This window comes from Aphelocoma coerulescens, chromosome 14 (assembly GCF_041296385.1).
Source record: "Aphelocoma coerulescens isolate FSJ_1873_10779 chromosome 14, UR_Acoe_1.0, whole genome shotgun sequence".
In the NCBI taxonomy this organism is placed as follows: domain Eukaryota; kingdom Metazoa; phylum Chordata; class Aves; order Passeriformes; family Corvidae; genus Aphelocoma; species Aphelocoma coerulescens.
Genome location: NC_091028.1, coordinates 2,014,688 through 2,142,177, shown reverse-complemented (window position 1 = coordinate 2,142,177; position 127,490 = coordinate 2,014,688). Strand labels below are relative to the sequence as shown.

At 54.0% G+C, this 127,490-nt stretch overlaps 4 protein-coding genes and 1 long non-coding RNA gene across 16 annotated transcripts; 4 read left to right on the top strand and 1 right to left on the bottom strand.

Moving 5' to 3' along the window:
• The first annotated feature begins 6,891 nt into the window (after positions 1–6,891).
• NME3 (NME/NM23 nucleoside diphosphate kinase 3) lies at positions 6,892–11,338 on the top strand. The gene is made up of 5 exons (XM_069029879.1): positions 6,892–7,002; positions 7,292–7,422; positions 7,840–7,941; positions 8,400–8,512; positions 9,237–11,338. The coding sequence occupies exons 1-5, from the start codon at positions 6,894–6,896 to the stop codon at positions 9,352–9,354; spliced, it is 573 nt and encodes a 190-aa protein (XP_068885980.1). The 5' UTR covers positions 6,892–6,893; the 3' UTR covers positions 9,355–11,338.
• Positions 11,339–14,475: 3,137 nt separating this feature from the next.
• On the top strand, positions 14,476–40,988 carry UBN1 (ubinuclein 1). 12 transcript variants are annotated; one of them, XM_069030127.1, is made up of 19 exons: positions 14,476–14,548; positions 15,062–15,477; positions 17,085–17,171; positions 18,037–18,132; positions 18,667–18,801; positions 19,241–19,344; positions 20,489–20,927; positions 24,018–24,088; positions 26,032–26,161; positions 26,338–26,456; positions 26,907–27,029; positions 27,888–28,031; positions 30,800–30,850; positions 31,952–31,994; positions 32,282–33,508; positions 34,905–34,952; positions 35,069–35,157; positions 35,461–35,550; positions 38,572–40,988. In XM_069030127.1, exons 2-19 carry the CDS (start codon positions 15,238–15,240, stop codon positions 38,660–38,662), a joined length of 3,327 nt encoding a protein of 1,108 aa, XP_068886228.1. In that variant the 5' UTR covers positions 14,476–14,548; positions 15,062–15,237; the 3' UTR covers positions 38,663–40,988. The 12 variants fall into 12 exon arrangements, with proteins under 12 accessions (XP_068886228.1, XP_068886227.1, XP_068886232.1 ...); XM_069030126.1 differs by having other exon boundaries at positions 36,476–38,663; XM_069030131.1 differs by lacking the exon at positions 35,461–35,550.
• Positions 40,989–41,662: 674 nt separating this feature from the next.
• Positions 41,663–69,425, bottom strand: PPL (periplakin). The gene is made up of 22 exons (XM_069030118.1): positions 69,289–69,425; positions 59,577–59,676; positions 58,790–58,944; positions 58,225–58,345; positions 57,581–57,706; positions 57,236–57,277; positions 56,955–57,116; positions 56,431–56,538; positions 55,812–55,907; positions 54,695–54,817; positions 53,673–53,819; positions 52,803–52,954; positions 52,190–52,287; positions 51,784–51,941; positions 50,703–50,881; positions 50,462–50,600; positions 48,916–49,109; positions 48,021–48,171; positions 47,646–47,729; positions 46,981–47,097; positions 46,260–46,352; positions 41,663–45,214 (listed from the first exon to the last, which is right to left on the bottom strand). Exons 1-22 carry the CDS (start codon positions 69,348–69,350, stop codon positions 42,530–42,532), a joined length of 5,292 nt encoding a protein of 1,763 aa, XP_068886219.1. The 5' UTR covers positions 69,351–69,425; the 3' UTR covers positions 41,663–42,529.
• Positions 46,331–47,715, top strand: LOC138118857 (uncharacterized). Its single transcript, XR_011155304.1, has 3 exons — positions 46,331–46,414; positions 46,544–46,693; positions 47,627–47,715. It is a non-coding gene; the product is annotated as an uncharacterized lncRNA (long non-coding RNA).
• Positions 69,426–77,263: 7,838 nt separating the features above from the next.
• On the top strand, positions 77,264–125,215 carry LOC138118737 (syntaxin-binding protein 4-like). Its single transcript, XM_069029917.1, has 22 exons — positions 77,264–77,331; positions 88,117–88,190; positions 94,017–94,112; positions 94,907–94,976; positions 95,992–96,066; positions 104,510–104,595; positions 105,317–105,437; positions 107,903–108,044; positions 108,234–108,340; positions 109,109–109,262; positions 110,813–110,885; positions 113,824–113,921; positions 115,581–115,677; positions 117,671–117,798; positions 118,282–118,374; positions 118,870–118,935; positions 119,032–119,220; positions 119,753–119,869; positions 121,007–121,056; positions 121,911–122,041; positions 123,316–123,373; positions 124,139–125,215. Exons 1-22 carry the CDS (start codon positions 77,264–77,266, stop codon positions 124,239–124,241), a joined length of 2,196 nt encoding a protein of 731 aa, XP_068886018.1. The 3' UTR covers positions 124,242–125,215.
• The last annotated feature ends 2,275 nt before the right edge of the window (positions 125,216–127,490 follow it).

Below are 127,490 nucleotides of genomic sequence, written 5' to 3'. Positions count from 1 at the left end.
TGGAACAAGGCTCTGGTTTAATCACACATTCACCCAGAGACAAGCCTCGTTTCCCTGGGGAGCTGGTGGCACATTCAGGGCTTGTTTGCTCCATCAACACAGAACTTTTAGTGAGGATGCCCATAACAGCCCTCGCTGCCCTTGTCCTCCAAGCCTTAACAGGCCACAGAGGGCTTTGAGGGCTTTCCTGTAACAGGGGAGGGGTTGCTTCTATTGTAGCTGCTGCTGCTGCAGGGCTGACTTGGTTTTACTGCTGGAATTGTCACTTCCACACCTGCCACAGTCCTGAGCTGTCCTTCTCCATTTGCAACCCCTGACCCAGGCCCGGGAAGGGCAGGAAGGAAACTCCTACAGCTCCAGCTGTCTCCTGCAGAAAGCTGGGAGCAAGGTCTGAGGCTGGTGTGTGCCCAGACCCTGCAGCCCTTCACTTGCATTAAGCTCTGGGCTTCTTCTAAAGCCTCTTTCTGCCAAGGGCTAATATTTTTTCCAGCTCAATCTTCTTTCCTTTCCTGGACATCTCCAGAGCACAGGGGTGAAAAGATTTTCCTAAGGTCATCTTGCCTCCTTCCCTAGTGCTGAGTCACCACTGCATTCACCACGAGAACAGATTTTCATCTGCAGAGACTCAAAAGGATCTTGAGACACACAAATAATCAGGGCCCTTCCACTGGCAGCATCAAGGATAGGCTGGCAGCCACTAACAAATGTTCCTGTAACTTTCACTGAGGTTTCCCAAAGCTCTGGGCTTGGGATGTGAGGGAATGACTCACTTGTCCAGGTGTTTGGTTCTTGCCCTTGTCTGAGAGGTGCTGGCCAAATTCCTGCCACATGCCCAGGGAGAGCAGTGTGGTGGTCACCCCATGGCTGCAGCACTCACTCAGAGGAGAAGTGACAGAGTTCACCTCACGTGTAACACACCGACCAAAGCCCAGGTGAGCCAGGAGAGCCCGAGCTCCTCACCCTCTTCACCCCTTCTAGCGCCGGTGTCACCAAAGACACCTGGTGAGAGCAGCAGGGCAGAGCTGGAGTCACCATCCCTGGGAGTGGTCAAAAAACCACACACAGTGGATATGGCACTTCCCTATATGGCTTAGTGGGCACGGGGGTGTTTGGGCAAAGGTTGGACTTGATCTTGGAGGTCTGTTCCAACCTTAAAGATTCTCTGAAAGCACACGGGTTGGACACATCCCTGGGCGGGATGACGCCGGGCTGAGCCGGCAGGGGAGGGAGGCGGGATGGCAGCGGAGGGAGAGGGGCCGGCAGCGGAGGGAGAGGGGCCGGCAGCGGAGGGAGAGGGGCCGGCAGCGGAGGGACGTGGGCCAGCAGCGGAGGGACGTGGGCCAGCAGCGGAGGGACGTGGGCCAGCAGCGGAGGGAGCCGGGCTGCCCAGAGCTGCGGCTCTGTTTACTCAGCTCCAGCAAAGCTGCTCATCCTTCTTAGCTCCCCGTAAGCCACAAGTCCTAACCCCCTTTGGGGGCACATTCTGGCAGGGCAGGAATTTAGTTCAAGGGATATCAAGGCAGGGTTTAGATGGTGTTTGACCTACTTTGTGACTGCCGTGGCATCACAAGGAGCGCTGCTGGGGGGACACAGGCCCTGCAAGGCAGGCAACTGAGGGAGAACCAGCAGCCCCTTTCACAGCTGGGCAGCTGGTGGTGGAGTTGGGGAGGGGAGGTTGCATTCAGGCTCCTCTGAACCAGGGTCTTAAGAACAAGGGGCTCCAAATAGTGCCTCAAAGTTTGCAGTCACTCCTCCATCCCACTGCCAGCCAGGGTGAAGGTGTAAACCTGATCCAAGCCAGCCACCACCTCCCTGGCAAAGCATTCCTTCACAGAGCTCACACACGTGGGACTTTGCCATCAGTTCAACCCAAGTGACAGAAAACTTCAAGGACTGTAAGTTTTACCTCCAGTGTCTCCTCGTGAGGCACAGGAAGCTTCCTGGGAGCTGGGGCTCTGCATTCCCAGGTTCAGGGGCTGCTCCCTGCCCTGCTCTGGGCACAGGGCTCCTGCAGGAGCCCCACACACTCACACCCCAGGGCTCCTGTCTGTAAAGAGGGAAAGGTCAGGCTTAGTCCCACATCTTCCACCCCTGATCTGACTCAGAGCTGGAGATAAAGGTGTGGCAGCAGGTCCCCTGTGAGTGAGAGGAGACCCCAAACCAGGGTGAGAGTCAATGGCTGCCTCAGCTGGCAGAACTCCACAGGCCACAGATGAGTTTTCATACAAAAAAATTTATCCTCACAGACTTAAGTGAGAAGGAGCTGAGGAGGTGGTAAGACAGGGGCTGTCCCTGAGAAATCATCCCTTATGCTCCAAGGGCTGGAGCCCCTCTGCTCTGGAGCCAGGCTGGGAGAGCTGGGGATGTTCACCTGGACAAGAGAAGGCTCCAGGGACACCTCAGAGCCCCTTGCAGGGCCTAAAGGGGCTCCAGGAGAGCTGGAAAGGGACTGGGGATAAGGCATGGAGGGACAGGACACAGGGAATGGCTTCCCAGTGCCAGAGTGCAGGGATGAATGGGAGATTGGGAAGGAATTGTTCCCTGGGAGGGTGGACAGGCCCTGGCACAGGGTGCCCAGAGCAGCTGTGGCTGCCCCTGGATCCCTGGCAGTGTCCAAGGCCAGGCTGGACAGGGCTTGGAGCAGCCTGGGCTAGTGGAAGGTGTCCCTGCCCATGGCAGGGGGTGGAATGGGATGAGCTTTAAGGTCCCTTCCAACCCAAACCATTCTGGGATTATGTGAAATACTCCAGACAGAACAGGACAGACCAAACTACCGTAGCTGCATCTGTGCAGGAATTTTGGACATGATCCCACCATCAGCAGAGAGGAGACTCCTCTGCTGTGCACCTACAAGGACAGGAAGGACCCAGGACTGGGAGCAGCACATGAGTGACACACTCAGGGCACAAGACAAGGGCTCCAGGCCCTGCACATCTCTCAGGGCACTGAACAGCAGCCAAAGCCCTCCTGGCTCACCTCCAGAGCAGCAGCACCCATCTCACAGGCACTGCCAATTCCAGCCTGTCCTTCTCTGGTTTTCCATGGAACTGGATGGACTGGGATGGGGGGCTCAGACCAGCATTCCAGGAGCTGTTATTAGTTTATCAGTCTCACATCCAGAGTTGAGACAAAGTTGGTACAGAGCTCACACTGTCCCAGAGACATCCCCCGATTTCCTGGTTGCAAAGCATTCTTAAAAGCTTTTTGGCCAATAGTGTGCTTCTAAAAGTTACAGACATCTGTCTTAACCAATCCTTAATAAAGCACCTACATCTATTGTACACAATAGTCACTTGTTATGCCTTATATAATAACACACAACATCCCATTATTAAGCTTAAACTTATCTCTCTAACTAAATATACTTTTTGCAACTCTAACATCTATCTAGGCCAAGCCTAAGAACTAACCATTGTCTTTTAATGTCCTTGCTGCTTATAACTGTATCTTCTCCTAATTTTCCCAGGAAAAGCTGAATTCTAAATCCCTTGCTGTATTTCCGGAGGCCTGCTTCTATTTCTCACACCAAAAATCCTTTCCACTTTTTGTGATTCCCCACAGGGATTTTCTCAGGGAAGAAGCACAGGCTGCCCAGACAGGCATAAATAAAATGCTGTAGCACTGCACAGAAGTGAGAACTAACACAAACCTCTGCTTCAAAATGCAAGCATTTCCCTGGGCTGTGTACTTGGAATGTTTCTTTCAAGGAAATCTTTTATGGACTCCATGAGAATGGAAAAGCCAAATGCAAGGAAAGGCAAGTCTGGCCTGGGCAGTTCCCTCTGAGGAAACAGCACCTGTCCTAGGGTTAAAGGTGTCTCCCTGGAGACCTCCTGCTGTACTCATACAGCTACTCCCAGTTTTCAGAGCACCCCCCTCTGTATCAGAGCTTTGTTCCAGGATGGAGCAATGGCAGTTTTGATTGGATCCTCTTGTCCATTCCATGTTCACTTGGAAAGTGACCCTGCTGTAGAGCACTTTGTGGAGCTCTGGCTCTGACATCTGTATCCCCTGGGTCCAGCAAAAGGTGCTTAAAGAAATCTTCTGGCTCTCCCAACCCCTCTTTATCCTAAAAGGTGAAATATTTCCAGCAGGATCAGTGGTGCAGTATGAAAGTAGACAGGTCTACACCTGTGCAGAGCCCACACTCGAAGAGGCACCAACACTCCAGGCTATGTCAATGCTATGCTGGTGAAAGACCAGGGCTGAACTGAAAGGTGAAAATCCTCCCCAAACAAACAAAAAGGTGCAAAAGGAGCCTGAGAAGGAAGGCAGTGCCAACCACAGGACTTGCTAAGTGTGATGAAAGGAGACAAACAGCCTCTGTCTGCACTGCACAGTGCTGGATGGCCACGTTATCTGCACCTACATGCTCTGGAGTCTCTTACATAACCACAGTATCTGCAATGTTCTATCCAGCAAGAGCAGAAATAGAGTTCTGCCTCCGCCTGAAATTCCTGCAGTGGGGGCGAGCACGGGAACAGCCCCCCCCAGCCTCCCCTGCCACGCTGGGATCCTTCCACACTGAACCTTCCACTGAACCGAGAAGATATTTGGTGCCAGAAGGTACCTGGCCTTTCAGGTTCCCAGTGAGGGGTTTAAAAAGCGATCACAGGGCTTTCCAAACGAGGCAGCAAATTTGTTCAGCCTCTTCCAGATGTGCAGCTGTTGCCTGTGGCACCATTCCGTGCACACATCTGGGCTGGGAATGCTGAGCACCCAAGTGACACCTCTGTAGGGAGGATTTGTGATCCCATTCTTGTTTGCTGCAGCTTCCTGGGCTCACCCTCAATACACACCTGCCTAAAACTGTGCCTAAAAGACACTGGCTCAGGAACAATCTGCCTGAGAATCAGACCCAGCTCCATTTCCCAAGCTATCTGGTCACCAACAATCTGCATTTCTGGGGCTCCTAGAGAGGGAAGTCAAAGCTTTCTCCCCACAGCACATCATTGCCAGAGAAGATGAGAAGGACTCACCCAAGTGAAGAGTGTTTGGCATGTTTCTCCTCCAAGTTCTGCTGCAGGGGACTGCCTGAGGCTCAAAAGAACGTTTACAGTCCAAGGAAATGAAAACCTTCACCCAAGTGCCTGCGTTGGGATCTTTGAGGAGACTTGTGGAGAACGACAGAACAACCCTGGTATGAGAAAATGAGGTGTTTCATCAGCATTAATAAACAACAGAAATAAAACAAGTGTGAAATGAGGGATTCTGCCTGTGTGGAAGTCTGGTTGCCTGCAGCACACACAGGTGCTGGCTGGGTTGGGGACTGAGTTGTTGACTTCATTACTGACACCTCTGCAGGCAGCCTGAAAAGTGTCCTAGAATAAATCTTATTAAATTGACAGAAACATCATTATTTTTGAAATAGCTCTCCGTGAAGGAAGACTGAGATCAGCCATCAGGCTGGAGTTAGGAAGCTGGGTTTCACCACCTGCCACACTCCCCTCAACCCCACTCCCATCATCCCTGTGCACACCAGGCTGGCCACACACAGATGTCACCGGGAGCACATGGAGAATGCGCTCTTAATTAGCGGCTCTGTGAGTAGCTAATGAGAGCTGACACCATCTATTGGGCACCTTCCTCAGAGCACTCTGCAACCTTTCCAAACCGCGTGAGGGCTTTCACAGACACCCGCTCCAGACGGGATTTCTTTGACATGTTCCAACAAAATCGCCCAGCTGTCCCTAAGAACACAAGGAATGGGCTGACAACACGCTGCTTGTTCACCTTAAAATTCCAGCATTGTTTTAGGGAAGCGTCGCCCGCGGGAATGCCCGGGACGGGATGGACTTGGGGATGCCGAGGGCTGGCTGAAGGCTGGGAGCTCCTCCGCGCTGCCTGCGCTCCCTCTGCCGGCACCGGCGCTCCGGGAACAGCAGGGAAAAGCCTCTGGCACCGCCCTCAACCTCCCGAGCCGAGCCCACCACTCCACAACGGGCGGTGCTCATCCTACAAAGACTTTTCCGCCGGCGGAATAATAACCACCACAGCACGGCTGTGCTGGAGCAAACAGGGACAACTTTCCTCAGGCAAAGCCATGCTCCGGACCTCCAGGATACAACTGCTAATTATTTACTCGTACAAACGCGGGAATAATTTACTCAAAGCTATGTTGGATAAAGCAGCTGGATCCCTGCTGTTTGGAGACAGATCCCTGCTTGTCCCAGCCAAGGCCTGAACAGAGGAAAGCGAGCAGAACTCTGTCTCTGAACAGGAGAAGCGGGTTGGGAGCAGACCCAGCACTCCATGAGGCACCTGGAACAGCTCTGGCAGCAAATCCAGCCCTCCACAGGGCACCTGGAGAAGGTATTTCATGTGCTGGTATTTCCAGAGGTTGATCTTGAAGGGAGCTGAACCAAGAGGTGAGTTCCAGAGCAGGTTAACAGCCGGGATCCTACACCCCAAAATTAAATCAGCAACATGTGCTCTGTACAGAGGAGCTCCCTCAGCTCTGCGGGGCTGCAGCTCTGCCCTTCTGCTCCTGCAGCACGGCCCGGGAGCGCTCAGCTCTTCCAGAGGTGCCAGCCTGGGCCTGCCCGAGCTAGAGGGGCTGCTCAGGTACCACAGCAGCTGCCCAAACACCGGACTAGTCTAACCACGACTCGTGTGCAGTCACGACCGCAACGACAGAGACAGCGAAGGCAAAACAGTCTCATGAACACGCGGGACGCTGTGGCCGGGCCAGCGGCACAGGGGAGCTCAGGGGCGGCAGCAGGGAGGCCGCGGCCGGGACACCCCGCACAGGCGGAGCCTGGTCCCACCGCTCCCCCCCCGCCTCCATCGGTCCCCCGGGGCCCCCGACCCCGGCGGGCACCAGGCCCCGCCCGTTGCCATGGGAACGCGCCGTTCCCGGTGTCTCGGCCCCGCCGCTCCGCGGCCCCGGCACGATGGTTCCGCGGGGGGCGGTGACAGCGCGGGGAGAGCACGGCCCCTTTAAGAGCGCTGCCGCCATGATCTGCCTGGTGCTGGGGCTCTTCGCCGGCCTCTTCCACAGTGGTACGGGACGGGACGGGACCCCCGGCCCTGTGTCTGAGGACCAGGGACCCCCATTCCCCTGGTGCCTGAGGGCCAGGGCCCTCCCTTCCCCGGGAGAGACTCCGCGGCTGAGGGCCCAGGCCAGGCCTCCCCCCATCTCCGTGCCCTCCGCGCCCTGCCGTCCTCTGCGGGATCCTGGGAACCCCCCCGTGTCCCCACGGCTGAGGGCCTGGGACGCCCCTGTGCCCGCTTGGCTGAAAGCCCGGAGGCGTCTCATCCCCCCCCTCAGACCTCTGCCCTCTCCCTGCAGCCTTCGGCGGGGTCAATGAACGAACCTTCGTGGCCATCAAACCGGACGGGGTCCAGCGGCACCTGGTCGGGGAGATCATCCGGCGCTTCGAGAGGAAGGGGCTGCAGTTGGTGGGGATGAAGCTGCTGCAGGTGAGCGGCCGGGCCCACCCAGGCTGGGGGTCCCGGGAGCTGAGGAGCCCCTGCAGCTCCTCAGGCCCCGGCTGTGCTGGTAACTGCTGGGGGTTCTGCCTGTCGTCCGGCCTGTACAGCCTGCCGGTGTCATTCCAGCTCCAAATCCTCACAGCTCAGAGGAGTGTTGGTACCAGGAGGGCTGATTCCAGCTTTGGGGAGCATGTGTGCCCTTGGCTGTGCCCGTGCTCCAGGGCTGTCACTGTAAGCTGGCAGGTGTTGCTGCTCTGACCTGGAAACTCCTGTCTGTGGCAGGCTACTCCTGGAACTGAGCATCTGTGCAAGAGCTTAATTCTCTTAATTCCCTGCATCCCTGAGGTGCAGCCCTTGCCCAGATCGCCATGTGTGGGAGCAGACTAAGCTCTGTGCTCTGTGCAGGCCTCGGAGGAGCTGCTGAAGGAACACTACATCGCCCTGCGGGACCGTCCCTTCTATGGCCGCCTGGTGAAGTACATGAGCTCCGGGCCCATCGTGGCCATGGTGAGTGCTGGCCAGGGCCCCTGGACCGAGGAACAGGGATGAAGTGCAAGGTGTGAGCAGCAGTGGCTGTTGGCACAGTGGAAGCAAGGTGGTATCTCCCCTCAGAGGGTCTCTTGAAGCTGTACTGAACTTCAGGGATGTTTTCCATTGTAAATTAAATCATGGAATGGTTGGGGTTGGAAGGGACCTTGAAAGTCTTGTTCCACCCCCTGCCATGGGCAGGGACACCTTCCACTACCCCAGGTTGCTCCAAGCCCCATGCAGCCTGGCTTTGAGTGCTTCCAGGGATAGGGAGAAATCCACACACAATTTGGATTATTTTCCAAAATCAACTTCGGAGGAATAATTTGGAGAGACCTGTTCCTGTCTCTCTCCCAGGATCCAGTGGGGAATTCAGAGGACAGATGTGACCTGCTGGGGCAGTTGTGGAAGCTGATCCTGGTTTTGCTCTCCTGTAGGTCTGGCAGGGCCTGGATGTTGTGAAGACAGTTCGCACCATGATTGGGGAGACCAATCCAGCTGAATCCAGGCCTGGCACCATCCGAGGGGACTTCTGTGTTGAAGTCAGCAAGTGAGAGCTTTGACTTTTTCTTCCCTCAGTGCTTCAGGGCATCCTGTCCAGGCATTCCTGTGCCAGGCCTGCTCGAGCCATATGAGTCTGCATTCCCAGAGCAGAAGTTGTCCCTTGTATGCTCAGACCAGAGCTGAGCTCTGCTTCCCGGGGTTGGCTTTAGTAGGAGGAAGAGCCTGGGTTATGTCTTTCCTTCCTCCTGAGTCCTCTGTTGAAAGCAGGTGGGGTTTGCCTATTTTCCTGCGGTAATTGGAACTGTGAGGCTGTGAAGAGGGAGGTGCCCACTCAGTCCTTTCGTGGGAGTAGGTGAAGATCCATGGGTGGTGACCTTGGGTGGCCCCAGCCTGGCTTGTGGTAGACAGGGCTCTTACTTAACCATCCTGCCTTAGATCTCTGTTCCCTGGTGTCTGATACCAAACCTGCTTTGCTGGAATGGGGAAAATCTGGAGGCATAGCTGGAATCACTGACATAAAAACTGCAAATCCCAGACCTACAGCCACTTGCAGCTCCTCCTGTAGCAAACAAATGGCTCCTCAGCATGGGAGGAAAGAGTGCTGGGAACTGGCACTTCTGGAAGGATGAGGGGTGTGTGACAGGAAGGGATATTGTGGGGTAGGACTGGCTCTATCAGTTTAAGTAAATTGGTCAAGGGGGAATTTCCCAGCATCCCTCTCCCACCTTTCTCAGCTTGGTGCCAGCTGCTCCCTTTCTCCTTGCCCACAGGAATGTGATCCATGGCAGTGACTCAGTGGAGAGTGCCCAGCAGGAGATCTCGCTCTGGTTCCGCCCGGAGGAGCTGCCGTGCTGGGAGGACACAGCTGCACACTGGATCTACGAGTGAGGAGGAATCCCAAGGGAAATACATCTTCCTGCTGGGACACAGGACATGTCCATCCATTTCATGGTAGCTGCTGGGGCTGGCTGCAGATCCTGCTGTGGGATTCCTGTTCTGCCTTTGGGATCCTGGGAGCTGGGCTGTGTGTGGAACTCTGTGGTTCAGCTCCTGCCAAGGGGAGCTGTTTCTTTTTTTCTCTCTCTGCTCTAATAAGTAGTTGGTATTGTTGCTCTGTTTGCTGCAGCATCTTAAATCCCAAGTAGCTCAAGCTGATTCAGTGAAGTAAAACTTGGGCTCTTGGCCCATTCCTGGGTGTTCTCATCCCTGCCTGGAGCAGGAGAATCCATTTTACCTGCTGCTGGGAGAGGTGCTGGTCACAAGGTGACAGGCTTGACAATTTACCTGCATTTCTAGAAGGCTTTTCACCAAAGGCTTTTAAAGAATTGGGCTGCTGTAGGATAAGGGGGCAAATTCTCATTTTAGAGCTCATTCCGAGACAAGGAATGAAGGATGGGACAATCCTCTCTCCCTTGGTGGGAGCTCTGCGTGCTGGGGCTGGCACAAGCTCACCCAGTTTCAGATGTGATGAGTGAGTCCGTGGTAGGAAGATTCTCCAAATGCTGTTAAACGCACAATTCCTCAGGCTCTGGTTCCTGGGCTGTGGGAAGCAGCTCCTCCAGGTGTGCTCTGGTTCTCTGGGGCTGCACGGCCCTGACCCAACCTGACACCACACTGTCCCTCCGTGGTGAGTGATGAGAAGCAGCAGCACTGGGGCAGCCACAGGAATAGAAGGGGGAGAGGGAGGCAGAGAAGGATTTGTGGATCTGGGGCTCAGGAAGGACGACCGAGGGGAGTGGCACTGAGCTCTGGGAGATCCCAAGATCTTCCTTGTCCCCCTGAGAGCTTCCAGTGGATCTTTCCTGCTGGGAGGGTATCTGGAAACCAGTTTGTAATGGGCTGGACGCTACCTGTCAGCTGTCCCTGGGCCACCCAGCTCCTCAGAGCTGTGTCTGAGCTCCCTGTGCAGCCTCACCAGAGCATAAGGACAGGGACAGTGACACGGAACCCTGCCATGACAGGGACACGGTTAAACCCAGGGAACGAGATCCCCAGGGCTTTCCTGTGTGCAGGATGAGTTTGGCCTGTGCCCTAAAAGCCTGTCCCTCTGGGTCCTCAGCTTTGTGGGTGCTGGGGAATGAGGGCAACTCTTGGGGGGCAGAGTAAAGTCACCCCCAGTGCTGCTCTGTGCTGGCCCCAGGGTGGTGGGGCTGAGTGGGACAGGGGTGGGGGTCTCCCTTCAGTGAGTGGGGCTTTCCCCAGCTGCCCAGCTGCCTCAGCCAAGGCTCCTCCTGCCTCGGGGCCTTCTCCAGGCACCTGTGTCCAGCTCTAAATACCTGACAGATCCCATTTGTTCCTGGAACTTGTCCACTTGGCTGAACTCGGAGTCTGGCTGCAGCAGGGCTGCATGAGAAGACGCTGGTGAAGACCGAGGTGTGAAGCAAGTGGGAGGAAGGTCACATTTGTTGTTTAATAGATGCACTGAGAAGAGCTGTTGGTGCCAAAAGCTGCCAGCTCTGACACAGGAAGCTCAGAAATACCTGGCATCTCCTGCCATTGCCTCTTCCTGAAGGGATCCCTCTTCTCCCTGTATACACAGACGAGATTTAATTTGCCCTCCCAGTTTCAAAGCTCACTGAGCTCCCGTCAGACAACGGACCTGACTCATCGAGACACAATCCCAGGCCAGTCCTCTCCTCTCTGTGTGTAGGTTTGGTGTCTGCCATGACCTCGTCCCGCTCTGGGGCACAACAGAGCAGCAGCTGGAGGGAAAGGGCCCCCAGAGACACTGCTGGGAGCAGGTACAGGAGCTGAGCTGTGGGTGGTCTTCCTCGAGCCCCCGGGGACTTTGAATTGCTTTGCATGTTGGTTCCTGCTGCTTCTCCTCTGTCCAAGACTGTGTTAAACTGTACTAATAAAAGTAGAAGCTGTCTGTTGTTCCTCTTGGGGCCCTTGAAGGCAGGAGGCTGCAGGTGCTTGTCAAAAACAGCCTGGGCAGCAGCGTGGAGGGGAGGTTTTGGCTGCAGCAGTTGTGTGTCAGAGCTGGAGGAGGTGAAGGCAGCAGAGATGCCCTTGTCTCTGTGCAGGGCTCTTGTGCTTCCCACTGAACCAGAAGTCTGGCTGGGGTGATGTTCAGTGGAGCCAGGCTGCTGCTGCAGCCCCACACGCTCGTGGCAGCAGAACCAGCAGGGTCTGTGCTCCTGCAGGACTCACAAAATCCCAGAATAGCCGGGGTTGGAAAGGATCCCTGGAGATCATCCAGTTGCCTGTCACAGCAGGGTCACCTGAAGCAGCTGTCACAGGAATGTGTCCAGGTGGGTTTGGAATGTCTCCAGAGCTCCATGCCCTCCCTGGGTACCTACTCCCATGCTTTGCCACCCTTAGTGTAAAGAAATCCTTCCTCATGTTGAGGTGGGACTTCTTGTGTTTTAGTTTCTGGCTGTTGTGGTGCTCACCCTGTTGCTGGGCACCACTGGAAAGAGCCCTGCACCATCCTCTTGGCTGGATGCCAACCCCATGCCAGACTCTGGTTTCTGCTCCTGGGGCTTTGCCCTGGATTTTGAGCAGTGCATTTGCTGAGGAGTTAGGTCTGAGCTGGTAGTGTCAGCCAAACACAAAGAAAGAGTATTTGAAAATGGAAGAGGGTTAAAATTTTTATGGGATGGGAAATGGCTTTTGGCCTGTTCTCTCCACAGTTTTGCTCCCAGCACTGTTAGTGGGAACACAGAGCTCCAGCCCCAGTGCAGAGCAGGACAATCCCCTCCCTCAGCCCAGCTGTACCCAGCATACAGATGGCCCTTTTGGCCACCACTGATGGCTCCTATTGAACTTGCCATCAACCCCCAGGTCTGTTTGCTGCTCTCATCCCCCAAACTGTGCGTCCAACCCTGCCCCAGGTGCAGAACCCAGCACTTGCTGCTGTTGAACTTCACACGGGTTGTGACTGCCCAGCTCCCTGTCGGGGCCCTCCGGGGACTCCACAGCCCCTCCCAGTTCACTGTTGTTGGCAAACCTACTTAATGCACGTTAAATTCCTGAATCTGGATGATTTATAAAAACACTAAGAGCACCAGCCCTTGGGTAACCCCACTGGTGGCTGCCCTGATGTGGCCCCATTTACTGTAACCCTTTGAGCTTGTCCTGTCACCAGCTGCTCACCATTTGAAGGGGTACTCGTGGAGCTGTGTGAGGGACAGTGTATTCAAGAGAGTGTGAGAGATGGTATCAAAAGCTGCTGAAACCCCAAACCACCACATCGGCTGTCCTCCCTTGGTCACACAAAGATGACTGACACAGAGCTGGGAAGAGTGGCTGATACCTCAGAGGGTTGTGTGGCCCTTCGGAGGAACCTCGACAATGGGAGAGGGGCAGAGAGGAACCTTCTGAAATTCAACACAGGGCATGAGCAGGGTCCTGCATGTGGGGAGGAACAACCCCAGGCAGCAGCCCGGGCTGGGGCTGCCCTGCTGGGCAGCGGCTCTGTGGAGAAGAGAGTGACACCAACTGTTCCTGACCAGCTGTATGCCCTGGGGCCAAGGTGGGGGTTCCTGTCGGGTGTGAGGGGAGGGGATCATGCCCCTCTGCTCAGCTTGTGAGGCACATCTGGAATGCTGTGTCCAGTTCTGGGCTTCTCAGGACAGGAGGGATATGGAGCTCTTGGAGCAGGTCCAGTGGAGGCTGAAGGGCCTGGAGCATCTCCATGCCCAGCACAGGCTGAGGGAGCTGGGGCTGCTCAGCCTCCAGAGGAGCCCCAGCTGAGAGGGGCCCTGAGGCCTGGGTGTCCCTGGCTGCAGGGAGGGCTCCGAGCAGGGCCCAGGCTCTGCTCCGTGGGATTCAGCGATGGCACCAGAGCACCGGGCAGGGACTGAGCCCAGGGAGGTCCAAATGAACACGATGAAAAACTTTCTTGTACACTGAACAGGCTGCCCAGAGAGGGAGTGGGGTGTCCGTTACTGGAGATATTCCAGAACCGTCTGGACACAGCCCTGTGCTCTGGGATGACCCTGCCTGGGCAGAGAGGTGGCACCAGATGAGCCACTGTGGGCCCTTCCAGCCTGAACCATTCTGTGACTCTGTGGAATCGATGCCTGAGCTTGTCACAAACGGAGATTAAGCAGATTAAGCAGGACCTTCCCCCTGTGAACCCTCACTGGCTGTGACTGATGACTGCGTTGTCTCTCAGGGGTTTTTCAGCAACTCCCTAAATAACCTTCTCCAGGATTTTAACAGACACTGAAGTGGGACTGACAGGCCTGTAGGTTGCAGGGTCTTCCTCCTTAGTCTGCTTGAGTACTGGGACACTGATCACCTTCCACTCAACAGAGACCTCTCCACACTCCCCAAACCGCTGAAAAATAATGGAGAGAGGTCTCACGATGACATCTGCCAGCTCTGTCAGTACCCTGGGATGGATCCCATCGTGTCCCATCCAGCTGCAGCAGCCAGTCCTGAACAGCTTCAGGGGCTGCTGGGAGTTTGTCATCTCCAGTCAAGGTCTTCCAGCACAGGCCTGCAGCCTCATCCACAACAGCCATTGTTTAGCTATGTTATAGTACTCCGTTGCCGCTTATCGTTACACATACATTCCCTTAGTTTCACTTCATTCAATGGAAGAAACTTGAGCTTGTTTAAGGGACACGAGGGGCAGCACGAACGCAGCTTCCCGGAGGCTTCACGCCACTGATTCCTACGAGGCTCCACCAAACGCTGCTCGGTGAGTGAAGAGTACGTGGGCAGCCGCTCCGAGAGCACCAACACCCGCCGCTGCCGCTGCCGCCGCCCCGCGCGCGTCCCGGGCCATTTCCACAGCGCAGGCCGCGGGTCCCCGGCGGAGCCCCGCCGCTCCCTCAGGGGCCGCCGCCATCTTGCCGCCCCTCCCGCCGCCGCGCGCGGGCCGCCGGGACGGGGCGGTGCCGGCGGCGGGGTTGGCCCGCCGCTATCACGTGGTCAGATGCAGCCGTTCCCGCGGGGTGTGGCCGCGGCGGCGGCCGCTGATTGGCCGCGGTGCGAGGCGTGACCGCTGGGCCGGTCGCTGAGTGGCTGCGGCGCGCGCGGCCCGGCGCGAGGGCAGCACCGCCCACGTGACGCGGGCGCGGGGCCGGAGCGGGCCCGGAGCGGCGGCGGCGGCCGCGTCCCGCCGGCGGTGAGTGAGGGCGGGCGGGGCCCGGCCGGGCCCGGCACCACCGCCTCGGCCCTCCCCTCAGCCCCGCGGGCCGCGCTCCCTCCGGAGGCGCTGCCACCCCGGGCCCCGCTCAGCCCCGGGCCCCGCTCAGCCTCCGAGTCCCGCTCGGCTCTGGGCCCCGCTCAGCCCCCGCCGGGGCCGCTGTTCCAGGGACGGTGGTGGCCGGGCCTCCGTGCAGCGGGAGATCAGGCGGCCGGAGCGAAGCCCCGGCCCCGAGAGGTGCAGCCCCGGCCCGGGAGGTGCAGCCCAGCCCGGTGTTTGTGCCCAGGGCTCCTGGGTCGCGTCAAAGCGAGACTGGCGGGGTCGTTTTGTTTCCCCGGCAGCTGGATTTCCTTCAGCCCTTACAAATGGAGCGGTGTGATGTGAGGAGAGAGACCTGCGGTGGACTGGAGGGATAACGGGGAACTGCCAGTGTTGGAGGGAAGTCTGGTCCAAGGATTGACTTCTTTCTTTCTTTCTCTCTAATGATTGCAGCAAGCGCTCACAGGACCGCCCTTTGTCATTTCCCGAGAAAACTCCAAAAGCAAAGCACTTGTTCTACTGCCAGCGTCCTCCATTATCATTGGTGAAATCCATCAGTGCAGCCCGACAGCCCTTTCCTAATGCCATGGGAACGATGCCGTGAGGCCTGGTAAGACTTGGCCATAGCCATGACAGAGCCCCACAGGGTTTCGTTCACCACTCTGCATGGGCCACTGAGCAGCAGCTTCCTGAAAAGGTCTCGGAAGGACGATGGAGAGCAGCCCCCGGAGCCCGAGCCGGCAGCCACGGCTGTTCGGATCACTCTGACCCTCTTTGAGCCGGACCACAAACGCTGCCCAGAGTTCTTCTACCCAGATCTCCTCAAGAGCTGTCGAGGGAAAGTAAAAGGGGGTTCTTCAGGTGACAAGGTGAGTATCCCTGGGGCCTGTGGGAACCTGTGTTGTAGCTGAAGGTCTCAAAGGCTGTCTCAGCATTGCTGTTTTGAGAATTGGGTCTGTGTTTGCTGTGAGGTGCTGCAAGGTGGGAGGAGGGTGGTTGAACATCCTGCAGGCAGGAGAACTGACCCTCAGGCTGGGGTTCTTGTTGTCAGGCCACGCTGTGTCACTCCTTTGCTTTGCTGGAATGTCGTGTTGGGAAGGTGTTGTGCTGGTGGTAGGTGTGGGATGGGGTGCTCGTTTAGTTTGGAATGGCTGGATCTAAAGTGAGTTTTGGTACCTGGGCAGCTGGCAGTGATAAGGAGCTCTTTTCCAAAGAGTACCAAAGGAGACATGAATGAAAACTCCTGTAGCATCTAAACTTCGAGTAAGGAGGGTTTGTCTATGAAAAGAAACATACTGGATTCTATTCCTTTTACTGTTTGCCTTCAGAACTGTTAGCAGTCAGTTGATGTTTTATGCTGCTTAATTTTGGGGGGTTTGTTTTGAAAGTTGGGAGAGGCAGAGGCAGGTACAAAATTAGCTGGGAGGGCACCCAAACCGCAGTGACACTCTCAGAATCCCATCCAATTTGGCTTGGAAAGGAGCTTAAAGCTCACCCTGTTCACCCCCTGCCATGGGACACCTTCCACTAGCCCAGGCTGCTCCAAGCCCCATCCAACCTGGCCTTGGACACTGCCAGGGATCCAGGGGCAGCCACAGCTGCTCTGGGCACCCTGTGCCAGGGCCTGCCCACCCTCCCAGGGAACAATTCCTTCCCAATATCCCATCCAGCCCTGCCTCTGGCAGTGGGAAGCCATTCCCTGTGTCCTGTCCCTCCAGTCCTTGTCCCCAGTTCCTCTGCAGCTCTTCTGGAGCCCCTTTAGGCCCTGCAAGGGGCTCTGAGGTGTCCCTGGAGCCTTCTCTTGTCCAGGTGAGCACCCCCAGCTCTCCCAGCCTGGCTCCAGAGCAGAGGGGCTCCAGCCCTTGGGCCATCTCCATGGCTTTCTCTGGATTCACTCCAGCAGCTCCAGGTGCTTCATGTGCTGGGCCCCAGGGCTGGGGCAGCTCTGCAGGTGGGGTCTCACCTGAGGGGGCACAGGGACAGAATCCCCCCTCCCCTGCTGCCCACGCTGGGGCTCAGCCCAGCCAGGGGGGTTTCTGGGTGCTCACAGCTGGGACAAGTCCAGCTGTCACCCACCAACACCCCGAATCCTCCCAGGGCAGCTCTCAGTCCCTTCATCCCTCGGCCTGGATTGATCCTGTGGGTTCCCTGGCCCAGGTGCAGCACCAGCACTTGGCTTTGTTGAACCTTGTGAGGTTCCCATGGTCCCACCTCTCCAGCCTGTCCAGGTCCCTCTGGATTTGCTCCCATCCCTCAGATGTGTTAACCACACCACACAGCTGGGTGTCATCCCCAGACATGAGTCTGAGAGTGCCCTGATCCCACTGTCCATGTCACTGATGAAGATATTGATCAGCACTGTCCCAAAGGCTGAGTTATCTGATCTCCTGCCAGTCAGGATGGGTTTAATTCAGGGGGTTTTTGTGGCAGTGTGACAGGATTGGCTGTCATGGTTTCACCCCTTCTGTTTCTACAGAAGAAAGACGTGGCTGATCCCTTCAATGATGAGGAAAAGGAAAGGCATAAAGTGGAGGCTCTTGCTAGGAAGTTTGAAGAAAAATATGTAAGTGTTTCTTCTTTAAGTGATGTTATTCCTTGGGCTGGGCAGTGCTGTTCAGCTCTCAGGCCGGGCTTTTAATGCTCTCTGGCTCTTGGGTTCCTGTTCTCCCCCAGTCCTTTATCCTGGCTGCCACATGCTGGTTTTTAATGTTCTTTTTCTGTCTCGGGGCTGCAAAAATAGTTCAGATTCATTCTTAAATCAGATGAGTCTGATTAAAGTGAATGACATGAATTGAAGTGAGCGGCAAATCACTTACTGTGATTGATAAAATTGAATTTCCTTCAGCAAAAATTAATTTCTAGGCCTTGTTGCTGTGGCAGGATGGAATCTGCCAAGTCTCTGAGCATGGGGCTGTGATGAGTCCCCTCCCCTCAGGACACTGCTGCATGGATCTGCCTTACCTGTTCCTTTCTGTTCTTCCTTTTGCATTATCTCTGTAGCTGGCAGTAAAGCCACACTGTGTTTTACCTCTGGCACTTTGGGGTAGCAAGCTGTGTGTTGTTTTCTGATCCCATGGGTCACCCTGACACAGTCTCTGTGTGTTCAATGTCTGTAGTGCTGAGTCTGTACCCACTGGAGCACTTAGGGAGGAGCAAGCCCTGTGGAAGAGATGCTGAAGGGGTGCAGACCCAGCTCAGTGTGGAGTCTGGCTGGCAGTTTTTCATTTGGCTGCAGTGTTTTCTTTCTGTATGATAAGGCTTAAAACTGGATTTACCACAGCCTGGGAGTACAGTGTGATGGGAGCCAACCCTGGTTTGGTTCTGCTGTAGTTCTTCTGTCCTGGAGCCAGTGTTGCTGTCCTGTATCAGGGTATCTCTGTGGTGCTGGAAGAGAAAAGTGATCACAGTGTCCATGTTTCCTTGTTCAGGGTGGCAAGAGGCGCAGGAAGGACCGGATTCAGGATCTGATTGATATGGGGTATGGCTATGACGAGTCCGACTCCTTCATCGACAACTCGGAAGCTGTGAGTGCTGGGGGCTCTGAGAGTGGCTAAAGGTGGCTGTCTGGGGGGCTGAGCCTGGCCTGGGAGTGAGCCAGGAGGGTACCAGGGCCAGGGAATGAGAGCTCCTGCAGCAGCTGCATGGCAGGAGATGCTGGTAGGCATTCCAGCCTGTTCTTGGGGGAGCACAATCTCCTCATTCTTGTGACCGGTGACAGGACTCGAGGCAATAGCTGGTGCTGAGTCAGGGAGGTTTAGGTGGGATATCAGGAAAAGGTTCTTCCCCCAGAGGGTTGTCAGGCACTGGAACAGCTTTCTCAGGGAAGTAGTCACAACACCAAGCCTGTGTGAGCTCCAGGAGCATTTGGACAACAGGCACAGGTTGGGATTGTTGGGGTGTCTGTGCAGGGCCAGGAGCTGGACTCAATCCTGATGGATCCCTTCCAACTCAGCATATTTTATGATTCTATGAACCCCACTGCATTTTCCAAGCAGCTGAGCTATGGGATGAAGTAACCAAGCTCCCAGTGCCAATAAACTCTTCTCTGTTACTTCCAGTATGACGAGCTGGTTCCTGCTTCTCTCACTACGAAGTACGGAGGGTTTTACATCAACTCGGGAACGCTGCAGTTCCGGCAGGCCTCTGAGTCTGAGGATGATTATGTCAAAGAGAAGAAGAAGAAGTGTCCCAAGGTCAGCAAGGCAGCTTTCTCAATTATCCTGTCTGTTACAGCTCAGAGCTTGCCACATGAAAGTGTGTTGGCATCCAGAGTGGGAGAGATTCGTGACTTGGTGTGGGCAGAACAGGGATGAGCACTTGAAATCCCATTGTGTCCTAAAATTTCCTAGTGAAATGAAGCCTGTCTGGCATGGATCAGACTGTGGCAGGATTACCTGGTTCCTGGAGCAGAGGTGACAGCAGCTCCCTGTCACCCTGGAAGTCACAGCATTATGGGGGTGCTGTCAAATGCTGAAGGCAACACTTGCCAGAACCGTGGTGAAGGATGTAGTGGAGCTGGGTTAATGAGTCCTGCATTTTCACATTGTTGGGAGAGGTCCCAAAGTGGCTCTGGGAGTGCTGGTGATGTTGTGGGAAACTCTCTGACTGTGACTTGTTTTTAACCCTCTGCAGAAGCGGAAGTTGAAAGATGGGGGTGAAAAAATCAAGAAGAAGAAGAAGGATGATTCTTACGACAAGGAAAAGAAATCGAAGAAGTCCAAGTTTCCAAAAGCTGGGTAAGGAGGGGAGGAGGGAATTCTTGCTGCTCAGCACCTTGTTTCAGGGTTCCAGGTGGCTGCAGTAGGAACCTGTTGCAGTGTGGGGCGGCTCCAGTGCACATTGCAAACACCAGCAGGAAAAGCCCCGTTGCTTCCAAAGTGGGACAGAAAGGCAGGGGATGATCAGGGAAGGAGCACAGCTCCCCAACAGCAGTGTCTGAGCAAAAGGGGGCACAGCTGGCTGCAGGAGTGGTGTTTTTGGAGCTCTGTTTAGGCACTGACAGTAGGAACAGATGTGGGGAGTAGAGAGAAGGGTAACAACTGTTGAGACAAAGCTGTGGGAGGAAAGGCAGGTGGGAAGGACTTGGACTGGAGGCTGTACGAGTGTCGGGCTGGCAGGGAGGGAGAGGTGACAAGGCAGGCTGTGTTACTGCTCTCTCTGGGCAATCCTTTGTACTCCTGCCCAAAGTATTTCTTGGATGAGTGCTCAGCTCTTTTGTAGCTTTTGGGCTGTAAAATGGAATGGTTTTTCTTTTTGTTCTGAGTCATCTTGTGCTGTAGCTCTGTCCTTGCTTTGGTCTGCATGGCCTATCTCTTTCAGTATCTATATCTGTAGCTTTTCACTCATTTTCTATATTTGCCTCCTAAGTTTTTTCCTTCTTCCTTTAACTATTCTTTGTAATTTATTTTTTCCTGTGTGGATCTGCTTTTGGGCAACAGCAAGCCATGTGTCTGACGTGGTATCATCAGTGTGTGATCCCTTCCAAGCGAGCAAGGAAAGGCATTTGCTCTCCTGGTTTCAACACAGCAGAAAGCTTCACACTAACTCTGTCCTGCCTCAGTTCCTCTGTACTAATTGTGCATTTCCCATCCTTCCTTGCTGGAATAACAATATCATGAAGCTAAATGAAAGTAGAGCTTTCAAAGGTGGTTTGAGCCCTGGAACCTCTCTGCAGTGAGTCAGGACAGCCTTCTCTGAGCTGAGAGGAACAGGCAGAACCTTAAGACTTTCAGAAGCTGTAAAATACTTTTTCTGGTGTGATTGGTTAAGGGGCTGAGACTTTCCAGGGAATTGTGCCTGAAGTGAACTGGGGGGAAGGGACCCTCTTTGCTCCTTGATCTTGTATTCAGTTCCCTTTCCCCCTCCATGCTTTGTTTGCAGCTTCACAGCGTTAAATGCAAGTAAGGAGAAAAAGAAGAAGAAATACTCTGGAGCTCTCAGTGTCAAGGAGATGCTGAAGAAGTTTCAGAAGGAGAAGGATGCTCAGAAGAAAAAAGATGAAGAGCAGAAAGTGGTGACTCCTTCCCCAGCAGACCCTGCAGCCCCAAGGGAGGCAGAGGCCATGGCCGACCCTCTGCTCTCGCTCTTCGGCCACGCCAGTGACAGTGACCTGCTCCAGGCAGCCACAGCCATGGACTCCCTGAGTGACCTGGACCTGGAGCGGCTCCTCAGCGAGTCCCCGGAGGGCAGCCCCTTCCCTGAGGCCGAGGATGGCAGCGACCCCGGTGGCACGGGCTTGGAGCAGGAGTTCAAGCAGCCACCTTCCCTCCCAGAGGGGCTGCCAGCCCCCCTGGAGAAGCGGATCAAGGAACTGGCTCAGGTACAGCAGCTGCTGGGGGCAGTGGGGCTGGTGGTCACTGGAGGGGGCACAGCTCTGCTGGGTGTGTGTGGCAGCACCCAGGCACAGAGCACATTCCAGTGGGGGAGTTCCTCAGTGCCACTGGGATCACATCATGGTGTCACCTGATTTCCTTGAAGGCCCAGATGTCAAGTGATGTCCAAATCCAGGACCTTGTTACCCACTGAATGTAACACTCAAGATCACACCTGATCAGGATTCCTCCTTTACCGCTCTTGGCAAAGTATGGACCTGATGCAAGAAGTAATTTCCAATGTCAGCTTGACATGAATGAACTGAAATGTGAATTACTGAGGCTGATTTGGGCTGGGATGGAGTTAATTTTCCCCACAGTGGCTGGTATCGGGCTGTTTTGGGACTGTGCTGTAAAGGGAGCTCATAACCCAGGGATGTTTTTGTTATTGCTGAGCAGAGAGTGCTCACCCAGTGCCAAGGCCTTTGCTGCTCCTCACCCCACGCTGCCAGCAAGGGGCTGTGGGGCGTGAGGAGCTGAGAGGGGACACAGCCAGCACAGCTGATCCCAACAGGGATATCCTAGACCATGGGGGGTGATGCTCAGTATATAAAGCTGGGGGAAGAAGAAGGAAGAGGGGGATGTTTGGAGTGATGGCATTTGCCTTCCCAAGGAACTGATACGTGTGATGGAGCCCTGCTGTCCTGGGGATGGCTGAACACCTGCCTGTCCATGGGAAGTGGGGAATGAATTCCTTGTTTTGCTTTGCTTGTATGGCTTTTGCTTTCCCTGTTACACTGCGTTTATCTCAGCCCAGGAGTTTTCTCCCTTTCACCCTTGTGATTTCCTGCCCCATCCCACCTGGATGAGGGAGCAAGCAATTGTGTGGGGCTGAGTTGCAGGCTGGGGTTAAACCACGACAAGGACAAATCCCACCATAATACTTTTAACATTCTGTGCTGCTCAGGACAGGGAAGGGGTGCACAGTGTGTAAAATCAGAGGCTGCAGCTGGAAAGCATTGCCACAGTTCCACAGCGTGAGAAGGCCTGGAAAGCCCTGTAGATGGGGCTTGAGGATTTGCTAGAACCATTTCCATGTCACACACAGGCAGATCCTTCACTGAAGCTTGGGTACCACTCTGAAGCTGCACCAATTGGAGTCCTTTCCCCATTTTTAACATCTCGTTGTTGGGGTACCATTTAGGGAGTGGAATATATTAATGTCTAGAAGGATGGTCCTGTGTGTTTTCACCAGTACCTCCTGCTGCTGGACTCCTGTGGGACTCACCCATCTTCTCCAAAATGTGGTGTGTGTGGGAAGCTCCAGTCTGTTTTGGGAGAAGGAAAACATTGGGTGCTGGTCAGGGATGCCTTCCTGGCATGTCAAAGTGTGCTTTCAGCCTTGTGGTGTGAGGGCTGTCACCACCAGCCTGTCAACAAGTGCTGGGAGGTTTTGTTCCTGCTGCTGGTGTGGTTTTAAACATTGATTTTAAGTCATAAACATGGCCTTGGAGCTCTGTGGTGGTTCTGCCTCCTGGGGCACTTCAGTTGAGAGCACCTCTTAGTTAAGTAAGAGATGCTGAGTAACTCCTGTTACTAAAGATAAGCTGCTCTTAGAGAGCTGTTCTGCTGAGTTGTGCAGTGGGGGTGAGCAGATGGGAGGGGAGGAGGAATTGAAGAAAGTATTGCCACAGCTGATAAAAATAATGGGCTCTTGGTGGATGTTTCTGCTTCAGCAAGCACCAAAATAGTTGTTTCTGACTCTGTCTGAGTTAAAGGAGAATATTTTGGAAGTTCCATGATATCAGGTTAATTGTTATGGTGTTGTGAAGCAGTTTAATAGCAGAGTCCCCACTGATTTTGCTGCTTAGGTCTTCCTGCTGCTGTGTCTCTTGTTGCTGGATTGTGGATGTTAAGGAAAGAAACAAACTGAAGCCTCTGGGTCAGTTAGGATTTTGGGACATGCACTCAGGTGGGAATGAAGAGGTGCTGTACCTCTGCCTGAGAGCCAAGTCTCTTCATCCCAGAGGTGGGAGCATCTCCTGAGTTAAATGGAGCCTCCAGGCATTTCCTCTTCTACTTGAACTGCTTTGACTTTAACCCTCTCCTTCCTAAATAATTTTCCCATTGAGGATTCTCCTTAGCATTGAGCCTTCTCCTTTGATATCACCAGCTGCCTGTGACCTGCTGCTGGCAGGGAGGAATATTCACCTTCTGAGCATAAATTAATTGCTTGCCTGCCTCAACTTCAGAGTGGTAAATCATGGAATTTCAAAATCCTCTCCTGGTCTCCCTTCCTGTGCAAGGAATCACTAACTCACTGTGGTGCCTTGTGCCAAATCCCAGTTTTGTTTATATCCCCACTCAGAAAAAACTGAAAGCTCTTGGCAGTTTGCTACTATCTCATTTTCATCTCTCAGAATTATTCTCTTGTTGGACATATTTTTCATGGGTGTGATGTTTTTGGGCAGCACTTTGTGAGCTGCAGTCATAGCTCAGGAAGCTTCCTGAACAGGACTTTTTTTGTTGTTTCCATGGTGTTGACTGGGAATAACGCATCCCCTGTGGCTGTGACTCTTCTCTGTTGGTTTTCATGGCTTAGTTTCCAGATTGATCTAGAAAACTTGGTGATAAATCTCCTCAACCTTTCTTAGTTGGGATTAGGATGAGCTTTCCTAGTCTAGGGACAAGCTCTGTGCTCATATTCCTCAATCTACTGTGAAGTTAAAACCATGCCCCGAAGCTGTTGTTCTTCCCATGGCAAGTTTGCCAAAGAAGCCACCAAACCATCTCCTTTGTCCCATTAAAGAGAGGAATCTTCACTCCAGAGGGGTCACTCCAGTGCATCTGGAGGGGAGAATCCAGGCTGGGAAGGTCACAGGGTGTGCAGGACATGGTGTTACCAGGTCAGGCAGGGCTGGACTTGAACTGGGGAGGTGTGAGAGGACAGGGCACGATCTCACCTCTGCTGTGACAGAGTTTATGTAATAAAACTGTGCCTTTTTTTGCAGTAATTCTGTGCTGGTTTAGAAGACACGTGGTTGCTTGTGCCAGCTGTGAACTGCTGCTGATGATCTGTGTTATTTCCTGACTTGCAGGCTGCCAGAGCTGCCGAGGGAGAAGGCAAGCAGAGGTTCTTCACTCAGGACATCAACAACATCATACTGGAGTAAGTGCTGCCAGCAGAGAGGTGTGGGAAAGGAGAGCATTAGGCAGAGCATTTTTGGTAAATTCAGGAGCAGGTTCAGCAGGAGTTGTGAGGTTGTCCTTGTGCAGGTCTTCCAAGCCAGAATAACATGAAAGTCTCCTAGAAATGGCTTTCAGTTGAAATATGATGAGGTAGGAGAACGTTGGAGGGAATGTATCCAGGCCTCCTGTTCTCAAGATAATTATTTGCCTAAATTTGGTCACTTGACCTGTGAGTTCAGCTTGATGCAAGACCAGTTTCTCCCTGTGAGAGATGTCAGGCAGGTTTTTGCTATTTAACTTACATGCTATATAGAATTGTTTAGAACTGGGATAAGGCTGCTGTGTTCAACTGGGAAAACTGTTTCTCTGGGAAAACTGGACAGATTCCATTCCTGCTCTGTGTTTTTGAGGCTCCAAATTACACAGTGCCAGTGTTGCTCAGGCAGCTGCAGATAATGGCTTCATTCTTCTGCCAGTGCCTGGAGAGGGCTGGTGAGTGCACAGGGCTTTGTGATCAGTGCAATAATACTGACACCCAGGCTTTAATTTCATTGAGGTTTATCCAGGCACTTGCAGGCAACTGCCAGGGGGAGGTTTGGGACTCTGTTTCCCTCTCATTTCCAGGGCTGATTACCACCTTCCAGCATTCCAGTGCTGGCTGCACAAACAGTCCTTGTCTGGTGTCAGACTGATCACTTCAGCCTCATTCAGAGGAGATTTAGACAGATTTATACGACTTTGCTGTACAGTTTGGATTGGGGCAATCCCAGGCAGAAGAACTCACAGAGAGCAGCCCTGGGAGAAAAGGACTTGGGGTGTTGGTGGGTGAGAGGCTGGACGTGTGCCCTGTGAGCACCCAGAACCCCCCTGTGCTGGGCTGAGCCCCAGTGTGGGCAGCAGGGGATGGGGGGATTCTGCCCCCTCAGGTGAGACCCCACCTGCAGAGTGGCCTCCAGCCCTGGGGCCAACAGCAGAGGGACGAGGAGCTGCTGGAGAGAGTCCAGGGGAGGCCACAGAGGTTCTCCAAGGGCTGGAGCCCCTCTGCTCTGGAGCCAGGCTGGGAGAGCTGGGGGTGCTCACCTGGACAAGAGAAGGCTCCAGGGAGAGCTCAGAGCCCCTTGCAGGGCCTAAAGGGGCTCCAGGAGAGCTGGAGAGGGACTGGGGACAAGGCATGGAGGGACAGGACACAGGGAATGGCTTCCCAGTGCCAGAGGGCAGGGCTGGATGGGATACTGGGAAGGAATTGTTCCCTGGGAGGGGGGGAGGCCCTGGCACAGAGCAGCTGTGGCTGCCCCTGGATCCCTGGCAGTGTCCAAGGCCAGGTTGGATGGGGCTTGGAGCAGCCTGGGCTAGTGGAAGGTGTCCCTGCCCATGGCAGGGGGTGGAACAAGATGGTCCCTTCCAAGTCAAAGCGTTCTGTGACTTTGATGGTGTTGATGAATCACTTGGCATTTTACACTTTTTGATGCCAAGAGGTGGCTTAAAAAGCCAGGCTCCTAAGTTCTATTTAACTGTGTAGATGGGTTTGGCACACTCTGATCTCTCTCATCTACTCACTTGGAAGTTGAAACCCAAGGGATGAAGTTTGATTTTGTATTGTCCTGAATTCCTCTGCCGTAGCCTCTGCCATAACCACTGTGCGCTTCCCATCTCAGTGCCTGACCCTCCTGCATTCAGCTGCCAGGGAGAGCTGCAGAACAGATGAGACTGCTGACTTCCATTTGTTCCTTCTCCAGCTCCTCCCAGACCAGATTCAAAGCATAGCTTGGGATCAAATCTGTTGACCCTAGAACTCAAAGAACCTTCAACGCAGCATGCCTTGTCCTTTGTCCCTCTCTCCCTGCCTCCAGCTGCCCTCAGAGTTGCCCTGTTTGCTCAGAGGATCGCTGTCAGGCCCTGCTAACGCTGTGTTTGTGTCCCCAGCATCGAGCTGCAGACACGGGAGCTGAGCAGCCAGGTGCGCTCGGGGGTCTACGCTCACCTGGCCGCCTTCTTCCCCTGCAGCAAGGACACCCTGCTCAAGCGAGCCCGCAGGCTCTACCTCTACGAGCAGGTGAGGGAGCTTGCCAGCACAGCCCCTTGTGTGTGTGGTGCCCCTGACGTGCCCAGCGTGGCTGGTGGCCCCAAACAGCCTCCATGGGGCACCGTCCTGGCACGGCGGCTTCCGAACTGGCTGGGTTTTGGTGTCCCAGCCACGTGGAGCTTCAGGGTGCTCTGTGCTTGCTCCAGGGTGGCCGACTGAAGGAGCCTCTGCAGAAGCTGAAGGAAGCCATTGGAAGGGCCATGCCAGAGCAGGTGGCCAAGTACCAGGAGGAATGCCAAGCCCATACTCAGGCCAAGTTTGCCAAGTAAGCTCCTCGTTTGCTGATTCCCCAGCAGGCTCTCTGTGGCCTGGAGGCTGCTCTCCTGAAGTTTACCACCTCTTTTTGTTCTGTAGGCTAAATTTACTGATGGGCATTGATTGGCCCAGTTGAGCTGTGTGTGTTCTTTGTGCTGTCTGTGGCAATGCCAGCTACAGCAGCACTGATGGCACCAGAGCTGGGCTGAGGGGTTTTGCGTGTGCAGGCGTGTCCTTAGGAGCATGGCAGCCTGGAAACAGTCAGGCTGGCTTGGTCCCATGATCTCTTATTACAAAATATTGGGAGATTTCTTAACCTTGAGCCCATAGCTCAGCTTGCACCCTAAGCCAGAGATTGATTGCTGGTATTGAGACCTCTGACCAGTGCTGTTCAGAGATACTTAATCCTCCCCTTGAAGCTGCAGGACAATCACTTCCACATTTTCTGTCTCCATTTTAGGATGCTGGAAGAGGAAAAGGACAAAGAGCAGCGAGTTTGCTCTGATGATGATGAGGATGAAGAAAAGGGAGGGAAGCGTGTCGCGGGCCCGCGGAAGAAATTCCAGTGGAATGATGAAATCAGGTTTGAATAACTGAGATATTAACCAACCCACGACCTGTGTCACTCTTTGCTGTTGGCAGTGAAGCATTTTGGTGTCTGTGTCTTGTTTTCAGAGCAGTGCTGATCACCTGTAGGAACAGTCAGCTTGGAGGCTCGTGGCACACAGTGCTGTTTATGGAAGCCATTACTGCATTTATTACATCTCACCCTGAAGCTGCTTTCAGGCCCAGGCTAGCTCTGAGTGAAGTGCTGAGAAGCCTCTGTGCAGAGTCCAAAAGAGAGAGTCTGATCTTTGGGAACAGAAGGGATTCAGCTGAATTGCTGACATCCTACAGCCCAGACTCTTAACACACCCAGGCTCTGGTTGTGGAAGCAGTTGAAGCTGTTGGGTTTTGCTGCCCCTGGCACTTGGGGGGCTGACAGAGAAGGGAGTGCTGAGAACAGGGGAGAGTGACAAAGGGTCAAAGGAAGATCAGTCTTGCTGTCTTTTTCTCCTTATTCTGGAACAAATCAATTTGTGCTGTTGATTCATTTAGGACACAGCCAGCTTTGCTTCCTGCCTTCTCCTTGCTGAGAGGTTCGGTTCTGTGGTTGTTACTGCTGCCTGTGGCTCTGGCACTGGTTTGCTACCTCAGCTGTTTCAGGAGATTACACTGGGAAGGGGTAACAAGACTTTTCTCCCTGGTGCATCCACGTGTGTGCACACACAGAGCACAGAATGTGCCTTTCCCTTCCCCATTCTTGGGGAGGCAGTGCAGGGTTGTATTAGCAAGGGCCAGGTGTGTCTTGGTGTGTTTATCCAGCCTGGATAAAGAGAATGATCTCCAAGTGGGAAAGGTCAATCTGCGTAACTGTATCTGAAATCTTCCTGTTCCTCAGGGAGCTGCTTTGCCACTTGGTGAAGATTAAGTTGGATGGTTATGACCTTGACAAGAATAAGGCTCAGTCTCTAGAGGATTATGTGAAGACCTTCCTAGAAGGAGAGGTGAAGCCCCTTTGGCCAAAAGGCTGGATGCAGGCCAGGTGAGCAAGAATCAAGGGATTCCTTGTCCCAAGGGACCTGGGAAGGTCGTTAGTCCTGCCCTTGCTCAGGGAATGGCTGGCTTCAGAGTTAGATCAGAGTGCTCAGGGCTTTGGCATGTGGAATTTTGGAAATTCCCAAGGATGGAGATTACCACAGCATCTCTGGGCTCCTGTTCTGGTACTTGATCGCTCTTCATGAAATCTTTCCTCCTTATTTCCAGTAAGAGTTCCCTTGCTGCACTGAACTGAATATTCCCTGCTTTTGTTTTTCACTGTGTGCCTTTGAGAAACGTCTGGCTCCCATCTTGGTCATGTCTCCCTGTCCCCACCACTCTTTAGGTAGTGGAAAACTGCCATCAGACTCCTCCTGGGGCTTCTCCTTTTCCAGGCTGAGTAAACCCAGTTCCCTCCACCTCTCCTTGGCTGTCACGTGTCCCTGCTCCTCGGGCTGTCTCCAGTTTGTTGGCATCTCTCTTGTATTGTGGGGACCCTGAAACTGGATCTGTGTCCAGATGTGCCCTCCCAGGTGCTGAACAGGGGATAGTTTGCTCTCAGCAGGACACCTTTGCAGCAGTGGCTCCCCTTCAGCTTGCCTCCCAGGACCCCCAGGTCTTTTCCTGCAGGGCAGCTGCTCAGGGTTATTCCATCCCAGCTGCAGGACTTGGTGCTGGATTTCATTGAGCTTCACAAGGTTTGTGTTGGTCCCTTTCTCCAGCCTGGGAAGGGCCCTGTGAATGGCAGCTGTTATTCTCCCCACTCCTTCTGTCCCTTTTCACCTCACAAAGGTCCTGAGTGCAGTCAGGACTGTAAATAGCAGTGCTGAGTAGCCTTGGTCCTGTGCTGATGTCAGGCATGCCACTGGCAGGTAGAACTGGCACTGAGGTCAGGCCCACGGGCCAGTCTGTGCTTTCTTGGCTCTGTATTACAAAGGATCACTTTATAATCACAAAGGATACATTTTCCAGACACTTTGGGAAGTCTTCTCTGGAGTCTTCCCAAAAGAAAGCAAAGCAGAAAAGTTTTAGGGGCTTATTAGAGTCAGTAGAATTTGATGTGGTTTCTGCACCCTCACTGCTGTTTCCTGCTCTTTCCTATTCTCCATCATCCCTGCCCTTGAGCTGGCAGTGGCAGAGAGCCACACAAATGGCAGAGTCCTCCTGCTGGGACTGTCATCACCTTCTGGCCTGCTTTGTTTTGCTCAGTACTTTTAAAGAAAGGACAACTCTGCAGTCTTCCTTCTGGAATCTTTAAGGTTCCTTCCAAGCCAAGCTGTTCCTGTCTCTTTGCATTTCATGAGCTGGGAAGTGCTGTCTTCTCTCTGCTGAATTTGCTTTCTGTGTGTTGGGGGGATAAAGGAAGATGCAGGTGGCAGTTCCTAAGAGCAGCACATCACAGATCCACTTGGAAAGGTCCATGGCTGTTTGTTGCACTTGCATGTGCACAGGAAGCTCAGTGCTGAGCATGGTTGTAGCGTGGTGGTGCAGGAGCTGAAAGATGGCATTAGGAGGTGGGGGAAGATTCCTTCTTAGTTAATGAAGATATACCCAGCCTGAGGGTCTTGGCTTGCCAAGTTTTAAAAACTTTTATTTGAGTAAAAGGAATTAAAATCTTTAACTCCGAGTTTGATGGTGAAACTGTTGTTGGGCACTCAGGTGCTCACCCAAGTCTCAGTGTAGGAGGCACTTCCAGTGGAGTTAAGTACAGAATGACTCAATAAAAGTGGGTTTCCTGATTGCTTTCCAGTGGCTCAAGGATAGTGGTTTCTCCTACTGGGACTTGGAGTTGGGCTTGATCTTTCTGGGTCCCATCCAACTCAAGATATTCTCTGACTTGGTGGTTTAAAGGCAGAGGGTAGAGTGACAGCCACAGGGAGGGATTGGTGGCTCTAGGAAAACTGTAACAATTTTATGGGTAAGTCAGCTTGATTTGCTGTCATCATGATCTCCGAAGTTCATCTGTAAGAGGAACTTGAAGGTGGACAGAGCAGCAATTTCATGTATGAGTTTAGAGAGGCCCTGCCATGAGTCTGTTTCCTCCATTAACACTAAGAGATGATTAACAGAATATTGGGCTAACATCAGCTTGCTTTTTAAGAGAAAAAGGATGACAAAAGTCTGTTAACACCAGCCAGGAATCACATTCCATGTGCCAGTACTGAAGGAATGTTTCTGACTCCTCCCTGACATGTAAGAAGGCAGCTGAGTGGCAGCTGGTTTGGGTCAGAGAGTGTTTGTGGGAGACTCTGGTTTACCCTCAGTAGTGCAGGGCTTTGGATGAAGCTCAGTCTGTGCTTGGTCAGCCCTTCCAGAAAGGGTTGTGCTGTACAGAGTCACCTCAGCTCTTGGCTGGGGACACAAAGGCAACACAGACCCTTCTCTCCTTCATTGCTGTGTGAGAGGCACGGGAAGGGAACCTTTCTCCCTGGAAGCTGAAGAGCTCTTGGATGATCTCTGGCAGCAGGAACGTCCTGAATGATGATCCTGCCTCTCCAGTCGGCTTTTTAAGCTGGCAGAGCTTTTTCCTTAGGTATTGTCCAACCACTGCCTTAATGGCTTTTCCAGTGCCTACCAGCATTGCTCCCCAGAGAGAGAATTGTGTGGGGCAGCTCAGGAGAATCTTCCTGGAAAAGGGCTGAATATTTGTTTGCTCTCTGTGGTTTCAATTTCACTAAGTCCCCTGCTGTACTGTGCAGCTCTGTCTCCAGTGATCCCAGCTGCTCTACTGGGTCTTGCTGGATATCACTTCTCATTGCTCTCTTCCCTTCTTAGGACACTGTTTAAGGAGAGCAGGCGTGTACACGGACACCTCACATCAGTCCTGTGAGTATCACAGCATTCCTTTGGAGTGAAAACTGGTGATCTCCATTCCCTGGGGCCTGGGGGGATCGTGCAGGAGCACCTGAGCTTGCTTGGCTCCCCCCGCATAGATCAGCGCTGCTTCCTTTGGGGAGGTCTAGGGAGAGCAGTTGTTTGTGTGTGACATCTCCCAACACTTTCCTGAGGTGCTTTAGCCTTCAGTAAGCTCAAAAAGAAGAACTTTGAAGCCAGGTTGCCCCCTGGTTCAACAGCCTGGAGCCAGGCCTGTGTGCTGGGCCTGGCAGGCACAGCGAGGTAAAGTGGAGTTGTGACTATTGCAGCCTGTTCAGTTGGTCCTTACTGGATTCTGGATTCCCTCTTTCTTGTTGCCTGGTTCAAGGAGGGGCACAACGAGCTCAGACTGGTGAAGGAGGGTGCAACAGGCTGGTGGGTGGCAAACCAAGAGCCATCAGAATCCAGCTGGGCAGGGGCTTTAATCCAAAGGCTCTCATGGATCTTGCTGGTGGTTGATACTAGATGAGGACATGGATTCAGGCTGGTGTCTGTTTGGCAGACAGTTCTTGGCACTGGATGAGTGAGGGGAAGTGTGAGAAACACTGTGGAGTAGGGTGTAGAGTCATCCTTCCTTCAGCCACACCACCCAGCAGCTCAGGGATGTCTTGTACCAGAGATTGCATCTGACCAGATCTATTCTCGGGAAGTTTGGCAGATGCTTTTGCATCCTTGGCTTCTTCTGGGAACCCAAAAGGAAGGTGTAACTTCTGCAGAGCAGTCTCTGTGCCAGTTTCTCTCTGGGCATTGCTGTAGGAGGGCAGCAGTGGGGTCCTGCAGCTGATGCAGGATGTGTGTGTGGGTGTTTGCTGCTCTGCTGCCATTCCAAGACTCTGCTCTGCTCCCTAATCCGCTCCCTGTGTGCGAGTTGGGGCTTCCAAGAGCAGCAACCAAATATCATGTGGTTTTGAATCCTAGCAACCTGAGATGCTGCCTCTGTTCCCTGCAAAGACTCGGTGGATCATCTCTGACAGGGCTTGGGTGTGCTCCCTAGCTGGCTCCTTCCCTGGGGGCATTCACTGAGCCACATTTCTCTTGTCTTCCTCCAAACAGGGCGAAGAAGAAAGTTATAGCTCCTACTAAGGTGAAAGTGAAGGTGAGTTCTGTTTTCTGGTTCTCACAGTTGGTATGTGCCAAAAGCCAAGTGACTGCCATCCTGAATCCCGTGTTTGAGCTTTGTATCCGTACGTCAGCTACTGTGAAATGGCTCTGCTCAGTATTTGGCTTGGAAAAAACAACTGGAACAGCAGCTAAAATGGATGGCAGTGGCAGCTGGGAGAGAAGTGGGGGCTCACGGGCACAGAATGTGTGTATCCTGCCTTTTATCCCCAAACTGTGAACCCTGTCTCTCTTCTGACTGTGCCTTCTCCTGTGATGTTCCAGGACTCTTCCTGCAAGCCAGACAAGAAGCTGTCGGTGTCTGTCCCTTCCCTGCACTCGAGCACCACCTTGGCCATGTCCTCAGAGCCCCAGGGAGGAGCCCTGGGCATCAGTGCCCAAAACAGGGAATTCTTGTCCCTTGGCACAGCCCAAGCTGCCAGCAGCACTGCCACTCCTGCCACCTTCAAGGATGACTCCTTGGATGAGGACTTGATTCACAACCCCACCTCCTCCCTGGAAGCAGTGTCCAAGGAACTGGCTGTGCTGAACAGCAGGGCGGGAGGGAGCCCTGACTTTACTCTTCCTGTGGCTCCAAAAGCTCCACCAGAGAAGATCTCAACTCTTGCATCCTCAGAGGAGAAGAGGACATTTCCAAAGCCCAACCCTGCCCCTACATCATCCTCTGGTTCCCTCCAGTCTCCTCTAAACTTCCTAGCTGAGCAGGCCCTGGCGTTGGGCCAGTCTTCTCAAGACAAGAAGACCGAGAACTCTAATTACAAAGAGCATTCCTGCCAAGCTTCCCCCAGCAAAATCCTTCCTGATGCCCACCAGGCTAAGCAGAAGCACCACAGCCTGGTCAGGCCAGGCCACGGGCCCCCGGCCTCAGTGCCAGTGCCGGGCTCTCAGGTGAAGGTGTTCCACCCGAGTGCTCAGCTCCAGAAAACCTTCACCTCCCCAGCTCCCTTTGTCAAACTGCAGAACCCCAAGTCCTCCACCCCTCTGCCCCAACGCTCCCTCCTCCAGCAGGTCAAGTCATCAACCAAAGCTCAGAGCTTCCATTCCTCCACGTCCCCAAGCAGCACCCAAAACTCCAGCAGCTCCCACAAGAGCCAAGGCTCGTCCTCATCATCTCTCAGCTACGCTGGGAAGCACTCGAGCGGCTCCGGCTCTTCAGGACAATCTTACAAATCGCCTTTCGTCGCTGGGTCCCTCTCCAAGCACGGGGCCTCCTCCAGCAGCTCCTCCTCTGGAGCTTCTGCAAACCAGGGCAGCTCCTCTGCGACTTTGCTTCCCAGCGTTCCGGCCCCTTCCCCGGGCTCGGCCTCCAGCCGCCCGGCCTCCGGCTCCTCCGTGAAGAAAACTCCCGTTTCCCAGAAGCTGACCCTGGTGGCACCTCCCGGCGGCTCCAACGGAGATTCCAGCGGGGGCACGCAGGGCGTGGCCAAGTTGCTGACCTCGTCCCTAAAGCCAGCTGTGGTCAGCAGCACCGCAGCCTCTACCTCTGTGCCGGTAAGGGGGCAGTGCTGCGAGCTCCTGCCTTGTTCCCAGCTGCCCTAAAGGGGGCACTTCAAAAGCAGTTTCTGAAATTCTCGAATGACTGACTGAATTTTGGCTGCTTTAGGCTAGAAAGTTATGGCCTTTGCCCTGGGCTTGTCCTCCAGAATTCCAGCTTTCATTTTCAGCTTAAAGTAGCCACTAAGCTGAATACTTTGCTGCCTTCCAAAGGGCAGTTTTTGCCCAGGCTGTGTCATGGTCCTGCCTTGGCTCTGTGAGTTATGGGGACAGTAGGGCTCCCATTTGGATTAAGAGAAAGTGCAGTAAGGTAATTTATCATAAGAGGTAAAATTAATTGCATAAACTAAAAATATAATGATGAATTTGTTATTAATTAGATCTACAAACTTAGCCTTCTTTAAATTACTGCAAGTCATTTTAGTATTATTGCCACTTCTGTCACGACTGGCCCATAGAATAAATAAGCTGTGGTCATAGAACCATGGAATCATTCAGGTTGGAAAAGCCCTCTAAGATCATCGAGTCCAACCATTCCCCAGCACTGCCAAGGCCACCACTGACCCGTGTCCCCAACTGCCACATCCACATGGCTTTTAAGTCTTCCAGATGTGGTGACTCCACCACAGCCCTGGGCAGCTGTGCCAGTGCCTGACCACCCTTCCCATGAAGAAATTTTCCCAGTATTTGTTGGGATAGAACATTTCAGAAAAGACTCCTGGGTTGTCAGAACAGACTTGTGTTGTTATAATATTGTATTACTTAATGGTATAAGGGGCTTAATTTTTATCTATAGCAAAAAAGTAATGGTTCCTAATGTTGTTGTATTCATTTGGTTTTGGCTGCTCATCCCTGCCTTCCTTTATGGCCCATGGAAAGAGCTGGGAAATTCAATGAGTATATTTAAATGGAAATCATGTACTGCTCAGCTTATGTGCCTTGTCTTTTACTGAGCTAGAGAGCTGGGAAACACTCCCCAGTGGTGCCATGAGAATGTCCATGAGAGAGATCCTAAAAAACATCCCGGGGTGCCTTGGGTGCCAAACCTCAGTGCCTGGAGTTGTCAGCAGTGTGTGCTGCCAGAAGTGAGTAGGAAGCATCCCCCCTGGAACTTGCAGGCAGTGTGAAAACTTTTCCTCTGCCTAATGGAGGCACAATTCCAGAGCAAGGGAGTCATGGAGGCAAATCCAGCATGGCCACATTCAGAAGAGCTGGCTTGCCCATGTCCATCTGCAGATGACCTCAAGTGTTGGCATCTCTTGGGCCCTGGCTGGGAGGGTGCTTTTTCCAAGGGGGAATTCTTGAGCATTCCATGTTTTGCAGATGTGTAAATATGAATGATGCTGTGCCTTGGTTTTCCCTCTCCTGACTGACCTTTTCCGTTGCTTTGCAGAAAGGAACTAGTGGAGCTGTGCTGCTAACGAGTTCTTCCTCCTTAAGTGTACTGGCTCCATCCTACAAGTCCAACAACCCAAAGCTGCCAGCTGCCCTGAGCTCCACCCCGTTAGGTATTATCTCTCCTATTCATTCTTTCCCTCTCCATGTCATCTCCTTCAGTTCCGACTCCTCCCCAAAAGCAGGAGTTTCCAAGGATGCAATAGTTACGGGACCTGCTCCGGGGACTTTCCACCACGGCCTTGGGCACAGTGAGTATCCTGCTGGTCACTGTGTGTGTCCCCTGTGCCTGTGCTGTCACATCAGTGCTCTGCTGGGCTGGCCCATTGCACACCAGCCCATCTCTCTGGCTGTTGCTTCATGCTGTGGTCCCTGCTTTTGTATCTCCAGCAGTTGCATTTGGAGAACCTTGGCCACATCCCTAGAGCTCACCCAGAAGTGCCAATAGCTGGAACCCGAGCTCTGAGCTAACTGCTGCAGCTCCTCTGCTCATTTCTGTCTTGGATGTGTATTTGTTCCTTTTTTCCCTCTCCTCTCTTTGTTTTTCTCTCTAGGTCTTCTGGCTGGTTTGCACTCCAGCCCCCACCATGCAGCGCCACTCCCACACTCTGCCCTGTCCACTCATTTACCACAGAGTTTGCCAGGTAACTTGTCAGACACTCGTGTTTGTCTTCCACCTCGTGAGTCTCCCTCTATCTCAGCAGATGCTTCCTTCAGGGCTGGAACCAAAGGGGTTGTCCATGTTTTCCAGCTGTGTGGTTGTCACTAAAGCCTCTCCAAGGTTCAGAATGAGGGGCTGGGAGCAACCTGGTCTGGTGGAAGGTGTCCCTGCCCATGGCAGGGGGTGGAATAGGGTTTAAGGTCCCTTCCAACCCAAACCATTCCATGATTAGGAAGGAATTCTTGGCTGTGAGGGTGGTGAGGCCCTGGCACAGGGTGCCCAGAGCAGCTGTGGCTGCCCCTGGATCCCTGGAAGTGCCCAAAGCCAGGTTGGATGGGGCTTGGAGCAGCCTGGGACAGTGGAAGGTGTCCCTGCCCATGGCAGGGGGTGGAATGGGATGGGCTTTTAAGGTCCTTTCCAATCAAACCATTCTGGGATTCTGTGATTTCTGGAATGATGAATCCTCAGTGCTTACAGCAAGTGTTGGTTCCTGGAGATACTCAGAATTATGCTGCCAGGATGAAAGCTGTGCCTGTTAGTGCACAGCCTGCCAGGACTGCCCTGGAATGAATGTTCCAGCTCTGAGGAGTTTTGTTCCTGGTGACCTACATAAAATGTGTCAGACCAGACTGTCTTGTGTCTGTGCACTGAGTTAATTGCCAGCATCTCCTTCACAACAAGTTTGTAGTGTAAATGCAGATTGCTCCACTTGCTGCTCACAACGTGAGCATTTGGCAGTTAAGCCTGTTCCTGCCCCAGTTTGATGCCTGCAGAAGTGATGCATAAAACAAGAGTTTTCCAAAGGAGGAGAGAAGTAAGGAAAATTGAAATTCAGCACCAGCAGATTGGGCTTACCTGTTTCAGGGAGCTGCTTATTCCCGTGGTAACTCGAATTTCTGCTTTCTCAGGAGTGTTCTTCAGCACTTGGGTGCAGTTCAGTGCCACTGTCTTAGTACCTGCTCCTGTTGGGATGGTCTTCCTGGGCAATATGAGCCTGATTTAGGAGTGCTAGCCTGATCCTGTGGCTGTGTGCATGGATAACCATGTAGCCTCCTGGAGGAGTCATGAAATAAAATGCCCTTGAGTGCTGAGCACGGTGCTTGCTTGCTGAAGAAAGAAGAGTGTGTTGTGCACTCATGCAAGTGCAAAGCATTGGTTGGGTTTGCTTCCTTTGCTGAAGAGTGAGGTGGGTTGTGCCACGCTGGTGGGGTAGAGCTGAAGGAGGTTCTAGCAGTGAGCCCTGCTGTGACAGACCCTTCCTTCCTGTTTGTCAGCCACCCTTCCCGGAGACTGAGATCAGGGATCGCACTTTGAACGTGGCTTGTGGAATGGATTCCACATCACTGAGGAGCAGCTCTTTGTGCCTTTAGTTGAAGGAATTCAGAGTGGTTGCTTCACTGTTGTTCATAGGGCTTATAACAAAAGGATTTTTTGATGGACTCTTCAGTGGGATGTAGTGCCAGAAGACAAAAGATCGCTGGGAATAAGTGAAGGAAAAAACTGACCATGGATACAGCTCCAGCAAGGACCTGCTTTCTCACTTGGTGTTTTCACTTAAAGATGCAAGATGGAGCCAAGTGCTGCCATCTCTTGGAACATTCCCACTTTTGGTGTTTTGTAGAAGAACACAGGGAATAGTTAAGTGACCCCCATTACCTGAAAGTGAATTCCTGTGTTCTGTGGCACAAGCTGTGTTTGGCTGTGCCAACATCTGCCCACAGCTGCACTGCTGTGTGAACGCTGCGAGGTGCGTGGGAGGTTGCTGCAAATGCAAGGGAATGTTGATGCCTTAAATAAAAATGCTTTTATATCCATGTTCATCCAAAAGCCTCTGAGCAAAGAGCATCCAGTGCTTGCCTGTGTGTGTGGTCGGTGCTGCCATTGCTGGTGGAGGTGCCTTGTGCTGGGGCTGGGAATGTGGTGCTGGTTCTGTGGAAATGGGATGTGCTGGGCTGGGCTCTTGCATGCAATGAGCTGTTCTTGGCCTGGAGGAGAAGCTGCTGCTGCTGCACTGCTCAGTGCCACTGCTGCTTAGCTGCACGTCTCAGGACTCCCATTTGTTCTTCACAGTCTGAAGTAATTTTAATTGCTCCTGGAAAACTTTTGCTTCCTTAAACTTCCTTCCTTCTTCTCTCTTCGGTGTATTTTCTCTTTTCCTCCACATCCATTCCTTTCTGTTCCATCAGTGGTGAGATTCCTATAGTTCCTGTTGCTATCAGTGGGCACCTAAAGCCTTCGTTTAAAAAGCACCTAATGAAATAATTAAAAAAAAATCAATAATAAAGCACCTAAAGCCCTACCTGAAAGGATTTTGTAGGTGAGGGGTTGGCCTTTTCTCCCACACAACCAGTGACAGGACAAGAGGAAACAGCCTCAAGCTGTGCCAGGGGAGGTTCAGGTTGGACATCAGGAGGAATTTCTCCATGGAAAGGGTGCTCAGGCCTTGGCAGGGGCTGCCCAGGGAGGTTTAGAGTCCCCGTCCCTGGAGGTGTCCAGGGAAGGGCTGGAGGTGGCACTCAGTGCTCTGGGCTGGGGACAAGGTGGGAATGGGGCACAGGCTGGACTCGATGGTCTTGGAAGTCTTTTCCAACCTTGGTGATTCTGTGATTACAACAGCAAAAATGTACAACAGGTTCCTTCCAACCACCTGTAGGTGCAAGGCAGCCATACCACGTGTTTGGGGTGTCCTGGAGGGGCAGATGTGGCAGGGTGGATTTAGAGAAGGGCACAGGCTGTGGTGTCCCCTGGCAGCTGGAATTGTGCCATGAGGTTCCTGCTGGGAGCCCACAGGGGACCCTCAGCGCTTCCCTTGTCCTTTCCTCAGAGGCTGGGCTGCTCCTTGTGGGGAGATGGCTCCAAGCACATCCTCTTCTTCCTGATTCCTTGATGCTGGGAAGGAAAAGCAGGTCTTTCCCTCTGTGCTGAGAGGCCTGGCTCTCCCAGCTGCCCACCCTCCATGGGCTGGTGCTGAACCCCCTTCCCAGCTGGTTTTATTTTCTTTCAGATGCTTCTCAGCTTCATGGCAAAGGGTCCAATGCACAGCAGCGCAAGTTGTGACACCTGCGAGGAGGGGAGCTCCAGCACCCATAGGATAAAACCCAGAGGAACAGGACTTTGGATACCAGCTGTGTCTTTTGATATCTATTTTTTTTCTTTTTTTTTTTTTTTTTTTTTTATGACAACTGGAGAGACTGAACTGCAACGAGGAGCTCATTGGGGCGTCTGCTCAGAGGCTTTCCGAGCTGAGCCCCACACACGGGGCCACCTCGAGCCATGCCCTGATGAGAGGAGCCTTTTGTAGCACTGTTTTATTGCTGCTGCCCTTCCTGCATTCCCTGGCATTGGCAGGAGCTGGAACTGGCAGGGAGGCTCGGGTGGTCCTGCCGTGGATTCCCACCCACCCGTGGCTGTAGCTGCCAAGTACCTCCAAGTCCAGTTACCTCCTTGGTCTCCCTGTGGAGGGTATGAAAGGTGCTTCTTTCTTCTGCTTTGGATTTACTTGGATAATTCTAGCACTGCCAGTGCTTTCTTGAAGACATTTGAGTAACTTTCCAATTGTACTATAAAACTGTGCTACACTTAATTGGAGGATTTAACATTTCCTGTGTGGTGAATCTGAGGAACCACCTGATGTTCCCCTCTGGAGGAGAAGGAAGACTCTTTAGAGAGACATTTTTAGATGCAGTCATCGACTTTTAGAATTCTACTTCTTTTGATTTTTTGGATTTTTTTTCCCCTCCAAAGGGATGCTTTTTTCCTGCTCAGTTTTATCCTCATTGCCATTGAATGCATTGGATTGAATGGGACACTTCTTAGCATGTCACATGGATCAGAAGACATAATTCCAGTGCCTTTTATGGTGGAGCAAGAATGGACTAGTGACACACATTTCAGCCCTATTTTGTGTGCTCCTCAACCCTTTTTTAACCATTCTGTATTTAAAATGTATTCTGGTTTATTTAATAGAGCTTTTTATGGTTGCACATCAGAAAAAAAAAAAACAGAAAAGAAAAAAAAAAAAGCTGCACTGTCTGGACTTCAGTGGTGACCTGGTGACTGAGCACAGTCCCAAATCCAGCAGGAGCACCAGTTCTCATCCCAGTATGTGCAGGCGGGTTCCAGGCCCTCCCCTAAAGCCATTCTTTCCTAGGGTTGTGAGTTAGGATCAATTTGGTGGGCAGAGGGAATGAGTGAGATGAACCAAGGTCACTACCTGTCGAATGAATTCCAGAGAGAAACACTGCTCTCCTCAGTGATACTTGCACCAGGATCGTGTGCTCAGCACAGCTGCAGGAACAGGGACCATCCACCATTGGGGGCTGTCTTTTCTTGTTCGTTTTCTTAACTTTTACACCTAAATACTCTCCCTGAGCACCCCCTTTCAGGCTAAGGGCAGGCTGAGGCTTCACCTGAGCTTCCTGAGGTTTGGTTTCCTGCTCTGCCCAGTCTGTCTTCTCTCAGGCCCCCACAGCCACGTCCCAGTTGTGCAGTGGTAGTGCTGATCCATGTAGAATTTACTGTTATTCCAAGGAAAAGCTTGTAGCTTCCTCCTTGAGCTTTGGGGAAGGACGCTGACCGCAGGATAGCAGCAAATGTCTGCTTTAGTTTCCCCTGGTTTTTGTTAAGATCCGAAGAAGACTCTTTTCAATTGGAGCTGATATGTAACTGCCCGAGATCAGTGAGTTGCTTGTATTTCAAATCAATGGATACAGCTCAGATTTCAAGTCTGTTTACAGAAAATACCTAGGTTGTAGCAAAAGAGCCAAAGACAGAACTCGCGTGGGTAAAACGAAGCACAGCATTTCTCGGTGGACTCTGAGCAGTGGATGTCGCGTGGTTCCTGTTGAAGGCCTCATCCTGAGGGGTGCTTGGTGCTTCCCCGGGGAGCTGAAAGCTTGGGACACCTGGCAGGATAGGGGCTCTCAGCGAGTGACTCGAGGTACTGGTTCTCCTCCCTCTCTTTGCTTTCACTTGAATGCTTCTGCTGGGAAGCCCCCGTGTGCGCGGCCGGAGCAGAATGCCCTCCTTCTAGGAATTTAGCGAAGCCTCTTGCCTCAGGGAAATGTTTATGTGGTGGAAGTTCTGTGGGATATTTTTTCTTTACATGCGATAATGAATGAGTGAGTGGTGTGGAGCAGAGTGGCAGCAAGGCAGGCCCACGCAGAGCAGCTGATGGGGAGCCAGGCTGGCACCTCTGCCTTGCTGAGGCAACTTGCAGCGCTTCCAGGATGGAACGGGGAGGGAAGGCTCCCATGGCACTTACCTGGGGATGGCAGTTCCTTTTGGGTGTAAGAGCTGCAGTTTACTATTCTATTTTTTTTTGTGTGTGTTGGGACTGTCTTGCTGACGATGGTGGGGGTGGTATGAAAACTGTTAATCTTGTACAGAACAACTGAATAAATTGTTTCAAACTTTCCAAAACGCTTTTTGTTCCCCCCACCCGTCTCCTTACCTCTAGTTCCCTGGCTTTGATTCCATGAATTTCTGTTGCAGCTTGCATGCTCATCTCTGGCTTGAGTGAGTAATGAATTATTGACTGTTTTAAAGTCTCCTATGTGGTGAGTGAATGGCAGCTCTGTTACAGCTGCTCTAGGGGTAGGAATGTTTCTTCTCATTCCCTGTGCTCCTGCTGGTGCTTGAAGTTGGCCTCTGCTGGAAAGGACGTGTGGGGCTCAGATCCCAGAGCACCAGAGTGATTCTCCCTGATCCTTTCATTCGCAGAGGTAAAACAGTGCTGTTAATCCCCAGAGCCAGGAGGGATAAGCAGGGAATGCTTATGGCTGCTTTTGTGGATATCAGAGCTCACTGGGGTTTGGGTATTAGCTGAAATTTGGGAAAAGGGAAGTGAATGGGCTCTGGTACCATCCCAGTGTAATCCACTGTTCTGCACCTGCAGTCCCTCCCTTTCGTGCACTTCACTCCCATCTAATGCTGCTAATTAGTCCCAGCTCCAATGCTGCTCCAGCAAGTTCCCCCTTGGAAAAGAGCCAACAGCTAAGATGAATAATCTTAGTGTTTTAATTCTGACTCAAAAATGGCAACTTCTTGTGCAGCCAAAGATCAAGAGGCTGCCGTAATTAATAAAGACCAGCCACTTTCTGATTGGAACCACTGCATTTTTATTTTGTACTATAAATAGAATTCCCCTCTATTCCCCATTCCCTTACACAAGTAAATGAAACGTAGCTGCATGTAACTCCATCCAGGAAAACACCAGCACAAACAGCTTTTAACCACGAGGGAAGGAGCTGTCTGTGGGAGGCCCTCTGCGTTGGGTTCCCTTGCATGCTGTGCACAACCCCTTGTGTCTGGTGGTTCTGCCATCTCTTCGTGCCCTTTTCCTTGACCTCTGTGGTGTGTGAATGCTCCTCCTGGATCACTGGCTGGTGCCATCGAAGTACACCTTCACTCTTCCCCAGCAGCACAGGCACAGAGGTGAACAAAAGGTGGTGGTGGGTCTTGACATGGTGATGCTGGACTATAACCTTGGTTTCCCACAGAGCTGGTTTTCTCAGAGGACGAGCCCATCATTGAGTCAGTTGTCCACGGTGGGACTGTCTGGCTTATCAACTTGCAGCTGATGTAACCAGCGCCTGCTGGTCACCTCGGAGTCACCTGGACCTTCAGTCTCTCTCCTGACACGGCTTCGTACCCGACTATGTGAGTAGAAGTTGAGGAAACTGCAGGTTCTACCGAGTCTTTGGACTTGAGGCACTTCATTGTCCTAAGGCTTTCTGTTGTTTTCTGGTAGGCAGGAAGGAAGAGGGGGAGAAGGTTTGGCAGATGTTTTGCACTACTGGTGGTGTTTTCTGCAGTGTGTGACAGCAAGCGGTGTGGCTGCGCAGCATGGCCGGGGCAGAGGCTGTAGCAGTTTGGAAGACGCGAAGGAGGGCGAGGCTTTGCAGTGATCTGGGTGTCTACGAGGTGCTGCAGCTCTGACTGGCTGCTCTTGAGTAAAGTTTCTAAAGTGGAGCGAGCGCTGTGTAATTGCTTCCGGACACCAAGACTGCCAGCTCCTGGATAGACATCTCCTTGTTGAGGTAACTGTCGTACTGGGCCATGGTGAGCCTGCCGCTCTTCAGGGCGTCCTCGATGGAGAACTCCCTGCCAGACTTCCTGTCGAGGATCACAGATGATTCCCCGTTGGGACCCTTTATTGAGATCTCCTCCCAGTCACATTCCTGGCTCTTCAGTTTGACAAACAGGCTCCATTCAATGAGGCCGAACACGTGAGCTTCCTCTGGAGACATCTCTTTTCCTGTGTCGGGGTCAATGACCACGATGGAGCGCCTCAGGTGGTTCTCTCTTTGCTCCCTCTTGATAGCCACCGTCTTCAGGCGATTCTGGAGTTGCTCAATCTCTGCATCTTTTTCTCTGGATAACTGCTTCAGGTCCTCTAATTCTCTTTCCAAAGCTTGGAACCTGGAGTCCAGGTTTATTCCACTGTCCACGTGGGTCATGTTTCTCAAATCCTGAGCTTCTGTTGCGGTGAGTTCAATCTCTGACTGCAGTCTCCTTGTTTCCATCAGCAAATTCTGTTTCTCGAGGTGTAGCTTGTGGTTTTCCTCTCTTAACAAGTCTAGCTCCTTTGATGACTTGGAGTTGTTGAATTCCACCTCAGACAGCCTGGTTTCCAGGCGGTTGATATCTGCATCCAGCTCCCTCTTGCGCCTACTTTCTTCCTCCAGGTTGCTCTTCAGCTTTTGAATCTCGTACTCCGTGTCTCCTTTGTCCACTTGGACGCTCTCTGAAAAGACCACTTTCTCCTTGACCTCCATCTTCTCCAAAGAAAGGAGCTTCTTTCTCAGGGCTTCCAGCTCGGTTTGCAGGACTTGTCTGCGGTGCTTCTCTTCTTCTAACTCCAGCTTGAGGAGGGAGTGCTCCTTCTCCTGCTGGGGATCTTGCTGAAGGATCACTTTCTGTTTCACAGTCACTCGTTCTGTCGTTTCTCTTTCCTGTTCTTCCAGCTCGTTCAGCCGGATCCTGAGCCTCTGCACCTCCAGCTCAGCCTCCCTGCGGGCCTGTCTCTCCTTCTCCAGCTCCTCGAGCTGCCGCTCCAGCTCGGAGCGTCTCCTCTGCAGCTTGCGCAGCTCCTCGCGGAGGCCGTCGATCTGCTTCAGCTCGCTCTCGATGCTCTGGGAGAAGGAGTTCACCTCAGCTTTCAAGGCAGGATCCTGCTCATACTTCACTACTTCCTGCTGGACCACTTTCTCCTTCACCTGAGAAAGTTCTTCCTCCTTCTGTCTTACTTTTTCTTCTTGGAGAAGCCGTTCCCTCTCCAGGTCAATGTGCTTCATCTGTTCGTCTGCCAGCTGCACTCGCAGCGACTCTACCTCCTCTCTAGTCTTGGGGTCTTCCCGAAACTGGAGGATTTCTTGAACAACTTCCTTCATTTGCACTTGAGGTTTGGTGTCTTTCAAAGCTTGTATCTCTTGTTTCAGCTGGTAGATCTCCAGGTCAGCTCTTTCGATGGCTCCGGTCCTCTCTATGATTTCCTCCCGGAGTCGCTGTAGCTCCTTTTCGGTTTCTGGATCATTCTTGTACTTAATGACCTCCTTAATGACTTCTTTGACTTCTACGAGGGGCCCTCTGTTCTTCAGAGCAGCCAGCTCGTTCTGGCAGCTCTTCAGCTGTTCATCCCCACCACGGTACCTCCTCTCCTGCTCTACCAGCTCCAAGCGAAGGTTGGCAACTTCATTCTCAGCCTTGGGGTCTGGGCGCACAATCTCACGCACTTTCTCCTGAACGACCACCTTGGAGTTCTCCTCCTCCAGCAGCTGGATCTTCCTGAGCAGCTCAGCCTTTTCCCGCTCGTTGGAGCGGCCCTTGGACTTCTCATCTTCGTACTGGCGCCGGAGCTCGTTCACCTCCCTCTCAATGACCAAGTCCTTCTCCACCTTCAGCACCTCCTTGACGGTGATTTTGCCCTCAGCCATGGCCCGTTCCTTCTCCAGACGCTTGAGCTTGTCCTGGAGGAAGTTGAGCTCTTCCTCGTGCTTCTGCCGAAGGGCGCTCTCCCTCTCCTTGGTCTCCTGCAACATCCGGAATTCCATCTCCAGCTGGGGATCATTCTGCAGCTTCAGCACCTCCTTCTCCGTTACCTTCTCCTGCTCTTTGTTCTTCTCGCTGGACAGCACAGCAATTTGTTGGCGTAAGAGGATGACTTCACTCTCCCTGGTCCCTTCCTGCCTCCTGAGCTCTTCCAGTTCCTCTTTGAGCTTCAGGATTTCATCAGCTTGAGCCTTATCTTGTTCAATCCTCAGCACCTCTTTCACTATGTACTCCTGCCCTCCTTCCCTCTTCTCGTGCTCCAGGACACGCAGCCGGATTTTAAGAGCCTCCAGCTCATCCTGGAGCACCTGGTTCTTGCGCTGCTCCTCTGCCAGGTTTTGCTGCAGTCTGTGGAAGCTCTCCTCCAGCTGGGGGTCAGGCACCTTCTTCACCAGTTCTTTCTTCACCACAGTTTCTTGGGGCTTCTGGTTTTGCAGGTGGACAATGTTGTTCTGAATGGCTTTGATCTCTGCTTCGAGCTGTTGCCGACGCTGAGTCTCATCCTCGAGCTCTTTCTTCAACTTCCAGACTTCTTCCACAGGCCTTACAGACTTTTTGGTCTGGGCAAAGTCTTGTGTCACCTGAATCTCTGGCTGCTGTTGTTGGAAAAAGGATCAAAAAAGATTAGTCAAAAAAATCCAGTTAATCACACTTTTGGTGCTTACCATCATAGAATCACAGAATCCTTTAGGTTGGAAAAGCCCCCCAAGATCATCGAGTCCAACCTGTGACTGATCCCCACCTTGCCACCCAGCCCAGAGCATTGAGTGCCACATCCAGGAATGGTGGAACACATCCACCACCTCCCTGGGCAGCCCCTTCCAGGGCCTGACCACCCTTTCCATGGGGAAATTCCTGCTGATGTCCAGCTTGACCCTCCCCTGGCCCAGCCTGAGGCCGTTCCCTCTCCTCCTGTCCCTGTTCCCTGGGAACAGAGCCCGACCCCCCCCGGCTGCCCCCTCCTGTCAGGGACTTGTGCAGAGCCACAAGGTCCCCCCTGAGCCTCCTTTGCTCCAGGCTGAGCCCCTTTCCCAGCTCCCTCAGCCTCTCCTGGGGCTCCAGCCCCTTCCAGCTCCATTCCCTTCCCTGGACACGCTCCAGCCCCTCAGTGTCTCATCTTGCATGGCCCAGAACTGGACACAGCCCTCAGGGTGCCTCAGCAGTGCCAGCACAGAGGGAAAATCACTGCCCTGGTCCTGCCACGCTATTCCTGATCCAGGCCAGGATATCAGTGCTTCCAACAAAACAACAGGAGGGAGCTGAGCTATGGCAAACTCTGAGCAGGGAGTACCTACAAACAGACTTCTCTGTGGGTTCCCAGCCTAAGAAATCCTTTCTGCAATGCCTGCTGCTGTCAGAACAAAGCTTTAGGCCACAAGGGACACTAATTCTGCTGCAGAATGGCAAAAAGAGTGTTAAAAATTACATGGAGCTTCCCTAGGATGAGTGGGAAATGAGACTGGGGGTGGTCTGTCCCATTTAAGTGTCTGCTGATTAATGATTTAGGGGGACAAAACACCAGCTAGACTTGTCCCCAGTTCAGCTTGTATTGGCAGAGCCCCACGTGTGTGTCATTCACAGGTGTCCTTGGGTCCAACACGTGTGTCCCTCCATCACCACCTCGCTCCTGTGGTCACTCACCTGCCGCAGGAGGCTCTGGGCGAACTCCAGGTTCTGCAGCCTCTGCTTGTTCACAGCGTTCACTTCTGTGTATTTGGCTGCCAGAACAGCTTCCTGCCGAACAAAAACGTGTTGGGAAGAGCTCCAGAAGGCCAGAAACAACAGGCCCTAAAGAGGTAGCTCCGGGTGTGCCTCTAAAAACCTACAGCGGGGAACTGCTGAGTTTTGGGGGAGGGAGAGGGATTCTCATGCACGTGACATTCACATGACACACTCATGGTCTATACTGTGGTTTTCCTACTCAGGAGAAGTAAAAAGAGGTGCAGGAAGAACCAGGTGAGGAAGCTGAGGAAGAACGGGCTGGACACTTCTGCCTGCCCCCATAGGCAGGAGGAGTTTGAGGCAGGTAGCAAACAGATCCTGCATCAATAAATAGCTTGTGACCTCATCTCGCTGTAAGTATTTCTATGTTTGGTGGTGAAATCTCTCCGAAAGTCTAGAGAAGGGAAAAACTTCCAGGTTTTTGGCTTTTCTCCTCCTTTTTCCCTTCCACAAGTGTTAAATCCAGCATTTCCCCCTCCCTCATTCTGGCCAGTCCAAAAAATGATAAAAAATCCCTTCCTCCTGATTCTCTGCCCTTCCCTGCCAAGGTCGCCCACAGCAAATGGAGGTGTTTGCAAACCCCCAGTGCTCCTGTGAGCTGCCCTCTGCTTTAGCTCTGCTCTGGCTGCCCCTTGCTTACCTCCTCTTTCACTTTGGCAGCTGGGGACTGCAGCCTGGGTTTCTTGCTCGTGTAGCCATTCCGGCCATTCTCCAGGTCCAGGATGGACCGCAGCTTCTCAGCTTCCAACTCGTAGTCCTGTGGGAGGACATTCCCAGGAGAAACAGGAAATTACTGGGTCCCCTTCATGCATAGGCTCCTCCTAAGCTGCCCTGGCTTTAAAAACTTCACCTGTTTTTTGGGAAAGCCACAAGATGCCCCCCTCTGCTCTGGAGCCAGGCTGGGAGAGCTGGGGGTGTTCATCTGGACAAGTGAAGGCTCCAGGGAGAGCTCAGAGCCCCTTGCAGGGCCTAAAGGGGCTCCAGGAGAGCTGGAGAGGGACAAGGGACAAGGGATGGAGGGACAGGACACAGGGAATGGCTTCCCACTGCCAGAGGGCAGGGCTGGATGGGATATTGGGAAGGAATTGTTCCCTGGAAGGGTGGGGAGGCCCTGGCACAGGGTGCCCAGAGCAGCTGTGGCTGCCCCTGGATCCCTGGCAGTGTCCAAGGCCAGGCTGGACAGGGCTTGGAGCAGCCTGGGACAGTGGAAGGTGTCCCTGCCATGGCAGGGGGTGGAATGAGGGTCCCTTCTAATCCAAATACTCTGTTTCTCTGTTCTCTCACAGGCAGAATTTCAGTCCTTACCTTCACTGCCTGCTGGTACTGCTGAGCTGTGGCAGAGACCTTCTGCACCTCCTGTTCCTTGCTTGCAATGTCACTGAGCAGGGCCTGGGTGCACAGACATAGATACAGGTCAGAGGGAACACAACACCCAAATGCATCCTTCAGCCTTTCTGGGGGTTACCATTAAAATCACAACCCTGAGAATTCCAACCTCCTCGAGCAGCCCTGCTATGTGTAACCAAGGCACAGGGGGACAGCGGGACCTTAGAGCACAAGAATAAATCGAATAAATATTTAAATTTTGCTATTGGATGTTCAGGAGCTCTTTAAGTTCTGTTTCTTTTAGCATTGTTCCCTCTCCTCTCCCTGGGGAGCCCAGGCTGCTCTGGGAATTACCGCTTGGCTCTTCAGCTTCATCTCCACTTGCTGGATGTTGTCGGTCTCCTGGGGCTCGTAGCTGGGGATGTTGCACAGGAACTGGTTCACCTTGTCGTAGTTGGTGCGGTAGTTGGAGTAGGCACTTTTTGCTTTCTGCAGCGTCTGCGTTCTGTGGGGGAAAGAATTGCCAGAGATCTGCCGGGATGAACCACGCTTCTCACAGAGATATGATGGAACTCCATTTATTCTATTGCCAGACCCATGGTTATACCCTAATTCTCCAAGCACACATAAGCAAGCTCCATACTATTGGGTTACAGCTACTGTTCACATGGCCTTTAATAGCAAGTGATTGGTTACAGATTAATATGCACACGACTAACTAACATAAGCCTTTCTCTTTCTATGGTCAGCATCCCCCTCCCCAACATCCTGTTGCTTGCCACACCAGCCTTGCTCTTCTCCTTTTTCCCTAGTCAAGGACAGTTCACTAATATAGCTTGGATTGTGCATGTATACATGTCCCTGTTCACTCAGCCATTTCTCTACAGGAAATCAGCTCAGCTTCAGTCCCGTCACATCTCCTGTGCCTGCTGCAGACACCTCTTAACCCATCCCACTTCCCCTGCTCCCTAAAGACATGGATTTGAGCCAGGGTTGTTCTCTTGGTACTGCTGTTGCAAGAGAACTTCATCTGAAAGTTTTCCCAGCTCTACCCAGCCAGCACATGCCAGCAACCTCTCCCTCTTCCTCCTCAGACCTCCCTGGAAGCCCTTCTGCAACTCCTCCTTCCCAGGATGGTGTTGTGCCTCCTGCAATTCCAGCGTGCTTCCAACTCCTGCAATTCCAGCATGCTTCCAACTCCACAGCCAATATCCCGGCTCTCCAGGCTGATCCTGCCCCACGGTCTCACCTGTGGTCGATCTGCTTGCTGAGGTTGTTGAAGCGCTGGTTGAGCTTGTAGAGCTCTGCCTCCTGGCGTTCGATGTCGGGGCAGTGCTCCTGGAACTTGCTGGCCAGGGTGTTGGAGCACGTCTTGGTCCTCTGCAGGTTCTGCTCGGCTTCTCTCAGCAGGAACTTCTTGGACTGCAGCTCGGTGCCCATGGCCTGTGGAAAAAAAGCAGGAAATGGGGATTCTCTGGGGGTTCACACAAGCCAGGCTCTTGTCACTGTTGTCACCTGCATCAACTCCAGCAACTGCACTGGAGCTGCAGGGCTGAGCTGCAGCAGTGCCAGCAGCTGTGGAAAAAACCAAGTTCAAGGCTTGCATGGTAAGCAGAACCACCTGGTAAACCTGACAGGGACAAAAGCCACCTCTTGCTCCCTCCTCAACCTGCTGACCTTTAAAAGTAACCGTACGATGTGCAAAATAGCTGCTGCTCCTCATGCAAGGCTTGGATCCTGTTCTTGCCAGTGCAGCAACTCTGGAAGGAGCAGTGAAAGCTCTTCCATGTTAGTCTGAACCTGGGATTTTATGGAAAGGAGCACAGAAAATTCTGGCCTAGCCAGTTCTTGGTCTTTCTACAGCAGAAGAATTGCCAGTTTGGGTAGTTTTCCTAGCAATAACTGTTCTCAAAGCCCTGCCAGGTCCATCTTTCCAATATCAGGCCACTGTGTTGCATTTCCCAGACCATTTTACCCTTCACTTCTCTAAGAATCACAGAAGGTTTTTGTTTGGAAAAAGCTTAAAGCTCCTCCCATTCCACCCCCTGCCATGGCAGGGACACCTTCCACTAGCCCAGGCTGATCCAAGCCCCACCCAACCTGGCCTTGGACACTGCCAGGGATCCAGGGGCAGCCACAGCTTCTCTGGGCACCCTGTGCCAGGGCCTGCCCACTCTCACAGAGCAGAATTCCTTCCCAATATCTCATTTAAATCTTTTCTCTTTTAGTTTAAAACCATTCCTCTTGTCCTGTCAGTATCTGCCTGTGTAAAAAGTCTCTCTGCCTTTTTTTTTTTTATAATATTCCTTTAGGCCCTGCAAGGGGCTCTGAGCTCTCCCTGGAGCCTTCTCTTGTCCAGGTGAGCACCCCCAGCTCTCCCAGCCTGGCTCCAGAGCAGAGGGGCTCCAGCCCTTGGAGGATCTTCTCTGGACCTGCTCCAACAGGTCCATGTGTTCCTTGTGCTGAGGACTCCAGACCTGGACACAGCACTGCTCTGGGAGGGTCTCACAAGGGCAGAGTAGAGAGGGAATCAGTCTGCATTAGTCCTTTTGTCAAATCACAGGACTTCAAGTGGGATTTGATTTGATTTGATTTGATTTGATTTGATTTGGGGATGAGAGGTGTTTGTGTTTGAAGCAGGTGGGGATCACTGAGGTCAAGGTGAGCTCTCACCCCCAGCTGGGGAAGGCCACCCTGTCACCAACAGACCCAAGCTTGTGAGTTGAGCAGGAGTCACCACAGCTTTTGGGAAGTGGTTTTGCACATGCAGCATGCGAACAGGGCAGGAAACTCACCAGCAGCTCTTCCTTCTTCCTGTCCACCACCTTCAAGTCCTCTGGTACCGTGTCATCTATGACCAGCTTGTTCTCATAGGTTGATAGCAGGTCTCGGCCTTGCTGGAGGCTCCTCTCCAGGTTTGTGGCCACCTCAACCCTGGAGGGACACGAGAGGAAGGTGTTTAAGCACACCTGCACCCTCCTCCTGCAGGATCCTGCGTTAGGCCGGGCTCAAGCCGGGATTTAAGTCATGACTTACTTCTCCTGGGCAGCGCTGAGCAGCTGCACCACGCGCTCGTACTTCTTGTTGGTGTTCTCCACCTTGTTCCTCACCAGGGTCGCGCTGCCCGTGTTGGGCACGGATTCGATGAAGGCCTCGCACTCCTGGATCTTCCTCGTTTTCTCAGGCTCAATCCGACGGACCTCGTTGGTGATGTTCTGCAGGAGGAACAAAGCCTTTAGAGCAGCTGAGCCACGACCTGGTGGCTACAAAGGAGGCACCCTTGGCTGTCCAGGGTGAGGAAGGAGGTCAGGTCTGAGGATTTGTGTTGGGTGGAAGGTGCCTTTCAGCCCTGCAGGGCACAGAAGGATATTTCTGGCTGATTTTCTTTTGACCTGTCCCTCCTTAGCAAGGAAACTCCAGCTGGGGAGTGGTTCCCAGCAGCTCTAGCTCTGTCAGGGACATGCTGGATTCATCTGGGCCGTTGGGCTCTGACGGATGAATCCTTGCCTGGACATCAAAGTGCTGCAGGCAGTTGGGGCAATTTGCTTTCACTTGTGGTGGCACCTGGATTTTGACACAGCCCTGGGCAAGTGCTGTAACCAGGACCTGAACTTCCTCCTAAACCAAGGGAGGTTTGTGGCATGGAGCCTGGCTTAATTAGGGATCTGAAGGAGAGGAAAGGAGCTGGATGCTACTGGCACTGGAGCCTGGAGGAGCAGGTCCATAAGGAGAAACTGCCTCGGACCACAAAGGTTTTCCTGTTCCTCTCTGAGCTGGTGAGAGTGGTGGCAAAGTTAATGTGCCCGCTGCGCTCAGATTACAGGGAGGATCAAAAGCTGAGGGCTCCCCTCTCGTCCACACAGCCACCACCTGCAGCCAGCACCTTTTTCCCATTCAGCTGAGCGGGGCCAGAAGCAGGGCAAAAGTTTTGGGCTTCTGAGGCTGCTCATAGGGCTGTTCCCCATCTCTACTGGAGGAAGCTGTGAGCATCACTCCATCCCCCATCTCCCGGGCTCAGGGAGCACTTTAAGCACCCCTGGTTATTGAGAACCACATTGGAGACCCTTTGGGAGCACGGTCCCTGTAAGGCACCATCCCCCAGCTCCACAGCCCCTGCCTTGAGGTCCTTGGAGCGCTCGGTGCTGTCCTGCACCGCCCGGCTCTGCTCCAGCGGTGGCCGGAGGTTTGCTGTGATGGCTTTCTCCTGCTTGTCCAGGTCACTGTTGACTTTCTCCAGCCCTGCCAGGAGCTGGCGTCCCCGAACTGATGCAGCATCTGGAAAACAAGAGGAGACCAGATTAAAGCTGGATGGAAGCTGGGTGTGGGCTCAGTCCCACCGGTGAGAGCCAAACCCTCATCCCGAGACCAGCCTGCTGTGACCACAGCCTGGCTGCTCTGACCCTGCACCCATCCAGCAGTGTTGTCCCCAGGACCCTCAGGAGATGGGAACATCTCCATAAGATGCTCCACCACCTAAGCTCAAGCCTTTCTGTGCCCCAGGCTGCCCTTCCGCTGTCCCACACCTCCGATGCTGTCTGCCTTCAGCCCCTCATAGCGCTGCTGGAGGACGTTCTTGCAGTTGTTGGTCTTCTCCTTCACGGTCACATAGTGCTTGGCAATTCTGCAAAACGGGACAGCAGGAGGTCAGTCAGACCCTCAGCCTCTCCATCACCCTGTCACCATCCCAGCACTGCTCCAGGAAGCAGCTCCAGCTCGGGAGGGGCTGTGGGGGCTGCTCCCTCGAGGCAGCCATGAAGCAGGTGGGGGAAAAAGCACCTTCACCCCACGCTGGGGTAGAGCAGTGTCCTCATTAGAACAGGGGAGACGCAGCCAGGCAGGTACCTGCCTGCTGAGGGAGGGGTGGGCAGCTCCCCTGCCATAATGGCCCCCCAGAGCAGGGGGGACCTGGATGGCTCTGAGCTGGCCCCCCTTTGCTTGTGGGCAAGCAGGAAGGGGCAGGAATTCCTTCTGGAGGAAGCCTGAGGCTTCCAGAAGGCAGAGCTTCGCTGTGGGAATCGGGGCAGGAGCCCTGGGGTGCCAGGCGGGGCTGCAGCCCTGGAGGCAGGGCCTGGGGCTGGGGAAGGCAAAGGCCGGAGGGGCAGTGGGATGGTCCTGCCCGAGGCTGGGGGCACGTACTGCTCTGCCAGGGCTATTGCTTCGGGGTCGGGCGGGGGGATCATGAAGCAGACCCCGGGGGCGCTGATCGTGTCTCCTGCGCTGTCGGCCACTTCCCAAACGTCTCCGCTGTTCCTCTGCAGGGTGTAGTGGGCTCCGCGGCTGATCTGGCCCTGGGGACACGAACCGGTCACAGCAGCACGGCAGGAACGGCGGGGAGGCAGCACCGGCACACCCCGATCCCTTCTGCCGGCTTCTCCGAGAGTCTGCCCCTTGCCAGAAACTCATGTGCCCGCTCCTCCCTGCCCGCAGCCTCCAGGCACCGAGCCATGCCTCTTGCGACAGCCGTGGCGAGCGTATTCCCACTCGGGCAGAGAGGAGGAGGCGTTTCCAGGGCTGTGCTCCGGCTTTCCTTTTCGGAGAAGCCGGCAGCTGAGTCAGCTGGAGCTGCTGGCTTCTATCCCACCCCTGCCACTGGTGGCTGGCTGTCCCATCCCTTTGGCCAGCTACTCAAGACTGGCACGGTGCAAAGACTGGCACGGTGCTGGCGGGGATGAGGGGATGTGGCCTGGGAATGGCCGGTGGTGGGGCGGTGTTCCTTTGGTCAGGAACACGCCGGGACATCAGCACAGGGAGCGTGGGAATGTGACAGAGCTGTGCTGTCGCAACGTCCCGAGGGTGTGTCAGAGGCAGGGAGGCCGCGTTTCCCCCAGACCCCTCCTGCTCCCCCACTGCAAAACCTGCTCTTCCCACTGGGGCGAGGGCGACCTTTGCCTTGCTCCCACTGCAGGAACCACCACGGCTTGGAAAAAACCTGCTCCTTCCCCCAGAGCCACTTCCACCCCCTGAGGAGGCGGTGCCGGCAGCACCCTGGGCCGGGGATGGCGGTACCTGCTCGCCCTCGTACTCGCAGAGAGCCTCCACGGGGATGGGCTGCGGCGGCGGCTCGCGGCGGTAGCGCAGGGGCAGGACCTGCTGGCTGCGCTCCTGCAGCGACTTCACCACGGCCTCGTACTTGTCCAAGGCCTTCTCCTGGTCCTGGCACGGGGCAACAGCAAGAACCAGTAGGAAAACGGGAAGAACGAACTCCTGGGATCTCGCAGCCAGGGAGGAGCTGGGACACGCAGCCGGGACAGAGACTGCCGCTTCTCCTGTGCTTGTGCTACTGGAGGCACCTCCTGCAGCCCCGTGTCCCTGCTCCTGGTGCTTCTGTACTCTCCTGCCTCTTTCTGCAGCCAGGCTGAGGACCGGGACTGTGCCCAGGGGTTGCCGTGCCAGCGGGCAGTGCCAGGGTTCCCTGGTGCATGGCCCACACCTGCGTGGCTGTGTGTCAGTGCACAGCCCCACTCCCAGCTCTGAGTCCAGCCCTGCCACAAGGCTCTCCAGCAGCTGCTCTATTTCTAGCCCTGAAGGTGGAGATCCCGAGATGTTGAGTGGGATGGAGCACGCAGGAGGAGAGGGGACAGCTCCTGGGAAGAGCTATCAGCTGTCCCAGGCCACCTGCATCAGCTGGGCCTGCTGCAGCATGCTTGGGCTTGGATTTAGGTTTAGGCTCGGGCTCCGGCTCAACATAGCCCATTCCAAGTGGGCGATCTCCAGCCCAGCTCACTGCAGCACAGCGAGTTCCACAACCTCCTCTGGCAGCAGGTCTAATTATGCTCCCACCCTTAACGAGTGCTAACTCAATGAGAGAACAAATAAAAACCAGCCCAGTGAGCAATTACGTTGCTAGGGGAGAGGCAATCTCTAGCCAGGGGGGAAGGAAGAGCGGGGAGAAGGCCGGGCACAGGGAGGCAGCAGCAGGAGAAAGCTGGGCCAGGTGCCCACATGGGTGGGGACGTCGCTCTGCCAGTGCCATGGGGACAGTGGTTCCTGCTGCTGCCTCCCCTGCAGTCCTGCCTGCAGACACTCACATCCAGCTCCCGGAGGAGAGACTCCAGCTGGTATCTGTCCTTGAACTCCGGGCTGAATTTTTGGTCCAGGTCTGTATCCACCTTCTTCAAAAGCTCCTGAGCATCCTTAGTGTCCTTCTGAAACTGCAGAAAGGGAAAGTCTCTTGTGAGAGAGGGTTCTGCTGAAACATGGAGCAGACCCTCCATGGTCTTCACACAGCCACCAGGACCTGCTCTGGGCATCTGGACATGCAGAATATGTGGAGAAAGGCAAGGGATCACTTTTTCCCTTGCTCAGGACATCAGATCGAAGGAAACAACAACCAGGAGCCGCTTATTCCGTGCAGAGCTGTTAAGTCCCACCTTTCCCTGCCCTCAGTTCTGTTTCACTGGGACAGCATCACCCCGGTGTGTGGTGCCTCCACTGCCAGCGCCAGGAGAAGGCAGAGCCAAGCCCTTCCACGCACAAACCATCCCCTGGGGCAGCTGTTCTGGCAGATCCCCACGACAGGCACCGCCTGGGCCGGGCACCACGGCTCAGCTTTGGCAAGAGACTCATCGGGTGGCGAACACGCCCAGGCTGTGGGAGAGGAATCCAGCCCGACCTGCTCCCCTGCAGAGCCTCCCTGGCTGTCGGATGCCATTTATCCAGCAGACATCTGTCTGCCCTGCTCCGCTCCGCTGGGACACTCAGCCCTTGTGCCGGGCTCCCCGGGGGGCAGCTCTGCTGGTGGCAGCTGGGATTTCCTACGTGGACCTGTTCTGCTTCCCAGTGGAGCACACAAGGTCTCCCCATGCTGTGTTTGGGGCTGAGGGATCTCTGCTGTCCTGGGGGCAAGGATGCTGACACCGACTGTGGCTCACGAAACTCAGTGTGGGAGCAGAAGCTTTCTGCAAGTCATGCTTTGGCCAAGCACTCACTGAGTTTTGGTGCCTGAGCAATTGTGACTTGTGTTCTATCAGCTCAAGGTGTTCTCCTAGCCATAAAAATCCTGGGTTTAGAGCACTCCAGTCCTGGTTTTAGGGCCTCTTCTACCCAATTTCCAGAACAGCAGGAATTTTTGTATTCTAGGATCTCCTGCAACCCAGCACCTGCTCTCCAGGCTCCAACAACTCGCTGCCCCCAGGGATGTGGTACCTTGTGGAAGTCCTCCATGAACTTCAGGTGGCTCTCCTCGCAGATCAGCAGGTTCAGGTACTCCTTCCAGTCAGCGTGCACGGCCTCAATGTGAGCCTGCAATGCAGGGATGGGAGGGGGACATCAGCGGGACCCCCGTGGCAGGGGCAATCCTGAACTGGCCACCAGGAAGTCCCAGTTGCCATCCTGAGTGAGCAGCTCTTTGGCTGCCTCTGGAGCCACCCAGATGCTCTCAGGGGGAATCTAGGATGGGAATACCCAAGGCTGGGATGATCCCATGGGAACATAGGCTGTGTGGAGGTGGCAAATCCTTGTGGCCATCCTCCCAACCAAACAGGGAAGGGTTCCACCATAATTCATCCTCTCTAGGTGGGCACAGGGTAATTGCCACAGGAATGAGGAAGATGGGAAGAGCTCCTTTAGGAGCTCCTTTAGGTTTATCTTCGCTCCTCCAGTGGTGTTTACACATCTGCAGGTGAAGGAGGCTTTTTCCCCCTTGGCATCTCAGGAACTAAAGTCACGAGTGGTGCTGGCAGCAGGTCCCACTCTGGAGAATGGCTGGGCAAGTCCCCCAAGCTCCAGGGTGGGTGGGGAACTGGGACCCATCCCTGCTGCTCACCTCGATGGCATTCTTCCCGGGGTGGTTCTGGGCCAGCAGCTGATCCCCATCGGCGTGCAGCTTGTTGATGGCCTCCTCCTTCTCCTCCAGCTTCCGGTGGATGAAGTTCTGGATGGGGAGAGGTGAGATATTAATCCCCACGCAAAGGGAGGGGACCCTGGCTGCAGTCTGAGGCTGAGCAGCTCCACAAGACAAAGTGTGGTGTTCCCCCACTGCAGCTTTCACTTTTCCTTCCCTTGCAGATGTTGCTAAAGATGTGACTCCTGCCAAGCCAGCGCTGAGATAAGGGACAGGAGGCTGAGGGCGCCGTCACGCCTCGTTATCTTTGGCAGAGGTAAGAATTAACCTCACTATCCCTGTGCTATCAGCTGGACATCTCAAAGCCCTTCATGATGGGCTGGGAGAGACTGAGGCACGGGGGAAGGAATATTTCCTGCCCTCATCCAGCTCCCCTGGCCCCGTGCCCAGCTCCCTTTTGCCCGGCACCAGCCGGAGCGGGGCCAGGCTGCCGGGAGCACACGGACCTCGTACTGGCGGCGCCGGCTGGGGTAGTCCAGGTTGTGGTCGCTCCAGTCGTAATGGGTCCTGTCCTTGGCCTGCTGATCCAGCCAGTAGAGCTTGTTGGTGCAGCGCTGCATGTAGTCCTGCAGCGAGTTCAGGTCCTGCTGCCGCTGCTGGGAGCCGGCCTGCACAGGGGCACAGGGAGAGCTCAGCCCAAAGCTCCTCTCTGTGGGTCCCCCAGGGGTGCCCAGCCACCCAGGACCCCTCCAGGGGGTTCTTCCCCCAGGACCCCAGAGGCTCTTACCAGCAGCTTCTGGTATCTGGCTTGGAAGTCGCTCATGGTTTCCTGGAGGAGAAGCAAGGCAAGGGTTAGGAGCGGTGTCTGGAGAGCAGTGGTCTGACAGGGGCTCGAGGGTGCAGAGGGATGTGGGTTTAGGCTGGAAGGGGATGTGGGTTTATGGGATTTGCCTCATTGTAAAGCCAGAGCCGGTGTGTGATGGTGAGCTCTGAGGCTGGGAGTGTATCTGGGCACCCACCCAAACCTGCTCCGGGCTGCAGCAGCCTGGATGGTGGGACAGCCTCCCCTTCATCCACGGCTCGGGGCAGGGCTGACCCTGCAGGGCAGCAGGAGCGGGGCAGGAGAGCTGACCTTGCTGCCTTCCTTGACGATGTGTGGCCCGATGGCCATGACCTCGTTGTGGAAGATGTTGTGCTCTTCTACTTGGCTGTTGACCAGCGGCAGGTCAGTCCCAAAGCCTTTGCTGCTCAACGCGTCCTGGGGCGCACAGGAGTTGGGGTTAGCATTGGGGGGATGGGGGGAGGCTGCTGACCCCCAGGAAACTCCTCCTGGAGGTGGCCATGGAGTTGGGCTGGGATGGGCTCCGGGGTCTGCAGTGTACGGATGCCCCAGGAGCACGTAGGTGAAATCGGCTGTGCTGGAGGGCAGCCGTGGGAAAAGCAGTTTGGGGGGTTTAACCCTTCTCTGGCTGGAAGAGTGTAGGGAGTGGGATAAAATAAAAAATAAGGGCTGTGGAGTAGAGCCTAAAGCAGGCAGTGACTGGGGACGCTGAGGCCAGGACTGGTGCCACCTCGAGCACTGACTCCTGGTGCCACAGCCCCTGGCCTTGTCCCATCACCTCTGCCCCTCCCCTGCCACGCTGCTGTTTGCTGCTCCCACCCAGTACGGAACTGCCCAGAAGTTTCCCAAAATCCGGTTTCTCCATGGGAGCTGCAGGAGTTCCCGCCCAGCTGGTGCTACTGGCCAGGCAGTGACACTGGTGGCCTCCTTGGTACCTGTTTCTCCTCGATCACTGTTGACCAGTTGACCTGGGGCTCGATGTGCTGCAGAGGGAAGTTGTAGATCTGGTCGTGTTTCACACGCAGGTTTGCCACTCGCTCCTTCAGCTGCCGGATGCTGCGGGAAGGGAAAGGTGAGGGTGGGATGCAGGATGTGGGCATGGGCTGGCATTAGCATTGGTGGGTGTAGGTGATCCTCTGCCAGGCCCCCATGGACGGTGGGCTGTCCTTAGGCTGGCAGCAGCTGGGCTGTGCAGTGGCTGGGCAGAGAGAGGGCAGAGGATCCTGTGCTCTGTCCTCTGCCAGGGGCTGTTCCATGGCTGTGAGCCCAGGGCAGGACCTGGGGCAGAGTGTGGGGCACAGCGGGCAGGTGCCAGCCAGGCTGCCATCATCTCGCACTCCGTGTGCCCAGGACGGTGGGGGTCACACACCCTAATGGGAGTTGGGATGCAGAGGAGCCCCTGGTGACCCCCCCACTGCAGGCAGCAGCTGAGCAAGGCCCCTGGAGAGGCCTCCCCCTCGTCCAAGGGCTCTGGGGACAGGTGTCCCCTGTGGCACTCACTCTTCTGTGATCATGTCCCCCTGGGGGTGCTTCATGTGCCGGGCCACGGCCGCGTCCCCGTCCAGCACGTAGAGCAGCTTGTCGGACTCGGAGAGTTTCTGTGCCGTCAGCTCCTTGTACTGCGCCAGCTGGCACGCCTTGATCTTGTGCAGGTCCTGCGCCACGGGGACACGAGGAAGGGTCACACAAGTGGTGTCCAAGAGGTCATCCCACCCCGCTCTCCCTTGGCTCTGCAGATGGGCAGGAGCTCTGCTGTCTCCCATCCCCCTGGGATGTATTTGACTTTCCCCTCTCCTATCTCAGGATCCTGGAATGGTTTGGGTTGGAAGGGACCTTAAAGACCATCCAGCTCCAACTCCCTCGCCATAGGCAGGGACACCTTCCACTCGATGAGGTTGCTCCCAGTCCCATCCGAGCTGGCCTGCTGAGGAAGGGCTGGGGAGCTGCATCACCCTGGGATGCATCCTTTGGGAAGAGGACATGGTTCAGGCCTCTCCTCCTCCATCCCAGCTCCCTGCTGGGATGCACATCCCCACTCTGCACAGTACTACCCCCCTGGGTAGGGCCGAGTTTTGGGGCCCTGTTACACCCTCCCACCCTCTTCCCACGAGCGGGGGGACCCCACCATCCCACCTTGCACCCATCACAGTGCAGGGCTGGGCAGCCACCCACACGGGCATAGGAGAGGAGGGGAGGCCCCAGGAAGTGCCAAGGGCTGCGGCAGGAGGCAGAGGGGAGACAGGGCTGCTGGGAGGAGCCTGGGAGTGCGGGACCGTGCCTCGCTTACATTTTGCATTCGGGAGTCGGTCTCCACGATGTTTTTCTCCACCTGGTCAGCATTTTTCTGCAGGCGCTCGATGAGCTCGGTCAGCTCTTTGCTGGAGATGCTGGGGAGAGAATGGGGGGCTCGTCACCCCCCAAAGCCGGCCACAGCTCCCGGGGGTGCCCGCGGGGTGCCGTGACCCCGGGGGTGGCCGGGGGCCAGCCGAGCCTGCCAGGCACTGCAGCTGCGTGTGACTCACTGCTGCCTTCCCAACACTTTCCAAAATATTCGGCCGCTGGCCCAGGACGGGGTGGGGGGTGAGGGACGTGGTATCTCCCACGGGTGGAAATGGGAGTGATGCCCGAGCCTCCCTCGGCTTCGGAGCAAGGAAGAGAAGAGCTGCTTGCAGGGACGGGGAGAGAATCGCAGAATATCCTCGGCTGGAAGGGACTCAAAAGGATCAGCAACTCCTGGCCCTGCACAGACACCCCAACAACCCCACCCTGGGCCTGAGAAGGGGGATCCAGTGTGGAAACAGAGGAGCTGGAGCAGCAGAGAGGCCCTGGTCCCCCATGCCCACAGGGCAGGTGGCCCCTTTGAGGCTGTTGCCCGCGGGCAGCCCCTGCCTGCAGCCCTGCTGTGCCCCTCCGTGCTGTGCTCGGGGCTTCCTCCTCTGCAAGGAGTTATTCACGCTTTAAACCCAGGACAGGGCTGGGATCACACACGCTGCATCTCTTTCAGTGCTTTCTCCCATGCTGGGCACTGGTTTTGCTCCCAGGCTGACACTGGCCAGGCTGGCAGGGTGCAGGGCCAACCCAAATATTCCCATCCAAGTGCAGGGACGGCGGAGCTGGAGCAGAGGCAGAACAACCCGTGACTCGGCTTCTGCATTGCTGGGCTTATTTTAAACATTTCATCTCCTTGCTGTCCCTTTGGCTGCAAGGAGAGGCTGCAGCGTGCCAGGGCCAGCTCCAGGGGCCGTGTGCCAGGCACTGCCCACAGCTCTCCCACCTCTGACCAGAGGCAGGAGCAGGGTGTGCTCCCCAAATCCCTGCAGCTGGAGGGAGCTGAGGCTGGGGTGTCCCAGCTGTGCTGCTTTGCCATCTGGGCTTAAACCCAGGGCTGGCTCAGTGCAGTCCCAACCACCTCAATATGAGCCTTAATGACCTCGTTATGTGGTGGCTGAATTAATCTTTATATGGCACTTGGAAGTGTCACCTGCTGCTGGAGCAGCTGGAGAGGAGGAGCAGGGCTGGCTGGGGACAGCAGGGCTGGCTCGTGGCACAGAGAGTTCCTGCATCCACAGGTGGAACCATGGAATTTTAAAGGTTGGAAAAGCCCTCTGAGATCATCGAGTCCAACCATTCCCCTGGCACTGCCAAGGCCACCACTGACCCGTGTCCCCAAGTGCCACACCCACACGGTTATTGAATCCCCCCAGGGATGGTGACCCCAGCACTGCCCTGGGCAGCTGTGCCAGTGCCTGACCACCCTTCCCGTGAAGGAATTTCCCCAATATCCAACCTAAACCTCCCCTGGCCCAGCCTGAGGCCGTTCCCTCTCCTCCTGTCCCTGTTCCCTGGGAGCAGAGCCCGACCCCCCCGGCTGCCCCCTCCTGTCAGGGAGTTGTGCAGAGCCACAAGGTCCCCCCTGAGCCTCCTTTGCTCCAGGCTGAGCCTCTTTCCCAGCTCCCTCAGCCCCTTCCCCAGTTCCTTCCCTTCTCTGGACCTGCTCCAGCCCCCCAGTGTCCCTCCCCTTCTCTGGACCTGCTCCAGCCCCCCAGTGTCCCTCCTGGCTGACCCCAGGATTGGAGCTGCAGCTCCCCCAGGACTCTGGTGCTGAGTTTCAGGAGCTGTTCCTGCCTGCCCCATGTGCTGCCGCTTCAGTGCAGCAGAACAAACCAAACCCCAGCTCTGGGCTTGTTCCTCCCTACCTCAAACCTGCCCCAGGCTACAGGAGCCTTGTGGCATCCAACAGCTCCAGGAAAGTTCACACTTCCCTGGGAAGTTCTGGTATGGGCATGGTTTACACTGATTTTTTTCTTTTTATAGAAGCTGCATCATCAGGATGGTACTCGGAGGTTTGTGCCCGTCACTGTGCCTGCTGCTTGCCTGGCACCTCCTGCATCAGCAGCAATGAACCCAGTGGGCATTCCTGGGCAGAGGAGCCAAGGAAGGGGTCGTTGGGAGTCATGGTTGTAATAATTCCAAGGATGATTCTCATTCTGTGTTCAATAATCATGGCTGGAGGGTGCAGAGTGCACTGGGAGATGGGATGTGGGTGGCTGGGTCCTGCTCCAACAGTAGAAGCAGCTCCTCAAAATCCACTTTGGGGTTTCTTCCAACCTTCATCATCCCACAGAAACCAGGGCAAACGTCAGATGGAATCAGTGGTTTGGAGTGGGTGACTGAAACGTGCTGCGCGTGTTTGGGTGTCTTCGGGTGATGGTTGCTCAGAGCTGGCATCTCCTGCATCCTGGCAGAGCTTGCAGCCACCAAGGAGCCTTCCTTGCCTCCCACCTGGGAACTGGAGGCCACCTGAGCTTCAGGAGGAGGGTGGGAGAGGCTCATTATCCAGGTGGGAGATTGGGATGCTTCGCTGTGAGAGGCAAGAGCTGGACTGGCACCGAGCTGGGCAAGAGCTGGAAGCTCTAGCTGGCTCCTCTCCTTGTGCCCTACCTTGGTCTGAGTGACTCCAGCAAGTCCAAGGATGGATCTTCAGGGTTTCAGTGGATCTACAGCATGGATGGAAAACCCATCCCAAAACCCAGAAGAAGTCTGAGGTGTTTCTAGTTCTAGATTTGACTGAAACCTCTAAATTGTAGGGAGGAAATGAAGCTAAGCCAGGAATTTTTTAAATCCATGGCTGTGGTTCAGCCACAGCTTCCTGAGCTGTTACTGGTGACCTGGTCTGGCAGAGCTGAGCCTGGAGCCTCGGCCGAGCCTTTGTGCTCACTTTGCATCAGCAGCACTGATCTCAGGTGCTGGGAGCAGCGAGTGCAACACCGCGGCCCTGACCCTCTCCCTCAGGTACCGGCTGTGCCGGGCCGCTGTGCCATGGGGATGTTGTGTCCAGACAAGGAGGAGCCCCTCATGCCCTTCTCCCTGCTCTTCTCTGAGGCTGGAGCCACAAGCTCTCCTCAACCCTGTCATCACCTGTGCCCTTCCCAAGCCAGGGGTGCTGCCCCTGGACACCCCTCCTCACCTCCCACCCTCAATGACTCCAGGAACCCAGGGCCAGGGCAGAGCCACCCCCCAGCCCCGTGGCACCCAGAGACAGTGACATCCCTTCTCCATCACTGCAGGGGCTGGGAGCAGGTGAGGGGGATGGGAGGGCAGAGAATGGCGATTCCCTGTGTTGGTTTGCCCGGTAACCCAGAAACTGCTGCTCCTGTGTGCGGTATCTGGGTGACCAGGGAGAAGAAACGCAGCCTCGCTTGGAGCAAGCAAGGACATGCTGGGGTGTGATGTGGGCATGGCTCGGCCCTCCTGACGCACACCAGAGAAGCTGTTTGCTCTCTCCACCTCTGTGGTTTATGTGAGAGTCACCAGCCGAGGCTTTGGGACAGGGAACTCTCATAAAAACTCCCATGGGAGCTGCATCTCAAACCTGCAGTGTCAGGGAGCTGCTCCCGTGCACCCCATCCTACCCTGAGCAGGGAGGGTGGTGTGTGCTCTGCTCATCCCACTGCTGCTGGGAATGCAGGGATAACAGGTGTGCAGGAATAAAGAGACAAAGCAGAGAGAATGGGAACCTCTTGTGTAAGCTCTCTCTTATTTGTGTATCTATTTCTCCACACTCGTCACTTTGCTGCCACTTCATCAACCAGCTTGGACATCCCTGATGTGAGAACATCAGCCCTGTTAATCACCTGCCTGTCCCCTCCACAGCTGGGTCTGTGTGGATAAACCAGAGGAGGAGCACAGTCCCTGCATCCAGCTGGATGTCACACAGGGAACGCTGAAACCTGGCTGAAATCTCCATGCCAGGGGATGGAGGAGTTTGGCTTCCCTGTGCCCTTCATCTGCTGTGAGGGGGAAGATGCTGGAATGCCAGGCCAAGGGGGAATGGCTTCCCAGTGCCACAGGGCAGGGATGGATGGGATATTGGGAAAGAATTGTTCCCTGGGAGGGTGGGCAGGCCCTGGCACAGGGTGCCCAGAGCAGCTGTGGCTGCCCCTGGATCCCTGGCAGTGTCCAAGGCCAGGTTGGACAGGGCTTGGAGCAGCCTGGGATGGTGGAAGGTGTCCCTGCCCATGGCAGGGGTGGGATGGGATGAGCTTGAAGCTCCCTTCCAACCCAACCCATTCCATGATTCTATGAACAGGAGAAGCACAAATGGATGGGCAGAGCAGTCAGGAAGCCTTGGCTGTCCCAGGAAAGGCGTGTGGATGGGATTGATGGGACGTGGCTCTTTTGGGAAGCTGCTGGGAAGAGCCATGGATGCATCCAGGCTTTGGAGCAGAGCTGCTGGCAGGGTAAGACAAAGGGAAGCCAGGGCCAAAAAACAGGCTGGGGGGGATGGCTGGAGCATGGAGCAGAGCCGGGGAGGGAGAAGGGCAGGATTTGGCCAGAGCCCAGCTGGGATGGGCAGCACACACGAGGCTGAGCAGAGCCAGCAGCGAAGGTGCCCAGGGCACGGCCCCTGCGAGGCTGCAGCAGAGGGGGGAAATGCAGAGCTGCTCTGCTGGAATAGATAAGGCTTTGTTTGAGAGATGAAAAAAAAAAAAAAAATTAATAAAAGCCTGGAAAAACTGGCTTTGCCATTTCTGGAGAAGTTTAACATTCTCTGGTCAGGAAGGAAAAAATGATCTCTCTCATGGAAAGCTGTGCTCGGCAGATGAGTTGTTCTTTGTCAATGCCATTGCCTGGCTGGGGTGAAGGACCCCAGGTCATTCCCATGGGGAATGGGAGGGGTTTTTGGGGTTTCTCCCAGCTGGGGGGCCAGGAGGAAGCAGCTGCTCCGTGGCAGACAGCACTTCATCCATGTACCCCAATTCTGACCTCAGGACCTTTGTTTCAGAGGGGTTTGGGTATTTCTTAAGGCTTAGGGGGGTTTTTTAGGATTCAGGTTTTTCTTCCTTAGGGTTTTGTTTTCTTAGGGTTTTGGTGATTTTTCTTAGTATTTTAGTTGTGATTTGTTGGGGTTTTTTTTATTAAGAGAGATTCTCAACAGACAAATATGATGATAATTATTGTGACATGAAAACTTTGCTGCTGAAAACCGGACTTTTTTTCCTCTATTCCTTTTTCTTTGTCTCTTCCCATTAGGCTGCACCCTCACTGGTAAGAGCAGTTTTTGGAGCAAAAAATCAATATCTCCAGGATGTCCAAAGGTCTTGTGCTTGCTGGCAAGTGGTAGAAAATGCCTTTGATTTCTCAAGTTTCCTTTTTCCAGACCAGGAGGCTGTTTCCTTAATCCCTCCAAGGGAGGATGTTCAGACACTCCTGAAGTTTTGACTGCTCCAGCTGACCGAGGTCCCTGGGAAGCTCCTGCTGGGAGCTTGTGCCATGAACCCAATCCTTGCTGGGAGGATAATGGCAAGGGCTCTGTCCTGCTCAGGGATGCTGCTCTCCTGTCGGGAAGCCTTCCCATCCCAGAGGCCTCTCCTGGTGGGATGGCTTGGCCAGGGACAGGGGAGTTGGTTGAGGATGGGGTCTGAGCACGGATCCTGATCCTGCTCACTGCATGCCACCACTGGGATGGACAATCAGCACACCAGGCAGTGGCCACCCACTGCTGCTCTCAATTTCATCCCCATTCAATGTCCATTTATACAGATTGCATTAAAAACTCTCCCATGTCAGCCCTGCTGCTGGAGGCCAGACTTTAGGAGCGATTAATCCTCCAGAAGGCCCCAGAACAGAGCTATAAACATCCTTAAAGCTCCCCGAGACACAGCTCCCCCTGCATGAAATTCTCTCATGCTGCTTTTCATGACACTGGAGTGAAACTGTGGCAGGATAGAGGGCACAAGGGCTGGGCTCTGGCTACAGTAATTCAGGTGTGGGAGAGATTAGGATCTGGCTGAAAACTCAGGGCAGAGTTCTCTCAGGCTGCCCACGTCAGGGTGTAGCTGGACAGCAGGCTTGCTGTGCTCAGCCCAGCCTGTTCCAGCTGCATTTATCTTCCCTCAGAGGAATGGTGATATTTTATTGTAATGTGCATGGAAATGAGAGCAGAAGTCGGGCGAGCGATGGGAGGCTCGCTCCGCCCTCAGCACAGAGCAGCTCCTGACTCACCTGCTGTCTGGGCCTCCTGCTGACTCCAGCCCTCCCAAACAGCCTCTGGAAATGGGTGCCAGCCCTGCAGGCAGAGCTGGCCCAGCTGCCTGCACCCCTCTTACATGGGCAGTGACACCGGTAAGGGTCTCTGGGGCTGGGAGTGCTCCTGGGTGGGTGCTCTCACCCCGAGGACCCCGAGGATGAACAACTTTCCTGCTGGCAGGAGGGAGAGTTTCAGCAGCAGCTGTGAAGGCTGGACTGGTTTTTATAATAAAATTATCAAATGGTTTGAATTAGATAGGCAGGGACACCTTCCCCTAGCCCAGGCTGCTCCAAGCCCCATCCAGCCTGGCCTTGGACACTGCCAGGGATCCAGGGGCAGCCCCAGCTGCTCTGGGCACCCTGTGCCAGGGCCTCTCCACCCTCACTGTTCTCTACCTGCCAAACCTGGACTATCCAAAGAAGAAGCCCACCTCCTGTTTTCTGAGCATGGCAAGTGTTTGAGGAAGATGATGTGGAAGGAGGCCGATGATTTTCCCCCACACTGTGGCTCTGTTCAAGGCTCGTGCCTTCCCTTGCAAGGACACACATCCATGTAACAGCTCCGTGGTCAGGGCTGAATTCCCAGGGCCTTATGGCACTGGGGTGAGAGCAGAATAAAGCAACCAAGTGCATGAGACAGAAGAAATGTCACCATCATCCTCCAGGATTCCCAGCCAAGGCAGGGAGTGCCCAGGGCTGGATGGGGATGGCTACTGAGCCTGGAGCCCACGAGCCCAGGCAGACCACAGAGCTGCAGCAGATACTCCTAAGGAGAGACTTGGAGCCTGGTGCTGCTGGATGGGAGGTTGAGGCTCCCTTTGGGTTGGGACAGGGTGGCTGTCACATCCAGGGGAACAAAGAGTTGTTCATGGGGAGATTGCAGCACCTGGCTTGGGTACCAGTGCTGCTCATTGAGATGTTCCCATCCTGGGCAGGCTTTGTCCCGAGGCTGAGGAAGCCACCAAGGCTCCCATGGCTCCTTTCCAGGCAGTCCTGCTGCCGGCTGATGTTCCCCGGGCAGCCCCTGCCTCACTCAGCTGAGCTCGTGGCCCTGGCTCCCAGGGCTGGCAGGACACGCTCCAGTGCCCCTCACTCTTGCCAAACCGGTGCTGGGTTCTTGCCCTGTCCCTCGGTGCTCTGGAGGCTCCGTCACGGGCAGCGCCCTGGCACCGAGCCCTGCCCAAGGTGCAGCCCCTGCAGCCCCGCGGGGCGCAGGATGAGGCCGGGCTCACGCGGTGTCGAAATCTCGGTCCCTGCTGACGGCGGGGGCGGGAGGTTGATTTTAGGAGTGTTGCTCTGTTTTCCTGGCAGCAGAGCTGGGCGGGAGCCGCCTGGGAGCCTGGCAGTGCCTGGAGCAGGGGACGGGGCAGGAGCTCCTCTCTTCTTCGCAATCCTCCTCCGGCAAGTTGCTCAACCGGTCGGGCACCGGCTTCCCCATCTTGATGGTGGGGCTGTTTCCACACGGTGGGGGAGTGTTCCCTGGATTCACAGCTGTTTGTAAACTCCAAGGCAGGAATTAACAAATTGGGGCTAATAAGCACAGCTCTCCCCGAGGTGTGCACGGACAGCCGAGGCGCGGGGAGGGAGGGAGGGAGGCCCCGGGCACAGCCCTGCGCGGCTTCCTCAGCCATCACCAGCCAGAAAAACAGAGGTTTCAGCCTGGCCCGCAGCCTCCGGAGGTGCTTTGGCACCTGCCCAGGGCCGCTGGGCTCCAGGCAGGGCGGCGGATGGAAGCTTCTTCCTTCCTGAGCCCGTCCGCCGGCGGGTGGCGAGAGCACGGGGCACGCAGGGCTGGCAGCGCTCGGAGCGCAGCGTGGGGACCCCGGCCACAGCCCCAGGGTGGGCACCCCGCACACAGCAGGTCTGTCTCCTCCTGCTTCACAGCCTCCTGATGCTCTCGGAGTCCTGCGCTGCCAGCCCAGGTGCGGGGTTTGTCACTTTCGAGCCGCCCACCAACACCCCCGAAGCTCAGAAATGCGCCTGGGTATTGGCACCATCCTTCACCCAAGGGAACGCCGGGGCCATCAGGGAGGTGCGGAGCCTCAGAGGGCTCCGTGCCACCCCCGTCTCCTCCTGCCTGCCCTGCCCGGGGCAGGATCTGGCAGCAGAGCGTGCCCCGGGCTTTGGGAGCCGGAGCCTGGGCGGCCCTGCCGAGCCAGCCGGGCTGCCGGGGGAGCCTTGCCCAGGGCTGGAGCCGGAGCCTCAGCCCCAACAGAGGGAGCTCAGCAAATCCCCTGTGCCAGGGCAGCAGCGGGCAGAGCCTCCCCTGGCGGGGAACACCCTCCCACCGCCACAGCCCCGCTCCCGTGGGCAGGGAGCAGCCCGGGGCTCCCTGCTTGGAAAATGTCGGCGCCTTCTGGGCTGACCGGTCCCTTTATGGGTCCTCGGAGGCGCCTCAGCCCCGCACCAGCTCCCCAGTTTCCTTCCCAAAGGAGCATTTTTGGGAGTAGGGCGGTTGCTCAGAGTGCACCAGCCAGGAGTGGTGCGATGGGGAGGAATGGAAGGGGATGAACGAGCCACGGGCTTGGATCTTGAATCCTTGAATTATTCAGAATCCTGGAACACTCCACATGCTCCAGAGCCCCTGCAGCTCCTCTAGGAAACACAGGACACGCTTCTGAATCCCAACAACACCTCTTTGGAAAAACATCCCGGTGCGGGCAGGGGCTGGGGACTGTCCACCGTCCAGCCCCGAGAGGCTGAGCCTTCCTGGGGAGGGATTTTTACTTCGTTTCCCTTCAGTGACCTTTCACGGGGCACATTCAACACGCTGCTTCTTTTTTTTTTTTTTCCCCCAACAACCAGTACAACCGAAACGCGTCCCCACCCCATCAGAGAGAGCCGAGGAAACGACGATGGACCAAATCCTTGGTCCTGAGGGAACAGGGGCGAAGGTGGAGAACAACCAGACTATTTTTCCATAAGATCTAACCCAGCACACATCTGGGAAGCGAAGGGACCTGCTCGCTGGAGCTGCTGCTACTGCGATGGGAGGGAACTGGGAGAAACAACCTCTGTGCCCACACCCGGCGCAGGAGATGCGGACCCAGCTCGTGGAGGAGCTGACACTTCGGGCGGGCAAACATCGGAGTTCCCACATGTCAGGGGCTTTACCACCACTCAGAGGGTGCCCACACCTCGAGGATGTCACACTTCAGGGTTCCTCATCTCGGGAATGCCCACTCCTCGGGGGGTGCCCACTCCTCGGGTGATGCCCACACCTCCAGGGGTACCCACTCCTTGGGAGGCGCCGACAATTCGGGGTTCCACACCTCGGGGGGTTCTCACACTTCGAGGATTCCCACACCTCGGGAGATTCCCACTCCTCGGGAGGGTTCCCACACCTCGGGCGGGATCAGCTCCGCCAAGCCCGGCGCGGAGTGGGGGGGGATGCTGCGGGACGGGATCCCCGGGATGGCGGCTCTGCTCGTCCCGGGAGGAGCGGGACTGCCCGGGGCCGGGTCACTCACCTCTTCTTCTGCACGGAGGGGCTGTATTTCCCTTTGTTGCGTTTCCTGAAGAGCGAGTGCATCGCGTCCCCGCACGGCGCCCGCCGCGCTCCTCCTGCCCGTCCCCGCCGCCGCCCGCAGCCTCTGCGCCGCCACCGTCCGGGCCCCGCCGGGAGGCGGGACGGGGCTGCACCGCCTCTGCCTCCTCCTGCCTCCTCCTGCCTCCTCCTCCTGCCTCCTGCCCGCTGCTGCCCCGCCCGCCCCTCCCCACCCCGCAGCATCCTCCCCTGGCCTTCGTGCCGCCCCGCGCTCCCGGCTCCAGCCCTGCCTGAAAGGGGCCCCCGGCAGGGTTGGACCCCCCCAGATGTGCAGGGTCAACCCGACACCCCCCAGGAGTCAGGGCACGGGTGGGGAGCGGCTCGAGGGGTCCCTGGGCTCAGCGGGGCTGCGCTGGGCACAGAGGGGCAGTCACGGGGGTGGCTGCGGCTCCTCCCGGGTGGTCTCGGGTGAGCGGTGCTCGGCGCATCGCTGCTCCTTCCAGGTGCATCGGCACTGCTGGGGCACCTCCAGTCCTTGGGACAGTTCTGGGCCCCTCACAAGACAGACACTGAGGGGCTGGAGTGAGTCCCAGGGAAGGGAACAGAGCTGGGGAAGGCTCTGGAGCACCAGGAGCGGCTGAGGGAGCTGGAAAGGGGCTCAGCCTGGAGCAAAGGAGGCTCAGGGGGGACCTTGTGGCTCTGCACAAGTCCCTGACAGGAGGGGGCAGCCGGGGGGGGTCGGGCTCTGCTCCCAGGGAACAGGGACAGGAGGAGAGGGAACGGCCTCAGGCTGGGCCAGGGGAGGTTTAGGCTGGATATTGGGGAAATTTCTTCACGGGAAGGGTGGTCAGGCACTGGCACAGCTGCCCAGGGCAGTGCTGGGGTCACCATCCCTGGGGGGGTTGAAAAGCCGTGTGGATGTGGCACTTGGGGACACGGGTCAGTGGCAAATATGATGGTGCTGAGGGAGTGGCTGGACTTGATCTTACAGACCTAAACCTAAATTTAGGTTGCAGATCTAAGCCTAAGTTTAGATCTTACAGAACTAAACCTAAGTTCTGACCTAAAGGACCCCATAAGGCACTGAGACGCCTCCCCCAGACCCCCCGCAGCCTAAGAGGTTTTGCTCACACATGCACACAGCAGTCAGCAATTAGGACCAGCTCTGGCCTTTTTATCCTGGGATTTTGTGCCCATGCAGGATTAAAGCCCTGATTGTAGCTTCCCCACCAGCCCCAAATCCTCTGCTGATTTTCGTTCCGTGGGCAAGTCAGTGCAGGCTGTGACCTATTGATCCCGATCCCCTGCGTGTGCCGGATCTCCTGTGCGCTGGGGCGCCCTTAAAGAGCGCAGAGCCCTCCGGCCGGCCGGACACTCCTGCCTGGCTCCGGCTGCGCCCGCCTGGGGCACGGGGAGGCTGCGGGTCCCGGCAGCGACAGCGCAAGGCAAGTGTGTGTGTGTGTCTGTCTGTCTGTGTGCGTGTGTCTGTCTGCGTGTTCCTGTGTGTCTTTCTCTGTGTGTGTTTGTGGGGTCTCCTCCATCCCAGTTGCCGTGGTTTGTCCTCCTGGCTACCTGCAGGGGGTGAGAGGCAGTTTCCCTGCAGGAGCTGAGCCTGCTGAAGGCTCTGTGGCACTGGCCACGCTGCCTGGCTTTGCCATCCCCTTCTGGGTGATCAGGAGCCGGCTGAGCCATGAGGCTGGAACCCACAGGCAATGCTCCACAGAGCCTTGAACCCACTCAGGGCCGGGCTGTCACACCCCCAAAACAGCAGCACTTTGTGTGCCCGTGGCCTCATCCAGCCAAGCACCTTGGAGCCTTTGGCAAGTGGGGATGGATTTAAAACACTCCCAGGAGGGCAAGGTTGTGCTGAAGGTGGATCTGGGCAGGGTCCTGCTGGGATTGAGTCCCATGGGGTGTAACTCGGGCCCTGTTGGCGGCTGGGGCTGCTGGTGTGAGGCTGGAGCAGCCCATCAGCAGCAGAGCTCCCACAGCAGCCCCCAAACAGCCAGAACCTGGGCTGGGGCCTGACCCCGCTCTGGCTGGGGCCGTCCCTGGGCTCTCCCTGTTACCAGCTGTGGTACTGGCTCCATTTTAGCTATAGCTGAGGGTGTGGCTTTGTCTTCATGGTGCCCAGCTTCCCTTCTTACTTCCAAATCGATTGTGAGAATCCCCCGGGTAGGAACCGTTCTCCTGATCCCCAAGAGCCGTGGATCCCTGTGGGCTGGCAGTGCCTGGAGCCTGGCACGCTCCCTGCTGTGGCCACGCATCAGTGCCAGGCTCTTGCCCATGCTGAGGAGCAGACCAACGCTCCCATACTTTTTTTTGGGAGGAGGATTTTGTGGATGCTGTGGTTCCTTCAGAGGCTGGGAGCATCCCCATGCAACCTGCCCAGGCAGCACCTGCATCCCCATCCTCCCTCTGATCCTGACACAAGGGGGGGTCAAGGAAGGAGAAACTCAGCCTGATTGCTTTTATTTCTTTATTCAGCACTAGAAGCACTTTCTGGTTTTTTGAATCCCCCCTAGTCTCTAGCAGCAACATGTTCTGGATGCTCAAAGGACCGGTTGCTCCTCTTCCAGCTTCCAGAACCATCCCAGAGCTGCCCTCCTTAAACCCTGTGTGGAGGTGAGCAGAGGTTTAGGGATGAAATGCCTCTGCCTACCAGAGGGGTTTGCTTTCCATCTCCTCCTGTGCCAGTTCTGCAGCCTTAATCCTCCTATCTCCCCGCATCTCTGGCGTGGCTCATTTTTGTGTGCAAATGCCCTTGAGAGCAGCAAAATTGCAGCTGCTGGGTGAAACACCAGGCAGAGAGAAACTGCGGCATAGTGGAAAATTCTGTCTTATGTAAACTGCCCAGGTATTCTGCCTTTACCTTGGCTCGGGATCAGAGGCACTGCACAAAGCCTCTGTACACAGGGTGCTTTTGGGGACCTGGGGGCCTGTGGTTTGGGGGTGCTGGCAGCTCTCGTTGAGGCTCTGGTGCCTGCCCAAAGCACCACACAACCCGTGCTGAGGTTCCCTCCTTGGCTGGGGTCTGCCAGGGTTGGGTTTGTGGCATTTATTTTGCAAATGAACCTTTTGGTGGCTTTACTGATGCAGCTGGTCCCTGCTGTGCTCCGTGCCCTCCCATCTCCTGCTGCTGCCAGGCCTGGCACACCCTGTGCCGGTATCCAGACCAGGTGCCACCAGCTCCTTGGAGCCTCTTGAGTGTGGAGCAGTAGAGCTGTGCTGCCAGCCAGGAGCCCGCCGTGCCCAGGGAGCTGCCAGGCAGGTGTGGGCCCCACTGCGGGGCAGGGGGGTGCTCGTGGGAGGATGCCGAGCCCCAGGGTGCTGCACTCCACCGGGACCCCCACCCAGATGTGTTCTCTTGGCTCCTTTCCAGCCCTCAAAACACCCACAGAGCTCCTTCCACAGGGCCCAGCACCTCGACAGAGGCAGCAATGTGGCAATATTGACTTAACCTGGGTGAGAAGCTCTTGAGCTGCTGCTGCTGCTGCGGGAGTGGAGCGGGAGAGGAGCACGTTTTATGCAACGAGATGACATTTTCCTGGCAAGCCCTTCTGTGGCATCCCACACCCTGCTCCACCCTGCGCCAGCCCCAGCACCCCGGCCGAGGCTGACCCTGCTGCTCCGGGGGTCTCGTTCCCTGCTGACACCTGTGCCATGGGCTTGGCCATCCCCCTGCGTCCCACCATCCCACCCCACGCAGCCCATTCTGATTCGGGATGGCACCAGGGCTGGGTGGGTCAAGCCAGCAGTGGGGTGGTGGCATCTCCTTCCCCGCGAGTCCCAAAAGGCACCGTGGCAGTGCCGAGGGGTTGTGGGGACCCATCGGAACAGAGGAGCCAGGCATGGAGATGATCAGCCCTGGCAGCTGTTCAGCAATGTTCCTCAATGAAGAATTCTTGGATTTGACTTCTGATGGAGGGGGGTTGAGGCAAAACAACTCGAAAATCTCTTCCAAAAGCTCGACGGAACACAAACAGCAGCAGATGAGCCAAAACCTCATTTATTTTCTGGGTGGGACTTTCTGACAGCCCCTGGAGGGCCCAGCTGAGCTGCTCGCCCCCATGGCAGGGGTTTGGGGTGGGAAGGGAGTTCCTGCTCGCACGGCAGGAAAGCAGGGCACTGAAACACCTCCGTGCCGCCGCTTCCTCCTGGCGGCTCCCACGTGCGCAGGAATGCGGCCGTGCTCGTTCCTAACTGGTCCTGTGCCGGGCGAAACCTCCCCCAGCTCCGTTTAGGGCTCGTTTTGCTCTGAAATCAGCAGCCAGCTCACAGCCCCTGCCAGCCCCGATGGCTTTAGGTGGGTCTGGTGGGATGTGGTGGCTCAAAGGACCGAGCTCAGGGTTCCTCAAACTGTAAGAAGTAAATAGAATAAAACAAGTGCATCGCTCCTGATGCCGAAGGATGGGAAAGCTCCTGTCCCAGCAGGGAAGTGGCTTTTTCTGCTGCACTTGCTGCTTTGAGCCCAAGTGCCATGAAGGGAGTTAATATTGAACAAACACCAAGCGAAAGCGGGTGCAGGCAGCCAAGCAAAACAAAGGCTGAGAGAGGCCGGTGCTCTGACTCATTTGGCATGAAAATGCAGCATGGAATAAATTGGGTTTGGCTCTTCCTCATCCTCCCGGCACAGTGCGGAGCAGAAGGGCTGTGGGTGGCTTTGGGGTGCTGGTGCACACAGCAGGCACTGGGGAGGCATGGGGACATCTGCACCAAGCTGAGGGGTGGCCAGGGGGGACACATCCATCCTGGCAGGTCCCTGTCCTGTGTCCCCAGCCATGACTCTTGGAATGGCACTGAACACCCTACAGCTGGGCTGGGTTTTAAGATCACGATGTGCATCCGAGACAGCAGCATCTTCTCTTGGTCCTTATTCTCCTGGCTCATGAAGGGATGGGGTCCCAGATCCCCAGTGGGGACACACGGGTGTCATCATCATCATCGAATCATCACAGGGTGGTTTGGGTTGGAAGGGACTTAAAGTTCATCTAATTCCCCCCTGCCAAGGGCAGGGACATCTCCCACTAGACCAGGTTGCCCCAAGCCCCGTCCAACCTGGCCCTGAACATTTCCAGGGGTATCCAGCTCCTCTGGTGTCCCCTCTGCCCCTCAGTGGCATGGTGCTGCAGCCCTGAGCACCCATGGTCCTGACTGGGATGTCCCACGGCTGGGATCTCTCTGTCACAGTCCCCCAGAACACATCGAGAGGAAGAAAAAGGTCAGGGCTTCACTGCAGGCTTTGGCCCGTGATGTAAAGACTGGGAATTTCCGGGGTGTAATGTTTGCATCTCTATAAATATGCAGCTGGAGCGCACCCAGGGGCAGCTGCCTGCGATGGGCGAGGGAGATAATGCCCCGCTTCCGCCAGCGCGGAAACTCGCGGGGGAAAAGGGCACGGCAGCGCCTGGCCCCGCAGCACGTCGCCGTGATTCACCGCAGAGCCCGCCTCGGGGGATGCTGTGACCCCCAGGGCTGTGGGCAAGAGCGGGACACATCCACGGGGTGACCTGGCAGGCTCCGGGCAGCTGCAGGGAGGGCGGTGGAAATGATGCCCCGGTGCCCCGGCTGCCTCAGCAGAGCTGGACCAGGAGCACCGGGGCTGGCTCCGGGCGGCCCCGCCGTCCCCGCGGCTGCTGGGTGCTGTCCTGCCCCGGAGCGGGGTGACACTGCCTTAGACAATCCCGACTGGTGAGACTGGGAGAGGCCGGCCCAGCCCTGAGCCGGCCGCGGCTCCCGGCACCCCGCGCCCGCCCGCTCCCCGCGGTTTCGGCAAACCCAGCGCCCGTCCTCTCCCGGCGGCACAAACCAGTCCCGGGGCTCACACCCAGCACCGCCCGGGCCCGCGTTGCGACAGCCCTGGGAGCGGGCGGCTCTCCCCACACCAGCACCCCTCGGGATCGCTGGGCTGGGAAGGGCGTGCACCCCAAAAGCACCCCAAAAGCACCATGGCGTGCCCCGATGGATGGTGGTCCTGGGCTGGGGTGCTTTGCAGGGCTGGCCCCTAAAGCAGGGCTGCACCCTAAAGGGGGATTGGGACAAGGAGCTGGCGGCTGTCCTGGGCGGAGGACTGTGCCTCCTCAGGGGACCTGTCACCGGGCTGGGAGGCGACAGGTGAAAAGGGTTTTGGCACCGGCACATCCTGCACAGTCACTCGCAAAGGATGCCGAGAGGGACCAGCCTTAATTCCCCCCCTCCTCCCGGCAGCAGCGCCTTGGGGCAGCACCCCGGGCACGGCCCGGCCTCCTGGGCGGCTGCCCGGGCCCTCCCTGCTCTTCGTCACAGCGCGGGTGGCAGGGGCTGGGGCGGCTGCACCCACCCCGGGGATCGAGGTGTCCCGATTCGTGCCACATGGGTGCTCTGGCTGGAGATGCCACCAGCCACCACTGAGTTCCCAACCCTGCCAAGCCCAACACCCGTGGGGTGCCCCGGCTCAGGGCTGGGGAGCAGTGGCTGGACAGACAGGTCACCATCACCTCTGCTGTTCAGTGTTTTCCTCAGCCGGTCCCCAAGTGTCCCATCCTGAGGGAATGACATGAAGCTGTGCCAGGGCAGGGTCAGGCTGGAGATCAGGGAAAGGCTCTTCCCCAGAGGGTGCTGGGCACTGCCCAGGCTCCCCAGGGAATGGGCACGGCCCCGAGGCTGCCAGAGCTCCAGGAGCGTTTGGACAGCGCTGCCAGGGATGCCCAGGGTGGGGTTGTTGGGGTGTCTGTGCAGGGCTGGGAGTTGGACTGGATAATCCAAATAAACCCTTCCCACTCAGGATATTCCATGATTTTATGTGCCAGCATTACCTGGAGCTGGGGGGAGCGATGAGCACAGGAGCTGGCCCTGGTGAGGCCGGTGGCTTTCCCAGGCCACACTGGACACAGACAGATGCATTTCATAATCCCCAGGTCTCACCTAATCCCCAGGTCCCGGCCAGCCCTGGCTGCTGCCCTGGGTTCATGGCTGATGGGGAGAGGGAGAAATCAAACACACAAAATGCGGTGGGTTGGTGCTCATTTGGGACTTTTCCATCGCCCTGAGTCAGGGACCTGTCTGTCCATCCTGCTGTCCGTCCATCCCACCCACAGCTGGATGTGGGCAAACATGACTGGGCCGGCTGTGGCCTCTTTGCTCTGGGATAATTCACATTCCAGGATAACACCCCACTCCAAACAGTTTCCATCGGCCCACCAGTGCTCACTCCCAGGGCTTTCCTAACAGACTAAAGGATAATTTGGTTGCTGGGGTAGGATCAGAAACCCTTAAAGAGGAGGGGAAATACCCAAATGCAAGACTTGTGCCCCATATTAAATAATATATTTATCTATAGTATAAATTATATATATATATATATATATATATAATATTTTAAAAATATGATCCTGCAGTGGCCAGGGAAGAGAGGAGCTCTGAGTGCTGCCACAGCCCAGGTTTAGTGCAGGTCAGAGACGCCAACAATTGTCTTTAAATAGTTTGTGGTGGGAGGTTAACCATGGGTTATAACCACCATTAGTGATTATAACCATCATTAGCAGCCACTGCAAGTGCAGGGTGAAGGGGGAGCTCTCTGGTAGGAGGGCGAAGGGGTCCTTGTGCCAAAATAAATGCTCAGTTTACAGAATGGGGCCGTGGTGGATAGGGAGAGCGGGACGGTGGCACACGGCGGTGGGACGCTTTGCTGGCTGCCGTGGGGGTCCCGTGGTGGCCGTGGCTCCCAGCCCAGGGGTGGCTCGGCCCCGCTGGTTGGAATCAGGCGCACCGCAGGGCCCGCGGCCCCGCAGCCCCCGGCAGGGTTTAGCTGGGGGGCCGGCAGAGGGGCGATCACATGCTTGCCCGCCCGGGATTAGCTGCAGCCGCTGCGGCGGGGAGCCGTGCCAGGGAGCCGTGCCGGGCAGCCCTGCCAGCCGCTGGCACCCCGAGCCCATGGCCCCGGGCAGCAGGCAGCCCTGAGGGGGGACCGGCGGTCCCAGATGATGTCCTACCTGCAGCCCCCTGGCCGAGCCCTGGAGCGCTTCGATGGGCTGTCCCTCATTTACTGGTAAGCGGGCCGGGATGCCGCCGCACCGGGAGGGACACGGGCATCCCTCGGAGCCTGGGATCCGTTCTCCAGGGATGGATGGCGTTCGGGAGGATGCGCTCGGTGACCCCGCGGCTTTTGGCGGGGTTTGATTCATTTTGGTGGCCCCTCAGTGGGGGGCAGGGTCTGATGGGGGTCCCACAGCAACCTCCAGGGGCAGCGCACAGCTGAGGCCGGTATCGGCCAGGGGTGGGAAAGGGGATTTATTTTCCAGGCAGCAACTGGAGAAGCACCTACAGCCTCTGCGAGCAGTTGTGGGTGCTCCTGCTGCAGTTTTGGTGCTTTGTCTGCCCTTTGACAAAACCTCCCCGGAAGGCCCCGTCCCGCCGTGCCGCTGCCCGGGGAGCGGGGCGGGTGCGGAGCAGGGCCCCGGTGGGTGCGGGGAAGGCGGCGGAGGGGACGGGAGGTGACGGCGGGCGCTGCAGATGTCTATGTAGGGCAGAGAGGGCCGGCGGGAGCGCGGCTCTGCCCGGGGCCAGGGTTCAGAGCGTGCGGCTTTAGCCGATTAACTGGGGGTCAGTGGGCCGGAGCCAGAGCCGGCGTGGGCCCCGGGGGGATCTCCGGGCCACTTCGGGGTGTGGCGGAGGCTTTCTTGGGCTGGCAAGACCTGAGTTTCTCCCCAGCCGAGACCAAGAGCCCAGGGCATCCTGAAGCCAGCAGGGACCGTGATCCCTGCCGCTGCTGGGACATGATCCGTCTCCGGCTGAAGTAGGTCATTGGAGCGAGGGCTGGGGGTGTGCAGGCAGGAGGGCGAGGGCAGCACCCCGGGGTGACTGCGACCGAGAGGGTGCCTTGAGTTGCTGTGTTGATGCTGCCCTGCTGCTTTTGGGTGCAGAAAAGGCAGAATCAGTCGCCGGTCGGAAGGAGGTGGTGCAGGACAGGCGTGACCGCGTGGGGTGGGTGCTGCTGTTGTGGGGCCGTGGCGTGTGTGTGGGAGCAGCGCTGTCACCTCACTGGGGTCCCCTGGGCATCCCTGGCTCCACGGGGCTGCTAAGCCCTGCTGCCCTGCCCCTGCGAGGCAAAAATGCTCAAACCCCGTTTTCTACCTCACAAATGTGCTCATATCCTGGAATTCTGGGTCGAAGCCTCCCTCAGCTTTGTCCACGAGGCTGTGTTTGGTTGGGAAGGAGAGGGGTGGTCAGGGGGACTGTCCCCCACGTGTGACGGCTGCCAGATGTGCTGGCTGGTGTCCGGCTGTCTGCCGGCTCCGTCGGGACGCGGCGGAGGGTGGCGAGCAGATGGCGGGGAGATAACACCTCCCCGGCACTCCGATAAGGATGACCCCGCCCTGCCGCTGATTAAAAGATTAATTTTGGAGTTTGAAATAGGAATTTAATAAATAAACACGAGCCGTCAGCAGAACCTCAGCCGGCAGCATCAGGGCGGGGGTGGTGACTGCTGCGGCTGGAGCAGCGGCTCATCCCTCATTCCCGGTTTCTCGCGATGGTGATGCCGGTGTGACCCCACGGGGCTCTCCCGGAGAGCGGCTGCTGGAAGCTCTAGGCAAGTTCTGCAGCGGTGGATTCTGCACAGGAGCTTTGCCAGGGCCAGCAGGAAATAAAACAGCATCGGTGGCACCTTCGTGCCAGGTCTCGTGGCTGGACCACGCTCTGTGTGCTCCAGGTGGGTTTGGATCCGCTGTCAGCGCCTCACCAGGCGTGGCCGGGTGCAAGGCTGGCCTGGCACTTCCACCAATCCTCTTGGAATTGTTATTGCTGCCTGTTTATGGCTTGTGCCAGGGTCTGGGTTGGAGCACGGGGATGTTCGCAGCTCAAGGATGGCTCAAAGCTCTTCCCAAGAGCTGTGCTCCTGGTTCAGCAACATGTTCTGACATCTTTCCCAAAATATGTGGTTTTCCCATCTTTCCCTACCCAGCCATTTCCCTCACCTCTCTCTTTCCATCTCTGTTTTTATGGATTCACTTGGGTGAATTTCCTGCCGTGGTTCTCAGGTTTTCTCCCGTCAGTGCGGGGTGGACAGAGGGTGGCCAGGCCGGCTGAGCAGGTCCTGCAGCCCCCACCAGCCCTTGTTAATAAGTTTATAACCAGCCCAATCCCACAGCCCAGGGGATTTAGGCAGGCAGGGAGATTTATAATCCTGTTAACCCTTCACAGTAGTTGACACCCTAACTGGGGCCACAGGACCAGGCCCCAAGCAGGCCTCACCCACCCTATGGGAAGGTGAGGAGGTGGAGGAAGGAGGAAGGCTTCCCTGTGGAAAACATGTTAGCACACCTTGGAGCTGCTGGGGTGAAAATGAAGGTGCCTGTTTGAGCTTTCCCATGTGACTGTGTTTGTGTTAATCCCCATCTCAGTGGGTACATCCAAGGGTTGGGCTGGAGCAGATGTTGAGGGATGTTCAGCTTGGCCCGGCTCTCACATAAACGCCTTTCCTAAAAACTTCTGGCAGACCAAGCCTTACCTCCCTTCTACCTTAAACAGTCTCTCCTAATTACTGCAAGACAGGCTAATTGAAGAGGTTCTTTCTGCCTTTTCCCCAACCAAAACCTTCTGGAACAGCACGGAAAGAGCTGTGTGTTGATGTCCGTGGGAAAAGGCCTTGTCATGGTTTAACCTCTCCAAGCTCCAGCAGTCTCCAGGAGCAGCTCTGCCAGGCAGGTGCCCATGGACTGACCATCTTCTCCCTGAGCAAGAAGAACCTCCAGAAAATGCTCCACCACTGTTGACTTGATGCATAATTGTCAGGTGGCATCGGCTTCCTTCTGCAAGCCCCTCTCTGCCTGGGGGTGAAGGTGAAGGGCAGCAGAAACCTGATTTTCAGACAGCAAAGGTTCATTGGGATGAATCCCTCATGCTGAAGAAATCCACTGGCTGAGAAGGATGTTGGAAAATAGGGATTAAGTTTAGAGGAGGGTGATAAAAGGGGTTGAAGAACAGAAAAGCCTGGCCAGCAGTGAGGGGTGGCACCTCCACCTGCCCGAGGTCTTGGTGGCAGATGTCCTGGGAGAAGGGACCTTCCTCCCTGAGGAGTGAGAATATGCATCAGCCTCAGGTGCACACACCTTCCTCCAGCAGAAGGAGGGAACAAGCATCAGAAAACTGCCCTGGCACCAAATACTCCTCACCTCTCCACCTGCAGCCTGGCTCAGGTGGGAGTGAGAGGTGACCCACCAGCAGAAGGAGTGGGGAGGGGGAAGCACTCCCCAGGAGTGACCTGTGACCTCTGCAGCTGCAGGGGGTGAGAGGAAGGGGTTGAAGGAGTACTGGGGTCCACATGGTCCCGGGGAGGAGGAAAGGGCCCATAGGGTGTGGGCACAGGGATGTGGCATGGTTGGCAGCCCTGCTCATGGGGACGAGGACCATGGGCTTGGAGGAGCAGTGTCACCCAGCCAGGGCTGGCTTCACCTGCTGCCACCCTCTGCCCACCTGCAGGTGGGTTCCAGGGGAGATGCTGAGCCCAGGGCTGCGATGGCAGCGCGGGATTGCCCATCCCTGAGTGCTCCCTGTAGGACCTGCCTGCTTCCTTCACCAGGAATTTTGGCACTGTGGTTTCCTTTGAGTGCAAGTTACTCCTGGGGTGGTTCCAGCTGGACACGAGAGGAAAACTTTTCATAATGGGAGCAATCAGCCTTTGGAATCACCTCCCCAGGGAAGTGGTGCATCCCTCAATGCTGGATACCCAGCTGGGCAGCGTGCCGGGCTGTCTCGTCTAAGACCACGTTTTTGACAAGGAAGGTTGCACCAGGTGCTCCTTGAGGTCCCTTCCAACCTGGTATTCCATGATTGTTTGTTCCCTCTTCTGTTCAGACTTGTCTGTGAACATCTCTGATCTCCTGAGCTCATCTGAAGTGACTCCATGGGTGTTATTATGAGAACACCGTGGGCAGCACTGGGACTGTGGGCAGCTCCCTCCCAGCTCCAGAGCAGCTGATTGATTTTTTGATTTATCCCCAACACTTTGTAGCTGATCCTGCAAGCAGCACAGTTGCATTTTTCCGTTTTCTAATCAGATGTAAAAGCCTCTGCTGCCTACGCTAATTTTGTTGTGTCATGAAATGAACTCACTCAATAATGATCCAATGTTCCTGCTGCTGCCTGGGCAGCCCATGGCTCCTGCTGCCACTCCTGGAGTCAGTGGAATGATGGCAGAGACCGTGACCCAGTGCCCTGCTCGGGTGAGCCCTGCCACCTCCAACCTTCTTAATGCCACTTTCCGGAGCTGAAAGGCCTCAGACAGATCTCACTTCCATGGCAGGATCTTTCCACCTCTAATTCCCACCCACGCAAACCTACTTGGACCCTGTTCCTCCACTCAGCCGTGCACAGAGGCTCCCTGCAGGCTCGGGGATGCTGCTGTCAGCACAGCCTTCCCTTCCCTTCCCTTCCCTTCCCTTCCCTTCCCTTCCCTTCCCTTCCCTTCCCTTCCCTTCCCTTCCCTTCCCTTCCCTTCCCTTCCCTTCCCTTCCCTTCCCTTCCCTTCCCTTCCCTTCCCTTCCCTTCCCTTCCCTTCCCTTCCCTTCCCTTCCCTTCCCTTCCCTTCCCTTCCCTTCCCTTCCCTTCCCTTCCCTTCCCTTCCCTTCCCTTCCCTTCCCTTCCCTTCCCTTCCCTTCCCTTCCCTTCCCTTCCCTTCCCTTCCCTTCCCTTCCCTTCCCTTCCCTTCCCTTCCCTTCCCTTCCCTTCCCTTCCCTTCCCTTCCCTTCCCTTCCCTTCCCTTCCCTTCTCATCCTTCTGCCATGCCTGGCCTCAGCTGCTCCCCACTCCTGGTTCCTTGGCTTTACCCTCGATGTTGGGGCTGGAATGACTGAGGAGACCGAGGGCTCCATTTCTTGTACAGCCTCACCATGACCTGGAGATGACCCCATGTCTTGGCTCAAGACAGCAATTTTGGGCTCAGCTATGGAATACAGTAACATTTTGGGCTACCCCGGACACCCCACCTGAGCAGCCAGGCTGGGAAGGGCTGTTTGGCTGGGGGAGCACTCACTGAGCCCTCAGTTTCAAATGGAAGTGTGTTTCATGAGAGATGAGCCTTGACTGAGGTCTTCCCGTGGGATTTTTTGCATTTTCTGCTGGACATGTCGACCATGTGATGCCAACACTCCCAGTGACACTAAAGCCATCACTCCTCTCGTGCTGCAGTTATCCCCAGCTCTGTTTGCTTGTTGTCCAGGTAGGAAGGACAAGGGCAGGCCTGAGTTATTTTTTCTCATAGCTTCACCATTGGTTGTACACATTTCAGCCATTGTCTTCCCCTCTTTTCCTTCCGAACCCCAAATCCATCACCACCACCTTCTCCATTGCTTCCTCTTGGCAGTGGTTTCTGTGCCTCTCCCCAGCGCTCCCAGTTTCACTCTCCCACACTTTCCTCTTCATGATCTCTCAGAAAAATATACTGGAAATGCACCTGACTTGTGCTGTCAGCATTTTGAACTCTATGCCCCTGCTCCAAGACTTATTTTGATTCCATTTACAGTTTCACCTATCCCTGCTTATAAATGGTAGTGTTAAGTAAAGCTGACTTACACGGTTTCACTCAACTTCTATTAAAAATATTTTTTTCAAGCCAAAATAATTTTTCCATTGGAAAAAAAAATCATTTTTCAATGAGTTTTAAACTAATTTTTCTAGCAGTCAATGAAAAAGTGGACAAACAAGTGAAGCATGTGTTTATCTGCTGTCCAGCCCCGGGGGGTTACTATGTTCTTGATTCATACTCCTTCTATTCTCTCATTTATTTAAAAATCTGAAGTCTCACCACCAGTTCCCTGGGATAAGAATCCGGGATTAACTCGGAGTTGCTCAGCTGGGACCCAGCTCCGTGAGGATCTCGAGCACACAGCACAGGCCCTTTGCCAGTGGGATGTTTGCCTTCAACACTGCTTATACAAACTGGGCCTGGGACCCTCGGGCAGGTCCTAGGGGGCTTATAAATCCTTCCTGAATGTGATTCCAAGTTTTAAACCACTGGAAATCTTCTGAATTGTTTCTGTTGGAGCTTCCTCTGAGAAGAGAGGCGCTAATGAACAGGAGCAGCAGCAGTGTCTGATGCTTTTGCCAGGGTCGGTGTCTGTTTCAGAGGATGGAATTGAGGATCTGAGTGTTCGGAGAGAAAGTTGGAAGCTGAGCACTGCTCCTCTTCCCTGAGGGCCTCTTGGATTTGGTTTTCATTTCTTTTACCACCTTGTGGACGAGCGTGTGGTTTATTGCAACATCCCACCCTGTGGGAAGGACCAGGAATCCCAGGGCTGGGCAGGTGAAGGACTTCATCTTGAAGGTGTTGAGCCCCAAACAACAACAAGGGTTAAACATCTGTTTAACTCTTGATGCCTTTTCCTGGTCTTAAAATCAAGAGTCAAACACGGTTAGAAGGGGAAAAGGGATTTTACCTTGGTATTTAAGGATCTTTGGGTGCACGTGCCCAGGTGGAATGCACCGAAATGCACCCTGCCATGCACAGCCCCAAAAGAGCTGGTATATCATTATAGGTGTTACTAATTAGCATAGCTATCAAAGATTCCCCAGTGAGGAATGAGCCCCCCTCCCCAAGGAACCTCCCCCTAAATGGATCTATCTTAGTTTACAGAATGTGTTCTGGAGAGGACCTTGGGGTCTGGGGCACACTGATCCCTAACTACGAAGCTTCTAAGATGTTTACTCTCCTTAGGCTTGACAAAATAAGCCTAAGAATGTAGGCTAAAACCCACTAAGAGTACAAAAAGCTATAAAAAGGTATATAAAAGGGGTATGAAAGAAAAGGCAAAAAATCATCATGGCATCACCCTGAGTGTGGAAATTGTTCCCTGACAGGCAGACGTGCAAGTTTTGGGTTGGCCTGACTCCAGTGAGTTTTCCTGCAGCCCCTCTGAAACTGGTCAGAGAAGTGACCCTAAAGAGTGACAGAATGGCTTTGGTTGGAAGGGACCTTAAAGATCATCTCATTCCACTCCCTGTCATGGGGATGGACTCCGTCCAACCTGGCCTTGGAGATTTCCAGGGTTGGGGCAGCTACAGCTTCTCTGGAAAACCTGTGCCAGTGCTTCAGCTTTATCCCGTTGCCTCTGGTGCTTGTGCAATCCCTTCCCTTCAGCATCCCTGATTTATTCCAGCCAAGGCCCTGGCCCATGAATCAAAGGAGTAATTGTGTGACAATGGATTAGCAGAATCCCAAAGGATCTTGGAAGGTTGCACACGGTATTTTGGTGGTGGGATGGAAATGTCTCCTCCTCTGACCAGGATGGTTATTGGTGCATCAGAAGATGGGGAGTGTGATCCTGAGAGTGAGAGGCAGGAGGCTGCTGAGTGAGGGTGCCCAGAAATGTCACCCCCAGCTGGGCATGGTGCCAGGACTCTCCTGCCCCACAGGGAGCTGTGCCCTGGTGTGGAACAGCTCCTGCTGTAGAACAGGCACAGAGGGAGGGTTCCACACCCCAGCGTTGAATTTCTGTGCATGTTCTGCCACAAAACCTCCTGGCTGGCCTTGAACGAGTCACCGAGAGCCAGAGCTGGTGGTCATCAGGTGTTGGAACCTCCTGCCTTAATTTTGGCTCTCCATGCCCTGGTCATTTTCTGTGGGATGGCAGGAGAAAGAGCATCTCCCTGCTGTTGGGTCGCTGAGGGGATGGGCAGGTTTGTGAGGCTCTTGAAGGCTGCAGCATCCAACAGATTTGGAGATGGCCCCAGGTACCACCCCTCGTGCTTAGACTGGTTTGGCCAAAGTCTTGACCAGGGCATGAACCAGGTGTGGGCACACCTTGCTGTGCTGGGGTATGCACAACGTATCACCAGATGCATCTACGTTTGTCTAGCTGGCATTACTTATCCAAATTTTATTTTTTTTAGCTAGATAATTTAATTTTTAGGAAAGTTTTGGCCACCTGAAGGTGAAATCTACTCAGATTTTATATGTCATCTGAATGTCTCCAAATGAAAGCAATTAAAAAAAAAAAAAAGAGACAAAATGCAGGAGAACTTCTCCAATCTGCCATTGTTTTGAAGCACCTTGCACTTGCCCAGTGAGGCTTCACATGAGGCCATCGGGGAAGCTCCTGCTGATAAAATCAGTTGTTCACACATGGGAGCAGCGATAGCCAACAGCAAAGGGCTCAAGGAATGCTCTGGCAAGGAGCTGCAGTGTCAGGCAGGCACGTCCACAGCGGATGCAGTCGGTGCTCCACTAACGAGTTCAAGGGCCACTAATGGGGCCTGGCCAGGAGCCTGCGGAGATGCTGTGGGAACAGCACGAGGAGGACACCGGTGATGGAGTCAGGGCCAAGAGCTTCCCTGTGACCTTAGATGTCCCCCAGAGCTGGTTGGGATGCAGGACCTGTGTCCTCCTGCAGGTGCAGGGGAATACATTTCCCTCCTCAGAAAAGGTCACCAGATCTTTTCCCCCAAGATCTCAGCCCTGCTCCTGCCAAGCCCTGAGGTGGGTTGTTCCAGGTTCATTCCCACTCACTGGCAAAGCTTGGCTAATCTTTTTTCACCCCTCCATCCCCCATCCTACAAGACAGGGGTCCTGCTGCTTCTCCAGCTGGCTGATGTGCACCAAGACAGGGATGGAAGAGGCTGTTCAAAGGCAGTTCAGGTTTCTGACCTCCCAGCAGACAGGGGAACAACTAAACTTCGCTCTGCACGAAGAGGGAAACACTGTGGGCTGGAAAAGATGCTAAAAGAAAACAAAAATCCACATCAGCCCTAAGCCCCCTGAGTGCTGCAGCCTGTTACTGCTTCCAAAGCTTCGCTATGGATTTTAATCCTTTAGGGACGGTGACCGCACACGTCCCGCACCGAGCGCTGCCCTTCATCCCTGGAGGGGCCATTCCCAGAGATGCATCCCAGTAATTCCCGCGTTGTGCTGAGGATGAGGGTGAGGGGCCAGCCCTGCTCGGGGCTGGCCGAGCTCCGGCCCCGCCGCTTTGGGAAGGCACTGGGATGGGTCGCGCTGGCTCCGGCTTGCGTAAGCTTTAATCTAAAGTTGGAGATGTTTTGAGCCGATCTGTGTTAATGTTGGGTGGAATTAACATGCATACGGGGACACCACGTGATGCCCTCCGACCTCCCTCTTTTTTTTTTTCCTCCCTTTTTTCCCCCCCCATCACTTTAACGGATTCCTGCCAAATCAGAGTGGCTGGTGCCTGGCAGGGCCGGGCTGCCAGCGCCGGCAGGATGCCCGTGGTCTCTGTCCTTTACAAGGGAGCCATCATCATCAGCAGGTAACCTCCCCCAGCTGGGGTGGGAATGGGGAGGGGGCCCTGAGGGTCCCGTGAATTCCACTTCCAGCCAGAGTCCTTCCACTGTTTTCTCCGGGAGCGGGGTTGAGAGGCAGGGACTGCAGCAAGAGCCCAGGGCACCGTCGCTGGTTGGGTTTTCTGCGTTCGTGGCATTAGCAGAGCTCGGGGCTGCTGGGCAGCCGTGCCTCGGAGCGGGGGTGTTGATAAGAGGTGATGGCAGGGGGATGATGGTAAGAGTTGATCGTATCAAGGAGGCATCTGCTCCGCTGGAACTGCATCCGTATGGCGCCTTCCAGCCTGCCCTGAGCGCCCGGGGCTCGCCCCGGGGAATTTCCTCAGTGATTTACTCAAAATACCCTGAAAATCCTGGGCGGGGGATTGAACCAGCCTGGGCCCAGGGCTGCTCTACCTTCCTGGGATGGCTTGGAGCTCCATTTTTCAATAGCCAGATGTGGCCAGTTGTTTGTTCAGTCTTGAGTACAGTGCAAGGATAGTGAGGAGGGACATTTTTTAACAGGGAGAAAACGCTTCCAGTCCGAACCTTAGAGGTGGAAGTTACTGGCTTTGCAGGATGGCTCGATATTTTGAGTTTCATTTTGGATTCCTGGGAAGTCCCTGTGGGTTATTCTTATCCTGCATCCTGCTGGATTTGGAGCAGCCTCTTGTTTCCCACGGTGTTGTTCCTCGTCATCTGTGTTCAGATCGGGGACCTGATATCAACTGGGAAACACCTTTTCTCTTGCAACTTAAATGCTGGGGAGTGTTTTGGGAGCTCCTCACCCCTGGTTTCCCACCTGGCACATCTGCGTTAGGGTTTCTCACATCAGGGTTCATCCATCCTGAGGAGCCCAAGGAGAAGTGCTGGTGGTCCCAGGTTTGGAGTCTGGCATCCATGGTTGGGGCAGGGTGTTTTTGGGGTCATTCATTTGGGACCTTGCCTAAGGGTGTTTAGGGGGAGGCTGTGGGATGTTTGGGGGAGTTACTTGGCTCTGGGGAATCTCAGCTGTGTGATGCTCTTCCACCTGCTCTGGCTTGTGATGAGAAGCTCCCACCAGACCAGGCAGGACTTGGAGCAGCTCAGCAGCTTTTGGATCCCCTTTTCCAGACCCTCTGCCTGCATTACAAACCTTGGGAGTGGATTGTGCCCGGCTGTCTTCCTTACAGGCTGCCTGTGTTTGTGAAACTGGTTTATTCCCAGAACACAGGTCCAAGCTCTGATCTCATTTCCCGGGAGCTGCACAGCTGTCCAGCCCTGATAATCTGGGGTAATGAATCACAGACAGGTCCATCAGATTTGCTGGGTGGGGAGGACGATGTTGAGCCCTGCACATATTCTCTCATTTATCTGTGTGAACTTCGGGGGGGGCTGGCTCGGGGCTGTTTTCTGCCCGCGTGGGTGCAGCAGTGGGGCTGTGCCTCAGCCTGGGTGTCTGCAGGGTCTGGTGGGCAGTGTCCGGGGTGGAGGGGATACTGTGCCTCTGTGTGTGCTGGCTGGGCACTTGTCCCTCTGTTCTTTTTGGCCGGTGACAGAAAGCTGCTCCTCTTGTCTCCCGCAGGACACTCATGGGACCGTATGGGATGGATCGAACCGTGCACTGCTTTGATTTCTATGATTGTGCAAACGGGCTGGGTGAGTACTAGGGACAGCAGGGTGGGCTGGGACACCTCAAACGTCCCCTCAGTCCCCAGAGCCTGTGCCAGGATGTGCCTCCCTGTGTGAAGTCTGGTGTCTCACTGGTTCTTGTGTCTTGTACCTGCCTGTGTCAAGTATCTTTGCACGTTTTGCAGCTGCGGCATCAAAAGAATGTCAAAATCCCAGCTAATTCCATGGTAATGGTGGGCAGCCAGTGCTGGGAGCTGTGCAGGAGTCTGGGGCCACAACCCCTGCCCTGAGCAGGATGAGGGGGAGGGGCCTTTCAGGATTTTCTGAATTAAATCAATTAAAATGTTAAATAAATAAATGAATAGAATCCCCAGCACATCCCTGTCCCTCTGCAGACTTCTCCCCCGGAAAGCCATCCCAGTGGGTCAGGGAAGGTGCTTCCTGCAGCTCTCCTGGGGACTGGGCTGCATCAGCTGGGGTTTGGGAAGTTTGGCCCAGGGGGAAGGGAATGAGCACTGTGTGAGTCAGGTGTCCTTCCACAGCGCTCTGAACTTCAAAGCACTGGAGAGAAGGGAAAAGACAAGGTCACATCCATCAGAACGTGAGAAATCCCAGATTCATGACACTCAGCCCAGAGAGATCCAGCACAGCATTTCTTCTGACCTCTGTGTATCCAGTGGTGCTCTGCCATGGACTTTATAAAAATCTGTGATCCTGCATCAGGGTTTCACAGTCTCTCCCTTAATTCCTAATTGTGAGTGCAGCCCACCCTCCCACAGGGCAGCTGGGGACCTCTTGGTGGGACCCCTGAATGACCATTTGGGACAACTCCTGAGGAGTCACCAGAGAAACAAGTTCAGGTTTCCTGAGAGCTGAGATTAATTATAGATTAATTATGGGCTGTTTCCAGCTCTGGGGTAACAGGACTTTCTGCCATGGGAGAATGGCTTTGCTGACTCTTCCCCCAGTCATGAGGTTCACGGGAGCTCCGAGAACTGTCTTTACGTGGTGAATATGATATTTTAATCTCCAGAGGTGGATTTGGTTGAGTTGATGGGATTTCAGCTGCTGGGTTAGATTAGCTCATTAAAGGAGGAGACCCAGAAAAGGCTGATGGGGCCATCACTGATGTCTGGAAGAAGTGACAGATGTGGCAGCCCTTTGTGAGCCACTTCACTGGGTTCCAGTTCCTCTCCTTTCCCCCAGTCTGTGGCCAGAGGGTCTTCGCAGGGTCCAGCAGACCCTTTACAGTGAATTCTGATGTGCTGGAGGAAGCTACAATAATGTGGATGTTCTAATGCCATCATCAGCCTCCTTCATCCTCTCCTGTGAGGCTTGAAGCCCTCAAGACAAGCGATCATCTTCCAGAAATCGTGGAATGATTTGGGTTGGAAGGGACCTCAAAGCCCATCCCATTCCACCCCTGCCATGGCAGGGACACCTTCCACTGTCCCAGGTTGCTCCAAGCCCCGTCCAACCTGGCCTTGGACACTGCCAGGGATCCAGGGGCAGCCCCAGCTGCTCTGGGCACCCTGTGCCAGGGCCTGCCCACCCTCCCAGGGAACAATTCCTTCCCAATATCCCATCTATCCCTGTTCTCTGGCAGCTTAACCATCCCTCTCTGATGCGTGGTGCTTACAGAAGCCCTGTGTCTGCCATAGGCGCAGCTGCTCAGAGCAGGGAAAAGAAAGTGCCTTCATGAGTTTCTCAAGTTGAATTCAGGCATTATCCCAGCAGTTTCTCAGGTTGGATGCAGGTGTTATCCCAGTAGTTTCTCAGGTTGGATGCAGGCGTTATCCCAGCAGTTTCCTGGGTTGGATGCAGGTGTTATCCCAGCAGTTTCCTGGGTTGGATGCAGGCGTTATCCCAGCAGTTTCCTGGGTTGGATGCAGGCGTTATCCCAGCAGTTTCTCAGGTTGGATGCAGGTGTTATCCCAGCAGTTTCCTGGGTTGGATGCAGGTGTTATCCCAGCAGTTTCCTGGGTTGGATGCAGGCGTTATCCCAGCAGTTTCCTGGGTTGGATGCAGGCGTTATCCCAGCAGTTTCCTGGGTTGGATGCAGGTGTTATCCCAGCAGTTTCTCAGGTTGGATGCAGGTGTTATCCCAGCAGTTTCCTGGGTTGGATGCAGGTGTTATCCCAGCAGTTTCCTGGGTTGGATGCAGGTGTTATCCCAGCAGTTTCTGAGGTTGGATGCAGGCATTATCCCAGCAGTTTCCCGGGTTGGATGCAGGTGTTATCCCAGCAGTTTCTCAGGTTGGATGCAGGTGTTATCCCAGTAGTTTCCTGGGTTGGATGCAGGTGTTATCCCAGCAGTTCCTTTGGAGCAGCATCACTGCTCAGTGCCAGGTCAGCGTTTGGCCGCAGGTCTGTTGCTCTGTGGCTTTAGGTGGAAACCCACATGTGAACCTCAGCAGAAGTTCAAAGGGGTTACCTGGCAGCTCCTCAAACCTGAACCTCGAATTAAAGAATAGCCATCAAAGGGAAGTGCTGATTAAGGAGCATTTCTCAGAAACACTGAGATCCCATTATCTTGACCTTCATCTGCTTAGGACAGGGCACTGAGTGATTCACCTCCAATCTGTCCCTTCCTCCAGACAGAAAAAGCTGGCAGGGGCTGCAAGATCAACAGAGGGATTAAGGGAAATGTAATTGAACATTGCCAGCTTAGGCACAGAGCAGGCGGCCCCTCTCCGTGCCCGGCATGGCAGGCGGTGGGGTCAGGATGCGCCCGGGATGATCCCAGTTGGACTAAACAACCAGATTAGCCAGGACACCCCCTGACCTGTGGAACACGGATCCAGGAGCAGGTGAGATTACAGCCTGGGAACTGCGACTCTGGCATTAGTGGGAGCGGGATTAGAGGCACTGGAGAAGCTTGAGGGTCTTGGAGAAATTTATAGGATCGCTAAGAGCCTAAAGAAAACACAGACTTGATCAGTCTTACCTCTAAGTCCATCTGGAGTTTTCCTGGCAAACTTTGTTCTGCAAAAGAGAAAAAATCAGGGACGTGGCCATCAGCTCCAGGACCTTTGCCAGAAAGGAAAGATTAAATAGAGGGATCCAAAATAGGCTAGATTATCTGGCCCTAAGTATGACTTAATAAGCATTATACTGGGACTTTGATGCTGTGATAATTAAAGATCCGTTATTTACCTACACTGGCTCCCAAATAGAAATTTGATTGAAGTAAATGTTCATAAATACGTAATAAAATATCATCCCCAGAATGCTGCCACCACAGTCCTGGATGATTCAGGTTTGCTGCCATCAGTCACCTACTGTCCCCTGGCTTGGTCCGAGCCCTGGAAGGGGTGAGCCCTCCCTCCTCCTCCTCCCTGCCCCAGTGGGGACTCTCCAGTGGGTTTTGGGGGGCAGGACTGGCACCCTGAGCACCTTCTGGGTGAGGTGATGGGTGTGAGTAGTGGGCAGAGCTCAGCAGCATCCAGCTGCTTTCCCAACAAGGGAGTTAAAACTCAGGGGCTTTTCCTCCCCCCATCCAAGTTTGAGTGTGTCTGGAGCAATACTGTGAGTAATCAGCGATTTTAATAACGAGATCGGATTTTCTCATGACATCGTTGGGGATAAAGGAGGATTTGGAGATACTTCAGCTATATTAAGGCATTATTACAATTGATTTGCAGACACAAAAGGGAAATGAGTCATTATCGATTTGATACCTCAGCACAGGCGCCTGTGCCACGCTGGGCTGCTGGGGGATGTTGAGCCTCTGCAAGGTGCAGATTTTTATATGATTTGTCTGATGTGCTTCATCATTCCTAATTCCTTCATGTTCCAGAGTGAAGGAAGATGTGGGATGACTTCCTGAGTCATTCCCTAGGCCTGGGCTGGACTTCCAGTCTCTCCCCCCTCCAGGGGAACCGATGGGGCTTTGCCTCTGCAGGACCCCCTCGTGCCAGGGTTTCTCAAGCCCATCCCAAGTGTGACCCTCTTCCCTGGGGTGTCTCTGCAGAGCCCAGCAGAGGGATCCCCTGGCTCCACAGGGAGCAGAGAAATTTCCAGTTGAGCATCCCTGGCCATCAGCAGGTTTTACCTTCTGCCCACAGCCGCAGCATCTCCTCCCACTTGGGGAGGAGACCCACCTTGGTCCCCAGGTGCCTGACCTGACTCATGCCTTGGTGAGGCTCGTGCTGCTTCATAGATGCCTTTTTGGGGGGCAAGATTTCCAATTTGAGCGAATTTCTTTTAAAATGCAACGGAGAGCAATATTAGTACCCATTCCTGAGGTGTTCTGCTGTGAGCTCCCTGTTCCAGCAGTAAAACAGCTCCTCACAAGTGCCTGGTTAATGCATTAAGCCCAGGGAATAAACTCCAGCACTCAGACAGGGCTGGGGTTTGGAGCCTGGGAAAAGCAGCAATTGGTGCATAGAGGAATGAACTGGAAAATTGCAAGAATCGAGTTTTAATCTAATTTAATATAAAGGTGACCTGAGAGACAAAATCTTTCCCTAGAGGCAAATGAAAACTGTGAGGGGCCTGAGAGCAGCGCTTGGGTTATAAAGGAAGGGAAACAGGGATGGAAATAGTGCTGTGTCCTGGGTAATCCCAATCCAGGATCCGCTTCCCTCCCGCCTGTTTCAGAAAGGGTTCCCAAGTTTTGGGGAAGGAGCTGTGCCCTGTTTCCCTGGAGGGAGGTGTTTCTTGCAGCCCAGGGCCTCTCCAGGGCTCCGAGCAGCCTCTCAGCAGCTGGAGGATGGAGCTGACCCCGCGGTGGCACTGCCCGTCCCCAGTGTGCCCTCCTGTGCAGAGCAGCAAAATGCCTGACCAGCGGCTCTCAGGGGAGATTTGTTAATTAAAGCCAAGCTTTTTAATCCTTCTGTCCACAGCCTGGATCTTCGAAGTAGGACTTAATGAGCCCTGGATAAATAAGTCTCTTGGACCTTTTCCTGCCAGCCAGCTTACGCTGGCCAGCAGGGCCAGGTCCCGTGGCCAGAGGGGTGGCTGTCAGGAGCAGGAGCCCTGTGCCAAGGTGCTGCAGGGCACCTGAGCCCTGCTGTGCTATGGGGGTGGTTCGGACATGAGACAGGGGTCACCTCTGTGCTCCTGCCTCATCTGCTCCTCCCAGGCCAAACTCTGACAAAAGTGGCCACTCCTGGTGTGTGGCTCTGCCGTCGGTGGCTGTGCCAAAGGCTGAGGTGCTGCTGGGGCCCGGCAGGTGAGCGGAGACGTCCCCACCTCTGTGGTGCCCCTGGGGTTTGTCCAGATGTGCACAGGGAAGGAGACCCTGGGGAAACACTTGTCACCAGGAATGTTTTGATCTGCAGCAGGAGCAGATCCCTTCCCATCAGTGATGATCTTGGACATGCTGGAGTGAGTCCAGGGGAGGCCATGGAGATGCCCCAAGGGCTGGAGCCCCTCTGCTCTGGAGCCAGGCTGGGAGAGCTGGGGGTGCTCACCTGGACAAGAGAAGGCTCCAGGGACACCTCAGAGCCCCTTGCAGGGCCTAAAGGGCTCCAGGAGAGCTGGAGAGGGACTGGGGACAAGGCATGGAGGGACAGGACACAGGGAATGGCTTCCCAGTGCCAGAGGGCAGGGATGGATGGGATATTGGGAAGGAATTGTTCCCTGGGAGGGTGGGCAGGCCCTGGCACAGGGTGCCCAGAGATCCCTGGCAGTGCCCAAGGCCAGGTTGGACGGGGCTTGGAGCAGCCTGGACTAGTGGAAGGTGTCCCTGCCCATGGCAGGGGGTGGAACTGGATGAGCTTTGAGGTCTTTTCCAACTCAAACCATTCCATGATTCTGTGAATTTGTTTTGGGGCTGCATCCCTCAGAGGTGGCCTGTGCAAATGCTGACTCTCCTGCCTTTGTGTCATGGGCTGTACTTCTCCTCCAGGCATTAAGGTCATCGGTGGCATCAAGGAACTCACTGGAGAAGAATATGGAGTTTATGTCAAGAGGATCCTTCCAGGGGGTGTTGCTTATGCAGACGGTGAGTGAAACACAGGGCAGAGTGCCAGGAGGTCTGAGATCAGCCCACATTGAGGGTATTTGTTTCACACACTTGTTTCATACCTTATTAGATATTTTGGGTGGTTGCTCAGAGATTTTCCAGTGGTTGGGGGTATTTTTTGGCGTGGCAGTTGTTCTGACATCTGTCAGCAGCCTTGGATCGGCTTCTCAGCATCTGTACAATTGCTTTGTGTGTGTAGAGCACAGCCCATCTCTGCCACACAAGAGCTTTCCTGCCCTTTCCCACCTCCCTGTGACCCCAAAACAACCAGAGATCCTTCTGCAAACTCAGCTCTGCTCTGGGTCACTGATTTCATTCTGAATATGTTCAGCTAAGTAGGTATTAGGGGAGCAGAGCTCACCTTTTACAGCTTCAGCTAAAAAGATGATTTTTTTCCCAGCTGTTACATCATTTCTCCATCCAATAAAGGAAAATAAATCCAGAACAGGTGGAAGTGCCTCTCGTGGTTTTCTACCCGACCTCAAACTGAACTACTTGACCTCAAAGTGAATTAAGCAAAAGCTTTATTGCACTTTTCACTATTTACTTTTGCAACTTCCTAGAGCAGAGGAAGTGCTGGGACATTGGCACGGGGTTGTTCCGGGAGGTTGCAGAAACTTCATTTCTGGACATCTGGAAAAACAGGTCGGACGAGCATCGCTGGAACAACCAATGCATTTTTCATCCTGTCTCTGGGCACAGGGAGGAACTGCCCAGCCTCTCCCTTCAAGCTGTATTTTCCACAGTTTCTATCCATTAGTTTTCCTTTCTAGGGCGCCTGCAGCCAGGAGACCAGATCCTGGAGGTCAATGGAGATTCCCTAATTGGGGTTACAAGCGAGAGGTACCACATCCAAATGGAAATTTTCCATTCCTGTTGCTTTTGTGTGATTCTGTGAAGTGGCTTTGGCTGTGGGTTGCGTGGAGGACACCAGGACATCACTCTGTGTGCTGTTCCCAAGAGCCAACTTGGAAATGATCAGACAGAAAGATTCAATGTAAAAATAGAGCAGTGAGCCCAAATTGTATCTGTGAGCTACTCAGACATTCCCCCGCCCAAACGTTGGGTTTTAAACAGCTCCTGGCACCCCCACTCCATCTGCTGCAGCTTCCCAGCACGTCCTGCAGTTCCCAGCACAGGAGATCAGCTGGTGCCTGAGCCTGACAGTGCTGCTCCGTGCAGGGAATTCCTTCTGGAGCCTCAATCCAGCCCCTCAGCTCCCCACCAGGAGAATAATTAACAGCTCCACAGGAGCACCAACACTTTAGGGGCTCTCCTCCCCCATTGAACACGGTGCTATCCCACTGTCCACCTTGCATTCCTGCATGGGGTGCTGAGGCTGCATGGGAAGCAGCACGAGGAGCTGGTCCTGGTCCCAAAGGCCCAGAGCAGTGGGGTTTGGTGATGTCCTTGAGAACACCTCTGTGGCTGTGGGAGGCTGTGCCTGGCTCTCAGGGGTACCTGTATTTTGTCCCAGAAAATGGCCATCCCTGAAATGGAAACTTCCCCAGGTGGGGAATGGTGGGTTGGAAGGGATGTTAAAGACCCCCTCGTTCCAGCCCCCTGCCACGGGCTGTGCAGGAGGATTTACTCACCACCACGGGCATCTTCTGGGTTTTGTTAGCAGGGATTTCTCACCTATGGCAGAAGTGGGAAGATCAGGATCTGGTTTGGCTGTCCCCAGCCTCCCAGCCAGGGCAGGGAACAGGGCTGCTGCACTGGCATCCGGCCAAAGCCTCGGCTGCTGGCAGGGTTTGCCCAGGTCAGGGGTCTCTGCCCAGCTTTCAGGTGAGCAGGGTAAGACCAGTGGAGCACCACTGGGAGCTGGGATTGATGTGTCATGGGCCTTGTGTTCCAGGGCCGTGGACATCCTGAGAACGGCATCGGCCACCAGCCACATGCGCCTTCTGATAGCCCGCGATGACGATGCCAGGTAAGGGGGGCCGTGGCACACTGGGAAGGGGCATTGTGGCACTCCTTGGCACCACAGCTGGAGAGTCTTGGAGCAAATCAGGCTCTAAGCCCATGGGGAAGGTGGAGTTGGCAAGGGGTCTTTGATAACTGTGCACTGGTGGGGAATTCAATGGAGCTGTAAGGGAAGGGAAGCAAAGCTGGGAGCTCCCAGCTCCAGCCCTGCCTGTGCTGGGTCTGTGGGACATCCCAAAGCTGGGGGCTCCCAGCTCCAGCCCTGCCTGTGCTGGGTCTGTGGGACATCCCAAAGCTGGAGGCTCCCAGCTCCAGTCCTGCCTGTGCTGGGTCTGTGGGACATCCCAAAGCTGGAGGCTCCCAGCTCCAGCCCTGCCTGTGCTGGGTCTGTGGGACATCCCAAAGCTGGAAGCTCCCAGCTCCAGCCCTGCCTGTGTTGGGTCCGTGGGACATTCCGGCACTGAGCAGATTTCCACAGGTGTTTTCTCAGGGAGCACCAGGGCTGCTCCAGTCCTGGCTGTAGGGTGGCACAGCTCCCTCAGCTCCACTGTGTGGTGGTTTATCACATCCTGCACAGAGCTCTGGAGGAAGATGTACAGGGACAGCGGGATTCTCCCTTTCCTTTCTGGTTGGACACGTTGAGTTAAGGTCTTCCTTCCCCAGAGGTTTCCTCCGCCTCAGGGAGGATGAGAAGTTTCTCCCTGAAACCCATCCCTTTGTAGCTCCCTGGAAAACCTTGCTCTCTCTGGAGAGACTCAGAGGATTTGGAAGGAGAAGGAAAGAGTTCAGTCCTGTCTTGACTGGATTTAAGCTGTGTGGGACAATGATGGTGCCATGAGAAAGCTGTGGGAACCAAGGTATGGATTAGTGGGGTCTTTGCTGACATCCCATGGGAGATCTGGCACAATGTGCTGGCACATCCTCTCCCTTTTTCTCTCGGGAGAGACGAGGTGTGGCAGGAAGCAGAGGAATGAGGGTGGGATTTGGCAGAGTGAGGCTGTGGGCAGGCAGGTTCCCGGCTCTGGGGCTCTGCTCTGCGTGTGGGTGGCTGAAGGCCAGAGTCACTTGCTCAACGCACCCACATCCCGTTAGTGTCAGAGATGATGGATCCGTTCCTGATCCATCAGCTGCTGCACAGAGTTCCTGCCTTGGCAGAGCAGTGAGAGTGCTGTAATGACAGGGCTGAGGCTAATTCTGACACAGCAATACACTGGTGCAAGAATTATTTGCTATTAATGACGGGCTGCTTTTCAGCCACCCTCTGCCAGGGGAAGTAGCATCTCCTATTATTACACTAAGTGCAAGTCCTTCAGCAGCTGCTGAGGAAGTGCTGGGTGAAGCAAGTAGGTCACCAGAAATCCTTTGGTCCAAGTAGGGATGCTCAGGATGCAGTTGTGGATCACAGCAGTTCCCTTGGAGGGGCAAATCTCACACTCTGTCCCAGCAGGAGGGATGGGATCCCAGAGCTCAGCAGCTCCCTGTGTCCAGCAGCAGCAGGACTTGCTCCGGGAAACACTTGCTTTCTCAGCCAGAGCCCCCAGCGCAGGTTTTCTGCCTCCACGCTGATCTGTTTCAAGCTGTTCGTGCATGTCGATGTGGCTCCTAATATCCCAAATTGCAGCAGATGTTTCCTAAAGCACACGCACGCCCGGCTCCGCCGGCTCCGGCTCCCCCCTGCTGTCGGCAGTCCCCAATCGCCCTGCAGGGAGCTGGGGCAGGCCGGCAGGGCAATGAAACTTTAAGCAATTCATTTGGCCTCCGTTCACTGTTGGTTATCTGTTAAATCTGCAAAAGGTTAGCCAGAGGGAGAGAGGGGAAGTAATCAGTTTATTTATTATTTTTTTCCAAAAGATTTGCAGAGATTTCACTTACATAATCATCTCGCAAACTGTTTAATACACGAATACATATCTCCAGGATTAAGGGCTGTGGGAACAGGGGGATTTTTCTGCTCTCTACTTTTTTTTCCACTTAGTTTTATCTTTTAGGGATGCCCTGTTATCTTTTAAGTCTGTCCTTGAGCGTGGGTGAGCAGGCAGCCGGGTGGAAACAAGGCATCATCTCTGGCGGTGATGCCTGTGAAGGTGCCATGCCATGAGCTGTGGGCAGCTTCCCACCTTCCCACTACCCAGCAAAGCAGCTCACAAGACCTGAAAGCTGAGGAGAACACAGGGCAGAGAAAATGCAGTTTATTTTCAGATCCTTCCTCACCCCAAGCGCTCAAGGCACACTGGAGGAGGGAACGTCATGGCTCTGGGTTTGGATCCAAGCCTCATGCCAATTTTCCCAATGACTCAGCTGAGTAGCATTTTGTTGTGGTTGCCCTCGGGTGAATTTGAGTCATAAACGCTATTATTTGTCCCTGGAGTTAATTATAGGCCCAAATTACCTGTGCTTTTCGTGGAACTCAGTCTCTGGCGTGTATCAGATGCATGTTTTGGGCCTGTCGCATCAGCTGGGCTGCGGAGAGCAGCAGTAATGCCAGGGCTCAAAGCAGAGAATTCAGATTTAGAGCTGGACTCACCAGGTTTAGGTGATGCTTGAATCTGATTTTCGTCTGTGCTCACCTTCAGCTAATGAGGATAATTTTATTGCATAGTCATAATTATTGTTTATTCATTCTCAGCCTGAAAGTTACAATAGTTCCTCGTTTCTCTGCATTGCACAGATATCAGCCTGGTCTGTCAGGTTTATCACTGGGAGAAGCCAGTTTGTGCTGCACCTCTCAGTCCTGGCAGGATAAAATACTGAATTCATTGTGTCTCCACACGGGATGCATCCCCTGCATCCTGGGAACAGGGGCTCTGGGATTAACAGGGCTCACACGGCCAGCAGGAAGGAAAGGCTGCTTCTCTGCAGTGCCCTGGCACTATGGAAGAGAGTCACACACTCACAGGATCACTGAGGTCGGAAAAGATCTTCAACATCGAGTCCCACCTCTGACTGATCTCCCAGCCCAGAGCACTGAGTGCCACGTCCAGGCCTTCCTTGGACACCTCCAGGGGTGGGGACTCCATCACTGCCCTGGGCAGCCCCTGCCAAGGCCTGAGCACCCTTTAGAGGAAGAAATTCCTCCTGATGTCCAGCTTGACCCTCCCCTGGCCCAGCCTGAGGCCGTTCCCTCTCCTCCTGTCCCTGTTCCCTGGGAGCAGAGCCCGACTCCCCCGGCTGCCCCCTCCTGTCAGGGACTTGTGCAGAGCCACAAGGTCCCCCCTGAGCCTCCTTTGCTCCAGGCTGAGCCCCTTTCCCAGCTCCCTCAGCTGCTCCTGGGGCTCCAGCCCCTTCCAGCTCCGTTCCCTTCCCTGGACTCGTTCCAGCCCCTCAATGTCCTTCTTGTGAGGGGCCCAGAACTGGACACAGGTCCTGAGGTCCAGGCCCAAGTGAAGGGGCAGAATCACTTCCCAGTTTTTCCCAGCAGAGGGGCTGTGCCTGGAGCTCATGCCTGGTCTGGAGTAGATGCAGGACAGTCCCTCCTGTCCTCCCAGCCCTGTGTGTGACAGTGAGAGCTCAGCCCATGGCCTTGCTGTTCTGAGCACTTGGTGCTAAACTGGCAGGGAGGGCTGGGGCTGACTCCAGCAAGCCTGGGTGTGCCAAGGACATGGCTTTGCTCTGGTGCTTTGGGAAAAACACCCAGCATGTCACACAGCAGCTGAGATGTCCCTGTGCCTGGCACTGCTTCCATCCACCAGGGAGAGGGGGAAAGGATGGAATGGTTTGGGTTGGAGGGGACATCAACACTCACCTCATCCCACCCCCTGCCATGGGCAGGGACACCTTCCACTGTCCCAGGTTGCTCCAAGCCCCAATGTCCAACCTGGCCTTGGACACTGCCAGGGATCCAGGGACAGCCACAGCTGCTCTGGGCACCCTGTGCCAGGGCCTGCCCACCCTCCCAGGGAACAATTCCTTCCCAATATCCCATCCATCCCTGCCCTCTGCCAGTGGGAAGCCATTCCCTGTGTCCTGTCCCTCCATCCCTTGTCCCCAGTCCCTCTCCAGCTCTCCTGGAGCCCCTCTAGGCACTGCCAGGGGCTCTGAGCTCTCCCTGGAGCCTTCTCTTGTCCAGGTGAGCACCCCCAGCTCTCCCAGCCTGGCTCCAGAGCAGAGGGGCTCCAGCCCTTGGGGCATCTCCGTGGCCTCCCCTGGACTCTCTCCAGCAGCTCCTTGTCCCTCTGCTGTTGGCCCCAGGGCTGGGGCAGCTCTGCAGGTGGGGTCTCACCTGAGGGGGCACAGGGACAGAGTCCCCCCCTCTCCTGCTGCCCACGCTGGGGCTCAGCCCAGGGCACGGGGGGGGTTTCTGGGTGCTCACAGCTGGGGCAAGTTCAGCCTCTCACCCACCAACACCCCAAATCCTTCCCTCAGGGCTGCTCTCGATTCCTTCTCCACCCAGCCTGGATTTGTGCTTGGAATTGCCCTGACCCAGATGCAGCACCTGCACTTGGCCTTGGTGTGCTTTACGAATTCTGCACAGTTCCCCCTCTCCAGCCTGTCCAGGTCCCTCTGGATGCCCCATCCCTCCCCTCCTGGGTGTGACCTCTCCACACAGCTGGGTGTCAGCTCCAGCCTGGCTGTGGGTGCCCCGATTCCACTGGAGCTGTGTGTGAGAAAATCTGCCTTTGTGATGCTTTTGGAGTGCTCTGGGTTCATGGCTCCCACTCACCTGCACCTTTGTTTTTTTTTTGAGACAAACCAGTAATTTCTGATGTCACAGGCTCCACTTTCTCTCCCAGCTGTGGTGCAGAGCTGAGGTTTCCAGACGCTGTGTAACCTTTGATGTAGGATTCACCCTTTGTTCTCCCAGGAACAAAAGGGCAGGACAAAAAGGCATTATAAGATAAAACAACATTATTCTATAGGGAGATTGACCCCCTGCTGCTTAATCTGTAGCAAAGTCATCCTGGAGCTGGCTGCTGCTGGCAGACCCCCCCCATACCACTCTGGGGCTGGCTGAAGGCTGTCCAGGGCCAAGCTCTATTGCAAGCATCCTCCAGACCTCAAATGTTTGCATCCTAATGAAAAAAACTGGAGAAGAGCTTGTTAAAATGAACTTTCCACCTCATACAACGCCATGGTTGTTGTTTTTTAATAAAGCTGGGTATTTTAGTCCTGAAGGCACCTAACAATTCACAATGTTTTAGTAAGGGTCAAATTTTAAATATTAAAGGCAAGTTCTGAAGCCTCTTGGTGTCTGAAAGCACAAAGCAGGGCCTGCTGGCATTCCTTCAGTGCACTCGTTCATTAATCTGCAATGTTTGGGCATCGTCTGCCCACGTCAAACTCCTCTAAACACAGCACTGAGCACAAAATTAATTCCCAGGAGATTGGCACCAGAAAGTGCATTACTTTCTGCTGGGATAAGTGTGTGCCTCAAGTTAGTCATGTGTTTGTGTCCCTGGTGGAACTGGGGCTGGATTGACCAACAAAGCAGGAGCCGGGACGGTGGCGTTTGGTCACATTGTCCCTGGGCTGGATGCAGTCTCAGAGCTCATTCAGGCTCCTGAGCAAATAATGATAATCCTCCTTTGTGGGTGAATTTCAGGACAGTGAATAAACAACAACAAGGAATGCTGAGCCCATGCATGTCCTCACTTATGACAGAGTTTGGTGGCACAGATTGGTGATGGGGTTTGCAGGGTCACAGAGCTGCTGCACCAGTTGCATTTGCATTGACTAAGAGTATTTCAGCCATTGTTTGGGGTTTATAAGCTGCTCTGGGCTCTGCTGGATTATTATCTGAGGAAAATGGAACAATAGATGACCACAGAAATACCCAGCCCAAAACAAAACACAGGTGCTGGTGGCCTGGTAACCACTGGGAATAATAAGTGAGGTTCCAGCATGTGGGACCTGCCCCTGCACGGGGTCAGGGAGGGGTAAGGCCGTGGCTGTGTCAGGTGCCAGTGAAACTGGTGTGAATCAGCTGCAGAAACACAGAGGCTTTACTGGGAAATTGGAGAAATTCTGCTGAGATCCACCCAAGGCTCAGCTCAGGGATCCACAGAGCAGCAAACCAGGGCCTGACTTGTCCTTCTGCTTTCCCACTGCTTGTGGAATCATTTAGGTTGGAAAAGCCCTCTGAGACCCTCAAGTCCAACTCTTAACCCACCACTGCCAAGGCTACCACTCAAACCACGTCCTCAAGTGTCACATGCACATGGTTTTTGAACACTTCTAGTGATTCCACCACTTCCCTGGGCAGCCTGTTCCAGTGCATGACATCCTTTCAGTGGAGGAATTTTCCTAATATTTTCCATAATTTTGGTGCCTTACGTTATGAAACTGCCTCCCCCCTCCTTGCAGGTCACGCAGGGCTGGCCCCACACAGCCATCCCTTGGTGGGCCACCAAATGCCTGCCATTGTCTGAGGGGTAGATCCAATAAATAATTCCAGTGCTTGGAGAAGGGCTTTGATGATCCTTATGTCCCCTCCTACTCTTCTATCACCACAATGGCTGGGTGGCCACAGCATCTTCTGCATGTCCTGGTGGCATCTTGGCTGTTCCTGGGAAGTTTGTGCCCAGGAGTTGAAAGCCAAAAGAGCCTTGTGGGAGGTGGGGCTTCTGTGGGCTTTTTTTAAGGTCCTGGGTTTGGTTGATAAAGACAACAGTATGGATGCAAATACTGGGATTCACCAAGGCATGTCACTGAGCATTGTGTGACACTTGGGTTTTAAATTAGCATTAAATGGAATGAATAAGGCATACATTTGATGGCAATATTAGATAAGGCATGCGCTGGTCTTTGAAGTTCGTTAATGAGCTGGTTGTGACTGGGAAGATGTAAATTACTGAGAGCATTTCCAGCAGGAACCTGAGGAGCTGATGATTCATTCATCAGTTAATATTGTTGACTCTAATCTAGCCAATAACACCCAACATCTGTGCTGGTGAGGAACGCAGATGACGCAGCGTCTGCGAGTGTGTCACTGCAGCCTCCTCGCTCAGAGAACTTTGCTGTGGCTGGGTTCCTACAGGTTCACCTCTTGAGCTTGTCTGACTGTCAAGCCTGAGAGGGAGCCACTCATAGCCAGGCTGTTCCTGGGGCTATGGCATCAGGAAGGCACCTTCCCATGGGGATTCCCTCCTGCCTTCAAAGAAGACATCTAATGGTGTTACTGTGGCCACTGAAACAACATTTTCAGGGTCTCTATCACTGCCTGGCTGCTTATTAATTGGCATGTGTAAGAAATTAATCATCCTTGAGGATCTCTCTGCCAAAAGGTCGGATCCATCAGGTGGGGTTGGGTTATGAAGGGAGAGAAACCCCCCCCCATTGCAGAGGGACTACATGAGAGCAAAGAGCCAACGTGGCAGGGGTGGATCAGAAGGCTGCTGAACGTGAACATGAAGAAGAAGTCATCCCTTTCCATGCCTCCTCATCTGAAAGGAAAAGAGGGGCTCACAGCAGCTCAAAGAAAGGTTACAGAAAGGAGGCAGGAGCTGGTAAATGTGGACAGTGGTAGTTCTCAATGGAGTTCAAAAACTCAGGATGCCACACTTGGCAAAAGGTCATGAAGCAAATCACCTGTGGTGTACAGGGAGTTGCAGCTCATCAAGGGCTCAACACATGGTGGTCAAACTCAACCTGGAACAAAGCATTACTGAAGGTCCTTGGGCATGGAGATAATCTTCCAGGGGATTTTGGGGATGAGATTGCATGCAGATCTTTGTTGAGGTGTTATGCTCCAAGAGTTTAGCTTGTGATGTTTGTGGTGAACATCATCATGGATGGATTGGGAGAGAAGGCTGCTGCTTCTGCAGGTGCTCTGAAAGCCATCTCCTTCTTTACTCCAGCAAGAACTACAGGATCTGCTTTCTGTCCAGGAAAAGAGGAGAAAAAACAGAAAATAACCTGTGTTTCACTATTCTAGAAGGAGTCACAAATAGGCAAAGAATTTTTGGGTTATGTTTGCACAGTTACAGCTCTTCTGGCAGGGTTTAATTTGTGTGGTGTGTTTGCAAAACTTTTGAGCCTTATAGCTGGGGGTGAAAACATTCCCAGGAGGGTCCATGAGGGGGGTGCAAGGCAGGATGCAAGCAGGGCTCCAGTGTTCATCTGCCCTCTCTCAGGAATGACAATCCTCAGCACAGAGCCTGTCCATGGAATCATGGGGTCATAAAGATTGGAAAAGACCTTTAAGGATATGTCCCTTCCCAGCTCCTCTTGCCCTGAACACATTCCAGGGCAGGGAAGGAGCACTCTGGAGCTCCAACCCATCACAGGAAAGCTGCACTGCCATGAGATTGATTATAGACCTGAAGCCTTGCACAAGCTCTTGAAACCAGGGTGCTCCCCTTGCGCATGAGGAAGCTCCGTCTGCTCCCCACAGCTGGAGGGCACCGGCCCTAAAGCCTTGGTACCAAGTCACTGCCATCAGAGGCACCACTGCCATATAATCATGTGGGGGGAGTTCTGAGCACCAGCTGACTACGCCATGGTTTTGTTTGCAGGAGAGAGTTCTCTGAGCTGCTGAAGAAGTTCGGCTCCCAGAGCAACACGGGCTCAGCGCGGAGCTCGCCGATCCTGCATGGCAGCAGTGAGTAGCTCAGCAGTGTGTGGGGGGGGAACTGAAAGCCCCTCTCTCTGCAGAGAGAGTTTCCTTTATCCCAGAGTCATTCTGAAAGAGCTGTGGTTTGGTTTGAGTAGGTGTTGGGGTGGAGGTCTGAAGAAAGCTCGTCCTTATTGCAGGTCCTTGGGGCATGCCCAGACCGTGGCCATTGGTGCCACGGGGTGATCAAGGGAGACTTGAGTTGGGGTCGTAACCACTCCCCTGATCCCCAGACTCTGCCTAACTGATGTGCTGGGCAGGTGACTCCATCGGGAGGTACAGCTGTAGATTTTTGCTCTGGATTTCAATGTGTTTCAGCAATAATTCATTCAAAGATTTTTCATTTGCAAATAGGCAATGTTTAATGAGATGCAACAAGGTTGACCTAAGCAAGGTGCCAGCACACAAAGCCATGTGTGCCTGGGGAAGGAAGCTGTCTCTCTGGCTTGCCATTGCACCAGACAGCTGCTGGCCCTTCCCCTGTGGCACAGGTGTGTAGGGTTGGCAGAGGGGTGACAGTCCCACACTGGAATTGTGCCAAGGAGGCTGAATGTTTCCTCTCCTTCAGCCCTATCCTGATGTCTTTATCTACCGTGTGGCTTTCCCCAAAAATCTAGGAATGCAGCATCAGCTATGAGTGGCAGAGCAGGGGGGAGGGTGTTGCTGGAGTGTTTGTGTGCCCTGGACTGACTCTGACTTTGCTGTTGAGGTCGATACCTGGAGAGCACCTCCTCGGGCTCATCCTCACGTTCCCAGAGCCCACTGCTCCTGAGCCCTGCCAACTCCCACAGCCCCTGCATCGGGAACCCAGCGCACGCCCCTCACGCACAGTACGTACAGATCCCACCAGGGTCATCAGGAGACCACCAAATGTCACAGGGATACACCCAGTTAATAATTCCAGGGCTTGTTGAGCAGTTTTGTTCGTCCTTATGTCCTCTCTACTCTTCTATCACCACGATGGCTGCAAGGTCACAGCATCTTCTGGATGTGGTGGTGGCATCTTGGCTGTTCCTGGGAAGTTTGTTCCCAAGGGGTGAAAAGCTTCCCAGTTGAGACAGTCAATATGTCTGCACTATGGTTAACCATGCAGCAGCTCCTCTTCCTCCCCTCTGAATCCCAGGGAGAGGCCATGGTTTACAGCCAGCTGAGAGGGGCCTGCACATCACCTTATAAACCATGAGCAGAGTGTTCCTGCAAGGCTGGTCCTGCTTTCAGGAGGTGTTTTTGGAGCTTGTTTCCTATTGCCCTGCTCCTGGCATGTTGACCCCAAGCTCCAAGAGCACCAGCACCTCTCCATGCAAACATTCCCTGATGCCCTTTGCTTTGGGGTCAACAGCCTGCAGTCACCGCATCCTTTGGTGGCCAGAGCATCTCTTGGAGTGTGTTTTCATGTGGTCATCTGCCCTTGCACATTCTGCAGGGTCAGAGGTTTGGACAGGCAGAGCTGGTTTTTCTGCAGAGTCTCATCTCTGGGGCCCTTCCCCAGAGGGACAGCTCGGAGGGTGTTCACAGTCATGGAATGGGGACCATTTGTCACCAGGGCTCACAGCTCCCCTCCTTTGCCAGTACAAACAAGACAAATCGCTGGTAAAGAGAATCAGCCCTCACTGCAGAACCAGTAAATCCTCTTGCTAAATACCAGCTTATTAGGGATTTGCAGAGGACAAATATTTGGCACCAGAGGTTTAAGCTGCTTGCATGGAGTGAGAGACCCACGCAGAGGAGAGAGCAGATCATCTACTTGGCAGCTGGTTTGGAGAAGCCATCCTTACTGTGCTGTTAACTCACTCCAGGCTCGTCCTTACCGTGCTGTTAACTCACTCCAGGCTGAGATGTAGAATCCAGAGTGGGTTGGGTTGGACCTCAGAGATCATCTCATTCCAACCCCCTGCTGTGGGCAGGGAAATGGGCGTTTAGGCTAGAAAGGACTGTCTTGGTGGCCTCCTTGCCATGCTGTGCCTAGCTGTGCTTGTCTTCATGCTGGTGCCAGGCCCCAGTAGTCTTCCAGGCCCCTGGAATCACAGAGCACTGGTTTCAGCTGAGCACTGGTGGTCAGCTGAAAGATGTAATTTGGGCTAAGGGTCTTTTCATGCCATGTGGCTGCCACCCCTTCTGCTCACCACAGGTTGTCCCTGGGCTGTGACCTCTCATTGTGGCATCCCCCAAGGTCCTGCCACTCCACTGAGCAATGGGAGTTGGGTACGATGCAATCTCACCACAGTCAGTGTCTGAGACTTTGGGTTGAGCAGAGAATTTAATGCTTTGTTTCATGACATCATTTCCCTAAGATCACTCACCTTAAAGCAATGTTTCTTCATAAGACTAAGGCACAGTGGGCTGTCTGACCACCAGGGATGGCATTGCTGGGAACATGTGCTGGTGTCACTGTGGGGCACAGGATGCATAGCTGCTGTTGTGTCTGAAGTTGTAACTCAGGGAGCCAGTGCAGGCTCTTTGGGCAGTGGCTGCTGTGGAAATAAACTGAAAAGAGAAAAGCCAGCTGCACCCATCCCATTTGAGGAAAAGGCTTGCTGATCCTTAGACACCATCAAATCCTTCCCCAAACCCCCCCTGCTGCAGTGCTGCCCATGGGAGCTCAGTGAAATCTTGCTCCCACAGCTCTGCCACTGCCAAACCTCCCTCCTGGCACAGAGCCACCGCTGTGGCCGGGCCTTGGTGGCCCGTTGGGTCCTGTCCAGCAGCTCTTGGAGGGAAGGGTCCAGCCTGTTTGCTGCTCCTTTTCATCCTCGACTGGGCAACCCACCTGCCACAGCAGCAACTCACAGTGTGGTGGGTGCTGCTGTAAAGGATGCCCATTTCTTAGGGCATCTTGCAAGATTTTGGGTCCAAACCCCAGTTAAGACACACCCAGCTGTGTTCCCAAGCCTCACTCTGATGTTTGCTAAGAGCTGCTTGATAGCTGATCCATCTGTAAATTGCTGTCTGGTGATTTAGCTGGATTTGAGCAACAACCGTGTTGATCCTTTGTGTGCTTTTGGCTATAAAACCAGGAGTGCCAAATATATTCTGTTAAATCTTTAGTTTCGTCTCTAAATGAGTATTCCCCTATTTGAGATTAGGGAAATCAGTCACCTTCATAACACTGAACAATGTCTGCCAGAATAGGAGCCCTCACCTCCCCTTTCCAACAGTGGGTGGAAGAAAGGATGCAAATAAAAGGTTGGGAGAAGGTAGAAGGATGCATGGAAAGAAATCCAGGCAGAGTTTGTTCAGCAATATGGGAAGATAACCCAGATCACCTTGAGTCACCTGCTGGCTCTCTCCCTTGCAGCTACTCCATGGACTCAGGAATCCAGAGCATTTCTATAGCAAACTCCTCTGGCTTGGGGCTGACAATCAGTGGTGGATCCAACAGGCCTGACGGGCCCATGATTTATGTCCAAGAGCTTTTGCCAGACGGGGACTGTTACAAGGTAAGTCAGTGCAGAGACCCTCGGGAGCTCTGCCAAGGGGACCTTTCCTAGAGGCTGTGGCTGTTCTGAAGCAGCTTTTCTAAGAGTAGATGAATAATTGCATGGACTAATGAGGATTTGTGTTGCAAGAGAAGGCTTTGGGCAGAGATATCCCTTCCCAATGCTGTGTTTGTCTCCCTGTTTGTTTAGGATGGTCGGCTCCGACCTGGAGACCAACTCATCGCTATCAACAGAGATTCTCTGGTGGGCAGCACGCATGAAGAGGCCAGAAAAATAATTGAAAAAGCCAAATTCAGGTAGACATAGAAAGTATTTCCTGTCATCATCATGTACTGTTGAGGCTTAGGCAGAACACTTCAGGTCATACCAAGGTTTGGCTTCAAGGGCACTGTTAGTCTTAAATGATGCTTTAAGGTGGTCACATAAGGAAATCTTGAAGGCATGGATCATCCTGAAGTGTGATCCAGACCATCCCGATGTTCTGGGTCTCGTGACTATCTCCTATCACTACCCAGCAGAGCTTTGAAACAGAAGTGAAGTTTAAAAAAGGGAAAACAAGGAGACTCGGGAGAGACCTCATGGATCTGTACAGAAGGGTGGAGCCAGGTGGGGGTAGGGCTTTTCTCCCAATTAACAAGGGATGGGACAAGAGGAAACAGCCTCAAGTAGTGCTAGGGGATGTTTAGATTGGATGCTAGGAAATATAGGATGTTTCTATATGGAAAGCATTGTAAAGCCCTTGGCACAGGCTGCCCAGGACAGTGGTGGAATCACCATTCCTTGAAGTGTTCAAAAACCATGGAGATGTGGCACTTGGGGACATGGGTCAGTGGTGGCCTTGGCAGTACCAGGGGAATGGTTGGACTCAATCTTAGGGGTTTTTCCCAACCCTAATCATTCCATGATTCCGTGGAACACAGCTGGTGGAGACCCAGCTGCACTGGTGCAGGCTACTCAGGCTTAGGTGAGGTTATCCTGAAGGCAGAACCACAAGCATGGGAGCTCTGCAAATTTGTGCCTTTTGTTTTGTTAATAAGAGGTTCTGTGTTTGTTGTTTGTTGAAGACACGAGGGAAGCACAGAAGTGGCCTTTATTCCTGGGAGGGGACGGTTACATCCCGGACTGTCGGTTCACAACAACATCCCATCCCCGCCTCCAAAGGCTGTGGGAAATGGCCTGAGCTCCTGCAGGCTGAAAGTCCACGTGAGGTCCCCAGAGGTAGGTGGAAGTTCATCTCTAACAGACATCAATCCTGGGATCTTTCCTTGATCAGAGAACTCTTCTTTAGGAACTCCCTGGTAATATTTCTGGAAATCCAGTGGAAAGTCTGTACTGTTGATGTATTTACCTGCAGGCAGGTGTTTTAAATCTGAAATAATTTCTTCTCTCTTGGGTTTGAGACAGAGATGGATCTGTGGAGATAAGACAGCAGTTTCATCTCCAGGGCCTGCATTCAGACCAGTTTCAAGAGTCTCAGGTTTTAAAAAAAACAAAGCCCTTCTGTGTATAGCAACCTGCATCTGATTCAGCACCAGTCATAGGGCTGGAAGGGATCTCTGGAGTCAGTTTGATCTAGGCTCCTACCCAAAGGCAGGAGCAACTCTTTATTCTTCAAGCCCTCTGATGAGGATGAATCCCCAGCATTCCTGCACAGCCCATTCCTGCTCCTGACTACTCTAATGATAAGCCAGGCTCATTCCTCCTGCAAAGCCAAGCTCCACATTGCGTTTTCAGAGAAGTGCTCGAGCTGTGAATGGCTGGACAGGGTTTATCCACACAACCCTCAGGGTCTGCGGCTCCATTCTGTGCATTTGTCACCCTCTCCTGGACTGGTGCCATGCTGGGTGTCCTTTCTGCCCCTTCCATACAAATTCCCTCCAAGAAGGGCTGGCTGGATGTTCCTTTCATACAGGAACATTCACAAAACATCTTGCTTTCCAGCCCTGTGGGGACACAGACTTGCATGGATGTCACGTATGTGTCGCCTTTGGGTGCACCAGGCTGGAGATGTGCCCTAGAATGGCACCAGAGCCCCTGGAGCTGTGGCTGAGTGGTGGGGTTGGACCCCCAGCTCGTGTGATGCTGTGCACTTGTATGAAATCACACCATTGGCTGGACTGAAATGGCTCCTGCCCTCACTTTGCTGCTGAAAGATGGAACTTCTAATGAGATTGGGGTTTCCACACCAGAGGAAGAGTGCCTAGGCACCCGTGCTGCCTGTCTGTGTGTCCTCACACCAGTCCTGTGCCCCTCTTGGCATCCTAGTCCCCAGTTGCCAGAGCTGTCTCAGTGGTGCTCACCCTCAGATTGTTTTTCCCTCTTCCTTGTGCTTTCAGCCGTGATGTTGCACATAAGACAGGGTGGGAACTGAACTCGGCTTCCTGCCCTGCTCACTGGGATAATTATGGGTTTGGGGTAAATATTACACCTGGCTGTGGTCAGACTTGGGACCTCCCCGCTGGGTTGGATGCAGAGCTTCAGGGAGAACCTCTGTGGAGAAACCAGGCAAGGTCAAATCCAGCCTCAGTGCTCAAGCACAGTCACAGCAAGGACAGAGTTGTTTGTGTGTGACCCAAGGTTTTGGGGTGGCTCAGCCTGTGCCAGGTGCTCCCAGAGAAACCCCTGGACTCTCTTTAGGCCCATCTGCACAAGAGGAGTGTGTGGTGCCCTCATGGCTCTCTCTTGAACTCCTCTAATCTTCTGCTCATTATTTACACCAACAGATTCTTCTTAGCAACTGCCTGTGCCATTTTGTCTTGTTTTTCTAGAATAGACGTGAAAATCCTTTTCCTGTGCCTTCTTTGTCACCAGACATTTGCCCACCAGAGCTTACGGTCTCAGGTGAGTCCTGCTCAACCATTCTCCTTGTGGGGGTGACAAACAGCTGTGGCTCCTCAGAGCTGAGGATCATGAAATTATAGAATCACAGAATGGATTGGGTTGGAAGGGACCTTAAAGTTCATCTCATTCCACCTCTGCCATGGGCAGGGACACCTTCCACTAGCCCAGGCTGCTCCAAGTTGCCCTGTCCAGCCTGGGCTTGGACACTGCCAGGGATCCAGGGGCAGCCACAGCTTCTCTGGGCACCCTGTGCCAGGGCCTCCTCACCCTTCCAGGGAACAATTTCTTCCCAATATCCCATCCATCCCTGCCCTCTGGCAGTGTAAAGTCATTCCCCTTGTCCTATCACCACATTTTTTTATCAGTGTTTATACTGCTGGAGTGGAATTTAATGGGGTGATAATGACACTCAGCCTGCTCAGAGAGAGGGCAAAGCAGCAGCTTGGTTTACTCAACGAGTAGTAATTACGTCCATGTTTGCCCACAGCAGCAAAACTCTTTACAATGGCATTCGAGGACTGAGGTATTCACAGGAGACAAATTCCTCCACTCTCAGCCTGTGGTTCATTTGCAGCAGGGCTTTGCCCACCTCAGACATGCAGCAGGTTCTCCACAGGCTATATTCCCTTCTGGTGGGAATGGGGGCTCTTGGACACACAGCATAAAAGCAGGCAGGTAATGATAGTTGGGATGTACACAGCAACCCTGGGCTCTGAACAGGCTTTGAGGATGCCCTCAATTGGCCAGATTGGGAAACTGCTTAGAGATGTGATTAAAACAGATTTCTCTCTACATCCAAGCTTCGATTTTTGCTTATTTTTCCATGCTGTGTTTCATCTCCCTGCTCTGGGTCTCCTGAGCTCTTACCTTTTGTGGAGAGACCCACTCTGTTCATCCAACAGTGTGGCAGCAATGGGGGGTGAACTTGAATCACCCTGCAGCTTCCCAAATCCCTTAATAATATTGAGGAAACCTCAATAATCCCCAGAGCCCAGGGAGACTACCTCCACCAAGGTATCCCATATCCCTGTGATATGAGGGTTACTCCTGCCCTGAGGGAAAGATGGACTTCCCCAACAAATCCTGAGCAAGTGCTGCCCACCATTCTTGCAGCCTTAAATCCAACAGCCCTTCCTTCCCTGGGACATTGGCTCTGTTTACAAATCCCTGTGCCTTGCTGTAATTCCCCTCTGGAAGGCCAAGAGCAAGCGCTGGAAGTAAATCATGTTTAGTCCATCCCTGGGATCAGCAGGAGATGGAGCAGCTGCTCCCAGGGATGCCTGGCTCACCTTGGGCAAGCTCAGCAGCTTCAGCTCTGCCATCTGTGTTCCACTGGAAAGGCCCTGGGACAGGGATGTGCTCTGCCCTCCCTGCCCTGAGCACCCTGCAGATGCCATGGAGACTTTCAGGTGGCCACCATGGACAGCCAGTCGTGGTGATGGGGACAGAGATTGAAGATTGTTGCTGCAATCCAGCAACAGCAGTGACCTGACCATGGCCTGACTTAGCTGGGGGATTTTATCCCTGCAGGATTTGAACGTGGAATGCCGAGGAGGCTTTGTGTCAGTGTTGTCACCCACAGAAACAGACAACTGGCTTTGAAAGAACAGCCAGGCTGGGAGCCTGGGCCAGTCAGTGCCTCTCTCTGGGTGCCTGATGGATGCCCTGGATATGGCTGTGTCCAGAGCTGACAGCAAAGCCACATGGAGCTAATCCTGATTAGCCACGGCTCGAAGGGTAACAGCTCTGCCCTTGAACTTGGAGAGGAAAGTGGTGGTGGCCGATCCAGCAAACCCATTTGTTACCTCTTGCTGCTTCCCAGCTGCTGGCCTCAGCAGAGCAGATGGATGCTGGGATTAGGAGGATTATGCAGCACCTCTGCTGCTCCTCACTGTCTTCTCCTGGCACCTGGGCTCTGGCCCGATGGACAGGAGGGTGTGGGGAGATGTGCTCCAGGGATTCCAGAGGAGCTGTGTTACTTGGCAAAACAAGGTTTCCTGTGATGTCAACCAGATCCCAAGCAGGCAAAAGGAATTGCTCCCTGGGCAAATCCAGTGTCACTGGCACGAGAAGGAATTTTGTCACCTGGGCTGATGGTTTGAGGGTGGGCAGGGGCAGGCACAGCAACCCTGCACCCTTCTGGAGTCTGCTGGGGTTGTTCAGGAACAGGTAATGCCTCCTGCAGCCCTTTTTCCAGGGAATATCATGGCTCCTTACAGACAAGGGCTAATCATAATGGAGAAGGTGGGGTTCCCTCCAGGGATGGAGGGGCAGGCCTTGTGCAGCAGTGCTGGCAATGCTGAGCCAGCTGTTAGCAGCTGGATCCTCCAGCTCATGACAGCTTTTCACCAGCACAGCAGCTGCTGCCTCTGCCTCTCTCTGCCTCTGCGGCTGCCTCACAATACATGTGGCTCCTTCTACCCAAAAAACCTGCCTGCCCAGCTGAGGGGAAAAGGGCTCAAGGCTTTTTGCAGTCTTGGGGAGGGAAAAAAATCTCACAGTGGTGCCTTTCCACATCATTTTTAGTCTGTTCGTTCCCATGGGTGTCAGGAATTCTTTCAGTTTTGCTTAATCAGAGTAGACAAGAACCAGGCAGATTTTAATTCCTTTTTCTCACAGTTCACCATAACTCCAAGACTCCATAAAACTCTGTGACTGGAAATTTCCAAAGTGCTATTTTTGCAGTTCTTTGTCCCTGGATGAAACATCTCATTTTAAATGGTGCAGAAGCCCAGTTTCAGAAGGATTTGCCCCAGTATCCAGTCTTTCCAAGAGTGGCCTAGTTCAACCTTCCAGAGTTGGTTTTAGTAAATCCTGGACTTGGATTTTTGCCCTGCTGCACACACTTTATATTCCATGCAACAAGAATTTTGCTTTGCAGACACCTCTTTCCTCTACCCAAATGCTTCCCCATTAATACTTATTTTTGATTTTTCAGCACCTGCTTCAGTTTCTAACTACAAAGCAGCTTCAGGCACCAAACCCAAAGTAGCACTGGATCCCCATATCCGGCTCAAGGATGGAAAACTGGAACTGGTAAGTGCCAGGGTCCCTCTCCCCAAAGCAACGTCTCCTCCTTGTGCACTATGCAGGAAATTGTCCATTCTCCAGCTGAGTTTGCTGAGGCCGAGTCCAGCCTCTGAAAGTAAAGAGGGTGAAACATCCTGACTGTGTCCGAAGGGGCATTTAAATATCCCTTGGCTCATCTTGGCTGTTCCTCAGTGCTCCATGAAGCTCCAGAAGTCTTCTGGCAGCTGCACCTCCCCTGGACATCATGCCATTGGCTAAGGTTGTGCCCTCCAAAGTTTTTGGTGCTGCTGTCACTGCTAGGGTGACCTCAGGCAGCCTGGCGCGGGCAAGGGAAGGCTGAGATAGGAGATATCTCACCGAGGAGCCATCCAGAACCGCTGATTCTTCCATCATTTTATGGGAAACACATTCCATGGGTATGGAGCAGAGCTGCCCATTCGCTCACCAAGACCCTGGTGAGGGGCAGGGTGCCCTGGGGCGCCATGTCCCAGTCTGGCACCTTGGGTGGTTCTGGCGTTTGAGGGGGGGATGTGGGGACAGAGCCCTTTGTGCGGGGCCGGGGACACCCCGATGTGACGAGCATCTGCTGCCACCCGACGGCAGCGCAGGGCGCCCGGGAGCTGCTCTCCTGAGCCTGCGTAATCCTCCCAAAGCAGCATCCAGGATGGAATGTGCACAGCGACCTCTGCTCCTCACGGGGACAAAGCAGCTCCTCTCGGCTGGCAGGAGCGGAACGCTTGGCTTCCCTTTTAAAAGCTGTGTTAGGCGCGGGCGGCTGCAGCGGTGACAGGGTGGGGGTGACACCGAGCGGCACAACCTGAGGTGGCTTTGGGGTGGCCAACCACGCCAACATCCTAAAGTCTGGGAGCCTGCAGCACTGCCTTGCATAGGGGTGGTGGGCAGAGGAGCAGGAGGTGGGACTTGAACGGACAGCAGATGGATCCCAGGGACTTGCTGGTGCTGGAAAGGTGAGCGAGGATCCCTCCGCAGCGCCTTCCCAGGGAAATGACGGGAGGTGCTGTGAGCAGGAGCTGTGCGTGCAGCCCGGCTCAGGGGAACGTTTCACTCGGGCTCTTCCCCAGAGTCCGCTGAGCTCGACTTTGTCTTTTGAAAGCTTTCAGGTGCTGCTGCCAGCAGGGAAGTGAGGCTTGCACAGGTTTATCCGCTCCTGAGTGCTGTGCTGCCCTGGGGTTGAACTGATAAGTATCAGTAGAAGTTAGGGCAGCAGCAGTAATGAGAGAGTAAAACATGCAGTGGAGGAGCAAAATGTTTGAATGTCTCCTCTTTCCATGGGAAACACTCTGTTAACAGCTTTTATCTTCCTGGTCCCAAACAATTTCTGGGCAGTAAGAGAAAGGAGAGGCTGAGCTCTTGCCAGCTGAGTCTTGCTAAAACTCCTCTGGCTTTTGATAAAAGTCCTGAAAGCTCATCAGAGCTGCAAATCTGATTGCAGATAAAATGTTCTTGGAGGGATGTGAACCTGTGTTCAGGAGCAGACATTTCTGTACATGTGCAGGAAAGGAGAGACTGGAAATCCAGTCCAAGCCTGCTCCTTTGGGAGATGCTGCCTGCAGAAACCCAGCACTGAGTGTCTTCCCAGTGCTTACCCCAAAGAGGTGCTTTTCCAATATTTTCTTTTTTAAAGGCTCTTTGTTTCTGCTCAAGGTTCTGCAGTATCTTGGTCTGGATGTGACCGAGGAGAAGAAGAGGCAGCTCCGGCAAAGCCTGACCACGGACTCGCAGGGGACAGTGGCCTACGGAGGTGAGCAGGAGCTCTGCCCATGGGGGATCTGTCATTTCTGTGTAGCTTCACTGGCAGCTAAAAAGGGAAAGAAGTGGCAGGTGAGACACCTGCCTGGCTAGTGATGGAGCCTATAAAGAGGGAAAGTCACAAGCACAAAAGAAGGCATTCTGTAGAATCATGGAATCCTGGAATGGTTTGCGTTGGAAGGGACCTCAAAATTCATCTCATTCCACCAAACACCTTCCACTACCCTGGGCTGCTCCAAGCCCTGTCCAACCTGGCCTTGGACACTTCCAGGGATGGGACAGCTTCACTGTGAAACCACTGCCAGGGCCTCGCTGCCCTCACAGGGAAGAATTACTTCCTAACATCTAATCTAAACCTATCCTCTGTCAGTTTAAAGCCATTCCCATTGTCCTATCACAGGTAAAGTCAGACTTAAAGAAAGTTGGTGCAAGGGCTTACTTCCCTTAAAATCCCAGCTTTCCTAGCAGGAACTGGCCAGAGGAGACACAGAAAATAAACACCAGTTCTGCTTTCTGTGGCCTTCCAGAGCATGTCCAGCCCACAGGGTCTGCTCCCCAGAAGGCTTTCAGCAAAAATCCCAAACTGTCAGCAGTGTCCCCACCAAAGAGAACAGTCACAAGGTATCTGGATCAATGTTTTGTGCAGAGTGAGGGATGGGAACCACGGCCCTCTCCTATGAGTGACTGGTGCTGAATTTTGTGGTGACAGAAATAAGGATGATTGGGGGTATTTAGCAAATGTGCTGGCAGTAAAGATGCTGCTCCTGCTGCAGCCCAGAGACCGAGCACCATCCAGAGGGACTGGGACAGGCCTCAAGATGGGACCACGAGAACCTCATGAAGTTCAACAAGGCCAAGTGCATGTCCTGCTCCTGGGTCAGGGCAATCTCAAGCACAAATCCAAGCTGGGTAGAGAAGGGAAGGAGAGCAGCCCTGGGGGAAGGATTTGGGGTGTTGGAGGATGAGAGCTGGCCATGTCCTGGCTGTGAGCACTCAGAAACACCCCCTGTGCTGGGCTGAGCTCCAGCGTGAGCAGCAGGGGAGGGGGGGATTCTGCCCCTCTGCCCCCTCAGGTGAGACTCCACCTGCAGAGCTGCCTCCAGCTTGGGAGCCCCTTCCAGTGCCTAAAGGGGCTCCAAGAGAGCAGGACTGGGATTTGGGACAAGGGCCTGGAGGGACAGGCCAAGGGGAAATGGCTTCCCAGTGCCAGAGAACAGGGATGGATGGGATATTGGGAAGGAATTGTTCCCTGGGAGGGTGGGCAGGCCCTGGCACAGGGTGCCCAGAGCAGCTGTGGCTGCCCCTGGATCCCTGGCAGTGTCCAAGCCCAGGTTGGACGGGGCTTGGAGCAAGCTGGGCTAGTGGAAGATGTCCCTGCCCATGGCAGGGGATGGAATGAGATCATCTTTGTGGTCCCTTTATGCCCAAATCATTCCACGTTTCTGTGATTCTGTGACTGGAAGCTCTGGGACTCTGGTGCCTCCTCCCTGATGGCTCCCACCTGTCCCACACAGCCCCTTCTGCTGTGCTTTCCTTCATATCTGAAAGCAAAATGAATGTGGATTTTCAGACTTGTCAATTTAACACCTTTTTTAAGTGCTGAACTCACTGAGTTGTCTTTTTGTTTAAATCAGCAACATGAGAAATGGCAGCAGGTGCCTTTTGTTGGGGAAATGTGGGTTTAGCTTAAAATTTTAAAACTTCCAGAAGCTGTGAAAACTCCCCTGTGAAAATATCTGGGGTTTTCTGGGTTTTAAAAGTATAGTTTTTTTGAGCTGGATAAGAAACAAGAGTCTGATAAAGACTGCCAACAACTCATTTAAGCTTGATGGGATTGCTGAGGAAGCCAGGATTATTAGAGAAAGCTGTCTGGCATGTCTAAACCCTACTTGGCACCAGTGGATGGCCCCAAAATCAGTGGAATTTTCTCCTAACACACAGCAATTTTGTCTTTTAGCCTGGTAAAAACTGATTGTTTCTCACAGATGTTCTCCAAGCACTCAGGGATCTGATGCAGGAGGAGCTGGACGAGGCTGGTCTGGATTCCAGCTCTGTACTCTTCACTCAGCACGAAGTGGCCAATTTGCTGGATACATCGGCTTTTCACTCCCTGGTCAGTCACCCCAAAGCTCTTCTACATTGAACCCATGGATCTTCCACATGAAATCCATGGAATTCTGAGATGGGAAAAGCTAAATTACCATTTTCTGGTTGTTCTAAAGACAAGGCAGAACAATTCATTAATCATTTTGTTTATAGGAAGTTCTATAAAAGACCTCCAGCTTCTCTTTTTTAATAAGGAAATAACAGTGTCTATGGGATAATATGAGGAAGCAGCCTGGCAGTTATGCAGAAGGAAAAATAGCCATAATTAATAAATTCTAAGTAATTTCATCTGGTTCATGAAGTGAAAATTCACTGTGGCTCAGCTATTTCGGCAATGATGGGGATCAGAGAGTGAAATTCTGTGGGGCAAAAAGAACCATCCTGGAGCTGAATTATTTAATGTACCTTTTGATCTGTTGCATAAAAATGCTGACTCCTTTTTGAGGCGATTTTGATTCAATGTGTGATGAATCCATCCCTCTCCTTGCAGACCTTTGACTCTGTCAACTGCAATGGCAACGAGGACCTGGAGCAGCTGCAGCTGGAGATGACAGATCTGCGGCACGAAGTCCGAAGGCTGAAGGTGGAGCCTCCCCTTGGAGCAGATTTCTTGGCTGGGGCCTTCTGCTGTAGCTCTCCACAGGGGGAATGGAGTGGCCTGTCCCTCTGCAGAAGTCACCAGTTTGCATTCTGTGCATTCCTCATCACACAGGAGCCTCTCACCCTCCACTCTCCTTAATTGCCTCTTTCTCACTCTCAGCCTCAAAGGAAAACTTATTTACTTATTACTCAAAGCATGCAGTCCCTTCTCAGCAGGGAGTTCATATATTTAAAGCAGGTCTCATTAAGAATTCCAGTCTGTGATTAACAGAAGCAGCACCTGTCCTCTCACCCTCACCTGGCTGTCAGCACTTCGGCTGTGTCCAGGCAGAATTCTGCAGGTCACAGCCCTAAAAGCTCTCCCTGTGGGGGGCAAAGTGCACAGAACTTCTGTAAAATAATATTCTGGTGGCTAGGGGCATTCTAGAGAATGTCCTGACATTTGTTGCTTCTAATCTGGTGAAAATGTTTCCCACAGTCTCTCCTGAAAGAAGTGGAGAACAACAAGAAGTCAATGGAGGATGAGCTTCAGAGGCTGAACCAAGTTAGTGAAGGGATTTCAGGGGTGCTTGGGGTGGGTTTGGGGGTTGGCAGCCGAGGGGGACGTGGTGTGTTCATCAGAAGCTCTGGGTGCTTGCAGAAAGCGCTGGGGTTCCTGTCGGAGAACCGGACACTGCACAGCAAACTGCAGATGGCCGAGGTGGTGCAGAGACAGGCTCACAGCGCCGAGCAGGACTACGAGGAAGTGATCCACCTGCTGGAGGCTGAAATTGCAGAACTGAAGATGCAGCTGGCGGGGAAAAAAGCAAAACATGTCTCTGAAATAGAGGTAATGCAACCCCTCAGTCTCGGGAAAACCCCCAACCCTTCAGACTTTCCTGTGGGTTCATAGAGTCATGGAATGATTTGGGCCAGAAGGGGCCAGAAAGCCCATCCATGGAATGATTTGGGCCAGAAGGGGCCAGAAAGCCCATCCATGGAAAGATTTGGGCCAGAAGGGGCCAGAAAGCCCATCTCATTCCAACCCTCTGCCATGGGCAGGGACACCGTCCACAATCCCAGGTTGTTCCAAGCCCCATCCAACCTGGCCTTGGACACTGCCAGGGATCCAGGGACAGCCACAGCCAAGGTTACCCTCCTTCTGTTTACACAGGAGAAAATGAAATAGCTCATAGATCACTTGCTGAGTGGGACCACCAGGCCAGCAGAGTCTCTGGGTCCGTGTTATAATCTGCATGACTTCCATCCCTTCCCAAAGGACACTGCTCTTGCTTGTAGCAAATGTCACAAACTGTTGTTTCCAAAAGCCAAAGTTGGAGCATCACCACCCCCTTTCTCCTCCTCCTGTGTCCCTGCCTCAGGAGGACATCCTGGAGCTGAAGAGGCAGCTGTCCCTGGCTGATGGCCAGCTACGAAAATCCGAAGTCTCACGGAAGCGCCTGGAGATCAGCAACAGGAAACTGCTCCTGTTTGTGCAGGTGAGGTGTGGAACTGCCCCGCTGCTGCAGCATCACCACGGCCTCTTTCCCTCAGGTTTTGCAAGTCCAATCAACTTCCTGCTCCATAAGCAAAAGGGGTTTTTTCCCTGTCTCACTCTAAAAAGTCACTCTCTTGGTTAGGAGGAAGCAGGGAATGAACTCACATCTCCTCATATCCCTGGGAGCGATGCAAACTCCGTGGTGCAGGTTTTGCTGGTGGCTCTGCTCTCCCTGGCTCCCTTTGCTGAGGCTGCTCCAGGAGCTGTGCTGTCAAAATCATCTGTGCTCACCTTCCCTTGGTATAGCTGAGGGTTGCTTCTCTATAAATAGGAGCCTGGAGAGTGGGTTTCCTCTTCCAGTGCTTTTTCCTGCCCAGATTTTCTGCAAAATCTCACAGTTTATTCTTTCAGTTGTCTGGTTTTCCACTTCATTCCCTATATTTGGAATACCAGTATGTGTAATTAGTAAACTGGCCAGCATGGGAAGCATTAGTACTGAGTGTATCTGCTATGGCTACTGGTGGCCTGTCCCAAGAACTCTTGAAATCAAGCAGAAACAGAGAAGCAAAAGGAAATGTAGATGCTGTGTTCTCTGCTCCAGAGAAAGAAGAATTAAATGCCTCCAGAGCTTCAGCAGTATGTGCTGGAGCCTGTGCAGTTTGGGGTCAGATTTTGGAAATGGATCTCACTTGACCCCAGGGTCAAACATCACAGATTTTGAGCACTGGAGCAAAATATCTTCCTTTTTTCTCCACCCCTCAGTAGTGTTGGAGAAGTCATGAACTGTGCATGGTAATGAGAGCTTACACATGCAGGTCCAGCCCAGGAGCCAGGGGTTGCTGGCAGCAATGATCACTGAAATGCAGCCTGCAAAATTATTCCTTGGAAGAGGAATTTTGTGTTGCATTTCATATATTTTAGCAGTGGTATTAAAATGCAGAATTCAGTGTCTGTAGATTCACAAATGCTGCCTGAGCTGCAAAAGGCCTTGAGATATTCGCTTCAAGGGCAATGAATAAGCAGAAGCTGATTACTGTCATATTAAATCTGATCATCAGGAAAAACCCATGGGGTTTGTTCTCAGGAATTATTCATTCCTACAAGTTTGAAATTTTTTTTTTCTGTTGTTGCATGACAGAACGTTCACAAGGTCCTGAGCACACACAGTCATTTACCAGATGAGAAAAGGTAGGAGATGGCTTCTGGGAATGGTGAACAGCAACATGAAATGTCCTTTTCTGACCTTTCCTAGGGGAAGGTGCTTCACACGTAACCTACCCAGAGTTTCTAAACTTACTTTCACTTTGGAACTGAAACCATGGGAGAAAGATGATCTGGAGACTGCTGGTGGGTTGGTGCTGGGGGGATTTGGTCTCTGTCCAGGCTTTTCTGGGGAGTGAGCAGCTGAAACTCTGCTCTGGTTAAATTGCTCTTGTTAGCAGAGACCCCAAGCAGGTTGCTTCAGAGCAGCAGAATTTTGACCCACCTGTTTTTCCAAACATAAACCAGGTTTTGGCTGCAGGACCACATCCTTTTTCATCAGCAGTTAGAGTAGATAGAGTGTAAGCAAAGAGCCCACAAGACTCTCAGCTGCATGAATGGCTGCAGAAATAGAGCTCAGGCTTCTGGACTCCCCTCCAACCTGAGCCTATCTCCTATCACTTGAGCATAAATGTATCACAACTCTGTGTGTGTTTTTAACTGATTAAATCATTGAAAAGTCACTGTCCCATCGATAATGACCAGTCCCTTTAAAAAGTTAGTTTTTAAGAGGGATGGAAATCAGTTTTTAAGTTTCCAAGTTGGTTATTTCTAATATAATGAGGGGGGAATGCTTTTGACAAATTCTTAAGAATACTTTGCTATTTGTCTGTAATAAAGCAATGCAAGTGTGTCTAACAGACACTTGAATGCTGAGGGATGGAGATGCAACCCCCTAAACACACAGAATTTCTGTAGCACATCCTTCCTGAGAGGCTGGCCAGGATTGTCAATGACCATTCTCTGACAGAAGTATTGATGGCACTTTCCATATTTATAAGCGTCAACCATGAAACAGAAGAGGATAAAACAGACGCAGTCTCAGACACATCTCTTCCATCTTCAGATCTTGTTGACCTTTTGCTATCAGAAGCTAAAGAACTGTTAGCGCCAATCCTCTTCAACAAGGACGGTAAGCACTAAATTAACCAGAGAAACCTAAATCCCAGCAAGTCTCAGGGAGCTCTGTGAGTGTTATTGACAGTTTCCAGCACCTTCCTCATTTTTCCATACCAATTGAGTCTCCCTGATTCTCTCACGCTCACTGAGATGTAATTGCCCTCCCTATATCCATGTGACTCATCTTTGAATCTGCAATGCAGACTCGCAGGGTATGGAGTCAAAGACTTGTGCCCAGGGCCAGAGGAAAGGTGTTTACCCAGGCAAAAAAACCCCAACAGGCAGGAGGATGGTTTCACAGAATCATTGAAATGCTGGTTGAAAGGGACTGCTGGAGATCAGATCTTCTGCTCCAGGTGGGACCATGCCAGTAGAGGAGATCTGCAGTGGGTTTAGCCTGCCAGGATGGAGATCTGCAGCTTTCCTGGATGGTGTTCCCTCACTGCTCTGTGACAAAGATCTTCCCAGCACCCAGCCTGAGCTCCCCCAGGGGCAGCCTGTGGCCACTGCCCCCAGTTACACTGGCTGCACTGCCAAGAACAGCTCGACTCCAGCATCCCTTAATTGCCCCTGACGTAGCAGCGGGGGCTGTGAAGTTGCCTCTCGGCCTCCTCTTTGCAAGGCTAAACAAGCCCAGCTCCCTCAGCCCTCCCCAGCCTCTCCCTGCAGGCCAGAGGCTTCCCTTGCTGGACCCTGTCCAGTTTCCCAATAGCTTTAAACCCAGGATCCAAACTTTCCTTACACCATCCAGGTACAACTACAGCAATGCTGAGCAGAAGGGAACAGTCCCCTCCCCGTTTCCTTGGAGTACAAACCAGCCATGCTCCCTTTTCCTCATGTCTGTGAGAAAATCAGGGAACAGGCATCCAGCTCCATGGGAGTCTGGATTAACTTTCCCAGTCTGAGACTCTGAGCTGGTCCATGAGCCATAAACTTTTCTTGGCAGCAATTATATGACCCTGCTTGTCTGTTCACACACAAAATGAGCATCTGACCTCCTCAGTGTCAAGTCCAGGTGAATGCACAGCCCCAAACAGGTGCCCAGTCCTTGCTCTTTGATGCTATTCACCAACTCAGCGTGGCCACGGCCCAGCACTGCCTTTGTCTCAAAGCACAAGACACAAAGGAAATAATTGCAGCCTTTCAGGAGCACCTCTGGTTTACGAGCACTGTCAGCATACTCTGAGTTCCTGCCCCATTTAAATGTGCATTATCATAATGCAGCAGCACGGCTTGCATTGGGCACGTTCTCTTCACTAACATTTGGCTCTGTGCTTCCATCTGCAGCTCTGCCATGGGACAGGGACCAGTGCCTGCCTGCTGAAGGAATCCCAAATTACAACGAGTAGGTGTCAAAACTGCCATGGTCTGTAATTTGGACAACACGCATACTAAAAATTCCTGTTTGTTTTGTTGGGGTTTTTTAACCGAAACTGTTGCTTGACAACTTTTGATCAGACAGTCTAGGAGAGGCCTCCAGATGGCCATGACAGAGAAATACTGTGAAATTCCTAGACAGCAAGAGACTTCCTGCCCTGCACAGTGTGGATTCCTGGATTTCTCTTTTGCTTTATAAAATGCTGGTTTTCCTTCAGGCCAGATGGGAATTTGTGGTTCTGTAGCTTGTCTAGCTGGCATTTTTATAGTGAGTTCTGCGTAAGGGAAAAAGCATCACTGGATATGTTAATCTTTTATGTTGTGGTATCGAGATGCTGTGAAGCTCCAGACAAGGAGAGCAGGATGACATGGCTTTGTTTGGACCTTAAATTGTTAAATTTCCCTGAAACCTCTTAAATGGCTTTTATTTAACAGAGCCATTTCCTGAAGTTATCTGAAAGGGCACTTTGAGACCTACATGTCTCCTACCGCTTTCTTAGCTTAACTCAACCTGAAGATCTGCCAGCACAGTTTTTGTTTAGGTACAAAGTACCCATCTGCAAATGATAATTTCAAGGTTATGAAAAGCATTTTCAGACAAAACAGGCAGCCTGCACAGTCTAACCAGGCAAGATCTGTGGCTTCCTCTTCTTTCCTACATACCCAGTGCTGTCTTCACATTATCCTCTGCGTCCTTCTCCCAAACTACCTAAGGTATATTTCTCCTTTCCAGCCACCTTCATCAGAAGACCACGTGGCCCCCTCCTGCAGGCCAGACCAAGAGTGACCAACCACAGCCACCAAGCCCAACGGAACTGCCTAAGAAGCCAACATAAATATCCCATGGCTTGGTGGTGCTCCGAACCATGGCCATCCATCCCATGGGAGATGGGAAAGACACCCCCCAGGCACCTCAGCTTCCAGGCAAAGCAGACTGAAACAAGCTTTCTAACACAAGACTAATTCTTCCTAACCAGCCAAGACTTTTTCAGCAACCTCCCCTGTGCGTCTACCTCCGAGTTATCATACAAGGCTTTTTGCTCACGGTTTTGCAGCTTTATAGGAAAAATACTCTCAAGAGGCTACAGAGGCCTGGATTTCAGTGGCAGCCTTTTAGAGCTTGTATTCTGGGTAGTATGAGTGTACCCGAGGGACTCAGGGGTCTCCAGCAGATCCCTTTTGGTATTTCAGATGAAAAACCAAAGTCTATTTAGTGACTGTAATCAAAGCAGCTTAATCTGTAGTGTCCTAGCTGTCTTGGGATAGGTACTTCTCTTTTTATTCTTTTGGTATAGCTTATCCCAGCTGCAGAGCTTGAAGTGGGAAGCAGCACCTGAGGCAGTTGTTGGCCAGAGTGCAGGACAGCCAGCGGGATGCTCCAGTCACAACATGGTGCTGGACACCGAGCCCTCCCTGGAGCGCGGGGCGGGACATAGTGGGCATAGTGAACATAGCTCAGTAAAGGTCCTTGGTGTCACTGGGAAAGGAGATCCACATGATGCAACACTGAGACAGCAATGAATGGGGAGCAGATCTGAGATGGGCAGAGGTCTGGAAAATAAAATGGAAACACTCCTTGCAAGGAGTTTGCTCTCTGGGTTCTGATTGCAGCTGCTGCGTTCAGCGTCTCACAGACAAAGACACAGCCTGAGACCATTTTTCTTCCCTCTTATTTTGGCAGCTCCTAGGGAAATGCATTGAGAAGTTGCAGGGAAATGGGCTACAATCTGGCTTTTACAAATAATTTTTTAAGATTACTTCAAATCTTCTTTGTGGGGGTTCAAAGCATGTGGATCCTTTATAATCTAAATTAAAGGCTTAGGAAAAATCATGACCCTCACCAGTGTCTCCTGCACTCGAGGTATCACTGCACTGCTAAACCAGCAACTGTGTGGTGCAATATATCATATAAATAACCAGTCTGAAATTTTGGGTAGACTTAATTTCATAGCTCGGGGTAAATTAAATCTTGGGAGTGCATACCTCAGAATATAAACTAAAGGACTTCTTTTAAAAGGGAACATAATCCTTTGGACCGGACACAAGGAATATTCCCAGGAAGGAGAAAATATTCATCTTGGGATACCCTGTGTTTAACAGCTCATTCCCCAATGCTCTCTGCTGTGATGGAATGATAGCAAATCCTGGTGTTACCTGTGGGTTTGGTCCTATGGCTTTGTTCTCATTGCCTGTGTTACACAGACAGGTAAGAGGTGCACACAGCAAAATCCAGTCTCACCAGTCTGGTGTACCCTGACTCTGGAAAAACACCTCCAGTTCCTCTGGGGTTACCCAGCAGATCCCAATCTGCTCCTGGCAGGGTCTCTTCAAAAGCATTTTGCTGGAAGTGGCATCCTAGGGAGATGTCTCCAGCCACTGCTTGTCACACTTGTCAGGAAACAGCACTAACAGGATTTTGGGAAGGAGCAGGTCTTGGGCTGTGCTGTGTCATTTCATATACCCAATGGCACTTGAGACACCTGGGAGAAAAAGGGCAAGTTATGGGGAAAACACTCCTGCTTAGGCTGCACTTAATCAGCTGGAAAATCAACTATCTGTTGTGGAAATCAACAGAAGCTTCAATACCTCTGACAATCACGGAATACTTTTCTCAAAACACGAGTATTGAACTCCACCTCCTTGAGTGCTGGAAAGGCACAGACCAGTACTGTCCCAGCAGGGACCAGTCACATGGTCTGAAAGAGAAATCCTTGATGCTGCTTCCATAGTCTGTATTATTCCATAGATCTGTATTTTAAGGTCCCAAGAAAGAAGATTTTGTATAAAAGCATCACGGTGGGCGTGGATGAGACAAGCATTGTGCAGTTGGTGCTAGCACCTGGCAAGGGGTGGAAATGAGGTGATGCTGCCCCAAGGCCACTGTATTTGGGGTCTCCTGAGCTGTCTGTTATCATGAGAGCTGTAAAGTTCTTTACCTTTTCAACAGTCCCAACAGCTCTGTGCTCTCAGCTTATTGGCAGCCCCTCTAGAAAGGAAATCTTCCACGTTCTCATCAGCCACTGGAGATCCTCACATCAAACAAGGATCAAGCATTGCGTGCTTCCCAAAGCTTTCATGTTTCTCAGCTGGTTTCCAATATTTCCTGTGAATTTACCATATTCCTTTTGCCTTTGCTTCAAGCCCAGCAGGTTTCCCTCTCTCTATTAATCCCGTTGTTCCTAACGCCACCTCTGCAGAGCAGTGCTCAGAGCTAAGCTCTGACGAGAGCTGTGCTCCTGGAGGTGATGCTGATTTCGGTGACCCAGAATAACAAACCTGTGTCAAGCTTTACTCCCAGGCAAGGGGAATTAGGCAGAACTCAGCCAGTCACAGGGTGACATCTCACAGAACTACCAAGAGGCAAAAGGGAAAATGCACAAAGGAACAAACAGCACAGAAAGAGAAGTTATTTAAATAGGATGTTCTTCATTCATGCGGGACCTGTCTAGTGCTCTACAAGAGAGCTGAATTTTGGATCAATTTGCAATACTTTTGGCTTGCTTCTAAGGTTGTGGAGATGTGCTGCTGTAGCAATGTGCTGTGTTTGTCTCAAAGAATCTGCCTCAGAGGGTCCCAGCATGACTGCACAGAAATGAGAAGGAGTATTTGTGATAAAAATGAGACCTGAAGGGTATTAGATCTTCCCGAGTGGGCTTCCAGATCCTGAAGGGATCCTATAAGAAAGATGGAGGGGGATTTTTTACAAGGGGATATAGTGACAGGACAAAGGAGAATGGCTTCACACTGACAGAAAGTAGGTTTAGATATAAGGAAGAACTTCCCTGTGAGGGGGGGAGGCCCTGGCACAGGGTGCCCAGAGAAGCTGTGGATGCCCCTGGATCCCTGGGACTGCCCAAAGCCAGGTTGGATGAGGCTTGGAGCAGCCTGGGATTAGTGGAAGGTGTCCCTGCCCACGGCAGGGGGTGGAACAAGATGGGCTTTAAGGTCCCTTCCAACCCCAACCATTCTGTGTTTCCATGATTCTATGATAGGCTGGAAAATGGCAAATATCTTATGAGCCAAAATGCAAAGAGACCCCCATAAAGAGAGCATGTCAACACACTGCAGGTGATCAACTCAAAAAG

Coding starts and splice junctions, on each gene's coding strand:
- PPL (XM_069030118.1), bottom strand. CDS start 69,350: ATGCACTCGCTCTTCAGGAAACGCAACAAAGGGAAATACAGCCCCTCC. Junction 57,707..58,224: donor CAGTGATCGAGGAGAAACAG/GTACCAAGGAGG, acceptor TGTGCGCCCCAG/GACGCGTTGAGCAGCAAAGG. Junction 54,818..55,811: donor TCATGGAGGACTTCCACAAG/GTACCACATCCC, acceptor CCCTTTCTGCAG/TTTCAGAAGGACACTAAGGA.
- LOC138118737 (XM_069029917.1), top strand. CDS start 77,264: ATGATGTCCTACCTGCAGCCCCCTGGCCGAGCCCTGGAGCGCTTCGAT. Junction 94,977..95,991: donor ATTGGGGTTACAAGCGAGAG/GTACCACATCCA, acceptor CTTGTGTTCCAG/GGCCGTGGACATCCTGAGAA. Junction 118,375..118,869: donor ACGAAGTCCGAAGGCTGAAG/GTGGAGCCTCCC, acceptor TGTTTCCCACAG/TCTCTCCTGAAAGAAGTGGA.
- UBN1 (XM_069030120.1), top strand. CDS start 15,238: ATGACAGAGCCCCACAGGGTTTCGTTCACCACTCTGCATGGGCCACTG. Junction 24,089..26,031: donor ATCAACAACATCATACTGGA/GTAAGTGCTGCC, acceptor TTGTGTCCCCAG/CATCGAGCTGCAGACACGGG. Junction 33,509..34,904: donor CAGCCTCTACCTCTGTGCCG/GTAAGGGGGCAG, acceptor GTTGCTTTGCAG/AAAGGAACTAGTGGAGCTGT.
- NME3 (XM_069029879.1), top strand. CDS start 6,894: ATGGTTCCGCGGGGGGCGGTGACAGCGCGGGGAGAGCACGGCCCCTTT. Junction 7,423..7,839: donor TGGGGATGAAGCTGCTGCAG/GTGAGCGGCCGG, acceptor TGCTCTGTGCAG/GCCTCGGAGGAGCTGCTGAA. Junction 8,513..9,236: donor TTCTGTGTTGAAGTCAGCAA/GTGAGAGCTTTG, acceptor CCTTGCCCACAG/GAATGTGATCCATGGCAGTG.